Below are 133,066 nucleotides of genomic sequence, written 5' to 3'. Positions count from 1 at the left end.
CTCCACAGAGGAACTCTAGAGCTCTGTCAGAGTGACCGTCGGGTTCTTGGTCACCTCCCTGCTCTGACATGCACTGTTAACTGTGGGACCTTATATAGACAGGTGTGTGCCTTTCCAATCAATTTAATTTACCATAGGTGGACTCCAATCAAGTTGTAGAAACATCTCAAGGATGATCAATGGAAACAGGATGCGCCTGCAAATTTCAAGTCTCATAGCAAAGGGTCTGAATACTTATGTAAATAAGGTATTTCTGTTTTTTTAATACATTTGCAAACATTTCTAAAAACCTGTTTTTGCTTTGACATTATGGGGTATTGTATGTAGACTGCTGAGAGAAATGTTTTATTTAATACATTTTAGGCTGTAACATAACAAAATGTGGAAGAAGTCAAGGGGTCTGAATACTTTCTGAAGGCACTGTATTCTCCAGATGCTGACAGTTTGCACTTGGTGGCATATAGCAGCACCCTAAAATAAGATGCTTCAGATGAGACAGATGAACCTGCAACCACATCACTTCTACTTCATTTGTCATGAGATCCTCTCTGAGCTTTACAGGAATATGCCTCTGAATGTATACAGCAACACCTCCCCGTAGACATTCCTGTCTTTTCTATAGATGTTATATCCTTGTATTCCTACTGCTGTATCAAAAGGTGCTGTCTAAGTGAGTATCAGAAGTGACTAATACATTAATATTAATACTAAGATTAGCAAATTACTCATTTCATAAACTGTGTTTCTGAGGCTTCATATATTTATGTAAGCTAACTTGAACCGTTTCCTAGGTAGCTTACATAAAACTGGTCATAATTACAATAGGTTGTATTTCTGATAATAACAAAGAAAAAATTCATGGATTTATGAGCAGCTTATGTTCAGCAGATGCCTTATCTGGTTTAACTTGACTGCAGCAGGGTGCTCTATTCTTCGTTCCACTTCTGCATAGCTGTCTTGCTGGACTGTTGGGTCTCTTCTGAATGTGGTGTTGTCCTGTTAGTATGGGGGGTTGGGAGGGTGCTGCATCTCTGGAAGTGGCCCGGTGGTGTACAGTGGCTTGCGAAAGTATTCACCCCCTCGGCATTTTTCCTATTTTGTTGCCTTACAACTTGGAATTAAAATAGATTTTGGGGGGGTTGTATCATTTGATTTACACAACATGCCTACCGCTTTGTAGATGCAAAATATTTTTTATTGTGAAACAAGAAATAAGACAAAAAAACAGAAAACTTGAGCGTGCATAACTAATCACCCCCCAAAGTCAATACTTTGTAGAGCCACCTTTTGCAGCAATTACAGCTGCAAGTCTCTTGGGGTATGTCTCTATATGCTTGGCACATCTAGCCACTGGGATTTATGCCCATTCTTCAACGCAAATCTGCTCCAGCTCCGTCAAGTTGGATGGGTTCCGCTGGTGAACAGCAATCTTTAAGTCATACCACAGATTCTCTATTGGATTGAGGTCTGGGCTTTGACCAGGCCACTCCAAGACATTTCTATGTTTCCCCTTAAACCACTTGAGTGTTGCTTTAGCAGTATGCTTATGGTCATTGTCCTGCTGGAAGGTGAAGCTCCATCCCAGTATCAAATCTTTTGAAGACTGAAACAGGTTTCCCTCAAGAATGTCCCTGTATTTAGCGCCATCCATCATTCCTTCAATTAAGAAATATATAAATATTAAATATTGTCGGAATGGCATTGACTAGAATAGTAGAATACAGTATACACATATGAAGTGAGTAAAATAGTATGTAAACATTATTAAAGTGACCAGTGTTCCATAAATTTGTTCAAAACTGTTAAACTATTGTTCTTTTCTCGCTTTGAGTCATCTACTCAACACATTTTATGCACTGCAGTGCTAGCTAGCTGTAGCATAAAATCATTTATCTTTTGTCTCTCTGTGTTTCATAATATTCCTTCAATTTGCAAATTTTTTTGTTGTTTAATCACAGCATTTGTCAATTGACAGTATGATAACCAATCATCTGAGTAGCCTGACTTGTTTTCCACCTTTCTGCATAATTTCTTTGAACCATAAAATTTTTCAATTAATCATCGATCCAGGAGGCTCTAACAATTCTCACAGTTAGTTTCTTAGAGGCTGAATGTATCTACCGGAAAAAGCATCCGAGCGAGCAAAACAGCACCCCTCTGTCTCTGTAGCCAATCTATCTGATCTGATGCGGTCTGGGAAAAAAGAGTATGACATTCTTGCCACCCGTAGCATTGAATGCAAGGGAAGCCAGCAAACATTTGGCCTCCCTTGATAAAAGTATAAAATAATAGTTTAACTCAATGCTGATTGGCTGAGTGAGCTCAAGTTGGAATAGTCCTGGCGCACCAAAAGAAAGTGAAGCCAGTTTTGATTTGTCTTCACACCAATCACATCACATTGAGAGCAATACTTGAATTGTTGCATCTTGTTGTGTTGTTGTCCTCTGGTAGCTAGCTAGCAAGCTAAAATTGTCCCTTTCCTAAATTAGCCATGTATGGAGATAGGGATTTGAACTTGTGGTTTTACTTAATTCTCCATACTGGCCAATGATTATAAATGTTAAATGTTGTTTCACCATGTTTATTTTCATGAAAATTCAATGAGGATGGTCCTCCCCTTCCTTCTTTGATGAGCCTCCACTGGTGGCAAGGCATATGAACAGGTTATAGAGCAAACAAAGAAATTATCACAAAACATAGCCCCTGTCTTGGCTTCCCCAGTGATTTTACCCACACATCGCTACTGTACTCAGGCAAAAGCAAGTTCAGCTTCTTTCTAAAGATCAAATTTAAATGTATTGTATATAAGAATATGAATCTTTATTTTTAATGTTGCACTTGCCTATTAATGTTCTGTACTTTGTCATGTATTTGTACTTTTTATGTGGACCCTAGGAAGAGTAGTTGCTGCATGTGCAGTAGCTAATAGGGATCCTAATAAACTAAACTCTCTCTCTCTTCTCCCCCACCCTCTCTATTTGTCCACAGGCCTTCAGGCCTCTACTTGTACAGAGCAGGGGAAAACAGCAGGGTGACTTGACTATGATATACCCTCGAGACAACAACAACAACATGCCTAGTTGCCAACCCAACCGCAGGCGGAAAGAAAAACATGAAAACTTGGTCATGGCGCCTCAATCTGAGATACTTGTTGAGACAAGTTCTCATATAGTAATCTTTACTGTGCACTTAGAAATTGCTTTACACCTCATATACTATGTATTTCAGAGGTGCAAAACTCCTGTGTTATGCTGGTTTTCTTTTGTCCTTGGCAATTAATTAGATTTATGGCAGTTAACATAACTGGCTACCCCATCCAGCAATCTGATTATTAGGCGGTAACAAACAAAAAACATGCCTACACTCTGGCCCTAGAGAACCAAAGTTATGCACACTGTGCTATATCTAACAATTGTATCACAGACCATACAGACTTAAAATTCATGATGTACAAAGTGAAAGAGATTTTTAATGGAGGTTCAATTATGTAAGACTAGCTCCATCCGACCAATAGATCGTTAGTGGTGATTTTGAAAAGGTTCCTTCAGACACTTGGCACGACAAACAGGATGGCTTCAGGACAGCCCACCTAACCTACTACTCAGGTTTCCTCCAAACATATCCTGATAACCTTGTTTGGAAGCCAGACAGCGGAGTATTAAGCTTCAACCATGCTAAAAATGCATCCTGTGCTAATATAACGACCTATCAATGTTAAAATTGGAGTCTGTGTCACTGTTTAAATGATATCCCCCATTGCATGTAGAGGACATGTTTTAAAAGGCATCTTTGGAACTTGGCAGAGCCTTTGTCACTCTCATGCTGTGTAGCAGGACATGCTGTGGTGGGGTCAGGGAACCTCCTGGGGAAGCGGGGCCTCTGATTTACTGCCCTTGACCCGGACAGTGGTCCCAGTCATGGTGCTCATATTTACTAATGGGGCCCTTAGGACACAGAGGGAGGCCTTCAGACAACCGCCTCTGAGGTAACTAGCGGACATTCACTGGTTCTCTGAACTGCAGTGCAACCTTAAGCACAGAGAATCCATTTCCTGCCATTAATTGCAGCACAACAAGTTTAATTAAGCTCCAAGATGGAGGCCAAGTTCCCACAGCTTGGGGGCATGAAAGCAAAGCACATTAAATAAGTTAAAAAACAAGAGAAACACAAATTTAAAAAAAGGCAAATACTCTCATTTGCATTGACGCCACGTCATTCATTAAGATGTTCTGAACTTGTGCTAGACCAATAACCAGTAAACAACCTGCCTAAAGCTGCCGACTTCCATCCTGTGCAGTAGATGATCAAGTGTGTGTGACCATGAGAAGGACATGAAGAATGGGGAACTGAGTGTGTATGTCCTCAACATGTGTGTGACCATGAAAGACACAGTGGGAATGAGAAAGAGCGCTAGGGGACTTCAGCACTAGAAAAAACAATTTCAGACTTTTTGCATTTCACCAGCTCATACAAATAGCACTGGGGATTGGTCAATGAAATCTAGAACTATTTATTTTCAAAGGTGCAGTCCCCCACGTCGCATATCGGTTGTTGTATCAGTTTACCAATATTCCCACTACTCAGCAAAGTGACATTGCAAATAGCAGGTGCAAAGAGCGACTGCATGCTGGAGCCACGAGGCAGGGTCAGACATGTTGCTGCTGTTAGGCCCGTTTTTGAGTGATGGGGGGGTGTAAAAAAAGAGTTATGACCTCCCTTCTTTAGTAAACACTGCTGTGATGAAGCTGATTAACTGTGTACTCTGTGCTGCCGAAGCCAACGCCACTCAATCGCCATAACAGGGAGTTGGGAGCTGAACAACAAGGACTCACTTTGTTTGGCATTCCAGCAACTGGGCGCAGCGCTTTACCCCGTTATCAGCCACATTGCGGTCGTACTTGGTCTGAGAAGAAATTATCATGTTTATCAGAACTCCCAAAATGCTTGTTTTGCTTTTCAGTTGTTGTGTTGGCAGTCAAAATGGGTCACTGCAAAATAAAGCAAGAGAAAGTGGTTACTGGAAGGAAATGTAATTTTTAATGAAATATTAGGTGCATTAAGTTCATAATCAATGTTGGACTTAGGTATGAAATTATCGAATGATTGTATGTTTGGTCAAATAGCCAAGAGAGTTCATGTAGGGATTGACAAACGATGCTGCAATTTCATGACCGTAAAAAAAAATATATCAAAATACTACAATAAAACAGCCCACTGACACACCTACAAAGAGAATATGACATGTGCAACTCAATATTACAAAGATGTTCCTAATGTTTGGTATACTCAGGGTAGCTGTTTATTATATCATCGCGAAATCCTCAACTCCAAATTTGGTGATTTTCATTTTTGCTCATAAATCGATACTATTGGTTCCCCTTAACGTCAGTGTGAAAGTTTCACGACCCCTTGACCGATGAAATGTATTCAAAATAGCTTGTCATCAAAGTCCATTAGCGCTCCGTCAAACCCTGTATCTCCACCAAGGCTCTTGAAGTGAAGCATGTCTTCACTCCTGAGGATATTTTTGTTTGTGGGTTAGTAGCCAGATGTGATCAGAGGTAAATTGCCAGGGGTGGACTGGGACAAAAATTCAGCCTAGGCATTTCAAATTACAGACCTCTACATGCTTTGTAAGTAGGAAAACCTGCAAAATCGGCAGTGTATCAAATACTTGTTCTCCCCACTGTATGTGAATGAGCCGATCATTTGGCTCCCTGATTTGCATACTTTTAATATTGCTTTTTGGAGCTCCAGACATAGATTATCTGCAGATCAATTATAAAAAAACGCTCTCTGAAGATAGTAATTGCTCAGTGCAATTAGTGAGGAGAGAGCCTCATTCTGGTCTGCACACATTTTTTTCAGTGTTAAATTTTTTCTTAACTTTTTTTGCTTGCCCTCACATTTCATGATCTGACATTTCCTGCTTGCAACCAAAGACTTTTGAGATATATGTTTTTCCTCTGGTTGGTATTGTCATCGGAACATCTTAGTCCTTTTTTAATGGACTAAGGGTGATTTATCTATTTGACAAGCATTCCACACAATAGAAAGAGTATTTCCTTGTTTACCACGGCAAATCTACTGTGGCAATTTACCCGACACTGTATGAATAGAAACTAATGTTGGCCTAATGTTATCATTTTATTAATTTCCTATTTATGCTATCCAAAAGTGTCTGGTATGGTCATTTCTTATTAAGATTGGAGGTAAAATATCTTTGGAATGTCTATATTTGAAATGTGTAACTAAAATCAAGTCAAAACAGGGGAGGATTGAGTTATTTGTGCCAGAAGGGAGTGGGCCAGAATCTAACACACGGCAACACAGTAGGCCTTTATGTGCGCACTGAGGGTAGCAGCCATAAACGCTAGACCACCCCAGGCCACGATTGAACAACATTTTGACAGTTAATTTGTCATCTTAGGATACAATCCACACTGGTATGTAGTAGGATAGTGGAGAACAATATCTTGTATTATTAAACTATATAAAACGACGGTTGTTGATCTGTATAGCTGCATTCCAGATAGATTTTTGTACATTTGAATGTTGCAGTAATAGGAACTAGGCTTAGCGTTTGAGTGAGAGAGAGTATGATTTTGATAGCAAGTCCTGATCCCAGTGACTCGACTGCCCCTACATGGAGAGAAAGAGAACTGCTCATTTTCAAGTAATCACAAGGCTCATTTGAATTGCGTGATGCAACGGGAAGATGTTCTGCTACAAAAGAGTGATCATGTTAAGATCTGACATCTGTAGGCATAACGTTGCCGTTTTCCTGTTTGAGATGGTCATTTTCTTACCATTAGAGATTAAGGGTCATATCTGGCAGTGCAAAAGGTTGCACCTGTTATTTACACACACAAAAAGGTCATCTTTCTTTCACTTTACATTTCTGCTTGTTATGTTTTCTTCTGTCTGGCAAGTATTCCAGGTGCTGACTTTTAACTAGTGCAAACCCTTTGCAAATATGGTCACGGGTCTCACAGTAGAACTGAAGGCATCCAAATAGAGACCTCAGACGAGGGCTTTCATATCATCCTAAATAGGTCTTGAGCGGGACAACTCCTCAACGTTAACCACTCATGGGGAATTCTCAGTGCTTGAGGAGAGAGCACAGCTGCTGTGGTGGGGTCAGGTCTCCGGCAAATGAGGAGGAACACTGTGTAACCAATATTATTTTCCCAGTGTCTCACTGCTAGCACTTAACAGTTAGCCACTGACAGCTAGGCTGCCTGCTTAGAACTGTTGCGATTATGTTTCAAAGGGTAGACATTTGTCGCCATTATGAGATTGCATCTCCACACCGGCATACATTTATAAATATACTGTAGATGCTGGAAAATGGAGCTGCATGAACATATAATGGGAAAGAGTTTTCAATATACATAGCATTCCAGATGCTGTTTCCACAGGCTCGGCTTTGTAGTTTACGCCCAAGCTAGACAAAACAACCCTTCCATAACATGTTTCAGACCACAGAAATGTAAAAAAATATATATATATATATTGGGCCTGGACTTCTCAGTTAGGCCTAAGTGCTGTCCCAAACAAACTGAATTCCCAGACAATTAGAACACATGCTCTTTATTTACAGTTAGCTAATGGATTTAGTAGGAGACCAGTTGAACTCCATCCTTGACCCTGGATCTGAAGTAAACAAAAGACTTACTGTAGTTGTGGAGCTGTTCATAGAGTAGCCCGTACATAATGTTGATGATACTTGAGTCTTCAGTGCATTTATGTGGTGTATCATGTCCCCACCGATTTTACATATTTTGATATTATAGGGTATTATCTCTGGAATGTTTCATGAGATAAATTCACATCTAAACCCTATACTGTATGTTTACACATTTTGCTGACCACAGATATCTTTGTCTAGTACATGAGGTACAAACGTTTTTTTTTTGTTGTTGTTTTTTTTAAATCGGTAGTACACCGTGGTAAATTCTTTGCTTTATCTATTTGCTGAAAAGAGGGGCAGGCCAGTCAACACTAAATAGGACAAAAGGGATATGATGTTGTCAAAAGACGAATGAACCAAAACCTTGTTGGCTATTTACAATACACCGTGCCAATAAGAGTAACTACAAGCTATCAAATAAACAGCGTATCTACATTACAGTCGTCATTGTAGTGCATTCTCCATACTGATCATACACATGAATCCTAGAAGGATGAATGAATCACATCATTTAGTTAAAGGAATTTGTTTTTGTCAGCTTTGCAACGGTTAAATCGACGTATGGACTCCATTTGGATGTCTTGAAAAGAATGCAAAGTCCACAGCTTCTGAGGTCAAATTAACGTGGAAATATTTCCCAAATTGGGTTGTGTGTACATTCTGTACTTTTCCATTCTTTTAACATTTCCTGCAAGCTGGGACTCTCATTTGGAAAAGCTGTGAGAACTAACTGAACTCCAGAGGCAGCATCTGTGTAAGTTGAGATATCTATTGGTCTTCTCTGTAACCTTGCATGACAGAGGTTCGAACCCTACAGTATAGCACTTCTCAGCTGGCAAACAACTGATCCACCTTAGAAAACGCAAGAGCATACTCGTGTCTATGTATGTTTTACAGTATGTGTACATACATACATACATACATACATACATACATACATACATACATACATACATACATACATACATACATACATACATATAAAGAGAGAGCGAGAGAGACTAGTAGCAGAATATTTTGAATATCTTAATGGCAGGCCTGGCAGCCAGCAGTAGCCTGGCTGACGCGACTCAAGTGACTCACAGCGCAAGGAGAGCGGTGACCACACTGGTCTGGAAAGGAGGCTGTTTGTTAAAGCAATATTCGCTTAGAAATTGTGTGATGGGTTTGATTGGTTCGCTAAAGTTGTTTTTGTTGTTGTTTTCCCCCTCGAGGGTTGAGACCTCTCCTTGTTTGGATTTGAAAATTCAACCGTTGTAAATGGAAGGGGACGGCGCTTGTGGGCTGTGTGTGGCTGTACATGTGGGTGTTTGAATGAGAAAGACAGAGGAGAGCATACCAGTGAAAGCACAGCCCCCTTCATTATCCACGCTTTGTGCCAACCACATCAAAGGAGACATTCTGAAGTCAGGAGGACTGCGAGAGTTAGGTGTTAGCCAGACTACAGTATCAGGCCCTTTCCTCCTCTCCTCTTACCAAGAAGCTGACAAACATGAAAAGATGCCTACTGTATTTGCAGTACTTCTGTTAAAAACACACACACACACACGCTGTCTACCCTTACTTTATCCAGTGGGCATGTTTTCCAGTAAGCATGCCAGTAAACTCCGGCCATCCTGACACAACCGAGCTGAAGAACAGCTGTCGCCCATGCTTACTGGGGGTACCTCGGAGCATGCAGAGTGCATGATGCGTTGGCCCCTGTGCCAAGTTCAGGCATGCTCAAGCCGTGTCCTCCCTTCATGAATCAGCCAGTGACATTAGAGGTGATCCTGGGACAGTGTGCTACTGCTGTGCACACCACAATGCAAACCATTAGGCAGCTAAACATGACCTGAGCAAATAACACAGAGGGTCACAGGGCGGACATCCATCCTGGTGGGCACATTTGAGGTGAAGTGACGTGAGGTCGAAAAGGGGTGGCAGCTTATTTTCAGAAATTCTTTATTTTATAGACTGCTATTTAGCTGGTATATACACTTAGAAATTACGTGGTTAAAAACATTGTACATAATAATTACTTGATACCAGAAAATGCATTCCTTAAATTCTTTGACCTTTGAGAATCAAAAAGCTTAAGTTGGGGTTAGCGGTCTTTGGTGCTACTACTGTTGATAGTTTGTGAGTCAACATTCAGGAGTCAGAGGTGACTCATGCACTTTTTGGAAGGATTTCAACTTTTATACAAAAGAGTTGTAATCATTATTATGAATAATCATTATTCTCAGCTAAGGTGTGTGTGAGTGGAAGGTATGTGGACTAATGAGGGCAGGCTGACAGGAACCTTTTCTGATGAGGCACATGGCATAGTAAGCTGTGTGAATGTTGCACGGTTTCGGTATTTGCAATGTTATAAGAATCGTTGCGTTTCTTTTGACATACAGTGCCTTCAGAAAGTATTCACACTCCTTGACTTTTTCCACATGTTGTTGTGTTACAGTTTGAAATTAAATCAAATCAGTCACATACACATGGTTAGCAGATGTTACCGCGAGTGTAGCGAAATGCTTGTGCTTCTAGTTCCGACAATGCAGTAATAAACAACGAGTAATCTAACCTAACAATTTCATTTAGATTTGTTATCACTGGCCTACACAATACCATCATGTCAAAGTGGAATTATGTTTTTAGAATTCTTTTTAAAAAACGACAAAGAAATGAATGCTGTAATGTATTTTCAATCTATTCAACCCCTTTGTTATGGCAACCCTAAATAAGTTCAGGAGTAAAAGTCACATAATTCACATAAGTCACGCATGGATTTTGAATGACTACCTCACCTCTGTACCTCACACATACAATTATCTGTTAGGTCCCTCAGTTGAGCAGTGAATTTCAAACACAGATTCAACCACAAAGACCAGGGAGGTTTTCCAATGCCTCACAAAGAAAGGCACCTATTGGTAGATGGGTAAAGAAAATATATATTACATTTAAAAAGCAGACACTGAATATCCCTTTGAGCATGTAAAGTTAATAATTAAACTTTGGATGTGTATCAATACACCCAGTCACTACAAAGACTTAGGCATCCTTCCTCAGTCGCCGGAAAGAAAGGAAAACAATCGGGGATTTCACCATGAGGCCAATGGTGACTTTAAAACAGTTACAGAGTTCAATAATTGTGATATGAGAACTGAGGATGGATCCACAACATTGTAGTTACTCCACAATTCTAACCTAATTGACAGAGTGAAAAGAAGGAAGCCTGTACATAATAGAAATATTCCAAAACATGCATCCTGTTTGCAACAAGACACTAAAGTAATACTGCAAAAAATGTCCTGAATATTAAGTGTTATGTTTGGGACAAATCCAATAGAACACATTACTGAGAACCACTCTCCATATTTTCATGCATAGTGTGTGGCTGCATCATGTTATGGTTATGCTTGTAATCGTTAAGGACTGGGGAGTTTTTCAGGATAAAAAGGAAACGGAATGGAGCTAAGCACAGGCAAAATCCTAGAGGAAAACCTGGACCAGTCTGCTTTCCACCAGACACTGGGAGATGAATTCACCTTCCAGCAGGTCAATAACCTGAAAACACAAATCTACACTGCAGTTGCTTACCAAGAAGACAGTGAATGTTCCTGAGTCACCTAATTGCAGTGTTGACATAAATCTGCTTGAAAATATATGGCAAGACCTGAAAACGGTTGTCTAGCAATGATCAACAACCAATTTGACAGAGCTTGAAGAATTATGAAAAGAATAATGGTCAAATGTTGCACAATCCAGGTGTGGAAAGTTAGAGACCCAGAAAGACTCACGGCTGCAATTGCTCACAAAAGGTGATTATAACATGCATTGACTCAGGGGGTTGAATAGTTATCTAAACAAGATAGTGTTTTATTTTGTCTTTTTTTTTTTTTACAGACGTTAGAATTTTTCTTCCACTTTGACAGAGTATTTTGTGTAGATCGTTGACAAAAAAAATGAATGAAATCCATTATAATCCCACTTTGTAACACATCAAAATATGGAAAAAGTCAAGGGGTATGAATACTTTCTGAAGATTCTGTAATTCAATCATCCCTAGTTTTGTCAAGTATTGCAAGCATAAATTAACTATACTCCTCAAAAATCCGATATGGTCTGGATATTCTGTCCTATTCTATAATCTTATGTTAGAATTATTCTGTTACATCGCCTACTCCTAGGCTTTATCTTTAAAGAACGTTATATGCCTCACATATGAATTTTAAGAGTAGGAAGTGCACAAATGTATACAAAAACAAATACGAGAAGAAGTTTGGCACAATGGACTCAAAGAAGCAGCGGTCAAACATTGACGAGCGAGCATCTGAGGTGGGTTCCTACACACTGGGGAACGTTCCCCTCCAAGATAGACAGCATCTGCTAAGCCCTCACAGGAATCCTCTCTCTCACCACTTCTGCTTGGGAGGTGCTGAGTATGCAGCGGTGAAATGAAATAGTCTCGTCTCTTGGGATGAGAGGGGGAAAAGTCCTGGCTTTGATTTGCTTCGGTGTGGTGTGGTATTTAGACTGAGGACAGATAAGTAGGGCAATCGCTGATGGGGCTCCTCTGCCTTTTCCGAATTTGAGCATAAGTTGTCATGCAATTGCACCACAAGAGGGCAGGAGTGAGTTTTTCCATGTAGGACTCTCCAACTTGGCTTACACTAAGCATAACACAAATCGTCAAATTACCGGTAGTCGCATATCCACGTGAATCTCTGCACATTTTCATACACCTTCACATCTGCACGTTTGAGAGAGTGTGTGAGAGATTTTCTTTTATAACAGTGATGACTAAGTGGTGTTTTCTTGTGTTCCCCACACCACAAAGAGATGGAAGGTCGTCATGAAATCCAATTTTTGTGTCACGTGTTTTGTTAACAACAGGTGTAGACAAACAGTGAAAGGCTTACTTACAGGCCCTTATCCAACAACGCAGAGTTAGAGATAACTTGTTTAATACTATATAGAAATAGTGACAGGTGGAATAAATACACCGTGAATACCAAATAACAATAACATGGCTATATACAGGGAGTACCAGTACTGAGTCGCTGTGCAGGGTAGAGGTAATTGAGGTAGCTATGTAGGGGTAAAATGACTAGGCAACAAACAGGATAGATGAGAAGCATCAGCATATGTGGCGAGTGTCAAAGTATACGTGTGTGTGTGTGTGTGTGTGTGTGTGGCGGGTCAAATGAAATGTTATTTGTCACATGCGCCAAATACAACAGGTGTAGTAGACCTTACAGTGAAATGCTTAACAGCATTGTTGGTTAAGGGCTTGTAAGAAAAATACCTAAAGAAATAAATGTCACAAATAATTAAAGAGCAGCAGTAAAATAACAATAGCGAGGCTATATACAGGGGGTACCGGTACAGAGTCAAATGTGCGGGGGCACCGGTTAGTCAGGTAATTGAGGTAATATGTACACGTAGATTTATTAAAGTGAGTATGCATAGATAATAAACAAAGAGTAGCAGCAGCGTAAAATAGGGGCAGGGGGGGGGCAATGCAAATAGTCTGGGTAGCCATTTGATTAGATGTTCAGGAGTCTTATGGCTTGGGGGTAGAAGCTGTTTAGAAGCCTCTTGGACCTAGACTTGGCGCTCTGGTATCGCTTGCCATAAGGTAGCAGAGAGAACAGTCTATGTCTACGGTGGCTGGAATCTTTCACCATTTTTAGGTCCTTCCTCTGACACTGCCTGTTATAGAGGTCCTGGATGGCAGGAAGCTTGGCCCCAGTGATGTACCGGGCCGTACCCACTACCTTCTGTAGTGCCTTGCGGTCGGAGGCCGAGCAGTTGCCATACCAGGCAGTGATGCAACCAGTCAGGATGCTCTCGATGGTGCAGCTGTAGAACCCTTTGAGGACCTGAGGACCTATGCCAAATCTTTACAGTCTCCTGAGGGGGAATAGGCTTTGTCGTGCCCTCTTCACAACTGTCTTGGTGTGCTTGGACCATGTTAGTTTGTTGGTGATGTGGACACCAAGGAACTTGAAACTCTTAACCTGTTCCACTACAGCCCGTCAATGAGAATGGTGGCATGCTCAGTCCTCTCCCTTTCCTGTTGTCCACAATCATCTCCTTTGTCTTGATCACATTGAGGGAGAGGTTGTTGTCCTGGCACCACACGGCCAGGTTTCTGACCTCCTCCCTATAGGCTGTCTCGTTGTTGTCGGTGATCCGGCCTACCACTGTTGTGTCATCGGCAAACTTAATGATGGTGTTGGAGTCGTGCCTGGCCATGCAGTCATGAGTGAACAGGGAGTATAGGAGGGGGCTGAGTACGCACCCCTGAGGGGCCCCCGTGTTGAGGATCAGGGTGGCGGATGTGTTGTTACCTACCCTTACCACCTGGGGGCGGCCCGTCAGTTGGTAGTGAGTGGAAATGCCAACCGGATGCTTCAGATTTATACATCCAGTGAAACATCTGGCTCATTGTTCTATCTGTGGTAGTACTATCTGGCGCTGCTAGTTGCTCGCTAGCCGCTAAGCTACTAGCTAACTAGTCAGTTTAGCCAATTTATCAAGGTGACAGCTAAAGCACAACAGTGATTGCTTGGTTGTAGCGATTTTTGTTGTTACCATTGTGTCCAAACATTATCCAAACTAAATTCATCCTGAACACATAGCTAGATAGCTCTCCCACTTCATATATACAGTCATTGTTCTCCCAACTTGGACCACCACAATACTAAACGCACTAATATAACATCCTGTAGCAGAGCTAGTGCGCACAACTGGTACGTGCATAGCACACGGCCGCCCTGGAAGACGTTGCGAGTTCAGGTTGCGCACACACACACACACACCGAACATAGCAACTAACACAAGAGATCCACATGGCATAGCACGTTCAGGGCGATGATCATTTTCAATAAAGGAAGCAAAGTTGGCGGGCGACCGTTGGGCAAATGCAAGCATGAGTGAGGGACGTGAACAGGACGGGACCAAAGCTGGGGAAAGCTGAACTTCATGCAAATACTCTGCGACATTGTGTCGCTATTGACCAATCGAAGCTCACTGTAGTTTCCAGCCCCTACTGGGTTGGCTGTTGATACCAAGCACTATCTAGCCTGCTTGCTAACATGAAGGCAGTTGCAGACTTACCATTAGGCAGAAGAGGAAATTGCCTCATGCCTAAATTTCCCCGCTTGGTGCTGTTAATACTGCCATCGCTGTCAAGGCAGAGGACATGTATGTGTAGCCCATGTATCTGATGCTGTTTGGCCAGAAAGAGTATGACATGTCACTTTTTGGCCAGACAGCACCAGATACATGGGTTACATACAGTAAGACAGAGGGGCGCTGTTTCGCTCGCTAAGATGCTTTCTCCGGTGAAATAGTTTTTCAAACAGAAATTTGCATCCTGCAGCACTAATTCCAAAAGGTTTTGGGACACTAAAGTCCATGGAGAATGAGAGCACCTCCTCCCTGCTGCCCACTGCACTGAGGCTAGGAAACACTGTCACCACAATAATCGAGAATTTCAATAAGCATTTCTCTACGGCTGGCCATGCTTTCCACCTGGCTACCCCAACCCCGGGCCAACAGCTCTGCACTCCCCGCAACAACTGGCCCAAGCCACCCCCCCCCCCGCGGTCATCCCCCTCTTCAAAGGGGAGAAACTCTAGACCCAAAATGTTACAGACTTATATCCATCCTGCCCTACCTTTTTAAAGTCTTCGAAAGCCAAGTTAACAAACAGATCCCACTATACCTTCTCCGCTATGCAATCTGGTTTCCGAGCTGGTTACGGGTGCACCTCAACCACACTCAAGGTCCTAAACGATCTCATAACCACCATCGATAAAAGACAGTACTGTGCAGCCGTTTTTCATCGACCTGGCCAAGGCTTTCGACCTGTCAATCACCACATTCTTATCGGCAGACTCAACAGCCTTGGTTTCCATAGCACGCACTCCAGCAGGTATATTCCACTGGTCATCCCCAAAGCCAACACCTCCTTTGGCCACCTTTCCTTCCAATTCTCTGCAGCCAATGACTGGAACGAATTGCAAAACTCACTGAAGTTGGAGGCATATATCCCTCACTAACTTTAAGCATCAGCTGTCAGAGCAGCTTACCGATCGCTGCAGCTGTACCCAGCCCATCCAACCAACTACCTACCTCATCCCATATTTGTTTTTCTGCTCTTTTGCACACCAGTATTTCCACTTGCACATCTATCACTCCAGTGTTAACTGCTAAATTATAATTACTTCGCCACTATGGCCTATTTTATTGCCTTACCTCCTTTGTACACACTGTATACAGACTTTTCTATTGTGTTATTGACTGTACGTTTGTTTATCCCATGTGTAACTGTGTTGTTTTTGTCACGCTGCTTTGCTTTATCTTGGCCAGGTCGCAGTTGTAAATGAGAACTTGTTCTTAACTGGCCTACCTGGTTAAATAAAAGGTGAAATAAAAAAATAATAAAACATTTAAAAAAGTTTCAGACACTTGCAAATTGAAGGAACGTTGGCGGGTGCACAGTACACTGTTCAGATGCTGGAATCATTTTTGATGAAGGTGAGAAGATATCACTTGAAAAAGCAGGTTTCGTTTGACAAATCAGATGCAAATATCATGACTGGTTGTGTTCATGGCACATTAAAAAGGTAATATGTTTTTACAGTTTTACAATAATACCTTTTAACCCATTAAAAGCTGGCCTCTGCCTGGGGCCGCCAAACCACTAAGTCCTGAGGGGGAAGCAAGCATGGCTGAATTTACACTTTAAAAGGATCTCTGCTGTGAGATGCTAAAATAACATCTGAGAAGCACGCATAATCTGCAGCTGGATGCTTCTCCTTCAGTTGGCTGTGCAAATGTTCTGCATTTGGAATCTAGGTTAAAGGTTGTCATGCTGGGGGAACGTCCATTTTGAAATTGAATAAGCAGCTGTAGTTGTGGTTCCGGTGATCAGTCACAGACGGCTGGAATGCGTCATATTCCCGTAGCCTCCAGCATCCTTGACTTTGCTTAATTAAACTCCTGTTTAGTCTGTCCTAGGAATGTCCTGCTTATAACTATTGACGGAGACTATTGATTGCTTCCTTCACTGGTTTTGTATTTTGTATGCTGGTTCTCTTCCATAATGTAATTAAGACTCAAATCAAGAGAATCTTGTTTTGTTATGCAGGACCATGTTAAAGAGTATGGTGATTCTTCCTGGAAACAACTTAAGCATGATAGAGATAAGGCTTGAGGTATTAATCTACTGTACATGTTTATTTGTGGAATAGTAATTACATCCCCTGAGGTATCATTCCTCTCTCAATCACTGCCCAAAATATATTGGACCCATGGGGGATAAACATCCCCAAATAAGAAACCAACTAAATATCGACAATCACCAGCAATACGGGAAAACATCTATACAGTTGAAGTCGGAAGTTTACATACACCTTAGCCAAATACATTTCAGTTTCACAATTCCTGGCATTTAATCCTAGTAAAAATTCCATATTCGGTCAGTTAGGATCACCACTTTATTTTAAGAATGTGAAATGTCAGAATAATAGTAAAGAGAATGATTTATTTCAGCTTTTATTTCCTTCATCACATTCCCAGTGGGTCAGAAGATTACATGAACCAAATACTAATTGAGTGCATTGCCTTTAAATTGTTTAACTTGGGTCAAATGTTTTGGGTAGCCTTCCACAAGCTTCCCACAATAAGTTGGGTGAATTTTGGTCCATTCCTCCTGACAGAGCTGGTGTAACTTAGTCAGGTTTGTAGGCCTCCTTGCTCGCACACGCTTTTTCAGTTCTGCCCATAAAATTTCTATAGGATTGAGGTCGGGGCTTTGTGATGGCCACTCCAATACTTTGACTTTGTTGTCCTTAAGCCATTTTGCCACAACTTTGGAAGTATGCTTGGGGTCATTGTCCATTTGAAAGACCCATTTGCGACCAAGCTTTAACTTCCTGACTTATGTCTTGAGAAGTTGCTTCAATATATCCACATCATTTTCCTCCCTCATGATGCCATCTATTTTGTGAAGTGCACCAGTCCCTCCAGCAGCAAAGCACCCCCACAACATGATGCTGCCACCCCTGTGCTTCACGGTTGGGATGGTGTTCTTCGGCTTGCAAGCCTCCCCCTTTTTCCTCCAAACATAACGATGGTCACGATGGCCAAACAGTTCTGTTTTTGTTTCATCAGACCAGAGGACATTTCTCTAAAAAGTACGATCTTTGTCCCCATGTGGAGTTGCAAACCGTAGTCTGGCTTTTTGATGGCGGTTTTGGAGCAGTGGCTTCTTCCTTGCTGAGCGGCCTTTCAGGTTATGTCGATATAAGACTTGTTTTAGTGTGGATATAGATATATTTGTACCCGTTTCCTCCAGCATCTTCACAAGGTCCTTTGCTGTTGTTCTGGGATTGATTTGCACTTTGACAGAACGCATCTCCTTCCTGAGCGGTATTTATTTTACCTTTATTTAACTAGGCAAGTCAGTTTAGAACAAATTCTTATTTTCAATGACGGCATAGGAACAGTCTAGACCTAGGAACAGTTAACTGCCTTGTTCAGGGGCAGAACGACAGATTTTTACCTTTTCAGCTCTGGAATTTGATCTGGCAACCTTTCGGTTACTAGTCCAACGCTCTAACCACTAGGCTACATGCCGCCCCAATGACGGCTGGTTGGTCCCATGGTGTTTATACTTGCGTACTATTGTTTGTACAGATGAACGTGGTACCTTCAGGCGTTTGGAAATTGCTCCCAAGGATGACCCAGACCTGTGGAGGTCTACAATTTTTTCTCTGAGGTCTTGGCTGATTTCTTTTGATTTTTCCATTATATCAAGCAAAGAGACACTGACTTTGAAGGTAGGCCTTGAAATGCATCCACAGGTACACCTCCAATTGACTCAAATTATGTCAATTATCCTATCAGAAGCTTCTAAAGCCATGACATCATTTTCTGGAATTTTCCAAGCTGTGTAAAGGCACAGTTAACTTACTGCATGTAAACTTCTGACCCACTGGAATTGTGATACAGTGAATTGTAAGTGAAATAATCTGTCTGTAAACAATTGTTATTAAAATTACTTGTGTCATGCACAAAGTAGATGTCCTAACCGATTTGCCAAAACTATAGTTTGTTAACAAGAAATTTGTGGAGTGGTTGAAAAATTTGTTTTAATGACTCCAACCTAAGTGTATGTAAACTTACAACTTCAACTGTATAAACATATTTAAACGCCAACTTAACACTGACTGAATGACGCTTCTGTGGTTAGAACAGTCTGTGGTTCGTGACACAGTCCATCAGTCACATTACCGGTGAAACAACTACTTATGAAATAACCTGTTGACTTGCAGAACCACATTAGTACAGTATGCAGTGGGTCACTTCCTCTGGCTTCTAAAAAAAAAAACTGCTGTGTCTCAGACGTCAGCAGGCCCAGGCACGACGTGCGGTGCGTGCTCCAGCAAAAAGGCAGTAGAAGGCTACGGGAACCTTCCAGTCCCCAAATGCAGAACTCTGTTCTAGCCCCCCTAGCCCTTTGCGTCAATTCCCTTCCCTCCATCTGTAATGAAACACATGCATATTCTTTCCATATACAAATCAGTAACCAGTGAGTATTTTTGTTCAATTTGTGTTCGCAACATTATTTTGATATTTCTGGTCTTGAGATACGACCACACGTTTGTGGTTAGGCTACATTGTTATTGCATGTTCCTGCCAGAAACAAAACAGTTCTCAGCTTTCCCATTTTGGGGGGGGGGGGGGGGGGGGGGGGGGTTGTTTAGCTCTCAAAAGCTTTCAGCAACACATCTGTTTCCTTTCAAATAGTCTCTGTCAGTAACTCTGACCTTATAAATCATATTAGATAACTTTTAGCGCATGGGCGTAGGCACAACCCACTGGGGAACCAGGCCCACCCAATGAAATAGAGAAGTTATGTTCCAAATAGGACGTTATTTGTGTTTTTACTTAAACATGCAAACACCATCAGATAGAATTCATAGCAACCAGTGCACTGGGTTAGTCAGATTTGATTAAATATAACATGACACGTGAACTTGCCAGGAATTCAATAAGAAAAACTAGCTGAAAGCCACACCCCCAATAAGTCACGAATGTGACTGCATTTAGGCATATGTCACTGCGCTTCTAAAGCTATATGCACCAAAACGAGAGCTTGGGACTATAAGGTTCTATATGCATTATTTTGAACTTGAATAGGGATATATTTAGAGTACTATATATACACACACTAGAGGACATTGAACATAACAAGGCTGTCAAGAAATCTTTTTTTTATGCAGATAGAACCAAGCTCACTGCATGTCACTGCATACTTCATTTAGCAAACAAGACCGCTCATAATCCAGTGCCTTTATCACAGTCAACAACCCACCTATAATTGAAATATAAAACATGTTTCTCTTTGCCCAACAAATTGTGTGTGTGTGGGGGGTGCATCCACATTTCTGCAGGCCCACCCACCAACAAATTTCTGGCTACACCACTAATTTTCGTAAGCAAATGATACCAAAGCAAACGGTTTACATTCTTGTTCTTGTTTACAGTAAGTCTATATCCTTCCTAAAATTGGACAACAAAAGCCTGTTTGTTTTGCTGAAATAAAAAGTTATTTGACCGTCTTCATAAAGTCCCTGAGCCTTTATCAAACGAATGGATTTTTGGTCCAGGATGTACAGTTCCGTTGAAGCGAGTTTCACTGCCAAGCACTGTAGGAAGTCTCCCAGTTACCTTTCACCTACTTAGCCTCCACCACGGACATGAGAGGGTTAACTCCTTTTCTTTGTGGTCTGGCCCCAGCTCATGAATTGCCTACTTGCTCCCCAGCAGTTAATTCTGGGCCTTGGGAATTACCATATAATGTAGGCATTCTCTGTGGTGAACTTTCCCCTAATTCTCACACTGCTCCTGCCTCACAGCAGACCTAAAGAGGAGCACTCCAGGCAAAATTATACAGCACGTTCCCCCTGACGTCCAACATATTGCCAATGAATTCACACAACCGCAATCGGTATCATTCTATCCCAGCCACCTGATTAAGCTGACTCAGGTAACACTGGCGTAGAAAAAAAGCCCTCGCTCTACTTTGATGGATGCGTTTTTTAATAAGCGCTAATATCTACACAGAGTTTGTTAAGACGTGCTTCAGTAAATGAAGTACAATCAGTTATTTTTCTTTATGGAGGAAGCAAGACAATGTTTATTCCCAAACTGCATATATTCTGCCAAATTCTTAACTATGCAAATGAATATGCTATGTAACATTGAGTTGTTTAAAACCACTGATTTACCTAAAACCCTTTTCTTATCTTATGGGAAATAATGGTAACTTGTGTCATTGTTATATTACGGTCAAGTCACCCGATAACACATGATCAACAACAAAGAAATCGATGTCAGTATCAATCACAGGTGACAGGTTAAATACTCATCACTGCATCCTTTATTAGAAGGTCGCTAGACCTCTTAATTCCCTTGGCTCACGTCACTTCTCCCTTTTTGTTGACAAAGGTCTTGTGCACAAACTTGCAACATATCTCACTTCTCTGTTAAAGTAGAAAAATACTGGCCACCAAACCCGCTCACAGGGTTGGTTAACTCGAGGTCCCTCGTGTCTCTATCAACCTAGGTAGAGCAGGCTTCAGTTAAGGCGAACCATTCAATCTTGAATCCTTGGTGCCGATGCGGCAGTTTAGAACACTGATGAGGGATGAATTCCCTGAGGTTTTGCTTTGATTGTGGTGTTTTATTTGTGTTGTTGAGATGTGGTGTGTCTGTATCTGCTGTGTCCTGTAGTTCATTTTTTGCTGTTTTATTGATTTATATTGTAAAGTTGTTTGTCTCAATTGGTTCCTCTGAATATACACTGAACACATTTTTTAAAAACACAACATGTAAAGTGTTAGTCCCATGAGCTGAAATAAAAAAATCCCAGAAATGTTCCATTTGCACAAATAGCTTCTCTCTTAAATGTTGTGCACAAATTTGTTTACATCCCGGTTAGTGAGCATTTCTCCTTTGCCAAGATAATCCATCTACCTGACATGTGTGGCATATCAAGAAGCTGATTAAACAGCATGATCCTTACACAGGTGCACCTTGTGCTGGGGACAAGAAAAGACCAGGAGTATTTCTGTCTGTAATAATGCCCTTTTGTGGGGGACAAACTCATTGTGATTAGCTGGGCCTGGCTGCCAAGTGGGTGGGCCTATGCCCTCCAAGGCTCACCCATGGCTGCACCAGTGCCCAATCATGTGAAATCAATAGATCTGGGCCTAATCAATTTATTTAAATTCACTGATTTCCTTATATGAACTGTAACTCAGTAAAATCTGAAATTGTTGCATTTATATTTTTGTTCAGTACACATATATTTTTTAAATCAGCCTATATGGCTTTCCTAGCTTGTTTGATGTGAACCACTTTCTTTGTTACATCATTATGTTCATCATGATGTGTTGACACAAAGTGAGTCAATCTATCCTTTGTCATTCAGCTGTCTGATTGTCAATTTAAGTGCACTAACAAGTCTGAACCCCTTTCTGGTTACTGAATGATAGAAACATTATAGTGACAGTAGCTTTCTGTTTAACATCCTTATGATAATCAATACATCCTAATGTGTTTGCACAAAAAAAGCTGTCTTTATCATACAGCTGTGCATGGCAATGTGCAAGGGTTTGCCAGAAACCTCTCTTTACTGTATTCTAAGGGTACTGATGGAAACCAGCTTCATTGTTACATCATGTGCTCCCCTCCCAGTCCTCCTCTAGACATAAAGAGTGGGGGAGAAACCAGAGAGCAGATCTCCCCCCTCTGCTCGGCCAGCCAATCAGATCAGCCAGCTGGCTGGAGTTGAAGGGCTCTGAAAGTATAAAACCGAAGTGCTCTGCACAGTGAAGTAGGATCTTGAGATCTAGTAACCAACTGGAAAGGGAAGGGTGCACACTTTGCAAACCACCGGAGGATAAAACCAACCAAAGAAATTGAGTCAACAAAGGAAAGCAAGCGACAATGAAGACAACACTAATAACTGTGACTCTGTGCCTGGTCATTCTGATGGCCACCGGCAACCCCTTTGACAGGAGAGGAGGCTCGGCCACTGGCGGGAAGGAGAAGAGGGTGCAATATGCGGCGTGGGACGATGTGAACGTGATCGCCCACGGCCTGCTCCAGCTGGGTCAGGGGCTCAAGGAGCATGTGGACAAGACCAAGGGCCAGATGAGGGATATCACTGCCAAGCTGAAGGCCTTCAACGGTACCATGGCCGACCTGGGCAAGGAGGGTCAGAGGCTGCAGGCGGAGGGCGATGCACTGAATGCCCGGGCCCGGGGGCTGGAGGACAGGGAAGTCCAGGTGCTCAACGTGACGGCCGAGCTGAGGGAGAGGACAGAGGAGATGCAGCAGGAGAGGAAGAGGGTGGATGAGCGGATGAACAAGCTGGAGGAGAAGGTGGACGGCATGCTACAGGGAGAGGGGCTGCCCGACATGAATGCAGGCAACTACAGCGATGCCCGCATCATTCAGGTAAGGAGGGAATCCATGACTATTTGGTGATACTTTGTTTTTCTGTTTGAAAAAGCTATAATACAAATTGTGCATTTGATAGGAAAGAAACGCAAATGACCTGAGAGAAAGTTATTACTGACAAGACACAGACTAAGCTGATTTGCTGCACGTCTCCCCCTTTTGTAAGCTTACTTCTCTGCAGTTGCCATTGTATCCAATCACTTCTGATTGCTTCAATTGTATGAAGGCATTACCAATTTTTTTTTTTTTACAGTAAACAGCCTGGCCTATTCATTCACTGTGCTACCATGACAACACCACAGCAAATAGATGAATTGATTAACATCAAGTCATGCTTAATACAGTAGGTTACTAGTACTATACATCAGTCCTGCATAATAATTTGACAAATTGCCTATTCGCTACCACTACCCATCTTCAGAAAAACAAGTGGAGGGGCAGTGTGATGCACTTTGATGGACAAGAACAGTTGGTCTGGGGTTATTTCCATTGGCCCAAAGATATTCAGATTACAGTAAAGAAAAATTTGCAGCAAACCCTTGAGTCACTGGGACTGTATAGAAGGCACGCCAGCGGGTGTTACTATTGTGCTGAAGAGCTTGGACTACGTGCAGAGAACGCAAAATCTTGCCAGACAAAGGAGCTGCACGCCTAATTTTTAAACCGTGATATTTGGAACATGGTCCAATTTAGGAAAATGTCACGCTTGATTTTATAAATGGTTTACAGCTGCAATAGCACCTGAACTCGAAAGATAATTTCTTGTTCTGACCATTTTTGTGGGATGGAAAACCCCGCGTTATGTAACTAAATCACCCGGTTGGAAAATACAAATGCCAGCGTTGATTTTGGACATGTGCTCGGAAGGATATGAGTTCTGTTTTCTGGATATAGTCTAGTAGTTCAATGTAGGCTTTGTGGTGGGCTAGTCATGTTATAAGTAACCTAGGCTACTTAAAATTAAGTCACAGGATAAAGACTTACAGGGTACCTTTTCTTTTTTCTTTCAGTGGATGCTGGAAGCTCAGAATAAACGTATTGATGACCTGGTCAACAGAATCCGACTCCAGCAAGATAAACTTGACAAGCAGAACGTGCGCATCAGAACCCTGCAAAACCAGGTATGGAACAGTCAATTTTAACATTATCATGATATATGCTATTGTTTTGTATGAATTATTTAAAGCTTTGTTTTCTTGCTCACTCAGATTCAGCTGACAAAAGAGAGACCAGCATTCAGGCGTAAACCAGAGGAGGCCGTTCACAATGGTAGCATTGAGCAGCGCGACTCACCCATCGGTAAGTAAAACCAAGCTTCGTGTTGACTCAATTTCCTTTTAAGACACCCAGACAAAGACTGACCTCCCGTTCCATGCCATCTGCATAGGGACAGTAAGATGCTTAAACCGTCAACTTTAACTGGAGTTGTCCCTACATTACGTGAAGTATAGGCCTATTAACTTTAATCATCAGATTATTGTATGCGCGCATTTTACTGCCAAAAACTCACGATAAATTATGCACAGGTGATTGCGATTCCATCAGACAAGTAATCAATCTGATGAATCCCAGTCGGAGCGTGTTTTTTCACACGTTTCCAGTTGTCTTGAACGCACTGAAGACAGAATTCGGAGATGTCTGATTTCCCAGTTGTTTTGAACGCGACATTAGGGACTTTTTTTCCAGTAAATTCAACCAAATAATGTGATGTGATAACGTTGAAACAATGTGGGAAACTGATTGGATTTGCAAAAAGTCATAAACATAAGGACATTTTGTATTTTTGTCACCCAACTTTTAACCTAAATCCAATGACATTGTGACATTATTTGGTTGAATTCATGTTAGTTGACAACTCAAATTAACTGACATCTGTGCCTATTGGGTATTTTAATTGGGTTCACAGAAAATAGCATGTATTCACAGTATAAAGAAAAATATCACATCAGGAAGTGTACATTACATTAGGCTACACCCTGTCTTACTCAATACTGCAGTACAGTAATTGTGAAGGTGATCATGATCTCCTCTACCTACAGTACACCTACGTCAGGCATCTGTTCACATCTGAAATGTACTACAGTGGCCTACGCATCATGTGGGCTTTCAGCAGGGCGGTATAGAGTTGGATCATGGTTTCTGGCAATGGAACAAGGATTAGGGCTTAGAGGGGTGGTCGCACTAAAAATGCAGCATGAAGGGATATGAATGAATCAATATGACTATACAGGACATTAGATTAGTTATATATCCCTCTGAATGTGACCTACGTTATTTTATGGGTGTTGGTCAGATATGTGATTGACCGACTCAAGAGTTGATTGAAAAAGAAAGTACCAATGTTATACCATTTAAACATAATGCCTGTTAAAACAAGTAATGTATCGCTCTCTCAATCACAAGCAACATCATTCGTGGTTATATAAAAATATTTCCCACTGTCTGATAGCCATTAAAGGAAGTAGTTGAAAAGTGATCCTGGAGATGCGGTCGCTCAGCAGAACACAATGAGTCCACTCACAGCAAGTTCGGACAGAAGGATTTTAGGAATGTTATAAAAGAAACAAGTCCTCTGGCTGGACTTCAATTGCGGGAGAGTTCAGCAGTCTTGGACAGTGTTATCTCAGGGTCACAATAGACCCCGATCACCGAGGGATTACAAATCTGATGGAGCTCGGGGAGGGGAAGTGGGGAATTTCCAAATCTAGTATGCTATGTTCTTCAGATTAGGTTCTCTGAGCCAGAAAAAAAGTCATAAAATAAAATGGAGGTGGTCTAACTTCGTCTGGTGAACTTTGCACACACATCCTTTGTTGTTTTGATGACACTGACTGCCTTGCTCCACCCTTCCAGCTCTCCACTTTGTACTCCTTCCCATAAAACAAATAATCGCACATCCCTCAGGAATGTCCAACCGTTCCCCCAGATCTGTCAGAAGACGGCTGTCCACCTTCTCCCCTCCATCGCTCCTCCAGCTCCCCATCCTCGTAGACCCCCGCCTCTTCAGGCGTAGATGAATGGAAGTGTGCCAAAGTTGAGGAGAACCCCCTGACCGCAAGTCAAATCACAACTACCCATCGCTAATAAATAGAGCTCATGTCTCGCCTAGAAGGGTCATTCCAGAAGAGTGATGTGTTGCGGTCCCGTGGTCGGCACTCATGTTTGTACTTGAAAACAAATATCAACCAAGTCAAACCAATATTGATTGATTGGTCCCAATTAAATCTTTAATCATAGTTTAGGCGATTGGTGCAGACAAAGAGCATCATAGCTGATAAACATATGCAGTATCTCTCAAGTCAGCATCATATAAATGTGAACTATTTTCTGAGTTGTGCTGTGCACCAACTCATGCCTTATCAGGCACATTACATCCAATGGGCCCCCCAGGCCTTTTGGTGACTGTCTCTATCCCATATAGCGACATCATGCTCCTAGCACTCTCTGAGCATTCCCTTTGCATGCAGTGGCCATGCATTTCTATGTCACTGACTGGCTGCTGTGCATGTGAGGGAGGTGTGACAAACAGGAGCGGAGGGGGAGACTGAGGACAGAAGGGGGTAGAGGAATGCGAGTTGCCAGGCAGCTGAGGTGGAAGTTTGCTTGGGAACTGGGAGAAAGGTCATGTTTACTACTAAGCAAGGAGCCCCCCCCCCCAGGCAGTTCGGACTCGGGGGCACAACACATTAACGCTTTCTGTGTTAGGGTATCCAACTATTGATAAACCCACTTCACGATAAGGCCCCTTCTTATTCGCAAGCAATCATAGACCCAGAGAGCTACAATGAAGTCAATGATCGGGATCCCAGCAGTGGAGGCTGGTGGGAGAACCTATAGGAGGGGCTCATTGTAATGGTTGAAATGGAGTAAATGAAACAGTATGGAAACTACATGTTTGATTGTAAATAAAAATGTGTTCCTAACTGACTTGCCTAGTTGCCTACCAAAATAAAATAAAAATGATTCCATTCCTTTAACTCCATTTCAGCCAATAACAATGCGCCCGTCCTCTTTAAGCTCCTCCACTGGATCCCAGATAGGGAAACCAGATGGGTCCTGATTCCTGAACATCTGACCTAGTTATTAAGTGAAAGGTAGACATGTTCTCCAATAATGTCCCTACAAGTGTCAAGTCTCTCAGTAGAAAACAGTGCCCAGAGTTTTTATTTTCTAGTTGAATTAATCATAAAGAATGTATTTTTATGTTTATTTATATTTGTTCCAGTGTAGAGGAAAGGCCAAAGCACTGTTAGGACACAGACATTGACGACGTGCACTGATACTGACTATTTGAGATACGGTGTGGACAAACTGTTTGTGAACCATGTTGTATTTTTGTCTTTGTTCTTTCAGAGATGGCCTCCGATTGCCATGAGCTGTTCCTGAAAGGTGAGACGGCCAGCGGCGTGTACACCATTCAGCCATTAAACTACCAATCCTTTGAAGTCTGCTGCGAAATGACAGCCGGTAAGTGGAGTTAGCCAGGGTTATACCCTTGTGTTCTATTTACAGGGCTTAACTAGCAATTGTTAACTAGTCCAACAACCAATCTTTATCTTCAGGCAAAAGGATAGCTCAGAAGCCCCTATAGGGACAAGTCACCGTATAAGGTTTCCCTATAGCTTAGTTTTTAAACACATTGTATGACTACATGTATGACAATTGGCTGTAGTAAATTTCTCATGGTCAAGACTAATCCAACTACTCTTCCTCTTTCCTCTCTACAGAAGGTGGCTGGACTGTGATCCAGAGGCGCCAGAATGGCTCAGTTGACTTTGACCAGCTATGGCTGGCCTACCAGAGCGGCTTTGGCAGTCTGAGTGGTAAATAAATCCTCTTATCATCTCCCTCACTAAATTCCACTGGCGCTAGCTAGCGAGGTCACGCCGAGGTTCGGACAGTACCACCTGTAGCCACAGCATAGAACAGTACAGCGCAGCGCTCTTGACCCGAAAACCTCCCAGTTCAGTTTGATTAACAAGTATTGATACTAACACTTATACAGGATTGTAGATGTCAAGATCGAGGGATCAGGTGGATCTTGATATGGCAGGTTTGGCACAAACAACCATCTAATCTGCAGCTTTAATGACACTGGTGGCTTTAGGTGCCCGAAGTGACCAAATCACATGTTCTATTCCTTTTTAAATTCCATTAAGTGATTACCGGCCTCGTTACGATCAGATCTTTTAAATTAACAAAGACACTGCGATAGCTGGACACATGTATGCAAACTTTGCACACGCTGCCACAGCCACTGATTAGGTCTGAACCCTTTTTTTTAATCTCTCTCTCACTAGGTGAGTTCTGGCTTGGTCTTGAGAAGATGCACGCCGTGGCCAAAGACACGGACTACACCCTCAAGGTCAAGTTTTCCGACTGGATGGACGATTCTGAGACGGTCCAGTACCCCATCCGTCTGGGCGGGGAGGAGAGCCACTACGCCCTCCACATCCAGGAGACCTCCATCGGCAACCTAGAAAGCTCCCTGGCCACCGAAGCCTCCGGCCTGCCCTTCTCCACCCGCGACCAAGACAATGACCAGAAGAGCGACACCAACTGCGCCAAACACCTCTCTGGTACGCTCCTCTTTATCCAAGTTCAAAGTTCAAAAAACATTTTGTCCGAATTTGATCTTGAGGTCTTAAGATGTATCTCTCAATAACTCAAATTGGGAATGTAGCACCAATGCCAATCTAACCAGATGTTTGCTCTCTTTCTCCAGGTGGCTGGTGGTTCAGCAACTGCGGACGCTCCAACCTGAACGGGCGCTACTTCATGAGCCCTCCTCCCAAGCAGAGGCATCAGAGGAAGCAGGGGGTTTTCTGGAAGACCTGGCGTGGCCGATACTATCCCCTGAAGACCACCGTCATGATGATCGCACCCATCGCCATCGAGAACAAGTCGTAGAGGAGAGACGCAGCAGTCTTCCGACTTGTCTCTTCTTAAATTGAAACACCGTTAGAGGTGGTTGGCCGACGAGTTAGGTTAGCTACCTGCTCATCCCAGGCCTCACCCACTGAGACTTCCAACGGAGCCAAGACCATCATAAAAGCCAAACGAACTCATAGTTGAATGGGCTCCATGTTTCCAAAGCTTTGTTTTTCGAAAGTCTTCAACTCTCTCGGCCAGAGACACAACCGACCAATGCAGAAATGTCTGTTTAAGAAGTACATGTGCATCAGCCTTAGTAGAAATTAATGGAACAGGATGAGGCGAGTTCCAACATGTGTTCTCTGTTCCAAGAAACTGCATTTTCTACATGTGGAGACCCATCTGACAGATGTCTTTAAATGCAAGAGCTCTCCCAGATGTTGAGCAGTGACATCTAGATTGCATACAGTATTGTCAGCATGAACACTGCCCTCCACTACAGTTGTACAAGTGGGGCAACTGTGGAGTTAATTAATCCGATTGTATGGACCAAATGGTGACTGAAACAATTCGTTGTTTTCCACATGAACGTAATGGCATTAGCTATTCAAAGGCATTATGTAAATTAAATAATCAATGTAAACTAGAATTACAGTATGTAATGAGACAAAGTGTGTAAAGTATTTTTCAACAATGGTGGTTTCTTTGTCTACATTTCCCTGTTTCTCTATGGAGCAAACACAATTACAGCCTTTTGTACAAAGTAACTTTTTTTAATTTTATTTTTTCCTGCAGTTTTATTTTGAATCAAAGTAAGCTCCTGCTCCACTGTTGCGTTCTCGTGGAGAAGTTTTATTCCTCAGTCATATTGACTGCATTTAAAATGACCAGAGTCATTTCTTTCTGTATGATGAATGAATATTGACTGTCTTTTCAGAACCTTTACTGCAACCTGTTGTAACATTCTCTAGTGTTCTTGTCGATTACTTTTAGTTTTTTCCCTTTATTTAAAAGCTTTAAAGAATCTTTATATATTTCTGGTATTGTCTGTTTGTAATTTATATAGTCTATTTTATGTTTTTCAGTTGTAAAAAAAAAAAAAAAAATGTTTAAAGAGAAAAGAAACTGATTTTTGGCTTCAACCAGCCAATAAAAATGATTTAAAGAATAATACTTTGTCTGATCTTTGATCAAACACACTGATGCAGCTGTAAATACAAAACCAGAAGTGAGCCAATGGTCAGAATGAAGTAACATGTCAGAGAACTCAAAAACATTCAAATTAACATCTGTAGCCAACACAGAAACAGTCAAATGAGTATGGTAGACAACTAGTCAAATGAACATTGTAGCCCAGTTTTCAAACTTTTCTTGCCCAGGGACCTCAACATATGTTAGCAAAAAATAAAAAGTAACGTCTTGGCTTATCAGGTGAATGATAATGGCAAGTAGAAGTAAAACATTTTGAAATGAATAGACAGTTTTCATTTAAAAAAATTTAACTAGAAAAGTATCTTGGCATGGGAGATTTTACTGTTGTAAAGCACATTTTCTGCAATTCTACACATATTTCCACTGAGCTGAGAAAAAATGTTGCAGTTCTAAAGCCGATTTCCTGCAATTTATGCATTTTGCCATGGCTAACGCTGTGCGCCTGTGCTCAAACATATCAAAATCAATGGGCATATGCCCTAAATGCTCGATTCTCCCTTTTAATTTATTGTTCTCAAAGTATTATTTTTAAAATATGTATAGTTTAATATCTTTTCTGCATGCTTTCTATCTGGTTTTGGTCGTTTAAGTTGACACTGAAATTGTTTTTCCATCCTGAAAATTACCACAGACTGCCCACCTAAGACTTTTCTATAAATAAAAAACCCAGTAATCAGCTCCAATGATTGCAAGTTCCTCCATATTAAGGGATTTCGAGATGTTGGCAATGACGCCCTTTAAATGGGCTCCCGAGTGGTGCAGTGGTAGAGGTGTCACTACAGACCCTGGTTTGATCCCAGGGCTGTGTCACAACTGGCCGTGATCGGGAGTCCCATAGGGTGCCGCACAATTGGCCAATCGTCGTCCGGGTTAGGGGAGGGTTTGGCCGGGGTAGGCCGTCAATAGGAATGTGTTCTTATCTGACTTGCCTAGTTAAATAATCAATCAATCAAGTTTATTTTATCAAATCAAGTTTATTTTAATTTTATATAGCCCTTCGTACATCAGCTAATATCTCGAAGTGCTGTACAGAAACCCAGCCTAAAACCCCAAACAGCAAGCAATGCAGGTGTAGAAGCACGGTGGCTAGGAAAAACTCCCTAGAAAGGCCAAAACCTAGGAAGAAACCTAGAGAGGAACCAGGCTATGAGGGGTGGCCGGGTAGCGAGTCGGAGTCTGAGGCCGAGTCTTCTCTTGTCTCTACTCCTCCCGTTACGGGGTCTGAGACGCCGAAGGCTCCCACCATTAGCTCTGACAAATTGAAAACCCTAGTCATTGGCGACTCCATTACCTGCAGTATTAGACTTAAAACGAATCACCCAGCGATCATACACGGTTTACCAGGGGGCAGGGCTACCAACGTTAAGGCTAATCTGAAGATGGTGCTGGCTAAAGCTAAAACTGGCGAGTGTAGAGAGTATAGAGATATTGTTATCCACGTCGGCACCAACGATGTTAGGATGAAACAGTCAGAGGTCACCAAGCGCAACATAGCTTCAGCGTGTAAATCAGCTAGAAAGATGTGTCGGCATCGAGTAATTGTCTCTGGCCCCCTCCCAGTTAGGGGGAGTGACGAGCTCTACAGCAGAGTCTCACAACTCAATCGCTGGTTGAAAACTGTTTTCTGCCCCTCCCAAAAGATAGAATTTGTAGATAATTGGCCCTCTTTCTGGGACTCACCCACAAACAGGACCAAGCCTGACCTGCTGAGGAGTGACGGACTCCATCCTAGCTGGAGGGGTGCTCTCATCTTATCTACCAACATAGACAGGGCTCTAACTCCTCTAGCTCCACAATGAAATAGGGTGCAGGCCAGGCAGCAGGCTGTTAGCCAACCTGCCAGCTTAGTGGAGTCTGCCACTAGCATAGTCAGTGTAGTCAGCTCAGCCATCCCCATTGAGACTGTGTCTGTGCCTCGACCTAGGTTGGGCAAAACTAAACATGGCGGTGTTCGCCTTAGCAATCTCATTAGGATAAAGACCTCCTCCATTCCTGCCATTATTTAAAGAGATTGTGATACCTCACATCTCAAAATAGGGTTCCTTAATGTTAGATCCCTCACTTCAATGGCAGTTATAGTCAATGAACTAATCACTGATCATAATCTTGATGTGATTGGCCTGACTGAAACATGGCTTAAGCCTGATGAATTTACTGTGTTAAATGAGGCCTCACCTCCTGGTTACACTAGTGACCATATCCTCTGTGCATCCCGCAAAGGCGGAGGTGTAGCTAACATTTACGATAGCAAATTTCAATTTACAAAAAAAAAATATATGTTTTCGTCTTTTGAGCTTCTAGTCATGAAATCTATGCAGCCTACTCAATCACTTTTTATAGCTACTATTTACAGGCCTCCTGGGCCATATACAGCGTTCCTCTCTGAGTTCCCTGAATTCCTATCGGACCTTGTAGTCATAGCAGATCATATTCAAATTTTTGGTGATTTTAATATTCATATGGAGAAGTCCACAGACCCACTCCAAAAGGCTTTCGGAGCCATCATCGACTCAGTGGGTTTTGTCCAACATGTCTCTGGACCTACTCACTGCCACAGTCATACTCTGGACCTAGTTTTGTCCCATGGAATAAATGTTGTAGATCTTAATGTTTTTCCTCATAATCCTGGACTATCGGACCACCATTTTATTACGTTTGCAATCGCAACAAATAATCTGCTCAGACCCCAACCAAGAAGCATCAAAAGTCGTGCTATAAATTCTCAGACAACACAAAAATTCCTTGATGCCCTTCCAGACTCCTTCTGCCTACCCAAGGACGTCAGAGGACAAAAATCAGTTAACCACCTAACTGAGGAACTCATTTTAACCTTGCGCAATACCCTAGATGCAGTTGCACCCCTAAAAACGAAAAACGTTTGTCATAAGAAACTAGCTCCCTGGTATACAGAAAATACCCGAGCTCTGAAGCAAGCTTCCAGAAAATTGGAACGGCAATGGCGCCACACCAAACTGGAAGTCTTCCGACTAGCTTGGAAAGACAGTTCCGTGCAGTATCGAAGAGCCCTCACTGCTGATCATCCTACTTTTCCAACTTAATTGAGGAAAATAAGAACAATCCAACATTTATTTTTGATACTGTTGCAAAGCTAACTAAAAGCAGCATTCCCCAAGAGAGGATGGCTTTCACTTCAGCAGTAATAAATTCATGAACTTCTTTGAGGAAAAGATCATGATCATTAGAAAGCAAATTACGGACTCCTCTTTAAATCTGCGTATTCCTCCAGGGCTTAGCTGTCCTGGATCTGCACAGCTCTGCCAGGGTCTGGGATCGGGAGAGACACTTAAGTGTTTTAGTACTATATCTCTTGACACAATGATGAAAATAATCATGGCCTCTAAACCTTCAAGCTGCATACTGGATCCTATTCCAACTAAACTACTGAAAGAGCTGCTTCATGTGCTTGGCCCTCCTATGTTGAACATAATAAACGGCTCTCTATCCACCGGATGTGTACCAAATTCACTAAAAGTGGCAGTAATAAAGCCTCTCTTGAAAAAGCCAAACCTTGACCCGGAAAATATAAAAAACTATCGGCCTATATCGAATCTTCCATTCCTCTCAAAAATTGTAGAAAAAGCTGTTGCGCAGCAACTCACTGCCTTCCTGAAGACAAACAATGTATACGAAATGCTTCAGTCTGGTTTTAGACCCCATCATAGCACTGAGACTGCACTTGTAAAGGTGGTAAATGACCTTTTAATGGCGTCAGACCGAGGCTCTGCATCTGTCCTCGTGCTACTAGACCTTAGTGCTGCCTTTGACACCATCGATCACCACATTCTTTTGGAGAGACTGGAAACCCAAATTGGCCTACATGGACAAGTTCTGGCCTGGTTTAGATCTTATCTGTCGGAAAGATATCAGTTTGTCTCTGTGAATGGTTTGTCCTCTGACAAATCAACTGTACATTTCGGTGTTCCTCAAGGTTCCGTTTTAGGACCACTATTGTTTTCACTATATATTTTACCTCTTTGGGATGTTATTCGAAAACATAATGTTAACTTTCACTGCTATGCGGATTACACACAGCTGTACATTTCAATGAAACATGGTGAAGCCCCAAAATTGACCTCGCTAGAAGCCTGTGTTTCAGACATAAGGAAGTGGATGGCTGAAAACTTTCTACTTTTAAACTCGGACAAAACAGAGATGCTTGTTCTAGGTCCCAAGAAACAAAGAGATCTTCTGTTAAATCTGACAATTAATCTTGATGGTTGTAAAGTCGTCTCAAATAAAACTGTGAAGGACCTCGGCGTTACTCTTGACCCTGATCTCTCTTTTGACAAACATATCAAGACTGTTTCAAGGACAGCTTTTTTCCATCTACGTAACATTGCAAAAATCAGAAATTTTCTTTCAAAAAATTATGCAGAAAAATTAATCCATGCATTTGTTACTTCTAGGTTAGACTACTGCAATGCTCTACTTTCCGGCTACCCGGATAAAGCACTAAATAAACTTCAGTTAGTGCTAAATACGGCTGCTAGAATCCTGACTAGAACCAAGAAATTTGATCATATTACTCCAGTTCTAGCTTCCCTACACTGGCTTCCTGTTAAGGCAAGGGCTGATTTCAAGGTTTTACTGTTAACCTATAAAGCGTTACATGGGCTTGCTCCTACCTATCTTTCCGAGTTGGTCCTGCCGTACATACCTACACGTACGCTACGGTCACAAGACGCAGGCCTCCTAATTGTCCCTAGAATTTCTAAGCAAACAGCTGGAGGCAGGGCTTTCTCCTATAGATCTCCATTTTTATGGAACGGTCTGCCTACCCATGTGAGAGACGCAGACTCGGTCTCAACCTTTAAGTCTTTACTGACTTATCTCTTCAGTAGGTCATATGATTGAGTGTAGTCTGGCCCAGGAGTGTGAAGGTGAACGGAAAGGCTCTGGAGCAACGAACCGCCCTTGCTGTCTCTGCCTGGCCGGTTCCCCTCTCTCCACTGGGATTCTCTGCCTCTAACCCTATTACAGGGGCAGAGTCACTGGCTTACTGGTGCTCTTTCATGCCGTCCCTAGGAGGGGTGCGTCACTTCAGTGGGTTGAGTTACTGACGTGATCTTCCTGTCTGGGTTGGCGCCCCCCCTTGGTTTGTGCTGTGGTGGAGATCTTTGTGGGCTATACTCGGCCTTGTCTCAGGATTGTAAGTTGGTGGTTGAAGATATCCCTCTAGTGGTGCGGGGGCTGTGTATTTGGCAAAGTGGGTGGGGTTATATCCTTCCTGTTTGGACCTGTCCGGGGGTATCATCGGATGGGGCCACAGTGTCTCCTGACCCCTCCTGTCTCAGCCTCCAGTATTTATGCTGCAGTAGTTTATGTGTCGGGGGGCTAGGGTCAGTTGGTTATATCTGGAGTACTTCTCCTGTCTTATCCAGTGTCCTGTGTGATTTTAAGTATGCTCTCTCTAATTCTCTTCTTCTCTCTTTCTTTCTCTCTCTCGGAGAACCTGAGCCCTAGGACCATACGTCAGGACTACCGGGCATGATGACTCCTTGCAGTCCCCAGTCCACCTGGCATTGCTGCTGTTCCAGTTTCAACTGTTCTGCCTGCGGTTATGGAACCCCTACCTGTCCCAGACTTTCTGCTTTCAACTCTTAATGATCGGCTATGAAAAGCCAACTGACATTTATTCCTGATTATTATTTGACCATGCTTGTCATTTATGAACATTTTGAAAATCTTGGCTCTCTCTAATTCTCTGCTTCTCTCTTTCTTTCTCTCTCTCGGAGGACCTGAGCCCTAGGACCATACGTCAGGACTACCGGGCATGATGACTCCTTGCTGTCCCCAGTCCACCTGGCCTTGCTGCTATTCCAGTTTCAACTGTTCTGCCTGCGGTTATGGAACCCCTACCTGTCCCAGACCTGCTGTTTTCAACTCTTAATGATCGGCTATGAAAAGCCAACTGACATTTATTCCTGATTATTGCTTGACCATGCTTGTCACATATGAACATTTTGAACATCTTGGCCATGTTCTGTTATAATCTCTACCCGGCACAGCCAGAAGAGGACTGGCCACACCTCATAGCCTGGTTCCTCTCTAGGTTTCTTCCTAGGTTTTGGCCTTTCTAGGGAGTTTTTCCTAGCCACCGTGCTTCTACACCTGCATTGCTTGCTGTTTGGGGTTTTAGGCTGGGTTTCTGTACAGCACTTCGAGATATTAGCTGATGTACGAAGGGCTATATAAAATAAACTTGATTTGATTTTGATCATGCCCGGTAGTCCTGACGTAAATAAAGCTTAAATAAATAAAAAATCTCGTCAGATGAACAGGAACAGCTAGCGTGCTAAACTGTTCCTTTAGACTTCCAATTGTGCCAATGCTAGTTAAACAAACTCCAACTTCCGTCCTAAATGGCATCCACAATGGTATTCTGCTGTAGCTAGCGAAATTCATAAAAATGATCATTTTTTCACATAAATTACCCTAAATATTTCCCCCAAAGAAATAAGTAAGATCGCGGACCTGCTGCAGTACCTCCGAAGGGTAGCCAACTCGAAAACAGTCAAATGAACATAGTCTTAAACTTCCATCCAACACAGATGGTAGGTCAGCATGAGATAGTTGATTGGAAAATGGATAAGCAGACTAGCTAACTAATCTATCCCATTCACACACAGAGGGTTAATCAGATCTTGGCATACTGCCTGGCTAGCAGGTGATAGAGGAATGTCCTGGCTGTGCTTAAGCTTGCCTTGCACTGCGCCCCACAGCCAAGAGACAGGCCCTAACTCTACTCGCTGCGTCCCCCATCTCTACTAGCAATGGTTCCCAATGTGAAGATTCCCCACAAACAAACTACAGAGATAAACGTGTCATAGTGCTGAACAGGGACGGGCTGCTGTGTCAAGGTATGTTTGTTTTTACAAAGTAAGGCCGAGAAAGGGTTCTTCCAATTAGTGGTATTGATTGAAATTGAGCTGATACAGAGCTGAGTTCAAACGTGCTTATTATCAAATCAATGTGGTATTTTTTGCCTCAATTTCAATTATTTATTTGCATGTTACCGGGCTTGATAATATTGCATTTTATCAAGACTGCAGTCCTGAAGCCATTCCATCATCGTAAAAGTAGTGAGAGCACACGCCCTGGCTCTTGGCTTGCAATTCACATTTTTCCACCACAGTGAGGAAACATAATATTTCCCCAATTTGCCTTACATTGCAGCTACTCATAAAATCTGGATAGAATACCTGAGGGAAAGCAAACAACTTTCCCTAGGCAGGCTAGGGTTGAGACAGAGACACGTTTTAACAGTATCAGTGCAGTGTCTTAGGGACAAAGCGTGTAAAGTAGCACCATGCACGTGGACCTCTTGTATTCCCCAGAATTAACAGCTAAGTCATCTTAAAACAAGCTAGGTCCAGTGGCTTCCTTCCGTCAACTTCAATGTCTCACACCTCTGATAAATCTGGTCAGGTGTCAGGCTTACTGCTAATGTGCTTTCTAACACCTTCAGAGAGAGAGTGAGTGACACGAAGGGACATCCAATGCCCAATGTCCCGCTGTTCGTGATTGACCTCTATCAAATTCTAGCTCAGTGGAGTTTTCCTTACTCAATCTTGTTCTGAGGGCAGTTCTGCCTCGAGGGCAGAACAAATGGCATTCTGCCTGGGTGCCGATGTGATTCTAGCCAATTGGTCATTTTCTTGCTGTGACAATCAGACTATTATTCTGACTTTCAAGGGTCAAAATTCACTTTCCGGTAGGGATCATGCATACATGGAAAAGAAACTCTTGAGATGTATTTTTTCATAGAGGATGACAATCAAATATGTTGTCGTTTTCATCAATAATAGCCAACGGGTAAACCGTTACTTTGATTATCCATTTGCAATAAAAAAAAAAATAGAATTCAACTTCATTCAGAAAGGGTGAGGTCCTATTTCTAGCTGCAGTTGAACGTCTCACTCTCTGAAACAGGTGCTCAAAATGGCTACCAAAGCTTCATGCTGTGGTCCACATGGACAGCAGAGTCTACTCAGTAACATCAAGGCATCTGCAGCGTCAAACACAAGCGTAGATCCCTGGTGGCCATGGCAACTGTCCCCCTCCCAAAGGGAAGGTGGATGCATGAGTACTCAATGATTACAAAGGTGCTTACTGTTCCAAAGGGAGAAGAGATGTCTTTCCCACTCTGCAACAAACTAGGAGGGTCAGAGGAAAATACCTATTCACATGGAAAGATGAATAGCCCTGAGATGGAGTGTAGTTTCACTGTGTTTAAGATATCTATCACATTGTAGTTGACCATGACACTCAGCTTGTTATCAGGTACAATATGAGACATTGAAGCATGTCTATATATCTATCTATCCATCCATCCATCCATCTTTGTTCATGTTCTCCTGTGATAAATGAAATAACAACAAAGAGCGGAGATTTCATTATACATTTATTCATCGTCATGTATAAATTTTATTCAGGTGGTAAAAAGCTGTTTAAGACTCGGCTGCTCACACTTGCATCGTTATTGCAGTAAAAAAAGAAAATAACAGCATGATCAGAAGTCAGAAGTACTTTGGCAAATATTGTATCTTCAGAAGGCAAGCCGACACCTTGAGCAACGAGGCGAGATTAGAGAAAGGGCGCAAAAATGACTTTATATCAATGGGTGACTTCGTTTGACACTCATTATAAAATAAGAATCCATACAAATATTTTATTTGAACAATACACACTTAAAATAGTTAATGAATGCAAGTAGAGGCAGGGTTTCTTCCTCTAGCCATTACACACCACCTCCAAGGCTTAAACTCACAGTAAGTATTATAGCTATATTCTGTCTGTCTGTATAGATTCCATTTTATGTTTGAGGAACCCCACTCCTACTACGGACTTGAGTGAATAAAATGTAGGAAAAAGAAAAACATTTGGCAAAACAATCATGGTTCCAGAGAAGAGGGAAAACAAGGGAGAGCCTCCAGATAATGTTGTCCTCCTTTCATTCCACGGTGAAACTTGATAACACTGCCTTGGATCACCTTAGGTAACCTAACCATACCCCCCACCCTAGGGGCGAGAGAAAGGAAGAATGGGAGAGAGAGAGAGAGCAAGCAACAGAGAAATAGAGAGGGAGAGAGCAAGCAACAGAGAAAGAGAGAGGGAAAGAGGCGGAGGTATAATTGAGTGAGATCTCCAGTTCACGGTAAATGTGGGGTGGATGGGTGTGGCTGCAGAGTGCGAGGTCTCTATGCCAAGGTTGAGGGGTTATCGGGGGGGGGGGGGGGGGGGGGCGTTCACCCCGGTTTCAGAGGTATTGTTGTAGAAAGTGCAGCAGCATGATCTCATAGTGTTCTCCTGACTCTGGGCAGCGAATACTGTGTCGCTCGTTGGGGTAGACCTGCAAAACAACAGAGGAAAATCAACCACCAATTCCTGCTTCAGTACATACTGCTTCAGTACATACTGTACAGCACATGTGACTCCAGCTACATACAATCTGCAATGTTCTGAAAACGCAATATTCCCTGAAACCCATTCATACCAAGAAGCTGTATAGTAATAAAGAGGCCCAACTTTCTGGTCTGCTGGCTTTCATTTTTAAGTGACAGTTTAGTCATAAATTAAGACGTTGGCTTCATGCTATATAGGCGCATTCCAGTATATGCTTCTGGGCCCCACTTTGACAGCACATAGAAGAGACTGTAGCAGTATTTTCTCTAATTGTGCAACAATGTTAGGGAGGAAATAGTATGGGTAGCGTAGAGATAGTTGATGCAGAGTGTACAGTAGTTACCCAACTGTTGCATTCCAACATCGAGGCCCTACACTGTTTTAAGCAAAGCTGTCTAATTTGACAGCTGCACTGTGTTATTGCACTGTCATTACGTCAACCCAAGTGATTAAGATTATATCCAGCAGAAGCTGCTATGCCTATGGCCCACAGTGACTATACGTTATCCATAACCTGCCTTTTACACTGATTCTAGAAATGTGAAAAAACGCATCAATAAATTGTAGAAAAAGTTCAATACTAGCCTGTAGCTGATATGGCTTCCCAGCACGGATTATTTGTGACACCAGGAAGTTGGTGTGGAAAAAGTGCACATTCTCGTCGAGGAATCCGTGTAAAATCAGCAAGCGGTTTGGCCTGGGAGGACAAGGAGAAGGTTTCAAAGGGATGGAAACGGACATAAAAATAGGTTCAATTATCATGTTGCACCCTTTAAAAAAAATATTATACAATAGTAAGTATATCCTGGGTTTTAAAAATGTATACAGATGTATACAGGGTGTGCAACTTTCACTGGGGACGAGGAGGACATGTGGGGGGGCCACCACATTCTGAAATTGCATTTTTGTCCCCGGCAGTTTTATCATTGGAATGTGATTTAAAAAAAACAATGAGGCAATGGTGTGCTTTAGGACCATGGGACGCCTCCGAGCAGTCGGAGAGGCTGTTTGGAGTGTTTCTCCGACTGGATAAAAAAATAAATGAGTCCCCCACTTCTAAAACCAAAGTTGCGCCCCTGTAGAAATGTCTATGGTGAAACTCAATAACATCCCATTTGTCCTTGAAATTTGAGCCAAGACATTTTTTGCTCAAAACCCATGCCCGTTTTTAACCAACAATGATTAACAAAATGGAAAGTAAAACAGAATTGTGCGATAAATGTTACAATGCCGACATCTGACCGAGGGCCTACCATTATACCCAGACTACAAAAGTGTTATCTACAGTATATATATAGATAGATAAGTAGGCTATTCTTATTTCTTAGATTCGTTCAATTGTAGAGTGCAGTAAACCGGGACTGACTCGCTGGGCAGCTTGTCCACGTGCAGAGCCACGGAGCCTTCCTCGTAGCCCTGCGGATTGTTCTCAGGAGTATCCATGTAGCGCTCCGTGTAGCCCGTGTCGTACGCCATCCACACGGTCACCGGGGCACCCGCTATGGCCACCTGAAAGGAACAACAACATTGCCATTTTTTCCTAATTTATTTTACTTGTTTATTTATTTTCAGTAGGGTCATCACAAAAACTCCCCTAATACAGGTGCCAAGCTTGTAGTGTCATACCCAAGAAGACTTGAGGCTGTAATCGCTGCCAAAGGTGCTTCAACAAAGTACAGAGTAAAGGGTCTGAATACTTATGTAAATGTCATATTTCAGTTTCTTTTTTTTTTTATACATTTGCAAACAAATTTTAAAACCTGTTTTTTTATGTGTCATTATGGGGGTATTGTGTAGATTGATGAAGGGGAAAATATTATTTCATCCATTTTAGAATGGGGCTGTAACGTAACATGTGGAAAAAGTCAAGGGTTTTCTTTGTCATTAAAGGGTAGTGTGTAGATTGATGAAGGGGATTGTTTTTTTTATTTTTTAGAATAGCCTGTCCCGCTATTTCTCCCTCCACAGCCTTCATTGGGAAAGACACAATTAAGACATTGACACATTGAAACAACAAAATGTCACACTTCAGTTTGCGCTAATTTCCAGCATTAGCGGTTAACGCAACACGACAGGTCGAGCAGCGTTTGAGAAGATGGGATGCCTGTGGGAATTTGTTCAGGTGGCATGTAGTGAGTAGTCGCATGTCTAAACTTCTCTTCATTGCCGTTTCATGGTTCAATGAAGCCCGATTTCTGTCAAGCAGTAATGTACATATTGACAAGAGCTTGAATAGGCCCCCTTTTACCCCTGAAGTGGTGGTGAGAGAAATATACTCTTGTTGATCTTCGCCACCGTGATGTGTAGAGCAGTACCACTAAGGACAGGCACCGTGAGCTAAGACTACTGTGAGAACTGCAGTGTGGAATGACGTGTAACCCACAGCGACACCATGAGGACAAACGGGAAAACTACATCTATCCAGAATACCACACTTAAATCAAACCTATCCCATCTATGGTTCAATCTATCCATAATCAATCCAGCCCACTCTGATTTTAAGGAGAAGGAAATAGTCGAGGGAAGGTAATGCAACTCTGTGGAATGAACCTCGGCCCAGTCGAGATCTAGAGATTCTAGTGTTCTGTTGTGTCAGGAGTGGTGCCTTTTACTGTGGCGCGTCTCACCTTGAAGATGTTGGGCCTCTGGATGAGGCCCATGAGGGAGAGGAAGCCGCCGTAGGACCAGCCGTGGATGGCCACGCGACTCAGGTCCACAAAGTTGAACCTCTCCGACACGTACTGCAGCCCCTCCACCTGGTCCTCGATCTCCACCTGGCCCTGGTAACACACACAGAGAGACAGAGAAAGAGAGAGACAGAGAGAGAAGGGCGTTAGTCACACCGATAAATCCACATGCCCAGATGACTTGGGTAGAATGAACATGGTTCTAAAATTCCCCCAAAACGATTCATAGTCTGGATAAAAGATGTGTGAGAGATATGAAGTGCACATCCCAAATAGTCACACCGGCGCTGCCCAATGAATAAATAGTATGAAGTATTATTAATAAATAAAGTAAGCCAGCACAAGGTACACGCTGCACACATGTGCTTTAATGAACATGCACAGCCGGAACAGCCTTGGTTGGCAAGGTGCAAATTTGCCATTGCTGTGTCTAAAGTTGAACACGGGCACCTTCACGCTTAACTACAAAAAGACGGAACCATTTGTATTAAAACCATTTATAAACAAAAAGCAAGATATGGGTTGGAAGGGAAATAGTTGCTTTCGAAAACCAATCCTACCATTTTGTTTTTCAGAGCCCCTTCAAAGTCCAGGCCCCTCTGACAGGAGCCCCTCCCGTCGATGACCACCACAGCGTATCCCAGGGAGGCCAGGGTGTTGAGACGCAGGTATTTCATCCCCTTGAAGGAGTTATTCACCAATTGGACCTGTGGATACAAACAGATACCATTTTCACGCCACTGAGACAAACCTAGCAGAGCCGAGCCGCACTAAGGCCGACCTGATTCCGCATCCATCGTAGATGCTGGAACCATGCTGGAAAAGATCACTCGAAAATAAAATATATCTTAGCAAGCGCAGTGAGGTTTGGATCAGCCCTATCGAGAACACAGGACTTCAGCCCTGTACACGTCTTGCTACTGTATGTGAAAAGCAAGGTGACAGAGCTTGGAATGGCTATTTCCTGGGTTAAACAGGAAAGCATTCACTATTATTGCTAGTTACAAGCAGGTCATAAAGGACCCGTTCCATTTTAGTCCCTGGCTCCTTCCCTAGTTCCTACCTCGTCGGTGCTCACACATATCTGACTGTATTTCTATAAGGAATCAGACATACAAGAAAAATGGTATGTCTGAGAGAAGCCACAAACCTGCGGGCCGCCATAGACAAAGAGGACTGTGGGATGCTTCTTGCCAGGCTGGAGGTTGTGAGGCTTGTACACCATTCCATAGAGCTGGAAGCCCGACTTTCCTGGGAAGTCAAAGATCTCCGGAGATTTGTAGTCTCCTGGGCAACCTGAAATACAGACAGCGAAATAAGTACTGATGACATCAATAATCGACTGACATAAAATTGCCCACCTAGCTTAAAAACTACAATCTGGGATTAGTTTTGCCGCAAAACGACAGCCCTGCTACTTGTTTTAGTATATAGCTGAGAGATGGGGAAATGGATCCACTCTTAAATTCATTAATATATATAAATAACTGAATTGAACATCAAACAGATCTCAGATTGTAGCTTTAATAAATCTGTGGACTTATGGCATCACCACTCCCCTGACACAACGACCAAGCTACTACCCCTTAGCTACCCTAGTGAAAGATTCCGGGTGATGCCACTGCCTTGAAATAATCAACGCTCGGCCTCAACTCTACTCTAAATATTTATATATTGATTGTTTTGTTCCTAAAATACAAAGATAGCTGACCTTCACATTTCCTCTTAATTATGCAACATGTACTACGCACAAAGTATTACTCCAAAATAGACCAATGGGATTATTTAATAAGATCTGGATTTAGCTTGGTTTACCTATGGTGCAAAGGTCACTATGAAACACCCATGACCTCATTGTAATGACGGAGTAAGATATGTTGCTTTAAAGCAATGAAATAGTGGACTATTAGTGAGTCATACAGATTGGGCCACTCAGAAGTGACTAAGTAAAAGGGCAGTCTAAATTCAAAGCATACTAAAAAAAAAATTGCACCATCCCTCCGCACTTCATTGAAGTAATCACAGATCTAACACAACTGGATAGGAGCAACTCAGAACCCCTTGGTGGAGTTTACCCCTGTCCAGTAAGATCAGTGATTGCCTCATGGAACGAAGGAACGATAAGTCTTTAAAAGGGGTAGTCTGCGATTCCTTTAAAAGTCCAAAAATGTATGTAGCAATGACATATACCCATTGATTCTTAAAGAATATACAGTGCATTCTGATTCAGACCCCTTGACTTTTTCCACATTTTGTTACATTACAGCCACATTTGTTCCTCATCAATCTACACAATACCTCATAATGACAAGGTGAAAACAGGTTCAGACATTTTTGCAAATGTATTGAAAATAAAAACGGAAATACTTTATTGACATAAGTATTCAGACCCTTTGCTATGAGACATCAAAATTGAGCTCAGGTACATCCTGTTTCCATTGATCATCTTTGAGATGTTTCTACAACTTGATTGAAGTCCACCTGTGGTAAATTCAATTGAATGGACATGATTTGGAATGGCACACACCTGTCTACATAAGGTCCCACAGTTGACAGTGCATGTCAGAGCAAAAACCAAGCCATGAGGTCAAAGGAATTGTCCGTAGAGCTCCGAGACAGGATTGTGTCAAGGCACAGATCTGGGGAAGGGTACCAAAAATATTCTGCAGCATTGAAGGTCCACCAAAACACAGTGGTCTCCATCATTCTTAAATGGAAGAAGTTAGGAACCACCAAGATTCTTCCTAGAGCTGGCCGCCTGTCTAAACTGAGCAATCTGACAGAGCTCCTCTGTGGAGATTGGATAACCTTCCAGAAGGGCAACCATCTCTCTAGCACTCCTCCAATCAGGCCTTTATGGTAGAGTGGCTAGACGGAAGCCACTCCTCAGTAAAAGGCACATGACAGCCCGCTTGGAGTTTGCCAAAAGGCACTTAAAGGACTCTGACCATGAGAAACAAGATTCTCTGGTCTGATGAAACCAAGATTGAACTCTTTGGCCTGAATGCCAAGCGTCACGTCTGGAAGAAACCTGGCACCATCCCTATGGTGAAGCATGGTGGTGGTAGCATCATGCTGTGGGGATGTTTGTCAGTGGCAGGGACTGGGAGACCAGTCAGGATCGAGGGAAAGATGAACGGAGCAAAGTACAGAGAGATCCTTGCTGAAAACCTACCCCAGAGCGCTCAGGACCTCAGACTGGGGCGAAGGTTCACCAACAGAACAACGACCCTAAGCACACAGCCAAGACAACGCAGGAGCGGCTTTGGGACAAGTCTCAAAGTCCTTGAGTGGCCCAGCCAGAGCCCAGACTTGAACCCGATCGAACATCTCTGGAGAGACCTGAAAATAGCTGTGCAGCAATGCTCCCCATTCAACCTGACAGAGCTTGAGAAGATCTGCAGAGGAGAATGAGATCAACTCCCTAAATACAGGTGTGCCAAGCTTGTAGCGTCATACACAAGAAGACTCGAGGCTGTAATCGCTGCAAAAGGTGCTTCAACAAAGTACTGAGTAGTGGATCTGAATACTTATGTAAATGTGATATTTCCGGGGTTTTTTTTATACATTTGCAAACAAATTTTAAAACCTGTTTTTTCTTTGTCATTATGGGGTAGTGTGTAGATTGATGAAGGGGGGAAAATGATTTAATCCATTTTAGAATAGGGCTGTAACATAACGTGGAAAAAGTCAAGAGGTCTGAATACTTTCCGAATGCACTGTAACATAAATGCATGAGGTATTGGAATGGGGTCTAACCCCTCTCTTCCTAACCTGGTGCTTCCATCATGCTGGCCCAGAACTCAGGATGTTCATTTAAACGTATTGGAATGGGGCCTAACCCCTCTCTTCCTAACCTGGTGCTTCCATCATGCTGGCCCAGAACTCAGGATGTTCATTAAAAAGTATTGGAATGGGGCCTAACCCCTTGTTCCTAACCTGGGGCTTCCATTATGCTGGCCCAGAACTCAGGAAGGAATGATGTTGATTAAAAAGTATTGGAACGAGGCCTAAACCCCTCTCATCCGGTCACCCATACCTGGGGCTTCCATCATGCTGGCCCAGAACTCAGGCACCATGTGGAGAGGGTCTCCCTCTGAGGCGGTCAGCTTGTAGACGTGGACGCAGGGGGGAGTGCTTACGTTACTGTAGTGGCTGACAAACATGTCAAAGTTCTGCCGAGAGAAGAGAGAAAGCGGGATGGGAGAGAGAGAGAGAGTAAAGAATAGCGACAGAGCACGCGGAGAGGGGGGATACAGTGAAAGACAGAAGGAGTGAGAGAAGGAGACAAAAGAGATGAGTAGCAGTGAATGAATCTTCACATTGGAGACAGAACGTCACTGGGCCCTGATTTCAAGCCAGCTTTGCTGCTCATCTTATAAAGTTAGATGCACACCTGAAACAAATCACACAACTGATCTGAGACCAGCAGCTTCAGAACCAACTCCCTGTGTATTTCAACATGGGTCCAGATGCCCACACGACAGGCCACAACCCCACTACACAGCATTGTCTACTCGGCCCAATCTGTTCACGGCCAGGGCAAATCCCTTACATTGTAGCAACATCCATCAATATCCTCTCTATGACACACACAGACACACACATAGAAAGACCAGATGGTTACGCCGTATGACATGGGCAGTTCCACAACGCTCCCTGATGTAACCAGGCTTCTCACAGGGAAGGGATCAGCTGTCCCTCCCTAAGGTTCCTGTGTGGCATGATCTGATGAAGCGTGGGTAGAGGTTGATTAAGTGCAGTGTGCCAGAGGTCAGGGTTGGTACAGTGTTTGTCGGTACTACCTACTGCAGCGATGTTGTTTGGCAAGGTGGCTAGTGAATGCAATGCCAGGCGACAGAGGGCTCTTTTCCACCAAAACCTGTAGCCCGGTTTCAAGAATGCATTTGGCGGTAAGAGTTGTAATTACAGGGGTGCCAGAGGGGGGCTTGGCACACAAACGTTTCCGAATAGCACTGCATGCCAGGCAGCCCATAAGCGCTACAAAATCAAATGCTGAGCTAGCCTACTACTGTTAGGTCACTCCCAAAGAGTAAACGTATACTCCCTACCCTGTATTATAAGGGATAGGGCTAAGGGTAATGCTAACGTTAGCTAAATCATATTTGTCGCGTCCGTACCTTACTTATGGAGCAGCTGTGGGAGAAGCCAGGCTTGGTGAGTCTGACCACGTCGCCCGGGGACTGATAGCTGACCACATAGAGGTGGTGCTCCAGGGGAGTGTCTCTAGTGCCCTGGAAGTACACCAGCTTAGAGGCTTCATTCACCCAGATCTAGAGGGACAGAGGGAGACAGAGAGAAACAGAGTGAAAGAGAGAGAGAGAGAGAGAGAGAGAGAGAGAGAGAGAGAGAGAGAAAGAGATAGCGCGCGATGAGAGAGAGAAAGAGAGAGATAGCACGCGATGAGAGAGAGAGAAAGAGAGAGAATAGAGATAGAGATAGAAAATATAAGAGAGGAGAGAGACAGGAGAGAGAGAGAGAGAGAGAGAGAGAGAGAGAGAGAGAGAGAGAGAGAGAGAGAGAGAGAGAGAGAGAACGGGGTCCAGAGATTTATTTTGACGGCAGAAAGTGCATTATAACCGTACAATAGCGTGGGCACACACACACAAATCCATTATAAACATATCAGATTACAAAAACACAGCGACAGGAAGGGCTTTAATCTGATGAACTGAAGTTACTACCTTGGAGCCATGCCTGGCCAACACCTCCCACTCTCCACTGGTCAGAGTCACCTCCTCCTTGATTGCACATTTAAAGTCTCCTGCAGAGGAGGAAGAGACCATCGAGATTTGAGATCTTTCACTAGCATTACTTGACTGACAGTGCGGCAATCTGACGCCCGGGTGGCGACCGCAGATATTTCGAGGTTACATCCTATTGCCTTCAAGATCTCGCCATTCACTTAAACCACGACACATACAGATCAGGGATTAGCCCGAGGAAGGAAGGACAAAGCCCGAGTCCTGGATCTGTTTGTGCTGTGACATGACGATGACAGCAATGACATTGGCAAGACGGCACAAACGGATCTGAGACTCAAGGCAATTTGACGTTGTTAAAGGTTCTTCATTCTAATGACTCACCCTCTGTATGTGTGTAGTTTCCTGACCATTGGAAGCACCCTGGTCGCAAAGTTGATGTGATTTTGTACAGATGGCTGAAGCCCGTTTTGGATTCATTCACCCATATGAAAGAGAAGTCGTCCTCTGACGTTTGAACGAACGGATAGAAAATATCATGAACCTGGAGGCAACAGAAAATCATAGTTGTTATTCGTTTGTCGTGGCCCAATTCTTCTATGCAAATATACACTGAGTGGACAAAACATTAAGAACACCCGCTCATTCCATGACACAGACTGACCAGGTGAATCCAGGTGAAAGCTATGATCCCTTATTGATGTCACTTGTTAAATCCACTTCAATCAGTGTAGATGAAGGGGAGAAGGTTAAAGGTTAAAGAAGGATTTTTAAGCCTCGAGACAATTGAGAAATGGATTGTGTTTGTGTGACATTCAGAGGGTGAATGGGCAAGACAAAAGATTTAAGTGCTTTTGAACGTGGTATGGTAGTAGCTACCAGGTGTACCGGTTTGAGTGTGTCGAGAACTGCAACGCTGCTGGGTTTTTCACGCTCAACAGTTTCCTGTGTTTATGAAAAATGGTCCACCACCTGAAGGACATCCAGCCAACTTGACACAATTGTGGGAAGCATTGGAGTCAACATGGGCCAGCATCCCTGTGGACCGCTTTCGACACCTTGTAGAGTCCATGCCATGACGAATTGAGACTGTTCTGAGGGCAAAAGGGGGTGTTCCTAATGATTTGTACACTCAGTGTATATGTCAATAGTGAAAGCTATGATAACTCTATCTAACTCTATGTCAATATACACTCTCAATATATAGTGACTGTTTTACATGTAATGTTTAAGTCATTTTAACAGACACTCTTATCCAGAGCGACTTACAGGAGCAATTAGAGTTAAGTGCTTTGCTCAAGGGCACACTGGCAGATTTTTCACCAAGTCTGCTCGGGATTCGAACCATCGACCTTTCGGTTACTGGCCCAAGGCTTTTAACCACTAGGCTACCTGCCAACTGTCAATTCAATAATCAAACTCAATAGGCAAATGTTCCAAGACTAGTTCCCAACAAGCATCAAACCTTTATTTTTGAAAGAGCACGGATAACCAAATCTAGAGTCTTATGATTCATTGTACACATAATACTAACCTCATAATCTGGTAGCTACAATTCTCTCATATAGTACAAACGGGTTAAATTGAGGGGCCCCTCCATTACCAAACCTTATTCATGTTCCATCTTAACAAAATGTTTATTTTCCCTGTTCATGCTCAAAACAATGACTGAGATGTGCCCAGCCTCTTAAGAAGTGCCATCCCCAGAAACTCTATCTCACATTGATCCAGATGTCGGTGGTCTCCTCGTAGACAATGTAAGGGTGGACATCCTCGGGCACGGCCTCCAGGCTCTCTTGTCTCTGGGCCGGGTCGTCTGTGATGGGGATGAAGAGGGCCGGGGGAAGCAGGACCAGCTGGAGCCTCTTCTGACTGCGGTCCAGCAGCACGGCCCAACCACTGAAGAGGGAGACAGAGAGACACTTTACCTCACTGACTGGATCCTATACAGTACACCAGGCAAATATAAATTTGAGCCATGCGTCCTCCGGGATCGAACCCGGGTCTGTAGTGACGCCTCTAGCACTTAGACCACTGCGCCATTCGGGAGCCCCCCCCCCAAAAAAGGTTTCTGAGCAAAAAATAAATATGGAACTGGGAACTAAGGGGCCTAGTCCAAACCATGAAAATCAGTCCCAGATCATTATTCCTCCTCCACCAAACTTTACACTATTGGGGAAGCTAGAGTTCTCGTCCGTCCGTCGGACTGACAGATGGTGAAGCATCAGTCATCACTCCAGAGAACGCGTTTCCACTGCTCCAGAGTCCAATGGTGGCAAGCTTTACACCACTCCAGCCAACGCTTGGCATTGTGCATGGTGATCTTAGGCTTACGTGCGGCTGCTTGGCCATGGAAACCCATTTCATGAAGCTCCAGACGAACAGTTCTTGTGCTGACGTTGCTTCCAGAAGCAGTTTGAAACTCGGTAGTGAGTGTTGTAACCGAGGACTGATGATTTTTATGCTCTACGCGCTTCAGCACTTGGCGGTCTCATTCTGTGAGCTTGTGTGGCCTACCACTTACGGCTGAGCCGTTGTTGCTCCTAGACGTTGACCGGGGCAGCTCTAGCAGGGCAGAAATTTGACGAACTGTCTTGTTGGAAAGGTGGCACCCTATGACGGTGCCACGTTGAAAGCCACTGAGCTCTTCATTAAGGCCATTCTACTCCCAGTGTTTGTCTATGGAGATTGCATGGCTGTGTGCTCAATTATATACACCTGCCAGCAACAGGTGTGGCTGAACTAGCCAAATCCACTAATTTGAAGGGGTGTCCACATACTTTAGCTTATATAGTGTATATGTCTACTGGAACAATGCGGTCATATCCTGCACAATAGTAACGGTAGTAGACACCTCCATTAGCACAGCTGATTGATGGAGAGAAAAATAATGACATATTCACATGAAATGTCTTTCAATCGCCAAATTTCTTTCATGATACATCATGTACAAATATAGTGTATATTTATTTATTTTTATTAAATGTTTTATTGTTGGACATAAAAGACTTTAAAAACACCAGCAAATAAGATCAAAGTTATTTCAATTTTGGAAATCTGTTCCAAAGTATTCCCATGCATAATAGAGGGGAAAAAAACATTAGGAACACCTTCCTAATATTGAGTTGCACCCCCTTTTGCCCTCAGAACAACCTCAGTTCGTCAGGGCATGGACAAGGTGTTGAAAGTGCGCCACAAGTATGCTGGCTCCAATGCTTCCCACAGTTTTGTCAAGTTGACTGGATGTCCTTTGGGTGGTGGACCATTCTTGATACACCCCAGGAAACTGTTGAGCGTGAAAAACCCAGCAGTGTTGCATTTCTTGACGCACTCAAACATTATATCTGTTTGGGCTTCTTGCGGTCAAATTTGCAGTCTACAAATTATTTGTAATTATGTTCCGGCCCCCTGACCATCCGCTCAAGAAGATATCGTCCCGCGGCTGGATCTGGTTGATGATCCCTGGTGTACAGGCATGTGTTTGAGCTCAACACTAACACAACTGATTAAACTAATCAACTAACACATACACAACCATAGCAGCTTTCTTCCCGTTGGGAATCAGTTGTACATCCCCCATCTCTAACCAATATAAGCCAACAAAGAAACAGAGAGAGGTCAAGACTAATGCGTTCCCTGGGGAAACATTTTGCCGTAACACTCACTATTTGCCGTCACTCGTCCATCCTGCCCGGGCGATGTACTCCGCCCCGGGGAATAGAGTGGTGAAGGGGAGAACCAGCTCCTTGTCTTGGATGCTCATGATCTGGAGACAGACAGGGACAGACGGACGGAGAGACATACGGAGAGACGGACGGAGAGACGTAATTAGTCTGCTCATGAAAACAATGCAGGGAGCAGAGAGAGAAATAAGAGAATGAAAGAGAGAGAAGTTGAAAGTAGGCAACTTACTTTGCCTTGGTTGTTAGTCTTTATCTCTGACAGTTTGAGGGTGGTTTGTGGATTTTTACTGCCTAGAAAAATAGAAACATTCAGATTATAGATCGAGAGAAAAGAAAACTCAGGAGCTCTACTCTTGAAATGATTTGATTAGGTCATTACTAACGTGTGTTACTACATACACATAATGTACAATCCTACATCAGTAGGCCTCAACCTGCGCCGGGGGGGCTCACCTGTGCGGGGGTATCTGTAGGCATCGGCCTTCCGCTCCTCCAGGGCTGGAGAGGGAACATGAATGATCTCTACCTCCGTCTCATCCACCTCTTCATACAGCAGATGCAGGGTTTTCCCCCCATCTGAGTCTAACAGAAGGGAAAAGCAGGCTGGAAATGCATACAGATACAGCTGGTGTTTATATGACAGACATCTTCATGATGACAGTGTCTGGGGAAGGTTGAAGCCTGTACAATGTTCATCAAAGCATCACTGATTGACTGAATGACAAGACTACTTGATTACAGAAGAGCCCAATTTCTCTCGCATGAAAGTGAGTAGTGCTCTACTCGTATGGAAAGAGTGATAGATGGTGACCCTACTCACCCTCTACGGCAGATGGACTCCACCAGTAGCCAGTGAAGCGATCAAACTCCTCCTGGATCACAAACGTGGCCACGCCCGCAGACTTGGGGTCCTCCTTCACATTATCCAGACCTGACCCAGGGAGAGGGGATTCATTCATTTGATTAAATCTATTCAGTGTCAGCAGCATGGCATAGAAAACGTTTACAATTCCATACGACTACAGTACAACAAACATCCAAAAGTTGCTGACCCCCCCCTGACCTTTGTGACAGAAGGTGAGTCTCCTCTCCTCCCCAGACTTGATGTTAGCCAGCCACAGGTCGTTGTTGTTGATGAATGCAATGAAGTTGGGCTCTCCTGGGGAGATCTTGGGGTCCATGCGGGTCCCTGAGCACTGTGTCTTAATCTCCACCGGCTTCATGGGGGCAGACTGCTTTTTAACCAGGAAACACACTGTCAGTGTACAGGGTCGTATTCATTAGGCACCAAACGGCACAAAACAGACTGAAACAGGAAGACCTAGACTTGTCCAACACAACGGCTTGTTTTCGTTTTCCATTGAAAACCTTTTTTCCGTTGTTCTACAATGTGCACTAATGAATACAACCCTGAAGACAACCATATATACAGCGACAGTCATTCATTGCAGTGGCGTTGGGTGCTGTGCAGTTCGTAACACTAATGATTATCTCAACTACAGGATTTTTTCATTCCACTTAATGACGCAGATATCAAATCCCAGGATGGTCATAATTGAACCACAACAGGGAATAATCAAAGACTGCTTGCAATGATAGGTTCGGTCTTCGACAGATATTTTGACAAGTGTGAACACCGAGGCAGGCCATGTATAGAAAACAACATAACGGTAGGCATGGTGTCAAATCGAGCCCATTTAGCCAACCTATTCTCTAGAATGTATAACCTAACCACAACCTGAGAGAACTAAGGGAAGAAGTGAGTGTAAAGCTCTAGAAAACACTATTAAAACAGTTATACTGGCGCACTTACAGTGCCTGGTAAAAGTAATCAGACCCCTTGGATTTCTACACATTACATTGTGTTACAAAGTGGGGTGAAAATGTAATTGTCTTTTTTTTTTGCCGACAATCTACACAAAACACTCTAATGTCAAAGTGGAAGATTTCTTTTGAAAGATATATTTAATAAAGGAATAACTAAAATATAGTTGTTGCTTAACCTTTGCTTAGGCAAGCCTAAATTAGTTCAGGGATAACATTTGGCATAATAAATCACATAATAATATTAGGGGTTGACTACACCTTCCTCTGTCCCCCATACATAGAACTATCTATCTGTAAGGTCCCACAGTCAAGTACTCAATATCAAGCAAAGAACTACAAAAAACAACAAAGACCAGGGAGCTTTCCTTCATAAAGAAGGACAGTGGTTGGTAGATGGGTAACAATAACAAATCAGATATTGAATATCTCCTTAAGCATGGTCAAGATAATAATTATGCTGTGGATTATGTATTAAACCACCCAGAAACATCAAAGATACAGTCATCCTTCTGGACTGAGCTGCAGGACCAGAATGAAACTACTCAGGGATGTTACCATGAAGCCACAGGTGACTTTAAAATAGCTACCAAGTTCAATAGCTGTGATGGGAGAAAACTGAGGATGGATCAACACCATTGTAGTGACTCCAAAATAATTACCTAAATGAGAGAGTGAAAAGATGAATACAATTATGCAGAATAAAAATATTTCAAAAACATGCATCAACCCACTAAAGTAATACTGCAACAAAAACACAGCAAAGGAATACACTTTTTGGCCTAAATGCAAAGCCTTATGTTTGGGGAAAATCCAACACAACACATCACTGAGTAACTGTCTCCTTAATTTCAAGCATGGTGGTGGCTGCATCATGGTATGGGTATGCTTGATATTGGCAAATACTGGGGAGTTTTTCAGGATAAAATAAACGAGATGGAGCTAAGCGCAGGCAAAATCCTAGAGGAAAACCTGTTTTAGTCTGCTTTACACCATATACTGGAAGAGGAATTCACCTTTCAGCAGGACAATAACTTACAACACAAGGCCAAATCTACACTGGAGTTGCATACCAAGAAAGACAGTGAATGTTCCTGCCGTTTTGACTTAAATCTGCTTGAAAATCTATGGCAAGACTTGAAAATGGATGTCGAGCCATGATCCCCAACATCTTGACAGAGCTTGAAGAAGTTTTTAAATAATAGAAAAATGGGCAAATATTGCACAATCCAGGTGTAATCAATCCCAAATGTGTTTTCTTAAAGTTTGAATTTTACTTCCACTTTGACAGAGTATTTTGTGATAGATTGTTTACAAAGAAATGACAAATCAATTCAATCAATTTGAATCCTCGAGGGGGTTTGAATACTTATGCAAAGACCTTCCATACCAAGACGTTTTTCTGCCAACTTTACCAAGCCGGCAACTTTTTGCCACCTTTTCTTTATATCTGAAAGGTATTGCCGGCAACAAAGCCTGTACTTTTATTTCCAACAACCGACCTAATCAGGATTGCTGTAATGTATTTAAAAGTCCCCCCAACTTACCATCTTTCGCACGCATTAAATCATTAACATTATATTGTTGTCCAACATTAAACTTGTCCTTGTCAAGTTTGGGGCGACAGGTAGTCCAACGCTCTAATGGTTAGAGCGTTGGACTAGTAACTGAAAGGTCGCAGGTTCGAATCCCCGAACTGACAAGGTACACAAAAAAAAAAACTGTCATTCTGCCCCTGAACAAGGTAGTTAACCCAATAGGCCGTCATTGAAAATAAGAATTTGTTCTTAACCTAGCCTAGTTAAATAAAAATTATAATTTAAATAAAATTTAAAATCACAGCTTCACAGAAATCATTTTAATGCATTCTTCATTCGTTCTGTCCTTGTGCGGTAATGCTTTGGCATTTAGCACGGGGGAATGCACACTGCCATTTCATAATTTTTATTGACTTTGACAGGTAAATATTTAAAGGCCCTTATAATTAGTTAATAAATGATAGAAATGTGTGCATATTAACCTAACTTAAACAACAAATCGCTATCTTTGTCTACAGACAAAATAAACATTGGGGCGTTTGAAATAAGAGAAAGCGCACAATGATATGATCACATGCAAAGTGGATCAAAAAAGCAACTTTCTGAAATCACCTTACAGAAGTCAGAATGTTTTAAACATTTGTTATATGACAGCGGTTCCACACGTTAGTGACACTCAAGTTGTGTGGGAAAATATGATTTATTCTGTTATATTCCATTATATTAATTCTTACAATAAAATATGTGTGTTGATTGATCAGGGCATGGGAATGTAAGCTAAGTATGTCTCTTGAATGAACAAAATTAAATAATACATTTGCACAGACCAGTAATATAATTAAACTCAAAATATACTATTCTATTTTTTGAAAATAAATTGTATTAGTTGTATGTTTCTTAGTACCTACATAACCAAATTAATAATGGATTTCTTTGTCTAGCCAGCTCATATATAGTTGAAGTCAGCAGTTTACATACACTTAGGTTGGAGTCATTAAAACAAATTTTTCAACCACTCCACAAATTTCTTGTTAACAAACTATAGTTGACAAGTCGGTTAGGACATCTACTTTCCAACAATTGTTTACAGACAGATTATTTCACTGAATCACAATTCCAGTAGGTCAGAAGTTTACATACACTAAGTTGACTGTGGCTTTAAACAGCTTGGAAAATTCCAGAAAATGATGTCTTGTCTTTAAAAGCTTCTGATAGGCTAATTGACTTAATTTGAGTCAATTGGAGGTGTATCTGTGGATGCATTTCAAGGCCTTCGTGGGAAAATCAAAAGAAATCAGCCAAGACCTCAGAGAAAAAATTGTAGACCTCCACAAGTCTGGTTCATCCTTGGGAGCAATTTCCAAATGCCTGAAGGTACCACGTTCATCTGTACAAACAATAGCACGCAAGTATAAACACCATGGGACCACACAGCCATCATACCGCTCAGGAAGGAGAAGCGTTCTGTCTCCTAGAGATGAACGTACTTTGATGCGAAAAGTGAAAATCAATCACAGAACAACAGCAAAGGACCTTGTGAAGATGCTGGAGGAAACAGGTACAAAAATATCTATATCCACAGTAAAACGAGTCCTATATCGACAAAACCAGAAAGGCTGCTCAGCAAGGAAGAAGCCACTGCTCTAAAACCGCCATAAAAAAGCCAGACTACGGTTTGCAACTGCACATGGGGACAAAGATCGTACTTTTTGGAGAAATGTCCTCTGGTCTGATGAAATACAAATTGGAACCGTTTGGCCATAATGACCATTGTTAGGTTTGGAGGAAAAAGAGGGAGGCTTGCAAGCCGAAGAACACCATCCCAACCGTGAAGCACGGGGGTGGCAGCATCATGTTGTGGGGGTGATTTGCTGCAGGAGGGACTGGTGTACTTCACAAAATAGATGGCATCATGAGGCAGGAAAAGTATGTGGATATATTGAAGCAACATCTCAAGACATCAGTCAGGAAGTTAAAGCTTGGTCGCAAATGGGTCTTCCAAATGGGCAATGACCCCAAGCATACTTCCAAAGTTGTGGCAAAATGGCTTAAGGACAACAAAGTCAAGGTATTGGAATGGCCATCCCAAAGCCCTGGCCTCAATCCTATTGAAAATTTGTGGGCAGAACTGAAAAAGCGTGTGCGAGCAAGGAGGCCTACAAACCTGACTCAGTTACACAAGCTCTGTCAGTAGGAATGGGCCAAAATTCACCCAACTTATTGTGGGAAGCATGTGGAAGGCTACCCAAAACTTTTGACCCAAGTTAAACAATTTAAAGGCAATGCTACCAATTACCAATACTAATTGAGTGTTTGTAAACTTCTGACACACTGGAAATGTGATGAAAGAAACAAAAGCTGAAATAATTCTCTCTACTATTATTCTGACATTTAACATTCTTAAAATGAAGTGGTGATCCTAACTGACCTAAGACAGGGAATGTTTACTCAGATTAAATGTCAGGAATTGTGAAAAACTGAGTTTAAATGTATTTGGCTAAGGTGTATGTACATTTCTGACTTCAACTGTAAGTACCAGAACATATCTGACAACCTTTTGAGTTGCCAACTTTTTATTCACCATACAATGGCTATGATGGCTATGGCAAGCTGCTAACTTACTGTTGTGACTGTGAAGAAATGAAAGCAGTGGATGGTCTAAATTTAAACAGAGGAATTTAGAACCGCTGATGTAGAAAGGGCTTTATAAATACACTTGATTGATGATGAAGGGGGGGGGGGTAAAACTCACAATGAAGCCGTTGTTGCCACCGTCCTGACAATAGAAGAGGCTGTTGCTGGCCTGGAAGAGGAACAGGCCGGTCTGGGCGTGGTAGTCGTAGGAGGTAATCCCAAACGCTCCCAGACGCTTTCGCTCCCTAAGCAGCTCCTCCTCTCGGGAATAGGCCCCCTGGTGCGGGGTGGCCTGGAAGTGTTGGAAAGAGGGAAAAGTCATTTGTATGCGTGTTTGTGTTTGTGTATGTATGTATCCCACAACTGTTGCTTGTGAGTAAAGATGTTAGGGACAATATAGGATGGATCACAATAATTGTTTGCTAAAATAATAATTGCTTGCCAAAAATGTCATGTTCGTAATGGCAATCCTGGTTAGAGGAAACAATCATGAACTGCCTACATTATTACAAATATTATTTGTTAATTATGGAAACTAAGATAAGCAGGATGTTTTATATATACACACACATACACACAGTGCATTCAGAAAGTATTCAGACCCCTTGACTTTTTCCACATTTTGTTACGTTCCGGCTTTATTCTAAAATGTATTAAATATGTTTCTCATCAATCTACACACAATACCAGATAATGACGAAGTGAAAACAGGTTTTAAGACATTTTTGCGAATGTATAAAAAACAAATATTTAAAAAATACCTTATTTATATAAGTATTCAGAAACCTTTGCTATGAGAATCAAAATTGAGCTGAGGTGCATCCTGTTTCCATTCCATTGATCATCCTTGAGATGTGTCTACAACTTGATTGGAGTCCACCTGTGGTAAATTCAATTGATTGGTCATGATTTGGAAAGGCACACACCTGTCTGTCGATATAAGGTTCCACAGTTGACAGTGCATGTCAGAGCATACACCAAGACATGAGGTCGAAGGAATTGTCCCTAGAGCTCCGAGACAGGATTGTGTCGAGGCACAGTGGGGAAGGGTACCAAAACATTTCTGATGAAATCAAGATTGAACACTTTAGCCTGAATGCAAAGTGTCATGTCTGGAGGAAACCTGGCACCATCCCTACGGTGAAGCACGGTGTTGGCAGCATGTTCCCCCACCTGTGGACGTTGGGCCCTCATACCACCCTCATGGAGTCTGTTTCTGACCGTTTGAGCAGACACATGCACATTTGTTGCCTGCTGGAGGTCATTTTGCAGGGCTAGGGCAGTGCTACTCCTTGCACAAAGGCGGAGGTAGCGGTCCTGCTGCTGGGTTGTTGCCCTCCCAAGGCCTCCTCCACGTCTCCTGATGTACTGGCCTGTCTCCTGGTAGCGCATCCATGCTCTGGACACTACGCTGACAGACACAGCAAACCTTCTTGCCACAGCTCGCATTGATGTGCCATCCTGGATGAGCTGCACTACCTGAGCCACTTGTGTGGGTTGTAGACCCCGTCTCATGCTACCACTAGAGTGAAAGCACCGCCAGCATTCAAAAGTGACCAAAACATCAGCCAGGAAGCATAGGAACTGAGAAGTGGTCTGTGGTCACCACCTGCAGAACCACTCCTTTATTGGGGGTATCTTGCTAATTGCCTATAATTTCCACCTTTTGTCTATTCCATTTGCACAACAGCATGTGAAATTTATTGTCAATCAGTGTTGCTTCCTAAGTGGACAGTTTGATTTCACAGAAGTGTGATTGACTTGGAGTTACATTGTGTTGTTTAAGTGTTCCCTTTATTTTTTTGAGCAGTGTATATACACACATACTTCAGTCACCAGCTGGAGGAAGACGACACAACAGCACACTTCTCAGGGGATAGGTACTCAGTGTAAAGCCAATTATTACACAGCTGGGCCCCCTAATTGCTTTGTGTCTTCCTCTATATAGGTGTGCCAGGGTAGGAGTTGGAGAGGATTGGGAATAGAGACGGGGACCTGGGAGGACGTCGGTTTTTCCTACCTCAGAGAAAGCTTATGTGACTGGGCACCTTGTCTCTCTGTTATCCAAGGCAGGCTTTAGGTAGAGAGAAGTGTTCCTCCTGTAACTGTTATGTGTAGACGATAGTCTAAGACAGGTAGAGAGAAGTGTTCCTCCTGTAACTGTTACGTGTAGACGATAGTCTAAGACAGGTAGAGAGAAGTGTTCCTCCTGTAACTTATGTGTAGACGATAGTCTAAGACAGGTAGAGAGAAGTGTTCCTCCAGTAACTGTTATGTGTAGACGATAGTCTAAGACAGGTAGAGAGAAGTGTTCCTCCTGTAACTGTTACGTGTAGACGATAGTCTAAGACAGATAGAGAGAAGTGTTCCTCCTGTAACTGTTATGTGTAGACAATATCTAAGACAGGTAGAGAGAAGTGTTCCTCCTGTAACTGTTATGTGTAGACGATAGTCTAAGACAGGTAGAGAGAAGTGTTCCTCCTGTAACTGTTACGTGTAGACGATAGTCTAAGACAGGTAGAGAGAAGTGTTCCTCCTATCTAAGACAGGAGTAGCCGATTGGTGTTTTTCTTTCTATTTTTGGCCACAGCCTTTTGGTCAACGGCTTCGTTTATGTGTTTTGTTACCCTGGTGTTTCAGCATTAGAAGTTCCCTGTACTGGAGTTATCTTGTCGGGCGAAAGACCCGTTTAGTAAACGATACAAAAAAAAAGTAACCAAAATCACTGCCTCTCGTCTGTTCATTTTATGCCTCCCTCCTGTGTTAGGGTGCTTCGTACAAGCTGATCCATTCAAAACTGTTGGAGAATACAGGCACTTTGAGGCAAGACCACAACCGTTCCCCTTTCCGGTGGCTGTGACCACATAATAGATGTACCCTAAAACCAATATTAAATTGACAATAGTCTGATAGGTGACAATATGAAATGTCAAATTGTGAATGACAAGTCTAACGAACAGTGCAGCGTTTGTAGGCTCATTGACGCAGAAGCAGGGAATGGAGCAAATGCTTATTCTTACCAACAAGTGACTTTTTGAAATCCTCCTAATGAGACGCATGCAAGAGAGCACGGGCCACAGACTATACGGCACGGGATTGACTAGTTAGATTTGCGGATTTAATTGATCAACCGCGGCGCTATCCATGGTGCTGAATCTCCGCTTTTTGCTGCTATTGCGTATCTGTTTATTTAGCGCAGAATCGGATATGCCACAATAAGTAGGTAGGCTAAAACAAACGTCATTTTCAGTAGGCTGTAATAACCTCATCATTACCAGTTGGCAAACAGTGCTTCATAGGCCCACATTAAAACTAGGCTACATCAACGAAATAGCCTAGTGTGGTGACAGAGAACTTTGAGTTGATTCAATTGCAGCAAATACCACAAGAAACCGGTGTTCCTCTGTATATTTACCAATTTACAGTGGTATAATCATGTCAGATTTTCTGGGTGGTGGTATTATACGCTTTAGACATTTCCGATTTGAACGGAAATACCAGGATGCACAGGAGGGCTTTACATTTTCTCTGGAAGGAAAAAGTGTTGATTTTGGGATAATATTCAGCCCTAGTTTGGATGTCATTAGGTTTCAGTGGAACAAATTAGATAAGTGATATTCACCTGGAAGTGATCCAGCATCTGTTTCCACGACAACACCAAGAGGGCCTCTTTCCGGATCTTCTTGGGGATTTCTGAGTAGAGCAGTGAGTTCTCTCTACTTCCGTAAGACATCCCTGGTAGAGAGATGCATTGGAATTGAAAACGAGTTAGGTGACCAAGGTACAACTTGCAACACGGTGCAGTTAATTGTAAAAACATAAGCGTAACATAAGCGTAACTCAATGAACCACTGATTGAGCAATAGCGTGACGATCTTCAGTGGCGGGTGGTTTAAGCCTCACCGAGGTAGTACAGTCGATGGGAGTGGGGGCCTGACTCATCGTTTTTCTGCACAAACTGGAAGTCATGGGGCGCTTTGTTGGCGATCATTCCCGAGTACTTCCTGCTGCTGTGGATGATGTCACGCAGGCCATCCCACGAGTGCTTCTCCACGTAGAACTGAGACGGGATGTCCTCCATCTCCACCACCTCTGTGCTGTCTGTTAGCCCGTCCACCGCCGTCATATTCACTTCTAAAGAACTGAGAGGGGGGGGGAGAAACAACCCAGAGACAACCCACTGGTTATTTACATGCTCACAAACAAATGGCACTTGCATCTGGTATGGAAACGCACACAGACAGAGACTCACAAATGTATCGGCCTACACAATGGGTTACCTAGCACAGCGTTTCTCAACCCTGGTCCTCCAGTACCCCCAACAGTTTCGTTGTAGCCCTTGACAAACACCTCATTCAACTCATTGAGGGCTTGATGATTAGTTGACAAGATGAATCTGGTGTGCTTGTCCAGGGTAACAATAGAATGTGTACGGTTGGGGGGGGGGGTACTGGAGGACCAGGGTTTGGAAAAAATACTGATCTAGCACTGCTATTCGCACAGGTCATTTGAACACACAAGGACACCATACCTTTTCCAGTAACCTTCTGTTTTGTTCCCACGTTTCACTTTCTTCACTCTGTGCATTCACCGGCCAACCAGCCTCAACCAGACTCTGCAACCTAAAGATAAACATTCAAATTAAAAGGGGGAAATCAGTCTTATAGACATTGAGCAACACCTACCTATAGAATAGCTCTCCCTCATTCTAAATCCATGTGTCATAATCAATGTGACAATCCGGCATGCAGTAAAGGTTTGGTATATCGGGAGTGGTAGAAGGTAGCAGCGGCATAAGGAATGTCCCACATTCCATTGCTCGTATAGTTGGTTGTTACAGGAATACATCACACTTTAGCTAACATACTGTATAGTGAAAGTAAAAACAAAGTCAATCAGAAAGTTAACAAAAATAGCTTTACTTGGCTCATCGCCAAAAGCGGGTAAAATTATATATATATTTTTTTTAAGTATGAATTTCAGCACCCCGCGGAAGGACTGCATTTCTACAGGAACAAGCACACAGGTATGTTTTCCAGAATTTCTATTTTTTACAAGTATCGACTGATTGTGACTCAATGTTGTGCCAGAAACCAGTTATCAATACTCAACTCCTCCTCGATATAAGAGAACAAAGATGAGCGCTCCTCGGCTATACTGCCGTGAGAATGATAAGCGCAACATCGTTCACGAATTGCAGCACTCCAGCGATTCGTTCTCGAGTAAAGTTTGTTGAGCAGACGCTGTGTCCATCATAGTATTCGATAATCAATTAATTGCATTCATTCTTGCACCATACGATCATTTATCACTTGTTAACTTTTATTTTTCTACTCTATGATGCCTGCGGCATGATCTATTTTGCCTATGTGCATAGGCCTACATATGAAAATTGTTGGTCGGAGCACGTATCTTGGGTCACCGGAGGAGCGCTTATTAATCCTGATATAGAATTCATTGCGTCCAGCAGCTCAAACGAACCGCTAAAATGAACGAGTCACTCAGGAAAAACTCACCATGACTCTTGAGTCAGTAAAAAGAGTGGTTCAAAAAGAACGAATTGTTCGCAAACTGCACATGACCCATTTTGAGACAAATGGTAGCAAGTGTGGCCCCAATGTGTGCATAGGGGCTATCAGAATTGACATGGGCCTTGACATTTGACTCCATTTCCCACTGGGTACAAACTGATTGAATCAACGTTGTTTCCACGTCATTTTAATGAAATTACGTTGAACCAACGTGGAATAGATGTTGAATTGAAGGCTTTTCCTAGTGGGTTGTATTGATGGGATTTCAGAGTACTTGCTATTCATCTATCATTCCCTTTCAGATGATGTAAAAGAGAAAACATTCAGGTACTGGATGTGAAGGGAATCTGAACACCAATCGCTATAGAATGCTCGGTGTCAATTACTCAAACGAGGTCCAGAAGGAGCTGATGGGTGTGTAAACAATATGACAATTGCTCAAAATAGCCATCGGGTAAATTAGGGTATAGATGCAAATTGGTCCTAGATCCGCAAGGGAAAATCAAGGGGAAAGGAAAATATGGGCAGGCTCGTGGAGTTGGATTAGGAATGGGTAGACCTAAACTGCACCTTACAGAAGAGGTACAAAGAAGTATCACTTTTGCATTTGGAAAGCAGGAAGTGATAGCTGACAAGCTGTTGTCATCCACACATCGCCTGTCTTGGAGCCTCATATTTGGAGCATAGACCATGTACACGGAGTATGCTAAACATTAGGAACACCTGCAGGGCCTAGACTCTACAAGGTGTTGAAAGCATTCCACAGGGATGCTGGCCCATATTGACTCCAATGCTTCCCACAGTTGTGTCAAGTTGTCTTTAAGTCCTTTGGGCAGTGGACCATTCTTGATACACAGGAAACTGTTGAGTGAAAAACCCAGCAGCGTTGCAGAACTTGACACAAACTGGTGCACCCGGCAACTACTACCATACCATGTCCAAAGGCACTTATATATTTTCTTGCCCATTCACCCTCTGAATGGCACACATACAAAATCTATGTCTCAAGACTTAAAAATCCTTCATGAACCTGTCTCTTCCCCTTCATCTACACTGTCTGTGATGGAAAGAGCAGGTGTTCTTTTGTATACTCATTTGTATATAAATGGAGTGATGACTACAAAAATCTGAGTCACTGTAATTTCCTCTCCCGTTCATAACCCTTTGTTAAAGGAGATTCAAGATTTGAACTCAAATGTCTACCATTCTAAATATCAGATAGGTTTGGTAGCTAAAATGGGGAGAGGAAAACAGGGAGGGGGAAATAATTGAATGACCAGCACGACATAGCCTAGTTAGAAGCTATCTTTGTTCTCATCAAGGGCCGAGGTCACACAAAAACTAACTGTTTACTGTTGCTAGCTATAGTACAAGTTGGCAACAATCTCGTGATTAGTTACATTGTATATCTAATAGGACGTACGTGTTACAGCAAAACCGCAAGCTAGCTAGCTACATAATACCGCAACGTTTCCTAGCTAGGCAGGAAACATTGTAACATGACAGCTCTCTCATGACAGTTCTCGGGTTTACCAGCTATGAGTTAGCTGGTTCCATAGCAAGCCTGTCACTCTACATCCTCCTGTCGGAAACGAGTTTAGAAGCGAATACTTACCAATCCGGCTACTACTTATTTCCCCAACTATCCTTGGCTTTATTAGCTAGCTATTAAAAAACAAATATTACTAGTGCTAAAGGTTGCGTCCATGGCCCAGAATGTGTAATAAAGTGAATAGCGTCTCGTCAGCAACACTAAAGAAGTACTTCCGGGTTACGGAAATTCGAAAATGTTAAAAATAAAAGTCCCCATGTAAAAGTAGAATAACCTGAATAAGTGTCAATAAATTGTATTTTTTCATGATATATGAAAAAGAATTGTCTCAACATTAACAATGATTCAGATTTGTTCATATGTAAGACATTTGCATTAAATGTGGGTTTTAAATGCCCCCAATGAGAATCACTGTATACATATTGGCTTATAGAGCAAACACTATTCTGGGGCAGCAGTAAAATTATTGTAAGGAATACTCAGTAGGGTCTGTGGAATGTATATATGGTGTCATTTCATAGGGCTCTGAATAATACGGAGTGTTGCTGGCCTTTTACTGTGGTCAAACAGATTAAAATGGGTGTCTGGACACCATACGGTACAAATATAACACTGTACAGGAAAATAATTATTTGTGCAGATGTAAAAGTGGGGTGGGGAGTACTTAGTAGCGTCTGTAGAATCTGTATGTGGTGTTATTTCATGGGGGACTGAGGTCTTTATGCCCAGCAACACCTTCTACTCCACCCATTATATTGGTCCCAATGCAATACACTATAAGCCTATAAATTACATATTGGCTTATAGAGAAATAAACTATTCTATGTGCAGAGGTAAAAGTGTGGTTGGGAGTACTCAGTACGGTCTGCAGAAAAGCACCTTCCAATGACCTGGTGGTATTCATGTTCCTGAAGTAATTGCCTATATACATACTAAACTATCAACACTCAAAAAACAAGCACAATAAGATAACGTTTTCAGTCAAAACAAAAAAATAATTTATTAACAATTTTAACATAATGAATATCAATCAGGCTATAGGTACACAGTCACTTCAGTCACCAATTTATTAAAATGTGTCCATTTAAAAGTATCTAGGATACATTAATTTGTTTCAGTGGCGTCCAGACAACTGCTTGTGGATTGCCAGTTGGGCCAGCTGTGTTCTGGTGGTATAAACCTACTTAACCAGTTTAATAGAATGGGAATCCCCATCCACAATTGATGGCCCATCAGCAGACACTTAAGTACATTAGGCAGCCTGTTTTTTTGTTTTGATGTTTGTTTTTTAAAACTATGCTAAGCAGCCTGTTAGAGGGTCTGTGAGAGGGATTTGCGCATGCAGGAACAGTTGTGTATGCTTTTTTACAGAATAGTGTAGGTTAACAGGAAGAATAAACCAATATCACGACATGCCTTGCTCATATTGATATCAAACAGTATCGATATCATATCAAATTATCGATATTGGTGCCAACCACTATATAAAATAAATAACATATTTATATTTAAATATAGTTAAATTATTAAGCATATACAGTGCCTTCAGAAAATATTCATACTCCTTGACTTATTCCACATTTTGTAGTGTTACAGCCTGAATTGAAAATGGAAATGCTGTCTTCACACCCATCTAAACACAATAATCCATAATCACAAAGTGAAAACATGTTTTTAAGACATTTTTGCAGAATTTATTGGAAATGAAATACAGAAATGTCTCATTAACATAAGTATTCACACCCCTGAGTCAATACATGTTAGAATCACCATTGGCATCGATTACAGCTGTGAGTCTGTCTGGGAAAGTCTCTAAGAGCTTTGCACACCTGTATTGAACAATATTTGCACATTATTCTTTTTAAAATTATTCAAGCTCTGTCAAGTCGGTTGTTGATAATTGCTAGACAGCCATTTTCAAGTCTTGCCATAGATTTTTAAGCCAATTTAAGTCAAAACTGTAACTAGGTCACTCAGGAACATTCAATGTCATCTTGGTAAGCAACTCCAGTGTATATTTGGCATTGTGTTTTAGGTTATTGTCATGCTGAAAGGTAAATTTGTCAACCAGTGTCTGTTGTAAAGCAGACAACCATGTTTTCCTCTCTGATTTTTCCTGTGCTTAGCTCTATTCCGTTTCTGTCACGTTCCTGACCTGTTTTCCTTTGTTTTGTATTCATTTTAGTTGGTCAGGGCGTGAGTTGGGTGGGTTTGTCTATGTTTGTATTTCTATGTGGGGTTTTGTGTTCGGCCTGGTATGATTCTCAATTGGAGACAGGTGTGTATTGTTTGTCTCTAATTGAGAGTCATACAAAGGCAGCCAGGGTTTCACTGGTGTTTTGTGGGTGTTTGTTCCTGTGTCCTCACAGGACAGTTGAAGGTTAGTCACGTTTGTTGTTTTGTAGTTTGTAGTGTCTTGTTTGCTGTTTTTCATTAAAAGATGGCTTATTTCCCTCAATCCGCATCTTGGTCCTATCCATGCTCCTCCTCGTTTGAGGAGGAGAACAACATTGACTGCCTTTACAGAAACACCCACCACAACAGGACCAAGCGGATTGAGGAGAGAGAAAAAGAACTAAGGCACTGGACACAGGAGGAATGGTCTTGGGAGATCATGGACGGAAAAGGACCCTGGGGAAGGGTTGGAGAGAATCGCCGCTCTCGGGAGGTGAAGAAGGCAGCCACAGCCCAGGAGCGGTGGATTGAGGAGGCAGCACGTATGAGAGGCTGGAAGCCCGAGAGGCTCACCCAAGAATTTCTTGGGGGGGGGCTAAAGGGGAGTGTGGCGAAGCCGGGTAGGATACCTGAGCCAACTCCCCGGGCTTGCCGTGGAGTGAGAGGGCGTCGTACTGGTCAGACACCGTGTTATGCGGTGAAGCGCACGGTGTCCCCAGTACGCGTGCTTAGCCCAGTGCGGGCTATTCCACCTTGCCGCACTGGGAGGGCTAGGTTGGGCATCGAGCCGGATGCCATGAAGCCGGCCCAACGTATCTGGCCTCCAGTACGTCTCCTCGGGCCGGCGTACATGGCACCAGCCTTACAGGTGGTGTCCCCGGTTCGCCTGCATAGCCCAGTGCGGGCTATTCCACCTCGCCGCACTGGCAGGGCTACGGGGATCATTCAACCTGGTAGGGTTGGGGAGGCTCGGTGCTCAAGAGCACGTGTCCTCCTTCACGGTCCGGTATATCCGGCGCCACCTTCCCACCCCAGCTCAGTACCACCAGTGCCTACACCACGCACCAGGCTTCCAGTGCATCTCCAGAGCCCTGTTCCTCCTCCACGTACTCTCCCTATGGTGCGTGTCTCCAGCCCAGTGCCTCCAGTTCCGGCACCACGCACCAAGCCTCCTGTGCGTCTCCAGAGCCCTGGACGCACTGTTCCTTCTCCCCGCACTCGCCCTGAGGTGCGTGCCCTCAGCCCGGTACCTCCAGTTCCGGTACCACGCACCAGGCCTAGAGTGCGCCACGAGAGTCCAGTGTGCCCTGTTCCTTCTCCCCGCACTCGCCCTGAGGTGCGTGCCCTCAGCCCGGTACCTCCAGTTCCGGTACCACGCACCAGGCCTATAGTGCGTCTCAGCCGGCCAGAGTCTGCCGTCTGCCCAGCGGTGCCTGAACGGCCCGTCTGCCCAGCTCCGTCTGAGCCATCTGTCTGCCCAGCGCCGTCTGAGCCATCTGTCTGCCCAGCGCCGTCTGAGCCATCTGTCTGCCCAGCGCCGTCTGAGCCATCTGTCTGCCCAGCGCCGTCTGAGCCATCTGTCTGCCCAGCGCCGTCTGAGCCATCTGTCTGCCCAGCGCCGTCTGAGCCATCTGTCTGCCCAGCGCCGTCTGAGCCATCTGTCTGCCCAGCGCCGTCTGAGCCATCTGTCTGCCCAGCGCCGTCTGAGCCATCTGTCTGCCCAGCGCCGTCTGAGCCATCTGTCTGCCCAGCGCCGTCTGAGCCATCTGTCTGCCCAGCGCCGTCTGAGCCATCTGTCTGCCCAGCGCCGTCTGAGCCATCTGTCTGCCCAGCGCCGTCTGAGCCATCCGTCTGCCACGAGCCAGTAGAGCCGTCCGTCAGTCAGGAGCCGCTAGAGCCGTCCGTCAGTCAGGAGCCGCCAGAGACGCCCGCCAGTCAGGAGCCGCCAGAGACGCCCGCCAGTCAGGAGCCGCCAGAGACGCCCGCCAGTCAGGAGCCGCCAGAGACGCCCGCCAGTCAGGAGCCGCCAGAGACGCCCGCCAGTCAGGAGCCGCCAGAGACGCCCGCCAGTCAGGAGCCGCCAGAGACGCCCGCCAGTCAGGAGCCGCCAGAGACGCCCGCCAGTCAGGAGCCGCCAGAGACGCCCGCCAGTCAGGAGCCGCCAGAGACGCCCGCCAGTCAGGAGCCGCCAGAGACGCCCGCCAGTCAGGAGCCGCCAGAGACGCCCGCCAGTCAGGAGCTGCCAGAGACGCCCGCCAGTCAGGAGCTGCCAGAGACGCCCGCCAGTCAGGAGCTGCCAGAGACGTCCGACAGTCCGGAGCTGCCCTACAGTCCGGAGCTGCCCTACAGTCCGGAGCTGCCCTACAGTCCGGAGCTGCCCTACAGTCCGGAGCTGCCCTACAGTCCGGAGCTGCCACTCAGCCCGGACCTGCCGGAGTCCCTCAGCCCGGACCTGCCGGAGTCCCTCAGCCCGGACCTGCCGGAGTCCCTCAGCCCGGACCTGCCGGAGTCCCTCAGCCCGGACCTGCCGGAGTCCCTCAGCCAGGACCTGCCGGAGTCACTCAGCCAGGACCTGCCGGAGTCCCTCAGCCAGGACCTGCCGCCCCTTATCCCGGTGCTGGTCCTTATCCCGGTGCTGCCCCTTATCCCGGTGCTGCCCCTTGTCCCGGTGCTGCCCCTTGTCCCGGTGCTGCCCCTTGTCCCGGTGCTGCCCCTTGTCCCGGTGCTGCCCCTTGTCCCGGTGCTGCCCCTTGTCCCGGTGCTGCCCCTTGTCCCGGTGCTGCCCCTTGTCCCGGTGCTGCCCCTTGTCCCGGTGCTGCCCCTTCATTTAGGTGGGGTTAGTGGGAGGGTGGTCATTGGGAGGGGGATAAAGAAGCGGGGATTGATTATGGTGGGGTGGGGACCTCGTCCACCGCCAGAGCCGCCACCGTGGACAGACGCCCACCCAGACCCTCCCCTAGACTTTGTGCTGGTGCGCCCGGAGTTCGCACCTTAAGGGGGGGGTTCTGTCACGTTCCTGACCTGTTTTCCTTTGTTTTGTATTCATTTTAGTTGGTCAGGGCGTGAGTTGGGTGGGTTTGTCTATGTTTGTATTTCTATGTGGGGTTTTGTGTTCGGCCTGGTATGATTCTCAATTGGAGACAGGTGTGTATTGTTTGTCTCTAATTGAGAGTCATACAAAGGCAGCCAGGGTTTCACTGGTGTTTTGTGGGTGTTTGTTCCTGTGTCCTCACAGGACAGTTGAAGGTTAGTCACGTTTGTTGTTTTGTAGTTTGTAGTGTCTTGTTTGCTGTTTTTCATTAAAAGATGGCTTATTTCCCTCAATCCGCATCTTGGTCCTATCCATGCTCCTCCTCGTTTGAGGAGGAGAACAACATTGACTGCCTTTACAGTTTCTTTTTATCCTAAAAATTTCCCTAGTGCTTGCCGATGACAAGCATACCCAAAACATGATGCAGCCACCACCATACTTGAAAATATGAAGAGTGGTACTCAGTGATGTGTTGTGTTTGATTTGCCCCAAACATAACGCTTTGTATTCAGGACATAAAGTTAATTTCTTGCCAAATGTTTTGCAGTATTAACTTTAGTGCCTTTTGCAAACAGGATGCATGTTTTTGAATATTTGTATTCTCTACAGGCTCTCTGTCATTTAAGGTTAGTATTGTGGAGTAACTACAATGTTGTTGATCCATCCTCAGTTTTTACCTATCACAGCCATTAAACTCTGTAACTGATTTAAAGTCACCATTGGCCTCATGGTGAAATCCGCAAGCAGTTTCCTTCCTCTCTGGCCACTGAGTTAGGAAGGACACCTGTATATTTGTAGTGACTGGGTGTATACACCATCCAAAAGTGTAATTAATAACTTCACCATGCTCAAAGGGATTTTCAATGTCTGCTTTTTTTACCCATCTACCAGTAGGTGCCCTTCAATGAAGCTACAAGCTTGGCACACTTGTATTTGTGGAGTTTCTCCCATTCTTCTCTGCAGATCCTCTCAAGCTCTGTCAGGTTGGATGGGGAGCATTGCTACACAGCTATTTTCAGGTCTCTCCAGAAATGTTCGATCTGGTTCAAGTCCAGGCTCTGGCTGGGCTACTCAAGGACATTCAGAGACTTGTCCCGAAGCCACTCCTGCGTTATCTTTGCTGTGTGCTTAGGGTCGTTGTCCTGTTAGAAGGTGAACCTTCACCCCAGTCTGAGGTCATCCCAAAACATCCACACAGCATGATGCTGCCACCACCATGCTTCATAGTAGGGATGGTGCCAGGTTTCCTCCAGATGTGACGCTTGGCATTCAGGCCAAAGAGTTCAATCTTGGTTTCATCAGACCAGAGAATATTGTTTCTCATGGTCTGAGAGTCTTTAGGTGACTTTTAGCAAAATCCAAGCAGGATGTCATGTGCCATTTACTGAGGAGTGGCTTCCGTCTGGCCACTCTACCATAAAGGCCTGATTGGTGGAATGCTGCAGAGATGGTTGTCCTTCTGGAAGGCTCTCCCAACTCCACAGAAGAACTCTAGAGCCCTGTCAGAGTGACCATCAGGTTCTTGGTCACCTCCCTAACCAAGACCCTTCTCCCCCAATTGCTCGGTTTGGCTGGGCGACCAGCTCTAGGTGGAGTCTTGGTGGTTCCAAACATTCTCCATTTAAGAATGATAACAATGGGTTTTCCAATTGGCCATTGCAAAGTTTTGGCAAATCCCTACCAAAATTGGAAATAAAATGTTTCATTATGTTGCATAATTGAAAGTATTGCCAATAAAATAGAATGGTAATCCAAACATTTATTTTATTTTAAAAAAGGTGATTCTTAACTTTCTGATCCTCCACAACATCCCTGCAACCCCATACAATTTATGTTTCAGATTTGGTTGTTCAACAGCATTATTTTAATTTAACATATGTTTTGTCAAATCATTCTGATCTATGCATTTACAGTTAACTATCCCCACAGACAACAGAGTCACTATCAGTTCAAGAGTAGGGCAGGCCAGGGCTCATGATTGGGATATCCATTGCAGTGTAATGCAGTGTAGCCACACCATCCCAGCAGCGCAAAAACTCAGAAAGGAAGTTAGAAATATAACTTTGCCCTGTGCTTCTCCAAGCATGCACTTCGTATTGCCTCGGGCCCTGGGCCTATAGAGTACCACAGTATGAGTCATAATAACCATACAACCTAGCAGTCAAACAGGGAAATGGTGTCAATCATTTCCCCACCATTTTTATCAAAGAGGATTTTTAGAAACACTTAACCTGGTTTGACGTTTTGATAACAGTGCAAATCTCTCTAGGACACGGTGACTTTTATCAATACATTCGCACGCAATTACCCTTAAAAAAATGAACCGCTAATTAGCTGCTAATGTGGTTATCATAAAGAACTACAAATACCACAGAGATCTGGACAGCCTGCCGAATTGAAGAAAAGGTAAGAATCTCTGGATTAACTATATAATGTTATATATATAACTATATACATTACGGGATTAATAAATTGGCTACATTTCTTTCAATTGACAATTCTGTGAACTGTCTTGTGCAACTTTTAAATGGACACAATACCTGTTAGCATAGGTGTCAGCTGGAGATGATGTGCAGAGATTTGTAGTCTGCTTTGACGCTAATTAGCATTTTAGAATCTGAGAGTAGGTAGAGCCAAATATATTGTACGAGAGAGAGATTTACATGGCTATCAAAACCGTCACGCCAGTGTAAACCTGCACGAAACACAGACCTTATTTTTTGTGTGTCGAAAATTCACTATGGGAATTCCCTATTATGACACCTCCACTGTGGGGCTCTATAGTCTAGTATAATCAATTGATTGAGAGAGACCACACTAAATATAGGTACACTAAAATAGCTCCCAAGTGGCGCAGTGGTCAAAGGCACTGCATCTCAGAGCAAGAGGTGTCACTACAGTCCCTGGTTCGAATCCAGGTTGAATCCCATAGGGCGGTGCACAATTGGCCCAGCGTCGTCTGGGTTTGGCCGGAGTAGGCCGTCATTGTAAATAAGAATTTGTTCTTAACTGACTTGCCGAGTTCAATTTTTTATATACATATTGCGCGCCCAGCACATACATCGGCATACATACTTTTTAATTCGGCATCTAGAATAGTTTTCTCTCTATAAGCCAATATGTAATTTATAGGCTTATAGTGTATTGCATTGGGAGCAACAGAATGGTTGGAGAGAAAGTGCGGCAGGGCACAAAGACCTCAGTCCCCCATGAAATAACACCATATGCAGATTCTACAGATGCTACTAAGTACCCCCCACCCCCCTTTACATCTGCACACATAATAGTTTTTCCTGTACAGTGAAATATTTGTACCGTATATAGATTCTACAGCAGTGGAGGCTGCTGAGGGTAGAACGGCTCATGATAATTGATGGAACGGCGCAAATGGAATGGCATCCATGCACACTCTAAAATGTGCAGTTTTGCCACAGATATCTCAAGTTTTGAGGGAGCGTGCAATTGGCATGCTGACTGCAGGAATGTCCACCAGAGCTGTTGCCACAGAATTGAACGTTAAATTCTCTGACATAAACTTCTTCACCTGCAGGACCGTCTGAGACTAGCAACCCGGACAGCTGATGAAACTTTGGGTTTGCACAACTGAAGAATTTCTGCACAAACTGTCCGAAGCCTTCTCAGGGAAGCTCATCTGCGTGCTCATCATCCTCACCAGGGTCTTGTCCTGCCTGCAGTTCGGCATCGTAACCGACCTCAATGGGCAAATGCTCACCTTCAATGGCCACTGGCATGCTAGAGAAGGGTGCTCTTCATGAATGAATGCCAGTTTCAACTGTACCGGGCAGATGGCAGACATGTGGGTAAGCTGTTTGCTGATGTCAACGTTGTGAACAGAGTGCCTCATGATGGTGGTAGGGTTATGGTATGGGCAGGTATAAGCTACAGACAACAAACACAATTGCATTTTATCTACGTCAATTTGAATGCACAGAGATACAGTGAGGAGATTCTGAGGCCCATTGTCTTGCTTTTCCTTTGCCGCCATCACCTCATGTTTTAGCATGATAATACACAGCCTCATGTTGCAACGATCTGTACACAGTTCTAGAAGCTGAAAATGTCCCAGTTCTTCCATGGCCTGCATACTTAGCAGACATGTCACCCATTGAACATGTTTGGGATGCTCTGGATTGACGTGTACGTCAGCATGTTCCAGTACCTGCCAATATCCAGCAACTTCGCATAGTCATTGAATAAGAGTGGGACAACATTCCACAGGCCAGAATCAACAGCCTGATCAACTCTACGTGAAGGAGATGTGTCGTGCAGCATTAGGTAAATGGTGTTCACACGAGATACTGAATGGTTTTCTGATCCACACCCCTACCTTTTTTTTAAGGTATCTGTGACTCCCAGTCATGTGAAATCCATAGATGTCCATAGTTATTTAGGGCCTAATGAATTTATTTCAATTGAATGATTTCCTTATATGAACTGTAACTCAGCAAAATTTTTGAAATTGTTGCATGTTGCGTTTCTACTTGTGTTCAGTGTAGAACTCTAAATATAATACCCAATGCTAGTACTATATGTATTCATCCAACAGTACATTTTATGTACTAAAAAAACTTTGCAGTTGTAGGCAACTACCCATGAGACCTACAGGCTTATGCCCTCGAAATGGCTTGTGTGCATTTCGCTGAGGTGCAGCTCCACATCTGAAAGCCCTATCAAATATCTTGGTTGTAAAATAGTTGCATCTTAAATTAAAGATTATAAGATTATAAATTATACCTACAGAAAGCTGAGACCCTCCTCTCTTTGACAAGGACGAGTGGATGAAGCTTCCAAAGCTGTGTTTCTCCTGCAATTGCATTTTGTTATACGATCAGAACACCTTTTTCTCTCGAGTGCTTGGGGGAGAGAGGAGAGTGGCTCGCTCATCACAGCAGAATACCCCAGCGATGCCACAAGGGCTGGGCAGAAACTTTCATTACACAAATCATGAGGATAGGCCTGCATCGCAGTGCTTGAGGTGTCACTGTAGGACCGGGTTCGATCCCAGGCTGTGTCACAACTGGCCTTGACCGGGAGTCCCATAGGGCGGTGTACAATTGGCCCAGCGTCGTCCGGGTTAGGGGAGGGTTTGGCCAGGAGGACTTTACTTGGCTCATTGCGCTCTAGTGACTCCTTGTGGCGGGCCGGGCGCCTGTAGGTAGACTTCGGTCATCAGTTGAACGGTGTTTCCTCTGACATGACACATTGGTGCAACTGGCTTCCGGGTTAAGCGGGCGGGAGTTAAGAAGCGCAGTTTGGCGTGTCATTTTTCGGAGGTTTTTGACCTTCTCCCGAGCCCGTTGGGAAGTTGCAGAGATGAGACAAGATCACAATTGGGAAGAAAAAGGGGTCAAAAAAAATCATGAGGATAATAATGCACTTATTTGCACTTATACTGTTTGACCAAATCATGATTTTAGCCGGCTCGCTCTTCTAAAGGGTTTAAACACTGTTTCCCATGCTTGTTCAATGAACCATAAACAATTAATGAACATGCACCCGTGGAACGGTCGTTAAGACACTAACAGCTTACAGACGATAGGCAATTAAGGTCACAGTCATGAAAACTTAGGACACTAAAGAGGCCTTTCTACTGACTCTGAAAAACACCAAAAGAAAGATGCCATCTGCGTGAACGTGCCTTAGGCATGCTGCAAGGAGGCATGAGGACTGCAGATGTGGACAGGGAAATAAATTGCAATGTCCGTACTGTGAGATGCCTAAGACAGCGCTAGAGGGAGACAGGACAGACAGCTGATCGTCCTCGCAGTGGCAGACCACGTGTAACAACACCTGCACAGGATCGGTACATCCGAACATCACAACTACGGGACAGGTACAGGATGGCAAGAACAACTGCCCGAGTTACACCAGGAACGCACAATCCCTCCATCAGTGCTCAGACTGTCTGCAATAGGCTGAGAGAGGCTGGACTGAGGTCTTGTAGGCCTGTTGTAAGGCAGGTCCTCACCAGACATCACTGGCAACAACGTCGCATATGGAAATAAACACACCGTCGCTGGACCAGACACGACTGGCAAAAAGTGCTCTTCACTGACGAGTCACGGTTTTGTCTCACCATGGGTGATGGTCGGATTCGCGTTTATCGTTGAAGGAATGAGCGTTACACCGAGGCCTGTACTCTGGAGCGGGATCGATTTGGAGGTGGGGGGTCCGTCATGGTCTGGGGCGGTGTGTCATAGCATCATCGGACTGAGCTTGTTGTCATTGCAGGCAATCTCCACGCTGTGCGTTACAGGAAAGACATCCTCCTCCCTCGTGGTACCCTTCCTGCAGGCTCATCATGACATGAACCTCCAGCATGACAATGCTACCAGCCATACTGCTCGTTATGTGCGTGATTTCCTGCATGTCAGTGTTCTGCCATGGCCAGCAAAGAGCCCGGATCTCAATCCCATTGAGCACGTCTGGGACCTGTTGGATCGGAGGGTGAGGGCAAGGGCCATTTCCCCCAGAAATGTCCGGGAACTTGCAGGTGCCTTGGTGGAAGAGTGGGTAACATCTCACAGCAAGAACGGGCAAATCTGGTGCAGTCCATAAGGAGGAGATGCACTGCAATACTTAATGCAGCTGGTGGCCACACCAGATACTGACTGTTACTTTTGATTTTGACCCCCCTTTGTTCAGGGACACATTATTCCATTTCTGTTAGTCACATGTCTGTGGAACGTATTCCGTTTATGTCTCAGTTGTTGAATCTTATGTTCATACAAATATTTACATATGTTAAGTTTGCTGAAAATAACACAGTTGACAGTGAAAGGACGTTTCTTTTTTTGCTGCGTTTCTAACAGAAAAATTGCACAAAATCTTTACAAAAAAATCTTAACAGGTCCATGGAATGCCGGCCATGGCACCTTTGTTATTTACTTACATATTTTTTCTTTTAGTGTGAATTTCGACCAGCCCACCCATCTAAAACATGGTCCAGCCCATCTGTCATTGCCAGATGGCCAATCCGCCCCTATTATACACTATGAAAGCTGCAAACATTATTTCATATCATACACATTGCGGTAAAACGCTGACATTTATTTTGAATGGCAAAATTAGGAAAAACGGAAGTCTTAATGCTGCTGCCATGACGCTAATCACAATGCGGCTAGACGTAAACGTTGATCACTAAGAACACCCAGCAAACTTTAACCTGGGCTCCTCTTCGGCAGTGATCATGCTGCGTGAGCGAAGCCTAACCAGAAATCTTGATTTGGTTGGATATGAGACAAGAATTATTCCTTGTTATAAATATAACAAATGGTATGCACTCAAATGTAACCAGTAGGTATTGGCATGAGTTTCCCAAGTAGTAAATTACTCAAGATTATTGCATTGGAAACAGCAGATAGATATTCAAAAAAATAAACTGTGTGAAGGCCCATATCGCCTTTATGCAATTCAGTTTACTAGACATGCACCAGCCAGTGCAAGCTAGGGGTTTGTTGACTACACATGTGAATGTTTGGCAGTCATGTTCTTTGAGCAAAATAACCTCACAAACCACCGAATTTTACCCGTTTACAGTGGTAATAATTTTTATGCAAATTCAGCAGTTCAACTCTGCCCATTAAACAAAAACTGGACCCAATTAATTTGACACATTGGCAGAAGCACCAAGGGTAATATTTAAAAAAAAATCTTTGTGCAGTTAAGCAAATGCATGAAATATGTGGACTTAACTCAAATAAGGCAATTTACAACCAAATTCCTTTAGGGTAATTCAAACCATGTCCAATGGGGTAAAAAAATATCATGTCACAATTCAAGCAAACATTTTTTAATTGAAAGCCAACAGACAAGTGTGTGGGGACTCAAATTTTATTTATACAAAGACCACAGCCATTCTACTTCAGTGGGATGAAACGGGAAGAATGTGTCGCTCCGATACCGGGACGACCGTGCTTGACTGGCTTGTAGGTGATGGAGAACTCCCCCAGGTAGTGGCCACACATCTCAGGCTGGAGAGAGAAATGTACAACGTTAGTGCTGAGCAGGACAATCCTATTACTTGACATTTCAGCTAGAATACAACCTTGACTAAAAAGTAACTACATTCTCTAGTGTGTTGACACTATACAACACCTGAAGAATAAGTGTTCCCGGACAAAAATCAGGGGTTGTTGCAAAAGGTGAGACAAATTTAGATTCATTGCGTGCACTTGAGGGGCAAGAGTATGAGGAAACCAGCAAAAAGCAAAACATTTTTTACAATTACAATCTCAGGGGAGGCCCAGCCATGCTAGGTGTATTTAAAAAATAAAATAAAATGTTAAACCTTTATTTAAACTAGTCAAGTCAGTTAAGAACAAATTCTTATTTACAATGTCAGCCTACCAAAAAGCCTCCTGCGGGGATGGGATTAAAAATATAGGACAAAACACACATCACGACAAGAGACAACACAACATAAAGAGAGACCAAAGACAACATGGCAGCAGGACAAAACATTGGGCACAGTCAACAGCACAAAGGGCAAGAAGGTAGAGACAAGATATCACACAAAGCAGCCACAACTGTCAGTAAGAGTGTCCATGATTGAGTATGCGAGTCCAGCGATCTCCCCCAAACCTCACCTTGATTTCAACCTGGTTGAAGGTCTTGCCGTTGTACACTCCGACCATGGAGCCGACCATCTCAGGCAGGATGACCATGTCCCTGAGGTGAGTCTTCACCACCTCAGGTTTCTCCATGGGGGGAGCCTCCTTCTTGGCCTTACGCAGGCGCTTCAGGAGGGACTGCTGCTTGCGGCGAAGGCCACGGTTGAGCCTCCTCCTCTGGCGGGCGCAGTACAACTGCATCAGCTGTTCACTGGAAATGGGGGGGGGGGGGATCGTAAATCCATCCGGGACATTTTCAGATGCACAGTAAAACATCAGCTCCAAACAGCAGACTGAAGACTTACAGGGGAGTTAAATTACAATGAATCCTGACTGCCAGAGTCAGTGTTTCTTCACTAATTGTACTACATGGTATACCCAAACTGGTTGGCCTTAAGTGAACATATTTAGTTAAAGCCCAATTCATCACATAACGATTTGTATGAAATGCAAAATTTAGAAAACAAATGGAACACAGCCCATTCATAAATGTACCCAACTTTCGAAAGAGCGAGTGCCACTGCCACAGACTTTCACCCTTCTGCAAGATGGGGTTCATTTAGCATTGGTATGATGGATACACTCACGGTAAAAGCTGAGCTTTCACCGACATACCACAATGCAACCACCAATATGGACAAATATAGTGGTGGAGTACTGAAATAATTGGTTTACTCACTAGGACATGTCCAGAAGCTGGTCCAGGTCCACACCTCTGTAGGTGAACTTCCTGAAGGTACGCTTCTTCTTGATCTCAACTTCCGCCTAGGAAAGCAACGCAAATTACTTCAACGCAGTGGATATCGTGGGCCAACTACAACAGCTGTATGTTGAACAAGGCATTTGCTGTGAAATACTTAAAAACATTACTAGCGACTGTTTTTAGTCGGGATTTCGTGCCGAACTCATGTCTCTAAAAGAGAAAACGTGACTTGGTGAAAAGCATTGGCACTGCAGGCTACTGTGTCATTAGCATACATCCCAAGCTTTATGGTAGCGCCAATCTTGTTCCATCCTAACATTTAGCAATGTACCGATTGATAAATGGTGATGAACCGAAATATATGATTTATTAAACAGAATGCTTTATAATTTTGCTGAGATGGACATAGATTGTCATATTCGGGTACTTGTAAATTTGGTCACCTACCATCTTGCCTGATGTTCCGGGGAAAAGAACATTCAGAATTCTCGTTGGTCCCAATATCGCGCGACTCACAGAGACATCCGGTTATCTATTTCCGGCCATAAAAATAGTTGTATTTTTCACTGGACCGGTAGGTGGTGGTACTGCACTCAATACTGTAACTCGCTCTGGATTTGAGCGTCTGCTAAATGACAAATGTAAAATGCCATCCATTTTCATGAAAGTCCTCACAGAAAAATACATTGACATGCAATAGCACATAGGCAGGTATTAAAATAAATGTGCATTTTATTATTTACCAACAAACGCAGGTAGCCTAGCGGTTAGAGTGTTGGGATAGTATCTGAAAGGTCACTGGTTCAAATACCCGAGCCGACAAGGTGAAACATTTGTTGGCGTGCCCTTGAGCAAGGCACGTAACCCTAATTTGCTCCAGCATATTTCACTGCACCATATAATGTCAATCACCAGCTGTAAATACACCAAACAGGTCCTCATTTGCGGTACCAGATCTGCTTGATCTTCTTCCGTTACTGCAATGTGCCTTACATCAGAGCTTCTGCTGTGGCAGGATAGCCTATAAACAAGAACAAGACAGTAAATACCTCTATCAAATCTCCGTACCTGATACATACAATAGATGAGAAAAAGTATGTGGACACCTGCTCGTTGAACTTCTCATTCCAAATCATGGGCATCAATATGGAGTTGGTCCCCCCTTTGCTGATATAACAGCCTCCACTCTTCTGGGAAGGCTAGATCTTCGAACATTGCTGTGGGGACTTGCTTCCATTCAGCCACAAGAGCATTAGTGAGGTCGGGCACTGACGTTTGGCGATTAGGCCTGGCTCGCAGTCGGCGTTCCAATTCATCCCAAAGATGTTCGATTGTGTTGAGGTCAGGGCTCTGTGCAGGCCAGTCAAGTTCTTCCACACCGATCTCGACAAACCATTTCTGTATGGACCTAGCTTTGTTACCAGATTTGTCCGTCAGACTGCCAGATGGTGAATCGTTATTCATCACTCCAGAGAACGTGTTTCCACTGCTCCAGAGTCCAATGGCGGCAAGCTTTACACCACACCAGCCGACACTTGGAATTGCACATGGTGATCTTAGGCTTGTGTTCGGCTGCTCGGCCATGAAAACCCATTTCATGAAGCTCCCGACGAACAATTATTGTGCAGATGTTGCTTCCAGAGGCAATTTGGAACTCGGTAGTGAGTGTTGCAACCGAGGACAGACGATTTTCACTCGCTGCGATTTTCAATTTGGTGGTCTCGTTCTGTGAGCTTGTGTGGCTTACCACTTTGGGGTTGAGTCGCTGTTGCTCTGAGACATTTCCACTTCACTATAACAGCACTTATAGTTGACCGGGGCAGCTCTAGCAGGGCAGAAATGTTTCGAACTGACTAGTTAGACGGTGCCACGTTGAAAGTCACAGAGCTCTTCAGTAAGACCATTCTACTGCCAATGTTTCTCTATGGAGATTGTATGGCTGTGTGCTCGATATTATACACCTGTCATTAACGGGTGTGGCTGAAATAGCCAAATCCACTAATTTGAAGCGGTGTCCACATACTTTTGTATATATAGTGTATGTGTCTACTGGAATAATGCGGTCATATCCTGCATAAGAGTAACGGTAGTAGACACCTCCATTAGCACAGCTGATTGATGGAGAGAAAATAATGACATATTCACATGAAATTACTTTACATACCCAACTCGTCAATCGGCAAATTTCTTTCATGATACCTCATGTACAAATACACAACTCATCATCAATCAAAGTGCTGATTTGAACAACAGTATAGCTTTCCCCTTCTTGGTTTTGTACTGGGTCAGCACCGAAGTTGTGGTAACTTTCACAGGATCGAATGTTACAGAAAATCTCAACCATGACAACTGAGCAACACATGACCTTCTGCATTGGTGCAGCATCATGTTTAAAGAGAACGTCACAACTCAAACCAAGAGAGGAACACTTATAGCTCTATGTGGTCAGAACATACTGAACTATGGGTTATATTTAGTGGAATGCAAGGACAAGGTTAGTGCTAACAAACCACAAGCTTCTGTGAGATACTAAACGTAATGTTTAACACGGAAGTGTGACCGTCAGACATGATGCATGTGAGAAGGAAAAAAAACATATGAAGATGGGTTTAATCAAACATTGAAATCACATATCTAGGTTCTAGCATTTAGTAAATACCTGTTCGAAAAGGAAAGAGAGAGAACACAGGCCACTCAGAACAAGGACAACACAAGGAACTGATATTGTAGTCAAGACATCCACAAGGAATGAATTCAAATATGCTCACCGTTTCCTTTCAACCCTTTGGAGGAGGAAATCTTTTGTTACATAGAATTGTTAGGGTGATACATTCGGGAGCACAGGTGCCATTTTGTTAGTGAGGGTCCCAGCTACTATAATGACGTCAGCTTGTCTTGGGCTGGCTCTGAACAACACCCTGAACCTGTCCATGTCGTAACGAAGTGCTGTGTGCATCATCTCCACCACACATCACGTCAGCCCAAAGGTCATAGGCCACAGCGAGCTCTGTGGGACAAACAGGCACACACTCAAAGCTCATGCATAATAACAGTAAATATTCCCGACTGTGCTTGTATCAGGTTTCCAATCAAGTTTAATACGATTTTGGGTGATTATCCTAGTGAGATGTAGAAGAGAGGGAAGTGACAAGATGTGGCCAGGTGCCATTCAAGTCAAATGTTTAAAAAGTTGATCAGCTATTTTAGAAAATTAAACATCCACAAGGGGGCACTCTCTCAATATGGTACTATATTACACAGTTATAACACTACCACAGTGACACAACGACTACTCTTGTGGGGTAAGTTTCAGTAGAGGAGTCCTTACCCTGCTGCTTGGCACTGCCGACACCAAGGCCTTGGGTGCCAATGCAGTGCTCTTCTCCCTGACCAGAACTAAGGGGCCTTACAATAGGCAGTGAGTGTGTTTACCGAAAACGTACTTCACTTGAAACCGGTTTAGTTAATCCTACCTGCTTTGTTGTTGTTAAACCTACAGGTGACCACTGCATGATGAACTGCGTCTGAGGAAATATACACGCTAACCGTCTCTGCTCATCCTAACAACCTATTAACAAGAATATGGACTATGTTTAGTTGTGTTTAAAAAAAAGTTTTATTAAGGGGTGGATTAGCTTAATATTGCAGAAAGAATGTTGCTTCCAATAGTTGTGTTTTTACAAATCTATTTACATATGTTTTATTGTATGACATTAATTATAATCAGTGCATTATCTTACCTTATGATAAAAGACCCAAACCTGGATAGACAAGGAACTACAGACATGTAAAAGACAAGTGATTGTCAGTTTTCTTATATTCAATAAGACAGGTACCATGGCTAGATATTCATATTATGCGTAAGTCCAAAAGGACTGTACAGCTGGCAACAAGTTCACATGCACTGAACAAGCCAATGTCATTTAAAGTTGAGAATAACTTCAGTCATATATCTTGATATTTTCATTGGCCCACCACCTGGAAAGTATTCTAAAGAATATTTCAACAGCCCTTTGTTTTCTGCCTACTTACCAAAGTTACATAAGAGTTGGCTTAGATATTTTGATAGTGCTCCCAGTCCCTGCGGTGTCAACGCGTGTGTAGCTTCAACTGATTTGTAAATCATCTGCACCAACTGCTAGTCAAGCAGAGCAAGGGCTACCAGTGCAACGCCTTTGTAAATCAGATATCTAGCAGCACTGGGTTTGTTCGAGGGTGCTATGTTTAAGCTCACACACTTCTCTATTCCCTTAGGAGACCCAAATGACTCAAAACCCCACGCCTACAGCACTGAATTTTTCACATACCATGAAATTAGTATGTCCGGCTATGGTACGCAGACATTGTTTAGACAATATTGCTTATGCTAGATAATCCCCGAACTAAAGCCACATGAACTAATGATCCTAGCACAAGTTATGCTAAACATGGAACTAATGAGACACTCTTTAATTGTAACATCAGTCTGGTTGGTATTCAATGTCCATCTTTATTTCACTTGTCATGCACACTTCCAAACATTAACAGATGTTTCCATTTATATTGAAAAGGACCCGAAGCAGAGCACAAGGAATGTATATAATACCAAAGATAGTAAAAGCACATTTTCCTTCAGTCTAGGTAAAAAAAAAAACATTTTTAAATCAGAAATATAAAAATAATCCCTTTGAATGGCAGAGTTCAAAATCTAAAATAAGTCTGGTCCTCTTTTCAGACATCAGTGAATCCAGTAAAACATTAAACAATGAAGATAACTGACAAAATTAATCCAGTACCCAGCTTGGAATGTTGAAAGCCTGAATGTTTTTCCCCCCAAGATACTCTAACCCAAAGAAAACAAACCTTGGCTCCAGTTCTGATTTTGCAAACAAAATAAATATTTCCTCCTAAAAAAAAAAAAAGATATGATCAGTACTCTGCATACATAAAAAGAATGGGAGATAAATGAGACAGTGGTTTGTTCACAAAACATTATTTTCTCGTTCTCAACAGATACTACAAAACACCTTGTCTTTTATATTACCAAGTAAGAGTACTGAATGGATACAAACAGATATAACAAATTCACATTATTATTCACATCAGTTAAGAAAACAGAAATAGTTTACATTAACAATATGACTTTTAGGCATATAAATATAAGGATGGGTAAATTCCAACTATGGAACAATCCATTTTTTTAACTGATAACTATTTTTTAAATCTACATTCCAATGAAAGTTTAAGAGCTTTCTTTTCCCTCTCAACACAGATGATTTTTAATCTTTGAATCCTATTTTAGATGGATTCTAGGCAATATTTGTATATGAAAATCCTTGGCATATATGCCACCCCTTTAAAATCTACCTACTTACATTAGTATAGGGGGGAAACTGGCAAGGGGGCTTTAGCACTTTACACAATTCCCTGTGAGAAAAAAAGCTCAGACACAAGCACTGGCTTTAGCAGTTACACTTTAAAAACACATACGTATAGCCATTTCAACAAGTATATAAAAACCTCATAATATATAGTACATGTGAGATATGTGTATATTGGTCCTAACCAGTAATTAATGAGGGTAAGAGGGAACTATTGTCCAATACCAAAAGGAGATCACCCAAAAGGTGAAAAATTCTATGTAACTAATAACACCTTCATTGAGGTTTCTACTATCTTCAACAAGCACAACCCACTTTTAATAATCCGTCCCCTCTTCTTGGTACACCGGCACCGTGTCATCTTTGTATTCTTGGTAACCCTCGTCTTGGTAGTTGGCAACATAGTCGGCCCCGGCCCCGTTCACCTCCTCCTCATTCTTGGGGCAGTACTTGGCGTCGTAGATCTGACGACCCAGGCCAAAGTTCTGCCCACTCTGGTTGGCGCCTGCGTTGGAGCCCATCTGCAGCGACATGGTGCTGTTGTCACACTTGTCTGTGCCCAGCTTCTGGTCGTAGATGGCACGGCGGGTTCCTGGAGCTGTCATGCCAGCCTGAAGAGTAGAGGAAGGGAACGATGAATTAGTTAGCAGTGAATTAAAATATTTGTACTCATCTGAATAAACAAGAATCCATTAGAAATAGCCAAAGTCCACTGAAGCAGTTAGTTCCCCCATTGACAATATTGATACCTTGATTCAGTTTTAAGACATGGTGAGATGATTGAGTGAGAACTTGTATTTCCTTTTACCTGGCTGGCCCCCTTGTTGGTGCCCATTTGCAGACTGATGGTAGAGTTGTCCATGGGGGGCAGGATGTGAGCCTTGGGGTCGTAAAGGTGCCTCCTGGTGCCGTATGCATTCATGCCCGCCTGGCTGGCACACTTATTCGTCCCCATCTGCGGAAAGAGACATATCGTTTATTAAAGGGAAAACGGCAAAGAATGAGTAAAGTACTACAACCCTCCCCCAGATGGAGACTTTCAGACAGACAGCTAATCCCTATGAGTAGATAGCATTAAAATCAACAATATTATTCTTGGCTCAAATATAAGTTAAACCAAAGGGCTTATAAATGTTAGGAACCATTGATGTAATCCGACATGCAACCCTTCTATAGGAAATATCCAAACTAAATAGAAGTTAGGCCGAGATGCAATTCAATTCTGAGTTTTATAAGAACAATAACATGGACTTGTCCGTCTATGGGTTAGCCGGTTATATTGCTGACTTGCAACATCTTACTACTGACATTTTGTTCGGCAAGATGGAAACGACAGAGCTGGCAACTGCAAAAAGAACAACATGCTCCTCAGTGGTATCACGGTCAACGCATTCCCTTATACATAGCCGAAGGAATGTATAAAATCAGAATAGATACAAATACAAATTTGAATAATGTTGAAAAATCCACTGGGTGCACCAGGCCTTTATTACTCCTGTAGGAGTGGACCAAAACACCAGCACGGGGAGAAAAAATAAAACTCAGCACCCCCTCCCCGTTGACAAAAAAAATAATCTAATTATCAGCAGCCCCCCCCCCCCCCCCCCCCCCCCAAAAAAAATAAGTTCTGTACACCCAGCCCTAAATCTCCCAGACCTGCAGTCCGATGACACAATGTCCGGCCTTCATCTTCTCCTCGTCGAATAGCCTCTCCTGTTTGTCTGCGTACTTCACCCCAATGTCCACTCGGGACTGGCAGCCCTTGGTCTTGGCCTGCAGGGGAAAGTGTACAGAAATCACAACACGGTTGGATGTGTCAAGATACTACATTAGGGGCTTGTTATATTAGGGGCTTGCTGTATTCGGATCCCACTTCCTACACCATATGTTGATAAAGACGGGACACCATTATGTTAGCTTCAGGAACATCTTTATGAAGATAAAACCATGTTGTACAGAGCATTACTGCAAGGTCAGCCATTTAATCTGTACAATACTAAACGATTCATGCAAGTGGAAATCACAGAAGCACGGCTAAAATAAAATACAGACGTTGCTATTCTCATGAGGGGTGCAAGCTAAAACATATATAAAATAAAAGTTTCATAAGTCTTTAATACTGAAGGTTTTACCGTGCCAGCAAGAGACAACAGGGTGCTCTGGACCTGGGTCATGTTCCCACTGTCAAAGAGGTCGTTGGCCTCAAAGATGTCGTGGGGCTTCAGGCCGTACGTTTGGATGGATTTGATGAAGTTGGTGATGTTCTCCAGCTAGAAACAGAAAAGTGCATAAGAGGACAAGATGAGTAAAGAGCTTCTCAATCATTTTTGGGATGTCATAGCCATAGTGGTTAACATAGCAAAGAATTAAGAAATGTAGTTAAACGGATAACTCTTGCACACCAAGTCCTCACTATAAACTGGGTGGTTCGAACACTGAATGCTGTTTGGCTGACAGGCGAGGTATATCAGACCGTATTCCACGGGTATGAGAAAATGTTTATTTTTACTGCTCTAATTACATTGGTAACCAGTTTATAATAGCAATAAAGCACCTCGGGGGTTTGTGGTATATGGCCAATATACCACGGCTAAGGGCTGTATCCAGGCACTCCGCGTTGGGTCCTGCGTAAGAACAGCCCTTAGCCGTGGTATATTGGCCATATACCACACCCCCTCGGACCTTATTCTAACCCATGTTCTACTTCAGTACAGTCTCTGGTCCAGAGAAAGTTGCACCTCTAGTAAAAATCTACCTCTGCTTTTATGTTAGTAAAAAAAAAACAGGCTTGGTCAGCACAACAGCTCAGATGTATTCTCCAACTGTAAAACCACATGGCAAAGTACAGTACAAGTCTATTGATGTACTGGCAAGTCTTATGTAGAGAGAACAATCCAAGCTGCTCACCTGATGCCAATTCATAGTGGACGAGTTGATCTTTTTCACAGAGCCAGGTTGAAGTTTGTTGATCAGTCTAGAGGAGAAAGAGAGAGCTTGCTGACTGAGACTTCAGTACCTCATAGGCAACCGAAGGAATCCGAGGAGAAAATTGTCTGTGGAGCATAATCATTACTGTGTACAGCGGACAACTATGAGGACAGTCAGGACATTCATGGATTGTATCATTTGGTTCATTATGCTGTAGCTAGCTGAATGTTTATGATGTGTTGCCTTTGGTTAAATGCACTGGCTGAACAATACAACGTGGCTCAATAAAGCCTTATCTTACATATGATTAGGGTGACATTACAAATAGGATGATGATGGATGCTGGTCCCATTTATAAGCTTACTCGCACAGGATGACACCATTTTTCAGGCCTTTCTGGAAGTCCTCCCCAATAACACATCCTGTCACATCCTCGATCCAGACCCTTAGCTCCTCCTCTCTCTGAGGGTCATACTTTCCGGCAATCTGGGGGGGGGGGGGGGGGGTAAAAAGTTAATTATAGGAAGCCTTTAAGTTTCACCTGAAGTCTGGGAAAAGGATGGCACAACCAAAACATATGTAGGTAACATGTTGGTTACACTTTATTTTACATGACAGTTCTCATAAATACCTGTGGAAACAATGTGCAATTCATACTTCAAATAATTATACACAATTGGTGGCCAGCGGTGCTTGTTTGGTCTGGGTTAACCAAAACTAATTGAATAACACATTGAATCAATGGCGGGAAAGACCAGAGCTCGTGGACATCATTCTTTAGTATGAGAAGAAACCAAAAGCTTGACATCCACTTGGCTACCAGTACAGTGTGTTTTGAGGGCCAATGGTAAACTGGAGGAATGGGACCCCTCACCCAGCACAGAGACTAACCCATGTACAGTTGACAAAATTATTAAGAACAACTGCTCTTTCCATGACAGATTGACTGGGTGAAAGCTATGATCTCTTATTGATGTCACTTGTTAAATTCAGTTCAAATCAGTGTAGATGAAGGGGAGGAGACAGGTTAGAGAGGGATTTTTAAGCCTCAAGACATGAATTGTGTATGTGTGCCATTTAGACGGTGACTGGGCAAGACAAAAGATTTAAAGTGCCTTTGAACGGGGTATGGTAGTAGGTGCAACAAATTGTGTCAAGAACTGCAACACTGCTGGGTTTTTCACGCTCAACAGTCTCCCGTGTGTATGAAGAATGGTCCACATCAAACAACTTGACACAAATGTGGGAAGCATTGGAGTCAACATGGGCCATCATCCCTGTGGAATGCTTTCAACACCTTGTAGAGTCCAAGGTGGATTACAGTAGCAGAGTGGAGACCTGAGTATTCTTTTGTACAACATAACTTGGAACATGATGGGTGAAGTTAATTGTTTATGAAAGAAAAAGGAAAACATTTTTATTATATTAGTCTTCTGCATTGACAATTAAAGAGCCAGGTTGGGGGCTTTTGCAGAGAGTTTAAATTCCATTTATCCTATTACACTGAAAAAGTGTAAGACAATAAAACAAATTAAGGACAAGAACACAAAGGTTGCTCCACTAGTTTTTTTTAACAGTACATGTGGGATAGAAGTTATATTTGGCTTGAGGGGGAGAAGGTTACCTCCTGGTTGTGATATTGATGTTCTGGATGGAGGACACAGGCACGGTCTCCTGTTAAGGTTAACTTTTGAATATGCATTTGTTATGAATGAGAACATATTTCTATTTGGACTGTTTTGTGGAGTCATGTCTAAGCACGCATCACGTCGGCGCACTGCAATTGACGTTCACCAAGGCCCCAACCTACAGCAGGATGCAGGAGTTGCTATCACGATAGGATGTGTGACCTCTGGGTGGTTGATATCAAACTCAGATGAATGAAAGAGTTACAACTCTATAGAGTACTGACCAGTTTCACTATGTAAGCTAATGGGATCGCATATTTCAACTTGCCACATTGCCAATATCAAGGGCAACGCCCATGCTTTTTTAAGCGCTTCCCAAAATTAAACCAACTTAAAAGATGTGTATTATCATGCTGTCATATTAATGAACAATATTTTCAGAAGTATATTCATAGCGCGGAGCTGGTAAAACTTGTGTAATTGTTAATAAAAGACATGCGCTTTATTTAGGCAATTCCAAAAAGTCATTGCCCGTTCCATGTTAATAGCGTTTCACATCATAGCCTAAAATACCTAGGCATACACATTTTTCTATAAATAATACACTTCACTATATCAGTATAATAGTATAAGGCAAGTGATTCATTCGCACTTCGACTCCGTGAACACTTACCTTGCTTTTGACTTCTGCAGAAAACCCATAGGCGGGACCTCTGTTAAATGATGAGCCAGACATGATTATAAAGGAGTACTTTGTTTTTTCGTATGGATACTTTTGTATCAGTTTCCTTTCTTTTCTCTTCCAGTTAACTCCAGCGTGAACGAAACACTTCCTTTATTTTCTTTCCTGCAACCAATGAAAAACGTTTACACGAATTTGTACCCTTCCTTCATCGATTTTAGGCTCCACCTTTTCCTTTCTCTGGATTGTGATTGACATCAAAAAGTCCTTATATGGAAGGAAAGTCCCAAATTCCTAGATGGTGGGAGTATCCTATGGTCCCAGCATGCCAGACGCGCATTTTCTCCGTCGGGAAAAGTTTGAGGAACTACCAAAGTACAACGAGCTACTGAATGACGTAATGCCACTATTCTTGAGCCAAATTTCAGAGTGCAAAGGACCCCCTTTGCTCATTCAAGGCTTTTTACCCTTTTTGGAATACTGAGAATGTTAATAGCACTGAGAACATGGTTAAAAATATCCACTCGAGCATCAAACAATTAACATAATATTTTAGTTCAGCCTACATAAGACAAATAATCATGACTTGAGTTAATACTTTGTTATAAACCACAGTCTACAATAACATCAAATACAGATGGAAAAAATAGTAACATCAATTCATTATCAAGTGTCCATTTGTATCACTTCAGTGACTGTTTGTGTGGTTGTCAATTCAATTAGGTTCAATAGTCTGTGTAATATTGTCTTGATGTTCCATGACATTACACTTAGTCTCAAATGAAAATGGCATACTGAACACATTTTGCAACTTACCAAAAACTTTTCCGTACATGTACATACTGGGTAGCGTTTTGTTTGCCATCTGAGAGTACTTGGCACCTCTGGTGGCAACACAATCTCACACTCAATTCATGCAAATATGTACAAAAAGTATTTCAGTAGAGCCTCCCAAGATGCACAGTCATACCCTGGATCTAGTTTTGTCCTGTGGAATAAATATTGTGGATCTAAATGTTTTTCCTCATAATCCTGGACTATCGGACCTGTCACACCCTGATCTGTTTCACCTGTCCTTGTTATTTTCTCCACCCCCTCCAGGTGTCGCTTGTTTTCCCCAGTGTATTTATCCCTGTGCTTCCTGTCTCTCTGTGCCAGTTTGTCTTGTAGGTTCCAAGTCAACAAGTGTTTTTTCACCTGTACGCTCTCCTTTTTCTAGTCCTCCTGGTTTTGACCCTTGCCTGTTCTGGACTCTGTACCCGCCTGCCTGACCATTCTGCCTGCCTTGACCTCGAGCCTGTCTGCCACTCTGTACCTCCTGGACTCTGAACTGGTTTTGACATTTTGCCTGTCCACGACCATTCTTTTGCCTACTCCTTTTTGGATTACTAAACATCTTAAACTCCAACCATCTGCCTCCTGTGTCTGCATCTGGGTCTCGCCTTGTGTCATGATAGAACCACCATCTTATTATGTTTGCAATCGCAACAAAAACTGGTCATACCCCAACCAAGGATCATCAAAAGCAGTGCTATAAATTCTAGGACAACCAGAGACTCCGAGATGCCCTTCCAGACTCCCTCCACCTACCTAAGGAGATCAGAGTACAAAAATCAGTTAACGACCTAACTGAGGATCTAAATTTAACCTTGAGTAATGCCCTAGATGCAGTCGCACCCATAAAAACAAAACACATTTGTCACAAAAAAATTGCTCCCTGTTATATAGAAAATACCCGATCCCTGAAGCAAGCTTCCAGAAAATTGGAACGGAAATGGCGCTGCACCAAACTGGAAGTCTTCTGACTTGCTTGGAAAGACTATACCGTGCAATATCGAAGAGTCCTCACTGCTGCTCGATAATCCTATTTTCCAACTTAATTGAGGAGAATAAGAACAACCCTAAATTTATTTTGGATAACTAAAAAGCAGCATTTAACAAGAGGATAGCTTTCATAACAGCAGATAAATTCATGAACTTCATGGTCATTAGAAAACAAATTACGGACTCCTCTTTGAATCTGCGTATTTCTCCAAAGCTGTTGTCCTGAGTCTGCACAGAACTGCCAGGACATAGGATCAATGAAGATACTCAAGGTTTTTAATCCAGTATCTCTTGACACATTCATGAAAATAGTCATGGCCTCTAAACCGTTAAGCTGCATACTGGACCCTATTCCAACTAAACTACTGAAAGAGCAACTTCCTGTGCTTGGGCCTCCTACGTTGAACATAATAAATCGATCCCCATCCACTGGATGTGTACCAAACTCACTAAAAGTGGCAGAAATAAAGCCTATCTTGAAAAAGCCAAACTTTCACCCGGGATTTAAAAAAAAAATGAATCGGCCTATATCCAATCTCCCATTCCTCAAAAAGAAAAATGTAAAAAGCTGTTGTATACGAAATGTTTGTCTGGTTTTAGACCCCATCATAGCACTGAGACCGCCATTGTGACGGTGGTAAATTACCTTTTAATGGCGTCAGACCAAGGCTCTGCATCTGTGCTCGTAGACCATAGTGCTGCTTTTGACACCATCGATCACCATTCTTTTGGAGAGATTAGAAACCCTAATTGGTCTACACGGACAAGTTCTTGCCTGGTTTAGATCTTACCTGTTGGAATGATATCAGTTCGTCTCTGTGGATGGTATGTTCTCTGACAGATCAATTGTACGTTTAGGCGTTCCTCAAGGTTCCGTTTTAGGACCACTATTGTTTTCATTATATATTGTACCTCTTGGTGATGTCATTCAGAAACACAACGTTAACTTTCACTGCTATGCAGAATATTTGAAGGACAGCTTTTTCCCATCTTCGTAACATTGCAAAAATCTGAAACTTTTCATCAAAAAATTATGCAGAAAAGCTAATCCATGCTTTTGTCACTTCTAGATTAGACTACTGCAATGCTCTACTCTCTGGCTACCCGGATAAAGCATTAAATAAACTTCAGTTAGTGATAGACACGGCTGCTAGAATCCTGACTAAAACCCCAAAATGTAATCATATTACTCCAGTGCTAGCCTCTCTACATTGGCTTCAAGGCTGAATTCCAAGATGGCGTAGCAGTCAGGCGTCTTTGTCTTCGTCGTGTCTTGTGTGTATATATATTTTTTTTTTCTTTGCATCTATTTCGTATATATTTTTTAACCTCAAATCCAACATACTCAACTGCAACCCGCCTCACCCAATGTGGAATGGATCTGCTATTTTCTTTACTTTAGAACCGGAACCCCCAACAGAAGCTAGCCAGCTAACTAGCTAGTAGTCAGTTAGCCCGCACAACTCCTGCCTTTCTGCACAGCGCGATTCAACCCAGAGCTTACCGGACTAATTTTCCCCACATCTCCGGATTCCTACTGCAAGCTCTGAACCTTTTCACCTAGATCATCGCAGCTAGCTAGCTGCTATCTGAGTGGCTACTCCTGGCTAACGTCTCTGTCCCGAAGCAAGCGCCAATTAGCCTGGAGCTAGCCTATGCTAGGCCCATCTCCCGGCTAGCTGAAGAGGTCCATCAGCCACTCATTGGGCTACAATACCTATTTTGCCAATTGGCCTGGACCCCTTTTACTGCTGATACGGAGCCCCGCCGATCCTTCACGACTGGTCTACCGACGTAATCCGCCCGATGGGGTTCTCAACAGGCTCCTCCGTCACGACATCCCTTGAATGCCCATCTGCTAGCCGCGGCCCGCTAGCTGTCTAGAGCATATCGGAATGTTGGCTGAAGAGGTCCATCAGCCAATCTTCTTTGGCTACAATACCTATTTTTCCAATTGGCCTGGACCCTTTTACTAAATGGAGCCCTGCCGATCCCTGCCGATCCATCTGCCAATATAACTGACCGAGGGGGCTACAACTGACTCTTCCGTCGCAACGTCCCCCTACGGCCCTTCTGCTAGCCTGCTAGCCCCGGGGCTAGCTGTCTGAATCGCCGTGTCTCCAACACGCCTAGCTACTCACTAGACCCAATGATCACTCAGCTACGCATGCCTCTCCCTAATGTCAATATGCCTTGTCCATTGCTGTTTTGGTTAGTGATTGTCTTATTTGACTGTAGAGCCTCCAGCCCTGCTCAATATGCCTTAGCTAACCCCTTTGTTCCATCTCCCACACATGCGGTGACCTCACCTGGTTTAAATGGTGTCTCTAGAGACAATACCTCTGTCACCATCACTCAATGCCTAGGTTTACCTCCACTGTATTCACATCCTACCATACCCTTATCTGTACATTATGCCTTGAATCTATTTTTCTGTGCCCAGAAACCTGCTCCTTTTACTCTGTTCCGAACGCACTAGACGACAAGTTCTTATAGCCTTTAGTCGTACCCTTATCCTACTCCTCTTCTGTTCCTCTGGTGATGTAGAGGTTAATCCAGGCCCTGCAGTGCCTAGCTCCACTCCCATTCCCCAGGCGCTCTCATTTGTTGACTTCTGTAACAGGTAAAGCCTTGGTTTCATGCATGTTAACATTAGAAGCCTCCTCCCTAAGTTTGTTTTATTCACTGCTTTAGCATACTCTGCCAACACAGATGTCTTAGCCGTGTCTGAATCCTTGCTTAGGAAGGCCACCAAAACCCCTGAAATTTCCATCCCTAACTATAACATTTTCCGACAAGATAGAACTGCCAAAAGTGGCGGAGTTAGCCTGCAGAGTTCTGTCATACTATCCAGGTCTGTGCCCAAACAATTTTAGCTTCTACTTTTAAAAATCATGTCTCTCACCATTGCCGCTTGCTATAGACCACCTTCTGCCCCCAGCTGTGCCCTGGACACCATATGTGAATTGATTGCCCCCCATCTATCGTCAGAGCTCGTACTGTTAGGTGACCTAAACTGGGACATGCTTAACACCTCGGCCGTCCTACAATCTAAGCTAGATGCACTCAATCTCACACAAATTATCAATGAACCTACCAGTACAACCCCAAATCCGTAAACACGGGCACCCTCATAGATATCATCCTAACCAACCTGCCCTCCAAATACACCTCTGCTGTCTTCAACCAGGATCTCAGCGATCACTGCCTCATTTCCTGTGTCCGTCATGGGTTTGCGGTCAAACGACCACCCCTCATCACTGTCAAATGCTCCCTAAAACACTTCAGCGAGCAGGCCTTTCTAATCGACCTGGCCCGGGTATCCTGGAAGGATATTGACCTCATCCCACCAGTAGAGGATGCCTGGTTATTCTTTAAAAGTGCTTTCCTCATCTTAAATAAGCATGCCCCATTCAAAAAAATGTAGAACCAGGAACAGATATAGCCCTTGGTTCACTCCAGACCTGACTGCCCTTGACCAGCACAAAAACATCCTGTGGCATACTGCATTAGCACTGAATAGCCCCCGCGATATGTAACTTTTCAGGGAAGCTAGGAACCAATATACACAGGCAGTTAGGAAAGCAAAGGCTAGCTTTTTCAAACAGAAATTTGCATCCTGTAGCACAAACTCCAAAAAGTTCTGGGACAGTGTAAAGTCCATGGAGAATAAGAGCACCTCCTCCCAGCTGCCCATTGCACTGAGGCTAGGAAACACTGTCACCACCGATAAATCCACGATAATCGAGAATTTCAATAAGCATTTTTCTACGGCTGGCCACCTGGCTACCCCTACCCCGGTCAACACCCCTGCACCACCCACAGCAACTTGCCCAAGCCTCCCCCATTTCTCCTTCACCCAAATCCAGATAGCCAATGTTCTGAAAAAGCGGCAAAATCTGGACCCCGACAAATCAGCCGGGCTAGACAATCTGGACCCTCTCTTTCTAAAATTAACCGCCGCAATTGTTGCAACCCCTATTACTAGTCTGTTCACCCTCTCTTTCGTATCGTCTGAGATCCACAAAGATTGGAAAGCTGCCGCGGTCATCCCCCTATTCAAAGGGGGAGAGACTAGACCCAAACTGTTACAGACCTATATCTATCCTACCCTGCCTTTCTAAGGTCTTCGAAAGCCAAGTTAACAAACAGATCACTGACTATTTTGAATCCCACCGTACCTTCTCCGCTATGCAATCTGGTTTCCGAGCTGGTCACGGGTGCACCTCAGCCACGCTCAAGGTCCGAAACGATATCATCGACCTGGCCAAGGCTTTCGACTGAAACACCACATCGACTGTCAAACACCACATTCTTATCGGCAGACTCAACAGCCTTGGTTTCTCAAATGACTGTCTCACCTGGTTCACCAACTACTTCTCAGACAGAGTTCCAAGTGTGTCAAAACGGAGGACCTGTTGTCTGGACCTCTGCTAGTCTCTATGGGGTGTCACAGGGTTCAATTCTCAGGATGGCTTTTTTCTCTGTATACATCAATGATGTCGCTCTTGCTGTTGGTGATTTTCTGATCCACCTCTACGCAGACAACACCATTCTGTATACTTCTGGCCCTTCTTTGGACACTGTGTTAACTAACCTCCAGACGAGCTTCAATGCCATACAACTCTCCTTCTGTGGCCTCCAACTGCTCTTAAATGCAAGTAAAACTAAATGCATGCTTTTCAAACGATCGCTGCCCGCACCTGACCTCCCGTCCAGCATCACTACTCTGGACGGTTCTGACCTAGAATATGTGAACAACTACAAATACCTAGGTGTCTGGTTAGATTGTAAACTCTCCTTCCAGACTCACATTAAGCATCTCCAATCCAAAATTAAATCTAGAATCAGCTTCCTATTTCGCAACAAAGCATCCTTCACTCATGCTGCCAAACACACCGTCGTAAAACTGACTATCCTACCCACTGATCCTAGACTTCGGCGATGTCATTTGCAAAATAGCCTCCAACACTCTACTCAGCAAATTGGATGCAGTCTGCCACAGTGCCATCCGTTTAGCATGCGCTCCAGCAGGTATATCTCTCGGGTCACCCCCAAAGCCAATTCCTACTTTGGCCTCCTTTCCTTCCAGTTTTCTGCTGCTAATGACTGGAACGAATTGCAAAAATCGTTGGAGACTCATATCTCCCTCACTAGCTTTAAGCACCAGCACTCAGAGCAGCTCACAGATCACTGCACCTGTACATAGCCCGTCTGTATATCGGCCATCCAACTACCTCATCCCCATACTGTTGTTTTTTTCCCTCCTTTGCACCCCAGTATCTCTACTTACACATTCATCGTCTGCACATCTTTCACTCCAGTGTTTAATTGCTAAATTGTAATTATTTCACCACTATGGCCTATTTATTGCCTTACCTCCCTTATCTTACCTCATTTGCACACACTGTATATAGACTTTTCTATTATTTGACCCTGCTGGTCATCTATGAACATTTACATATCTTGAACAATCTGGCCTTAAATGGCCATGTACTCTTATAATCTCCACCCGGCACAGCCAGAAGAGGACTGGCAACCCAGTTTCTTCCTGGGTTCCTGCCTTTCTAGGGAGTTTTTCCTAGACACCGTGATTCTACATCTGCATTGCTTGCTATTTGGGTTGCTATTTGGGTTGTAGGCTGAGTTTCTGTATAGCACTTTGTGACATCTGCTGATGTAAAAAGGGCTTTATAAATATATTTGATTGACTAAAGATCCGGGTTCGATCCTGGGCTGTGTCACAGCCGGCTGTGACCGGGAGACCCATGAGCCGGCGCACAACTGGCCCAGCGTCATCCAGGTTAGGGGAGGTTTTGGCCGGCCGAGATGTCCTTGTCCCATCGCGCTGTAGCGATTCCCGTGCAGGCCGGGTGCATGCACGCTGACACGTTGCCAGTTGGACAGTGTTTCCTCCATCACATTGGTGCTGCTGACTTTGGGGTTAAGAGAGCAGTTTGTCAAGAAGCAGTGCGGCTTGGCAGGGTCATGCTTCTGAGGACGCATGGCTCTCAACCGTCACCTCTCCATACAGGAGTTGCAGCGATGGGACAAGACCGTAACTACCAATTGGATATCGTGAAACTGGGGGGTAATTTTTAAAAATAATTTACAAAAAAGTATTTCAGTAGATTTCATTCATTTTTGTGTGGCTTAATTTGTGTGGAAAGTCACACATTTTTGCAACAGTAGGCCTACACAATTTTCTTCATAACGCATTTCATATTTTGTTGAGCCTACATTACGCAATTTTATTTATAATACATTTAATACAAGGCTTCACTTCACATTACCGGTTATAAAACGGAAATTGCTCTCCATAAATAAATGGTGAGAAATGCTCAGTCTGAAGTCGTTCGGCTATGAGTTTCACAGCCCTATAATAATTAAACAAGTTATATCACCTTTAAAATTGTTTATTTATAAGCGGTTAGGAATAGTGACATAGGAAAGTCTGACAATAATTAAATACCCTAACCCTAAGCTATGTTCAAAGTCAGCAGCAATTTCCAGTTAGAAATGCTCAGTCTGAAGCCATTCAGCTATGGGTTTTAAATCAAATCAAACCAAATCAAACTGTATTGGTCACATACACATGTTTAGCAGATGTTAGTGAAATTATTGTGTTGCTAGCTCCAACAGTGCAGTAATGTCTAACAACTAATATCTTACAATTTCACGCCCAATCCTTCAAATGTGCACACACATGGTCCAAAGTTTGCATTGAGTTAAGGCAGAACTTTCCAAACTCGGTACCCCAAGGGGTGCACGTGATCATCAAGCTGAGTAGTGCTAGGGCAAAACCCAAAATGTGCACCCCTTGGGGTCCTGACGACCAAGTTTTGGAAACACTGAGTTAAGGAGGAATCTCAATTGCATACTCCTCACATCCTATCCTTGCCTCAACAAAACTCTTTGGATGAGAAAGCCTGAGGTTCCGCCCCTCTGACATTCTCCACCAATGGGTCTTGAGGAGAGGATTAAAGGAGTATGCAATTGAGATTCTCCCACCAAGTTGTTTTTATAAATGCCAACTTTCGTAGGAAAACTGGCGCACGTTTTTGGGTATATTTTGTACATACGCAACATTCATAAATGATGCCCCAGGTGAGGTAAAAGTGCACTGAGCAGCTTAGTCATGTGTTGATGGGAAGGGTTCCGCACTGAGATGATCTGAAATGCATGTAGACTTGGTTATCTTATCAGGAGGGAAAAAGTGTGTTCATAGTTGTTGCGGTTTGTCATAACAATGAAGAGAGAACCACTCAAGGAAGTGAAAGACACCCCTTTGCAATTCAAAGATACAAAGCAATTCTTACAAAAAAAGATTGCCATTTTGAAACTGCAGTTGACTGAGGTATTTTGGACACAGTAATTGCAGAATAATTAGTGTACTGCATTTGAACTGCAGATATACTGCATTTTGGACCAAGTGCTCCCCCATGAGGATTCACTGAGAACACACAATGGAAACCAAAGGAGTAATGCACCTATATACTGTAGACATACATCATTGTATGTACAATATTAAAGCCAACATTGACCTGTTAATAACCCCATCATGAATACAATACAAAAAACATCTGGGTTTATATTGCGTAAGAATGAAGTCTTATCGCAAATGAGAAAACTGTGCGTAGGGTTTAGATCACTTTATTTTTCAAACAAATGAGATGTTAAACACTGAACAAATAAAGATGTCCCAGTCAAACTGACCAGATCCACAATCAATCTTTAGCATTTCTTTATTGCGAGCTGTGTTTGAGTGATGCCTCTGCAATTTACCCATTCTGGATCAGTGTTCACTAAGGACCATTGCTTAGAAAAAAAAGATGGTGCATAATCCAGCATCATCGGACATGGAATTGCCACACACAAACCTAGTTCCAAGGACAGGAGTGTTATGCGAAAGCAAATCCAGATTTGACATCAAAAAGGCACATTGGTAGGGATGAATGTAGCGGCGCACAGTCTGACCTTACCCCATCTGAAGTCATGTCATATGTGGAGAACCGTGGCAATGCAAGATGAGAATAACAAAAATAAAAAATAAACTACTTCTCTGAATTGTCACATGGAAAACGTTAAGGCGCTCTCTCCAAGTTTGTAGTTTTCAACAAAATAGCAAAAGAAACGACACTTGTTCATTAACCATCACGCACGCTTCTCAATGAGTAGAACATTCCTGCAATACAAACCCTTGAAAGATTGGAGGGAAATTGAGACTGTCAAAAATGTGGACCTTGCAGGTGTTTTGTTTGTATCTACATATACCTTAATGTAAATGATGAAATTACAGAAGATGCCTGCCTCTGTAAACTAAATAGAAAGGTCTCATTTCTGTATATTCATTAAGGCTGTTCAACTTTGAAAGTCTGATTAAATTTCATAAGCCAAAACGATAGCTAAAGGAATGTTAACAAGTATAGTTCCAGCATACAAACAATTACTTATTTTCTTGTCCTCACAGTTGTATTAGTACCCTCTGTTTCAACATTTTCTGCCTGGGTGAGGATTGTTGGGGGATAAGTAAATGGAAAAACAAAGAACTCTTAAAATACTTTGTTGATTGAACAAAAGGAGGCACATTTTTGTTGAACTTCCTCCGGGAAGAAACACATGATGGCATGTGTACATCAGAGTGTTGAGGAGAGAAGATGATGGGTGGAGTATGGAATGTTGGATCGCTAACATGTATCGGCCAACCAAAAACAAAAGAATGTGTAAAACAATGTTATGCCTCTTTTGCATTGCAGAACAGGTCAACAGTATGTGATGCAAACAGAAAAGCTCTACAGGTTTTGTACATCGTTTCCATAAAACTCCCAAAAAAACTGAAAAGGTCAAATAAATAGATGCATACATGATAAGAAATTGTATAATTTATTTTTGTATATGTCACATAAAGCTTCTTGTAACTCCCAAATAGGTGTCAGTATTCCACTCGCTGGACACGTTCGGCTTGAACTGTGCTAGATGAACGCTTTCAACACCCTCTGAGCACGTAACTGGAAAGCTACACTCCAGCAAACCCTACACTAGAACCCTAGTTTGCAATTAATTGTTAGTAGCAGCACTCTGCAAACGGGCACATCTTTCCTGCAACTTTTTATTTTTGAAAAACAGAACTGAAACAGCCCTTTGACAAACACCCCCATCTCAGTCTAGGCAAATATATGGCAGGATGTTCAGTTTGCTCTCGTCCCCATGTGGGTCCAACGATATACACTCCGTCCAGTCGTACCAAGTGCCCTTGGTGTCATAACAACCATTTACCCCTTGCCAGTGCTCCGTATGTACTCTGTGGAGGTCCTTGTCGGTCACCTCCCGGCTCACTCCAGGTGTGTCCGTTACCGAGCTGTCCAGCTGCAAGACGTGGACTCCTCGCCTCGCCTCCCTGAGATCGCTTTCCTCCCGTTTCAGGTATTCTGACATGAAAAAGTGCGCGCCGGGGGCCTGGACCCTCGAGGATGTGAGCACATTGCTCTGAAGGTTTAGGTAGGACTGGATGATCTCGTTTCGGGACAGCTCTTTCCAGTTAGTCTGTTGGAAGGGGCTGGGGGTGGGAGCGGGAGGCTGCTGCGGATGGAGATCAGTTCTCTGCTGGGGCTCAGGGGGAGGTGGCATTGGGGGTTCCTCCATCTGACAGGGTTCTTTATGTACCATGGACTTGATCTGTCCAGTCACAGGGTCAAATGTTAGCCTGCGTTCTTTTAACCGCACAGGCTTTGTTTTGTCCTCCGTGTCCTGCCCCTGCAGGTTGACAGAGTAGTCCCTGGACCTGTACTTCTTCCTCTTTTTGCAGTCCGAGCTGAAGGCAGAGACTTCTGCCTCAGCCTTGACCACCACTACAGAGGAGGAGGGGGTGGGTCTGTGGAGTTCTGCGCTCTCAGAGTTTTGTGGGGAGGGATGGGTGGTGGGAAGGAAGACAGGCAGAGGTTCCAGTGTTGCAGTGCTTTGTGGGGGATTGGTGGTGGCCTCTGAGGAGCCAGGCCAGTGCAGTGAGGCCCTATGTGCAGGGGGTGGCGGCCCATTCACATGAGACACTTGGGCTGGGGACATTAAAGGCTGGGACGAAGGCAAGCGAGGACTCCGAGCTGGGCTTGGGATAGTCCCTTTTGGGGAATATGTTGAAGAGTGCTTGGACATAGTCTCTTGCTTCATAGTCCGTGGACTTGAGAGGCAGCGGAGGCTTTTGGTCAGATATTGCCCCCCTCCTCCTTCGTCCAGCCTTGCTTGCTGCTGCAACACAGCAGTCTTGAGTAAAGAGGAAGTGCTAGGTAGTTTGGCGAGGCCTGGGGAGCTGGGGTGAGGTTTGACAGCATTGACAGGGATTCTACTGTGTTTTTCATTCTCAATGTGCTCTGCCCGGACCCTGTCCGGCGAAGGGGTAGCCTCTAGGTCTTGGGGAGCCTCAGGGTTACCTGCAATCCCATTTGTGGGAGGTGGCGGCAGAGTGGAGTTGTGCATCTGCTCGTTGGGGGACATCTTGGAGGTTTTGGCCGGTAAGTGCACACTGTCCTTTTGCTCCCCTCTACGCTTCCTGCTGCTTGACTTCTCCGCTTTGGGCGAGTAGGTATTGTGGACGTCATTTCTGGTTTTGACCTCTTGGCCACCTTTAACTGCCAGGGTTACGTCAGTGGGTGGAACGTCAGTCCGACAGGGGTGGGCACTGCCATTGGCAGAGCCCGAGACACTTACTGCCCCCCGCGATGGAGTCTCATTTTGCCCTGGGTCGATCAATTTCTGCCAGCCCCGCAAAAGCTTCTTGGCACGCTTGGCAAGGTCTTTATCCTTGGTCTTCTTCCTCACGTCATTGATCAGTTTCCCCAATCGGGTTTCCTAAATTGGCAATTCAAATAAAAACTTGTTAAAGGGATACTTTTGGATTTTGGCAATGAGGCCCAGAGTCAGATGAACTTGTGGATCCCATTTATATGTCTATGTGTCCAGTATGAAGGAAGTTGGAGCTAGTTCACAAGCCAATACTAGCAAAATAGATAAAAAGGGCTAAGTTGCCAAAATCCCAAATGATCCTTTTAAGAATACCAAAATCGTTGTCACAACAATTGTGACAACAATTAAAGCACTTAAAAAGCTTTGGGTCTTACCTCAAGTGCTTCTTTGGTGATAGGGAATTTCTCCAAGTATGTGATAACTTCTAATACTGCCACCATATTGTGAATCTGCTGGAAGGAGCAAAAGAGATGATCAGAACACAGATTTTCAACACTGAGTTACTAAGCTAGTTAGAAGTAACAGCTAAGTTCGCAACGGTTGGCTTGCTGGCTGGCCTACTACCTTGCTAGAGCTAAACGCTATGCTGGCTATTAACTGTCTAACAAGCAGTCTAGCAATTATTTAAAAACAGTGCTCACCAAACTTTTGAGTCAAGATCAGAGTCAAATCGCAAGCTGAGATGTATTTTTCAAACATGACTTAAACATAAGCCTGTGCAACATGAACCTATTAAAAAAAAAAAACAGGTTTGGGCAGTAGGGTACAGGCCCAATACATTATCAGTGTATATTGGCTATGCTTGAATTGACCTTCCAATGTTGTTTTTAGACCATTTTTAAATTATATTAACGAATTTGAGGTACATAATCAAACTGGTAACAGATCATTTGCACAGCTGAGCATAATAATTAGTATTTAAAAATTGTACTGGACTGATGGCCTTCATCTGATGGTCAGAGGGGGGAGAGAGCACAGCAGCAAGGCTGCCTCACCATCCTGCCGCGCTCCCTCCCGCTGAGGAAAGGGGGCATCGTCTTCCAGCTAACGGCGAACCTCATATCTGCATCATACACCAATTCATGTTGTTACTCCTATGACCAGAGAAAGTGAAATATCCCTCGATATTAAATGACACAAGCCGTTAATAATAACGCAAGCTTACCGAAACACTTTGCTACTCAATCATTACAGCTGCAGTGCTGGTTGTAGAGTGAGTGGAAGTAGAGTGAATGTTCAATACTTTTATAAGTCCTAAAAATGCACAGTGTTGACAGTGCTGAATAACAATTTAAACATGAGCTCACTCAAAACCATACTGTATTTGTTGCTTCGCTCTAGTCATGGTTTTAAAAGTTTTGAAATCTCACTTTCAACTTTGCTGTATGCTCTAGTCTTCTTTCTAGAGTCTATGGCTCAAACAAACTGCAGACATGGTGATCTGAGCTGATTGGCCAGCGATAGGCCTAAAGGTGCACTTGATTTTACATGAAATGGTTCAAAATGGGAAGACTTTGCCTTCATGGCACTGGGGCTTCTGAATCAAGTGCAAATACCACCCACAGCGTGAAACAAATGACAAAAATAGAAACGTAAGGCTTTATCGTTGGGTTTTTTACAGAAATGTTTGGTGCTCGACAAGAAATGACTTGGAGATCGACCAGTCGATCACCCAGTTGGTGACCACTGGTTTAAAACGTGTTAGCTAGCTAGCCAGCCATGGACAGTAGCTTGTTGCATATATAAAACTTAGGTATCGGTATCCATACGAAAAAGTGAATAGGACACCCTGTGACAGTACAATAATAACTACGCTCATAAGCAATAGAATGGTCAAAGTATTAGACTTGATACATACAGGGTTTACTAAAAATAGACACTCAAACAAATACATGTTTCAGTTTAATACCATACACAAAAAAACAAGACATATCAATAACGGCTGTTGATGCAGAAAAGGCTTTAGACAGTCTTGAATGGCCTTTTCTATTCAAAACTTTGAAAGCTTACAACTTTCCAGCTGAACTAAATGTATTTATAAATGTTTATATAAATGTCCTAAAGCAAAAATATACAGAAATACATTATTGGATAAAATTGCTTCATAAAATGGGCACAAGAAATTTGCTGGCTTAACTGTTCTGGAGAACTACGGTACGCTTCATAATGTTAAATAATGTGGCCGGTGAAAGAGCGCAAACTGCTTTATCTCCTAATGTATTGCACAAGTTGGCTGCAGGTATTTACTTAAGTAGCTACAAATATTAACATTTATTGAAAAACATCAAATAAATAGGTTTGAGCGGTACAGAAATACCATACTGTGGGCATTCCCAAAAACCACGGTATACGATCGATCTCATATATATGTCTTTCTGTGACATTGGGATCAAAATGGTTTGATTTGTTCATTTACATTTTTTTATGCAGTTCCACATGTGTACTTAAAGGAATATATTCAAATTGGCCCATAACCCCACTTACAACATAGGCCTAGGGCTATACATCCTTTAAGCAGCGTTCATCAAGGCAATGCTCTTAGCCTAGCGGTTAAGCCTAGCGGTTAAGAGCATTGGGCCAGTAAACAAAAGGTTCCTGGTTCGAATTCCCAGAGCCGACTAGGTGAAAAATCTGTCAATGTGCCCCCCCCCCATTGATTTTCTCATTATTACGTTCTAAAACGTAAGAACCTAATACAGACGATAATAAGCGCAGAGCTGTTGACAGAGGTTCAGGTTTCTTCTTGTGGTGGTCGTCGTCAAAGTGGTTTCCACGGGTCGCAAAAAGAAACAATTGCATGTAAAAGTCTTGGAAAATAAAGCTTGGCATATTCTCAGCGCTTCATTGACATTTCAGAGATGTTCTTGTACTTGTGAGAAATCTTTGAAAAATGTATGATTTTGAATAACATGAAAAGCATATACTAAAATACTACATGTCATGCATCAAATCGATATCCATCTTACCTCTGTTGCTTTATGTCAAACCTCCAGACGAGCTTCAATACCATACAACACTCCTTCCGTAGCCTCTAACTGCTCTAAAATGCTTGTAAAACTAAATGCATGCTCTTCAACCGATGCTGCCCGCACCCACCCGCTCGACCAGCATCACTACTCTGGACGGTTCTGAGTTAGAATATGTGGACAACTACAAATACCTAGGTGTCTGGTTAGACTGTAAACTCTCCTTCCAGACTCACATTAAGCATCTCCAATCCAAAATTAAATCTAGAATCGGCTTCCTATTTTGCAACAAAGCCTCCTTCACTCATGTTGCTAAACATAACGTCATAAAACTGACTATCCTACCGATCCTCAACTTCGGCGATGTAATTTACAAAATAGCCTCCTACACTCAGAAAATTTGATGTAGTCTATCACAGTGCCATCCGTTTTGTCACCAAAGCCTCATATACTACCCACCACTGCGACCTGTATGCTCTCGTTGGCTGTCCCTCACTTCATATTCGTCGCCAAACCCACTGGCTCCAGGTCACCTATAAGTCTTTGCTAGGTAAAGCCCAATCTTATCTCAGCTCACTGGTTACCATAGCAACACCCACCCGTTGCACTCACTCCAGCAGGTGTATTTCACCTGTCACCCCCAAAGCCTACTCCTCATTTGGTCACCTTTCCTTCCAGCTCTCTGCTGCCAATGACTGAATTGCAAAAATCACTAAAGCTGGAGACATATCACCCTCACTAACTTTAAGCATCAGCTGTCAGAGCAGCTTACCGATCACTGCACCTGTACACTTCCCACCCAACTACCTCACCCCCATATTGTTATTTATTTTTGCTCTTTGCACATCTATCACTCTAGTGTTAATGCTAAATTGTAATTATTTCGCCACTATGGCCTATTTATTGCCTTACCTCCCTAATCTTACAACATTTGCACACACTGTATATAGATGTTTCTATTGTGTTATTGACTGTACGTTTGTTTATCCCATGTGTAACTGTGTTGTTTGTGTCGCACTGCTTGGCTTTATCTTGGCCAGGTCGCAGTTGTAAATGAGAACTTGTTCTCAACCGGCCTACCTGGTTAAAAAAATAAAAATAAAAATGTCCTACGGATTCGAGAAGAAAGATGACAAGTTCAACAGGCAAAGGAGCCTGTCAGGTAGCCAGTAGCCTTATTTATTGCACAGAATCTAGCCTAGCTGCCACGATGCAATTTTCCTGATTTTTTACCACTTTTCTCTGGCCTCCATTGATTTAGTCACCCTAATTTTGGCCAGCCTATGGAGGTGTAAAATTCCAAAACATAGATTTCTAGCACTAGTCAAAAAAGTTGACACCTACTCATTCCAGGGTTTCTATATTTTTACTATTTTCTACATTGTAAAATAATAGTGAAAACATGAACTATAAATTAACATATGGAATCATGTAGTAACCAAAAGTAGCCACCCTTTGCTGGTACACACTACCATTCAAAAGTTGGGGTCACTTAGAAATGTCCTTGTTTAAAAATATAATAATAATAATAATAATATTAAAACAACAAAATTGATCAGAAATACAGTGTAGACATTGTTAATGTTGTAAATGACTATTGTAGCTGAAAACAGCTGATTTTTTATGGAATATCTACATAGGTGTACAGAGGCCCAATATCAGCAACCATCACTCTTGTGTTCCAATGGCACGTTGTGTTAACTAATCCAAGTCTATAATTTTAAAAGGATAATTGATAATTAGAAAACCCCTTTGCAGTTCCTCTGTCCAGTGTCTGTGTTCTTTTTATTGGCCAGTTTGAGATATGGCTTTTTCTTTGCAACTCTGCCTCGAAGGCCAGCACCACGGAGTCACCTCTTCACTGTTGACATTGAGACTGGTGTTTTAGCGGGTACTATTTAATGAAGCTGCCAGTTGAGGACTTGTGAGGCGTATGTTTCTCAAACTAGACACTAATGTACTTGTCCTCTTGCTCAGAGGACAAAGTGAAAATGTTTTTTGAAATTGTTGCTAAAAAATATATATATATTTTTTAAAAGGCAGAAATACCTTATTTACATAAGTAGTCAGACCCTTTGCTATGATAATTGAAATTGAGCTCAGGTGGATCCTGGTCCATTGATCATCCTTGAGATGTTTCTACAACTTGATTGGAGTCCACCTGTGGTAAATTCAATTGATTGGACATGATTTGGAAAGGCACACACCTGTCTATACAAGGTCCCACAGTTGACAGTGCATGTCAGAGCAAAAAACAAGCCATGAAGTCAAAGGAATTGTCAGTAGAGCTCCGAGACAGGATTGTGTCACAGATCTGGGGAAGGGTACCAAAACAATTCTGCAGCATTGAAGGTCCCCAAGAACACAGTGGCCTCCATCATTCTTAAATGGTAGAAGTTTGGAACCACCAACACTCTTCCTAGAACTGGCCACCCGACCAAACTGAGCAATCGGGGGAGAAGAGCCTTGATCAGGGAGGTGACCAAGAACCCGATCGTCAATCTGACAGAGCTGCTCTGGAGATGGGAGAACCTTCCAAAAGAACAACCTTCAGGCTTTTATGGTACAGTGGCCAGATGGAAGTCACTCCTCAGTAAAAGGCACAAGACAGCCCGCTTGCAGTTTTCCAAAAGGCACCTAAAGGACTGACCATGAGAAACAAGATTCTCTGGTCTGATGAAACCAAGATTTTACTCTTTGGCCTGAATGCCAAGCGATATGTCTGGAGGAAACCTGGCACGACCGATGGCAATTTCAATACACAGTGACAAGATTCTGAGGCCCATTGTCGTGCCATTCATCCGACGCCATCACCTCACGTTCGAGCATGATAATGCACAGCCCTGTGTCGCAAGGAAAGGTGCATAATTCCTGGAAGCTTTAAAGTCCCAGGTCTCCCACACATGCTCAATGGGTGACATGTCTGGTGAGTATTGCCTGCATACTCACCAGACACGTCACCCATTGAGCATGTTTGGGAGGCGCTGGATCTACGTGTACGACAGCGTGTTCCAGCTCCCGCCAATATCCAGCAATTTTGCACAGCCATTGAAAATGAGCGGGACAACATTCCACAATCAACAGTCCGATCAACTCTATGCAAAGGAGGTGTGTTGCGCTGCATGAGGCAAACGGTGGTGACTGGATTTCTGATCCACTCCCCATCTTTATTCCAAGTAATGTGAAATACATAGATTAGGGGCTAATGAATTTATTTTAATTAACTGATTTCCTTATATGAACTCAGTAAAATTAAATTGCTGCATTTATATTATTGTTCAGTGTTGTGTGTATTGTCACACTATGATAGGAGACAAGTTTAATCTACACTTAACATTTTACCCATTGGTCAAAATGTTTTTTTTTTTATCGGACACCCTAAAAAGTCTTCAATACTAACCTTTTAGATTTTGTCTCAAATTCCCCAAAATATATTGATCCTCCTGCCCCCAGCGCACAGTAAGTTGAAATGGAATTGTATTTATCTTCTGGCTTCCCACTGACTGTTTTTGTGTAACCCAATACTAGAATTGAAAGCAACGGGTAGTGTATGTAACTAAATACACCCGCGTTGCTTAAAAAGCACATAGTAAGCTAGTAGTTACCAACTATCTAACGTTAGTTAAGTTATGCAACAACGTATGACGGGCGAGGAATGGGAGAAAAGTTACGTTTCAACTTGAAGTAAACTAGCTAGGCTAACGCTACTTCGTCGGACATTCTTTACTTCAGCGTATCAAAAGTGAACTTGTTTTTAAGTTTGCAGCTAGTTCGCCATCTGCCCAGTTAACGTTAACATGTGGTATTAGTGAACGTGAAAACAACCGCAGTTTGACCTGCGAGAGTTGTGACTGGCTAGCTTAAGAGGCTGGCCAATGCTAAAACTAGCTGGCTAAACATTAACGTTACCCTGTTGGGCAAGCTAGCAACTTAGCTAACTTACTAGCTGACGCCCGGTAACGTTAGCGTAGTAAGCTTGCTAGCTAGTAAGCAAGGTGTCAACTCACAAGCGTGTATGATTAGCTATCGTTTAACAGTGGATAATTGGCATATCGTTTTTTTAAATGAGATAGCAAATATTCGTCCAGAAAGCTAGCTACTCACATTGCTATGACTATCGATGGCCTGCAGCAGCCGGTCTCTCATCTGCTGCGGAGTTGCTGAGGCCGTTGTCATTGCCTGTTCGGTGCGATCCGGCAGACGGGGGAGGAATCCTCCAACAACGAATAATGTGGTACTTGTAGACACTCACAGGCCTTTAGAGAGATATGCAAGACACTTGAGCAGCATATTTATCTGATGCATTTACGCTTAAAGGTTCGTAAAATGTCACATGGATTCAGAGATGTGTCAGCCGCCTGCTACTGACTCTTGGGCGCTTTGGAAACTCACCACCAGCTGCTGGATCTCAACGGCCTCCTATTGCATTATGGGATGCAAAACTTGGCCGTGTCAGAGAGGAAGAGGCGATGCGAGAGGTTTCACCACAGAACAATATTTGGTTTCACTCTGTCCAAAATAAGCCCAATGCGTTTCTAAGGGCGTATTTTGGACCTAAACTTGTCGCTTGCCTGCCTTCCCGCTTTTGAGGCAACGACTCCCATTGTTAGGGAGGAGACATGGGATCAATACCAAATGGACTCCTCAGTCCTACACCCTATGCGCTTGTGGAGATCCGAGAGGATTTGACAGTGTAAGCAATATGGTAATTGGGCCCCACAGTGGACGCATCATAATACCCATAAAACCTGTCGGTCAAACACGGAAATGGTTCCAATCGTTTTTCCACCATTCATTTGACCCATTGTGGATTTTAGAAACGCTTCAAATAAGGGCTGTGTTTCATGTAGGCTTACCCTGGCGTGACGTTTTTGATAACTGTAAATCTCGCTCGGACAGGGTGACTTTTATCAATATATTCGGCTCTATTTAGTCTCCGATTCGAAAATGCTAATTAGCATCAAGTAGGCATCATGGAAGACTACAAACCACTGCAAACTCTTCGTGCACCTCATCTCTAGCTGACACCTTAGCCCACGGACAGCTCACTCATTCGGCGGGATTAGGCGGTCACCTAGGACGGCAGATTAACGAGGGTGGCATTTTCTGATGCAATAACACATAAACCCCAATTTTTTTCCCCCCTAAAATGTTTTTTTTCTCAACCAGTGGCATATGGGTGTTTTAAGTAAGCACTGATGCCACCCAGCGGTAAACAGTAGCCACTTTGTCAAAGACAGGGGAACAAAATAGCGCCTCTCCAGGGTGCTGTTGGAGACATCCGTAAAAAAAAATATTGATCATAAATCATGCAGCAGATCATGTAGTATATGGCCCTTTTCTGTAGCCTACAGGCTAGAAATAAAATGTTTGATCAAATAGCCTAACCTAAATTGCGCCGAATCAAATAAGAAATACACTCATGTTAAACAACATATCCTAAAACAGGACATTTACATTACATTTAAGTCATTTAGCAGACACTCTTATCCAGAGCGACTTACAAATTGGTGCATTCACCTTATAACATCCAGTGGAACAGCCACTTTACAACAGTGCATCTAAATCTTTTATGGGGGGGGGGTCAGAAGGATTACTTTATCCTATCCTAGGTATTCCTTAAAGAGGTGGGGTTTCAGGTGTCTCCGGAAGGTGGTGATTGACTCCGCTGTCCTGGCGTCGTGAGGGAGTTTGTTCCACCATTGGGGGGCCAGAGCAGCGAACAGTTTTGACTGGGCTGAGCGGGAACTGTACTTCCTCAGTGGTAGGGAGGCGAGCAGGCCAGAGGTGGATGAACGCAGTGCCCTTGTTTGGGTGTAGGGACAAGTCAAAGTAAAATTGACAGTATGGAATGGACAATCACAAGTTGTCCAGGAGTTTCACCTCAATGTCATGACCAGTGGTACAAGTTTGTATCCGTACATTTTTTTGATCCATAATCATGAATGAATAAGCATATTTATTTGACAATGCACATAGTCACCCAACAATCACGTCAAACACCTGAGCTCCAACAATGACACAGTTTTATAAGAAATCCAAATACACTGAACAAAAATATAAAATGCAACACTTTGAAAGATTTTACTGAGTTAAAGTTCATATAAGGAAATCAGTCAATGTAAATAAATTCATTAGGCCCTAATCAATGGATTTCACGACTGGGAATACAGATATGCATCTGTTGGTCACATACCTAAAAAAAAAAAGGTAGGGGTATGGATCAGAAAACCAGTCAGTATCTGGTGTGACCACCATTAGCCTCATGCAGCATGACACATCTCCTTTGCATAGAGTTGATCAGGCTGTTGATTGTGACCTATGGAATGTTGTACCACTCCTCTTCAGTGCAAAGTTGCTGGATATTGGAACACGCTGTCATACATGTCAATCCAGAGCATCCCAAACATGCTCAATGGGTGACATGTCTGGTGATTATGCAGGCCATGGAAGAACAGGGACATTTTCAGCTTCTAGGAATTGTGTGCAGATCCTTGCTACATAGGGCGGTGCATTATCATGCTGAAACATGAGGTGATGGAAGCAGATGAATGGCACAACAATGGGCCTCAGGATCTCATCACGGTATGTCTGTGCATTGAAATTGCCATTAATAAAATGCAATTGTGTTTGTTGTCCGTAGCTTATGCCTGTCCATACTATAACCCCACCGTCACCATGGGCGATCTGTTTACAACGTTGACATCAGGAAACCACTCGCCCACACGACACCATACACGCTGTCTGCCATCTGCCCGGTACAGTTGAAACCCTGTGATTCATTCATGAAGAACACACTTCCCCAGTGTGCCAGTGGCCAGCGAAGGTGAGGATTTGCCCACTGACGTCTGTTATGACGCCAAACTGCAGTCAGGTCAACACCCTGGTGAGGACAACGAGCATGCAGATGAGCTTCCCTGAGACTGTTTCTTAGAGTTTGTGCAGAAATTATTCCATTGTGCAAACTCACAGTTTCATCAGCTGTCTGGCTGGCTGGTCTCAGACAATCTCGCTGGTGAAAAAGTCAGATGTGGAGGTCCTGGGCTGGCGTGGTTACACGTGGTCTGCAGTTGTGAGGCAGGTTGGACGTACTGGGCTCCCGAGTGTCGCAGTGGTCTAAGGCACTGCAACTCAGTGCAAGAGGCATCACTACAGTCCCTGGTTCAAATCCTGGCTGTATTACATCCGGCCGTGATTGGGAGTCCCATAGGGCAGCGCACAATTGGCCCAGCGTCCCCGGGTTTGGCCATCATTGTAAATAAGAATTTGTTCTTATCTGACCTGCCTAGTTAAACATTTTTAATAAATGATGCTAAATTCTCTAGAATGACGTTGGATGCAGCTTATGGTAGAGAAATGAATTATCTGGCAACCGTTCTGGTGGACATTGTGTTGTGTGACAAAACTGCACATTTTATTGTCCCCAGCACAAACCACACCTGTGTAATGATTACACTGTTTAATCATCTTCTTGATATGCCGCCCTTTTCAGATGGATGGATTATCTTGGCAAAGGAGAAAGATGAGGAGGACATTAAATAACTATCCGAGAGTGCAAAGGTTCTTCTTCTTTTCCATTTGAGTAGTTAGACCAGCACAAATAACACAACGTAAAACAGCACATTGTGATTTTGGTAGGTGAGTTACAAATGGAAAAACTGGATGCGTAAGGTCGGTTTTATATAAATTACTAGGTCAACTCCAGCAGGATGAGAAACCCACTTACCAGACTCAAAACAGGAAACCATGCCCAAATGCAGCTACTGTATATCAACACCAATCAAGTCAATGTAAAAGGTCCATGTTGCTGCTGTCAATTGTGAGCAGCACATTTACCACTGCATTCGGTCTGAACCCCTACAATAAGCAGGAGGACAGCATTACACAGGTGAAAAAAGGTAGCAAAAACAGTACACTTTTAAACATGTTACTGAGTTTAGACGTTATCAAATCAGGAGAAGAACCAGTGTAGGAAGCAGCATAGAAAAAATGGGTGAAGGTAGGGTGGGTTTATAGAGATACGATGGAGAGATCCAAAGTGTCTGAAGTTGAGGCAGAAAAGGCATAGATGTGGAATAAGGGGTAGCTGGAGGGATGGTTGGCCATGGAATAAACATAAAATGGGGTGCTGGTGTGCTTCTGCACCCCTTTTAGGTCGTTGTCACAAATCTGTCCAGTCATACTCGGGGTCTCAGCGTGTGTCCCTCAACGTCATTTCTTAGTGATCACAGCATTTCCAATTTTTTTTGCCATAGACAATACAATTTAAGCGTTGAGGACAGCATTTTGTTGACCACGTTTACACCAGGTCTACTGTGTGTGAATGATGGGATAATCTCACCCCAGCTGTGGGTCCATTGTGTATGGTCACTTAGGCCTGTACATCAACTATTACTGGGACAATTGGAGACTTGAGTGTCTTTGGGTCTGCATCTATACAAAGGTAAAATACAAAATGGAGGAAGTTAATCTGTGGTTTAGATTGAATTCAAAGTTGAAACAAATGAAAACTAAGCAATATGATGCAACAAACTACTACACATATGAAAGACTGTACCACACGGGCCAGTACATTAGTCTACACATGGGTGGACTGCTCCAGATCTGATTGCCTGGACTGTGTATAAGCTTTTGTTCCAGCCCAGCCCATACCTGATTACAAACCATAGCCTGAAAAAAAAACTGTTGGTCGCTAAATCCTGCGAAATGAAATACCGTGTAAAAACAGCTAGCTGGAGCCGTCTGAGCGGTTGGCTGTAGATGCCCTCACCCACTAGTGCCTTAATGCTGACTCCACATTGGTCTGGCGGTCCGACAAGAACCAGGCAGACGTGTCCATTTCCAGAGTTTCATTCTCTAGTTCGCCACCCCACATTAACACACACAGAAGTGAACATTGTGGTTTCTAAAGGAAAGGAACATGTACAAACATGTCAACAGTGGTAATGGAGCTATAAAATTGGATCTGTACATAGCATAGCATTACATGTACTTATATTCACACATAACTACTACAAATAAAATGTCAGCATCTTAACAGAGAGAGAGAGGCTAATTAGAGCTGCCAGTCCCGATTATCTTATCTAATCGGCCATAAATCAAATGCACATGTGGGGGTGCGCCAGGCCTGAGGGGTGGGGGTGCGCCAGGCCTTTTTTTTTTACATAGTCTATCTCCGTGATTCGGTATGTTGATTATTTAACATGAGTCAGGTGTTAGAGCTGGGCTGGGATAAAAACCCTTCACACAGTCCTGCTCTTCAGGACTTCCTGCAATGACTGAAACAGACCAAAGCAGGAGAATAGTGTTCCAGGTTGAAATTGCTTACCTAATTGAGAGGTGGTAAGCCTCAGGGACACCCACTGGTTCTGGAATAGGGAAAGTGCAAAACGTTTTTTTTTGCATCAATAACATGACAATAATTTCCCTAAAAAACAAATGTGTGAATACCAATTAATTTAAAACCCACCATAACAGGTAGGACTAAATAAGGTTACATAATCTTGTCTACTAGGCTAGCAATACTAATGATCAGCTGTCCAGAGGGTAACAGCAAACATATCAATGGATTCCAGCAGCAAAGTAACCACACTGTTGACTAAAGAGATGATGCAAATCAGTCCATCTCTGAAACCTCTCAAAAAGCCAGACTAAAATAATACAACTAGTTGGGGTAGCTACAAGTCATGTAGTACTTGAAGTAGGCTACCCACCACTCACCCAGACACAAACATTATCAAGAATGCCTAGCCCTAGCTTCACCACCTAAGTTAGCTAGCAAGCTAGATTGTTGGTTTATAAAAGCCAAAGAAAGTTAAACTTGTTTTTATGAATTTCTCATCTATTTAAATGGGTAGTGAAATAGATGGCTAATGTAGCCATCTAGCCAGGATAATGTTGCTAACTATGAGCTAGCTAGATAGCAGGCATTTTTCAATATAAAACTTGACCAAGAAAGTTAAAAGATTGTCCATTGAAAACAACTTTAGCCAATTTATGAATGACAATGTTTATTAAAAGCCCGGGAGATTCTTACCTTAGCCTCGATTTGGCAGTCTCATCCAGATGACCATGGGCCTTGGTGAGTGATGTGAAGTTTGAGACAGGCATTTGTAGTTCTCTATGATAGCAGCTAAATATCATATTTCATTTTTGGGGGGTAAATACAGGCAAATAGATTAATAAAAGTCACATTGTCTGGGAGAGATTAACACGGTTATCAAAATGCCAGGCCAGGGTAAGCTTACACAAAACACAGCCTTTATTTGAATATTTTCTAAAATCCACAATGGCCATGCAAATATCCTCTTTGAATAATCTTAGGAACTCATGGCAGGGTGAATCATGTTATACAGGACATCACAGGCATTATTCAACCAGATCCATGTAAGTTTGTTCCCCAACTTGGGACTCTGACTCTCTATTGGTTACACTAACTTTTGGCCCCCCATCCAATTCTAACCACCTCTCGTCGGCTTTGTATTCATGTTACCTGACAAAATTGCTGTACAATATGATCCTGTTGCCATCTAATGCACATTCAAATGTCATAAATCAACACTGCGGAGCTCTCCCTGTCCTCGATTGTATTACTGTTGATGATATATGGAAATGTGCATGTATACTCTGGCCTATCTACGGTCGCTAGCCCCAATTGACTTGTGCTCTGATATGTTTCACTGATTTCTGCTCTTGTAAAAGCCTGGATTTTCTGCACATTAACACTAGAATCTTATTACCTAAAATTGATGAATTGAAAGTGTGGGTTCCCAGCTCCAATCCAGATGTTAGTCATTACTGAGATGTGGTTCAGAAAGAGTATTTTGAATACTGTCACGTTCCTGACCTATTTCTGTTAGTTTGTTGTATGTGTTAGTTGGTCAGGACGTGAGTTTGGGTGGGCATTCTATGTTGTCTGTTTCTATGTTGGTTTAGGGTTGCCTGGTATGGCTCTCAATTAGAGGCAGGTGTTTGGCGTTCCTCTAATTGAGAGTCATATTTAGGTAGGTTGTTTCACAGTGTTCTTTGTGGGTGGTTGTCTCCTGTGTCAGTGTTTGTCGCACCATACGGGACTGTTCGGTTCGGTTTGTTTTGTATATCTTCTTTTGTGTAGTCTATTTTCCTGTTCGTGAGTTCTGCGTTGTATGTGAGTTCGCATGTCCAGGTTTGTCTACTCCGTTTTGTTGCTTTGTTAGGTTAAAGTGAAGTTCGTGTTTTTTCGTCTTTTCTGTAAATAAATATGTCAACTTCAGAAGCTGCGTTTTGGTTCAATCCATGCTCCTCCTCTTCGGATGAAGAGGAGGAGGACTACCGTTACAGAACCACCCACCAAACATCCAGAACCAAGCAGCGGAAGTTCGAGCAGGATAATACACAGGACTACTGGACTTGGGAGGAAGAGCTGGATGGAAAAGGTCCTTGGGCGCACATTGGGGAATATAGCCGCGCTCGTGAGGAGATGGAGGCAGCGAGAGCCCAACAGCGGTGGTATGAGGAGGCAGCTAGGAGACGTGGTTGGAAACCGGAGAATGAAGCTCGAGACCGGATTTACGAAGGTACGCAGCTAGCGAGGAAGCCCGATAAGAGCCCACTTCCCAGGCTAACCGTGGAGAGCGGGAGTACGGGCAGACACGTGTTACGCAGTAGAGCGCACTGTGTCTCCTGTATGTGTGCATAGCCCAGTGCGGGTTATTCCACCTCCCCGCACTGGTAGGGCTAGATTGAGCATTGAGCCAAGTGCCATGAAGCCGGCTCTACATATCTGGCCACCAGTACGTCTCCTTGGGCCGGCTTACATGGCACCAGCTTTACGCATGGTGTCCCCGGTTCGCCTACATAGCCCGGTGCGGGTTATTCCACCTCTCCGCATGGGCGGGCGACGGGGGGCATTCAACCAGGTAAGGTTGGGCAGGCTCGGTGCTCAAGGGAGCCAGTACGCTTGCACAGTCCGGTATTTCCAGCACTACCTCCCCGCCCCAGCCCAGTACCACCAGTGCCTACACCACGCACCAGGCTTCCTGTGCGTTTCTAGAGCCCTGTTCCTCCTCCACGCACTCTCTCTATGGTGCGTGTCTCCAGTCCAGTGCCTCCAGTTCCGGCACCACGCACTGAGCTACCTGTGCGTCTCCAGAGCCCTGTACACACTGTTCCTTCTCCCCGTACTCGTCCTGATGTGCGTGCACTCAGCCCGGTGCCACCAGTGCCGGTACCACGCACCAGACAAATAGTACGTTTTGAGAGTCCAGTGTGCCCTGTCCCTGCTCCCCGCACTAGGCTTGAAGTGCGTGTATCCAGTCCGGTGCCTCCAGTTCCGGCACCACGCACCAGGCCTACAGTGCGTCTCAGCCGGCCAGAGTCTGCCGTCTGTCCAACGGCGCCTGAACTGTCCGTCTGCCAAGCGCCGCATGAACTGCTCGTCTGTATTGAGCCTTCAAAGCCGCCCGTCTGCCATGAGCCTGCAAAGCCGCCCGTCTGCCATGAGCCTACAGAGCCTTCCGCTAGACTGGAGCCGCTAGAGCCTTCCGCCAGACAGGAGCCGCTAGAGCCTTCCGCCAGACAGGAGCAGCCAAAGCCTTCCGCTAGACAGGATCAGTCTGAGCCATCCGTCTCCCCAGCGCCGTCTGAGCCATCCGTCTCCCCAGCGCCGTCTGAGCCATCCGTCTCCCCAGCGCCGTCTGAGCCATCCGTCTCCCCAGCGCCGTCTGAGCCATCCGTCTCCCCAGCGCCGTCTGAGCCATCCGTCTCCCCAGCGCCGTCTGAGCCATCCGTCTCCCCAGCGCCGTCTGAGCCATCCGTCTGTCCCGAGCCATTAGAGCCGCCCGTCTGTCCCGAGCCGTCAGAGCCGTTAGTCAGTCAGGAGCCGCTAGAGCCATTCGTCAGTCAGGATCTGCCAGAGCCGCCAACCAGACAGGATCTGCCAGAGCCGCCAGCCAGCCATGAGCGTCCAGAGTCGCCAGCCAGCCATGAGCGTCCAGAGCCGTCAGCCAGCCATGAGCGTCCAGAGCCGTCAGCCAGCCATGAGCGTCCAGAGCCGTCAGCCAGCCATGAACGTCCAGAGCCGTCAGCCAGCCATGAGCGTCCAGAGCCGTCAGCCAGCCATGAGCTGCTTTTCAGCCCAGAGCGGCCATTAATCCTGAACTGCCCCTCAGTCCAGAGCTGTCTGTCCGGAGCTGCCCTTCAGTCCGGAGTTGCCCCTCTATCCTGAGCTACATCTCTATTTTGACCTACCTCTCTGTCTTGAGCTATCTCTTTGTCCCGCGCTACCTTATCCTGGTGCTGCCCCTTATCTTGATGGTACAATATATATTAAGTGGGTGTAATAGGAGGGTGGTCATTATAAGGGGAAGATGTAAGCTGGAATTGACTATGGTGGGGTGGGGAACTCGCCCAGAGCCTGAGCCACCACCGTGGTCAGATGCCCACCCAGACCCTCCCCTATATTTTGTGCTGGTGCGCCCGGAGTTCGCACCTCCGGGCGATTTGTCATAGATGCTTGCTAAAAAACTTTAATGAGCAAGCCTTCCTTCATGACCTGGCCTCTGTAAATTGGTATAGAATCAGCTTGATCCCTTCTGTCGAAGCTTGGACCTTCTTTTTTGATATCTTCAGTGATATTGTTAACAAACACGCCCCCATAAAGAAAATTTAAATTTAAAACAGGTTCAGCCCCTGGTTCGACCATGATTTGCAGAGTTACTTCATCTCAATAATCCCTGCCCTGCTACAAAGTTTCTCCCTGCAGGTGGTCACTGAGTCCCAGGTGATAAAGGAGCTCCTTAAACTTGACCCCAAGAAACCACCAACCAGTTTGAGGTACTCCCCTCCTACAAGTACTTGGGAGTATGGCTAGATGGTACACTGTCCTTCTCTCAGCACATATCAAAGCTGCAGGCTAAAGTTAAATCTAGACTTGTTTTCCTCTATCGTAATCGCTCCTCTTTCACTCCAGCTGCCAAACTAACACAGATTCAGATGACCATCCTACCCATGCTAGATTATGTAGACGTAATTTATAGATCAGCAGGTAAGGGTCCTCTCGAGTGGCTAGATGTTCTTTACCATTCGGCCATCAGATTTGCCATCAATGCTCCTTATAGGACACATCACTGCACTCTATACTCCTCTGTAAACTGGTCATCTCTGTATACTTGTCACAAAACCCACTGGTTGTTGCTTATTTATAAAACCCTCTTAGGCCTCACTCCCCCCTGAGATATCTACTGCAGTCCTCATCCTCCACATACAACACCCGTTCTACCAGTCACATTCTGTTAAAGGTCCCCAAAGCACACACATCCCTGTGTCTCTCGTCTTTTCAGTTCAAATTGGACAGTTATATCTCAATCTCTTCATTCAAAGACTCAATCACGGACACTCTTACTGACAGTTGTGGCTGCTTTGTGTGATGTATTGTTGTCTCTAGCTTCTTGCCCTTTGTGCTGTTGTCTGTGCCCAACAATGTTTGTACCCTGTTTTGTGCTGCTACCATGTTGTGTTGCTACTATGCTGTGTTGTCATGTGCTGCCGACATAATATATTGTCGTCTTAGGTCTCTTTATGTAGTGTCTCTTGTCGTGATGTGTGTTTTGTCCTATATATATTTTTTTTTACATGTATTTTTAATCCCAGCTACCATCCCACGCAGGAGGCCTTTTGGTAGGCCGTCATTGTAAATAAGAATTTGTTCTTAACTGACTTGCCTAGTTAAATAAATATAAATAATAATAATAAGTAACAAAATACTGTAAAAATGAACATGCACTCTCAAAAGATATGTGGTTAGGTCTATGCATGGAACTTGCTGACATGGAGAGAATTACATCAATCTTACAACATTGACAGCATAGGTACTTATGTTTGTTATTTTTCTTTGGCTTTATTCAATTTTATTCTTATTCAGACTCTTTAAATATTTTCTCTATACAGGCAAAATGTACCCTTGACAAAAAACGAGCTCCGATTGGGAAAATTTGATTTCAACGATCTTCCAACTCTTTCTCGAGCTCCGACGTTCTGACCTGAAAATCACTGACCGAATGATTCAACCTCGTTTTCCCCCCCGAGTTTCCAGTTGCCTTCATGGTGCGTTCAAGACAACTGGCATTTCGAGAAAATACGAGGTAAAATATTGACGTCAGTGATCTTCAGGTTGGAGCTCTAGAAAGGAGGCCGGAGTTGGATGATAGTTCAAAAAAGTATAATTCTGGTCGGAGCTCGTTTTTTCCCCCGAGTTCCCAGTTGTCTTGAAAACACTTAAGCCGTAAATCTTAGTTTTGAAGCGCCATATAACCCCAACACAAATAGAAAAATTGGTTGGCGTTTCCAGTCACCACCAAATATGGCGATGAGGAAGCCCAGTGTCCGGCAGTGGGAGAAGCTGGAGAAAGAGGGATTTTGGTAGACATTGCAAATTTTCTCATCAATTAAACATTTGATCTCAATACAGTTATGTTTTTAAAAAAAACTAGAATGTTACAGAGTGGACTAATGTGTAGACTTTACAAGTTTAAAAAAAATTACGTTGTTTAGGAGTGCATAGCCACAGGAAGTAGGGGTGCAGAACCTTGTATCATAAATAACTATTAATTATTGTTTGTAGATCAATCAGTGAAAATTTACCCATGATGCATTGCGGTTTTGACACGGCCAGTACCTTAGTTAGCTACACCAAAAATGATTATTATATTGAAAAGATAGTCGAGTGACCGCTCTAACAATGGAAATACATGTCCTCTCCGCAGGCTGGCGGAGGCGAGATCAGGCGGGACCATTATAGCCAATGAGAGGGCAGGTACGTGCATGAGCAGGCACAACAAAGTAGTTCTTCTCAATGTCGCCGTAACATTTGTGACGAAACGTATATTCTATCAAATATCTTCATGTAATTCGACTCTCTCTCATAGACCTCCATACAAAGAGGGCTTATCTCACACGGACAGATTTTGGGCGGAGTAAATCCTCTCGCTTTGCCTCTTCCTCTCTGGCTACACACACCTGGGTGGAACGCACCAACAATGTTTATAATCAAATTTGCTTACAATAACCTACAGACCCTGGTTCGATTCCAGGCTGTATCACAACAGATTGGGAGTCCAATATGGTGGCGCACAATTGTCCCAGCGTCGTTAGGGTTTGGCCGGGGTAGGCCGTCATAGTAAATAATGACCGACTTGCCTAATTAAACAAAAATACCAGGAGAATAAGGTTATTTCCAGTGACACCTGGGAAACTCCCAACACTGCAGATAAGAGACAAATGACTAAATGCAGTCTTTCCACAAAAAGTTGATGTGGTTATCATATATGAGCTGATATAAGACCTGAAGACTGAATGTGACATGTTCCACAGCTTCTATACCTCTTATGCCCAGCAGATGGAGACATTGTACAACAATGAAACAACGAGCCAACAACATTCAATGGGTCAGTCACATTGATATGCTCCGATATTTATTTAATGTCATTTCATTTACAAATAGTAATGCAAAGATACTAAGACAGAAGCCTTCACACAAGAAAAATACATTAGGTACGATTTGAGTAGAAGCTTAACATCCGTTATCAGTTATTTAGCACATAATATAGCCAACTTGGATTTTTTGGTCTGCTTTCTCCCTTTTATATAAAAGCACAATTTAGAGAACAAGAGTTGATCCATTCATTTTAAAGGGCCAGCTCAACAAAAGTACAGGATTGCCAAACTGCTGCTGAATGCTAGGATTTGCATATTTGATGAGCATAACTGTGTCCTGTTGCTGTGAGTACAGAAGGTGTAGAATCCAGACATTGCAGTCAAATGCATGTGCAACGTTCAAGTAATCGTACTCCAAAGGAAAATACATTATATTACAATTTAGCTGCCGTTGTATGAAGAAAGGACCACTAGAGTGGGTCATCCCCCATTAAATGCACATAGAGGATTTGTAGTTGTCTTTTTGTGGGAACTATTGAATGATCAAACAATTACGGTCTGTCTGATTCATTTACCCTTTTAACATGTAGTGCCTATAACCAATTAAACATTTATATTCTGATATTGAGATCTGCATTTTATCCTACTGGAGAGGAAGGAAAAAGGAAACCGCACACTCGTCTTGATAGCATCACTGATCTTTAATAAGCTTACTTATCGGCCTTCGTCAGAGCTTACTGGAGATGTGAGCAGGTTTTAGTCACATGGTTAAATTATATATATAAATAGATTTCTAACCTTTATTTAACTAGGCAAGTCAGTTAAGAACAAATTCTTATTTACAATGAAGGCCTACCCCGGCCAAACCCGTACGACACTGGGCCAATTGTGCACCGCCCTATGGGACTCACGGCTGGATGTGATACAGCTTGGATTCGAACCAGGGACTGTAGTGACGCCTCTTGCACTGAGATGCAGTGCCTTAGACTGCTGCGCCACTCGAGAGCCTAAGGTAACCTAGTCAGAGTGAAATACTTGCTTAAAGCAAAACAGATCACATCAAGCCTTTTTGAGCCATTAGGGGTTATTTTGTCATTCATTGCCATAGTAACTCTTTCTCCAAGTGCTTCCGCTAGGATTATTTTCAGCAGCGGTGGCAACATTATCGGGGGAGGTGGGCGGGTATGTTTAAGGCCCTCTACTTGGCCGCAGAGATAAAATTGCCGCTTTAAAGCTAATTTCCTGCAATTCTACACATTTTGTCATGACTTACACCATGTTCTTATGTTTGAGTCACTCAGATAGTATACCAAAATGAATGGGGGCCCCATGCCATGCCATTTTTGGAATTTTAGATTCTCCCTGACTGTTTAGTTTTTATTTTGGTGTTCTCAAACATGATCTCATTTTAAAATATATAGCTTCAGGACCTTTTCTATATACTTTATCTGGTTTTGGTCATTTAAGTTTACACTGAAAACATTTTACCATCCCGAAAAGTAAAAAATGTTGGCGTGGCGGCAACGATTTAGCAGCAGCGGCCCGCCACTGTTAAATGAATGTAGGATAAACACCGAGTTACCTCAAGGTATCAAGCAGGAAATGTCAGTCACATGTCAATCTTTATGCGGTAGGTTATGCAAGAAACAAACTTAAGATAAAGCAGATTGTGGTTTCCTCATAAATATTCTCATTTTCTAAATGTAAACAATTCATAGACAAGTGCACTGTTTTAAGTTGATGTAATTCTCAATCTAACAAAAATAAAATTTGGAGATACAGTGGGAAACTGAAGTATTTAACTCTAAACCTTTGACAAACACATTTTAGTAAATGACAGATAAACAAAGTGCTCTAAATAAGTGCATTACTTAAACATTAAACAAGAGTTAAAGGGAGGATTTATGAACTTCGGTTTCCTTAATGGTTCACCCGTTGCTATAACTTTGCATGTAAAAAAACAACAATAGTATGATAACCAATCTGACAACACAAGGAATGAAGATAAAATAGCAACTCACACATCTAATGGCTTATAGCATCGTTTCCCAAGTTTTTTTTTGCGTAGCACTACACAGCTGATTCAAATAATTGATGATTAGTTGATTTGAATCACCTGTGTAGTGCCAGAGCAAAAAACAAAACGTGCTCCCTTTGGGGTCCCGAGGACCGAGTTTGGGAAACGCTGGTTCATAGCCTGTGAGAGAAAGCAACGGCTGACTTTTCCATTCCCTCAAAACAACTTAGCACATAGCCATCACTTACACACTCACTCTCTGTAAAAGGGAACATACAAATCACATTTCTAAATATTTATATTATTGGAAGTATATACAACTTTATATATCTGGTAAATACAGTTGTTATTTGCCCTATATTTTGCAACTATTTAGCCTGGATCTCTGTCGGTTTTAGAATTGGACAGCTCCATTGTCACAGTCATGACGTAAGGGATGCTGTCAATCACTGGGCAGTTAAAAAAACTTTGAGATGGCCATGTAATACCTGTCTGGTGTCAAAAGGGAAGCTAATGGGTTTACAGTATCTTGTGTGGGTGGCAAGAGTCCAGTTTATATTCCCCAAAATTCCTCCTTATATCAATTACATGAACCTACATACAAAAAAAACATTGAAACTTGCTCCATTCTTTGTAAACGTTCGAGTGTAAACCATTAGAATAGCTGAATATTAGTGCAAAAATGGTGGCAGTAATAATAGACGTATCAAATCAGTCAGATTTACTACATAATCACAGAAAACATTGTTTTAAAGAAAAGACAACACCTGATTGTAAAAACACAGGGAGCAATTTGGAGTTTGGATCAGTCTGAAAAACTTTAGATTAACCGATACTTCTAAGTCAGAAACAGAACAGAGCCACAATGACATAGTGCAGCACATTACTCTCAGTGCATATAACAACAATTTTCACATCATATCACAAAAACATTTATATCCCGAAAAGCAATATAAACAGCCAGTCTACACACTCTGCAAAAATAATCAACTTCAGTGGGCATCATTTCTAGCTCATAAGCACATATAAGATCAAATGTATAAATACGTACCAACAAATTGCATCTACATGTGCATAAAAGGCTGATAACAAAAAATCTGTTGCTTTTGGATTGACAATCCAGTTTGTGTGTGAGGCCTTGCCACTGTTCGAATCAAAAACAAAGACCAAACAGGGAAAACATAACATTAAACCACATTTAAACAAAGGTCTATTCCACTTTTCTTCCTTAGTCTACAATTAATATTTTGCATAAAGAAAGAACAAAAAATAAAACCAAGCTAAACTAGAAAAGTACATTTCCTGAAGAAAATGTGGTGTGCATGCTATTTTATTTGATGCAGTTGTATATAGTTATAATTGATCTAAGTTCTAAAGAATTGGAATTTATATACATTTGCATAAAATAAATCACCAACAGTAACTCTTAAACCATAAACCACGTGAACATGTGAAAGTTGATTTAGTTCCTCTTGCTTTAATGGTTTAAGAGTTACTGTTGGCAATTTATTTTATACAAATGTGTGCAAATGTATATAATTCAGGTATAAATAGTATCACAAATATTTTCAAAAGCAATATAAGTTGGGGCAGTCTTCACATTTGGAAATTGGTTTCGTCTTAATAGCTTAAGTTGTTTAAGTACTAGAGCGAGCAGAAGAATTCAAATGATGAGTATGTAAAAGAAAAGTGTCACAAAAAGGAACAAAACAAAAGTAAAAACCAAGTGCTAAACACCAGAAGACTACACTGAATTCAGAACCCCTCCGGCAGTCAAAACAGTTCTCATTTTCAGACCTATAACCGATAATGTTTTGCATGCTTGACACTGAACCAACAGATCATTTAAGGAACTCCCTTGTATCTATGGTAAATGGTGATGCTGCATGTATTAACTGTGAACATAGCGAAATATGATGGAACAAGAGGATTCACTAACATATGAGACAAGCATTTAGTTAAACCTTTCAAATAACACAAACTCCAACATAGCACAAAGGCACCATCATCTGTGTACACTCACAATACATTATGCTTTCTGCTACTGTATGAGCTGCACATTAAAGATGCGTTATAAAAGTTTAGTATAATTTCAGCCAGTAGTTTAGAAAGTAGTGCTCACAAGCCAATACGGGTTACCGAAAAAATTGTGCACAATGATATGTTACGTCCTGCAAAAAGAAAAGAAAACCAAAACCAGGCTTTGAAAGGATTCCCTCATTTCTCCACAGGTGACCCCATTTTGACATAATCACACCACTAGTGGTATTTATTTCAGGTGAATTTACACACCTGGTTCTGTAGCTAGCAAATTACACAGTTAAATAGTGTAATGTTCTATGATAATAATGGGGGTTGTTTATATACTCTTTGCACAACAAGGTGACTGTTCTTACTCCTGTCCATGACAAATTGTAATATTAAAGTGTGATTTACCACAGCACTACTTGATGCATCAATGGTGGTACATCCAATGGCTTCCCTATTTAATGCTTACTTCTCCCTGCATGAATTATACTCGTAGCTATGTAGCTTGAAACATGTCCAGCTGTTTCTGTTGTGCAGTGAGAAATCTAACTTCTATCCAAAAATACAAAGTTTATAAAAATCACCTCTTATATATAGACAATACACATATGCTTTTAAAAAATACTTTTTTTTTTAACAAGGCAAGTTTGACCGAATACAGGGGGAAACAAGTCCAGCGCACATAACAGTCACTCAGAGGGGGGTGAAACAAATACCAGGGTTCAATGCTCTAAAGTTGTAAGTAAAGTGCAAAAAAACTAAAAACAATTCTGGATAATGTCATGGCTACATCAAAGGGAATTACTCACTTGATATTGACTACTAACAGGTACACTGTATAGCCGACATCTACAACATCACTGAAATTCTGACACTATACATCCAGAAAAGCTGGTGAGCAAACTCATGGACTTTTCCAATGACAATGAGTGGAAAATGATTGACACGTACACACACACGTACACACACACAAATATGCAATATGAGCAACATTAACAGCACTGAACCAAACTCCAAATCGCATGCCACGTCCCTTGGATTTTGAAGTGAAACACCTAGAGTGTGATGTAAGGGTGTCATCAAAAACAATGTGGTCGATGCTGAGGTTCATATGAAGATGTTGCGATTATGATAGTACTCCATGGCGATGTGATGAAATACATTCTGGTTGCAGAAATGCTGTTCTAATAGAGGCAGTTGAATCATAAAATCATCACATTTCAGCAGTAAACATAGTCAACCTCAGACACATCCATGGGAGTCACATATAGGGGTCAATGTTCTCATATATGCAGCGTAATCCTCAAGTTTCTCTTTTGTCATGCTTTTTTACAGTTTCTGCCAAAGCCAACGTGCAGAATATATAATTTGCATTCTCATCGGTGAAGTGTAAGAACCAAACTAAAATGTTCAACAAAATATAGCGAATGAAACACGTCAAAATGCTTATTTTCTTTGCTGAAAAAGCTATCAAAATGGTACCGTACAATTCAGCATGGTAGGTACTTAGTTTAGGTTCTAACTTAAATCAATTAATTTGTTCTGCATAGATACCATAAGCAAAATCCAATTTAAAAAAGACAACTAATTGAAACAAAACGTCAATTACCAGGGAGTGAAATGTAAGGTTAATTAGCATAACCACGGTTCTATGATAAGATGAGTGAGGTCACTCCGTATGTATGGGTACGTCTCCGTTGGTCGTAGTCAATAAGGAACTCCTATCACACAACATCTGTCGTAGACAGACAGGAGCGACAGCCATTAGACCCCGCTCCTTTATAAGGCGCTGTCGCTACCTCCTGCCTCACTTGTACAAGTATAGGTTCTTCCGTACGCAGATTGTGTGAAGGGCAACGAGCTAAGTGACCTCAGTCATTATCATAGAACCAGGGTTAAGTAACTTCACATTCTATTTCAAATAATCGTTCGATCACTCAGTATGGGATTTAGCCAACTCCCGTAGGGCTCGTACACTCCCCAGGTAGTCTAGACAGAATCAACTCTCAGATGTGCTGACTCGAAGCACACGTGCCGGTGAGATCGGTCAAATTTACTGAGGAATAAAATCCCATAAATATCTCTGAACAGAGATACTTTCTTAAACCAGGCCTGTGACGCAGCCACACCTCTGGTGGAATGAGCTCTGAAGCCCTCCAGAGGTAGTCAACCCTTGCTATTATATGCCTTACAATAACCTCCACTTATCCAAAGGATAAATGCCGGGTCGAGAAATGGGTCTCCCTACATTATGGAAGTCCTTTCAGGGCTCTCATCCTTTCCATGTAGAAGCACAAAATATGTGGAGCGCATGCAGTGGAAACAATGTTCCTCCACGGAGGAATAAGTGCTGAGTGAAAAGCCAACGGCTCTAAAGAGCGGTGATAAAGATTAGTAGGGCTTCTAAGCACAAAAAAGGGTTTATGTTGAAATAACTGTGGATAACCCCAGGGCAAGGAACAAGCACTAGTGGTGAAACTGACAGTGCATGCAGCTCACTCACCTGCTTTTGTGGATATAATTGCTAAGTAAAGCGGTATTAAAATGAGAGAAACTCATTTCCACGCTTTCCAGCGGCTTTGAAAATGACTCTCAAGCACCCTAGATGTTCCAGGGTGGGACTATCTGCTTGGTCACTGGGCGTAGGCGAAGTCCACCTGCCTGCGGCTGCCGTACCGGCAGGGCCCAAAACAGGCCCATAGGGCTGGAGATGTTGGGGTGTGTATCACAATCCCTCCTTAGCGCACACTGCTAGAGGGAGGCTTCCCTCGTCATATTGCTCCAGCACCCATGTATACCATCTGGTGACAGCCAGGCCTGCCAACAGTGAGGAGGCTAGACGTCAATCAGTCTCGGTTTTAAGAGGGTAATACAGAGGAACAGAGCAGGGCGATCTGCCACCGAGGCATAACCTTAGGAAACACACGCATGTTGTGTTCCAATGGTGCCTTGGTCACCATCCCATATCTAGCACCAATGTAACGAACAGCAGGACATGGAGGCCAGCCCGGGTCAGGTGTGGGATGTGCATGATGCCCAATGGTGCTATGGCTTTAGCTAGCAGCAATGGTGAAGAGTGCCTGCTGTCTAACAGTCTGGGAACCAGTCTGCTAGACGAAGATGGCGAACGTGCCCTAGCGGTTGCGAGTCGTCAATGCAGTCAAATCCCTCTAGAGTAGGATAGGATAGAAATGACGTTGAAGGACAGTTAACTAAGTGGATGGAGAACTTTAGTGACCAGCCCAAGGGGTTTGTACCTGCCTACTATAACCCGTCCCCTCTCTCTCTCCATTGCTCGCTAGCTCTCTATGAAAGATGCAAGTGTTTGTGTTCTCGGAAGTAAGACTAATCAGTGTCCTCCGTTCCAAAAATACTGAATCGAATCTCGACACTCAGAAATGAGAGTCGACACTGAAGGAGTCATGGAATCAATTATTCTAGAGTCGACTCTCCAGCATTACGTCATCAACATTTGGAAAAATGTCAGAAAGACAAGCGACAGCAACCAAATCCTGTATGGCAATACCTTGAGAAGATAAATTAGAAGAAAATGCAAACTTTGGGAGGCGGAATTGAGGTACAGCAATGTTAGTAGAGGTACAATGCTTTACCATCTGAAAGGGACGCACCTTGAGACCCAAACCATTGCTGGCAGCAGCATTGTGAATACACATGGAATGTATGCATTTTTCTTATCATTTTAACGGACAATCGCAAAAATCATAAATGGGCATTTAAACTGTACGATTTTCCCCCTCCAATTTGTCACATCCCTAGCAGAGCAGCCCCTCTGCTGTGCCCTCCTTATTGCTTGTTTTCCTATGAAGGAGAACAGAGCAGGTAGTAGCCCTACATGCCTGAACCAAATGCAGGGTACAAGGATGAGGCGGAGTAGCACTGCAGGCTTAAAGGATAGCTTTCTGGGGCCTAGTCCGACAGCACCTGCCCCCCTCCTTTTTCAAGAACCAAGAAGTAAATACACTACGTTCCCTGGCTCTAATAAAGGATGTAGCAATAGAGACGAATTCCCGAAAGCCAACGGAAACATTGGGGCTGATGCCTGCCGTTCCTAAGCAACCCTGTACATCACCCGAGGGAGACTGCATGTGCAACAATCTTTCCCAGCCAGTAAGGGTGCATGCTATAGGTGCCGAGACCCTCGTTCGCCTGAGGCAAGGATGCCCTCTAGCAGCGCAAACGAGGTGTCACCTCTTTCATTATAATAAATTAGCTCTGTGCTGTCGGTGAGGTGTCTGGATGTAACAGAAAAAAGGTTATAAAAGAGGTATAGTGCACAGGGATGGCGCTTGATGGCAACTGGTGTACTGCCGTCCTGCTCCTGTCTGACCTAAGCAGTACGGAGGGAGAGCGAACACATCGTCTCCTGGCCCTGGCTGGAACAACATAGCCGGGGGGGAGAGCCATGAATGGGGGCGGCACTCGGGGGGCGAGGTGCGGATCCCAAGCTTATCACTGTTAACGAGGCCAAAGATAAGACCCTGTGTAGTAGATGGGTAGAACAAACGTAGAAGCATTTCTCTCATACTATAGGGTGGGGAGAGCAGTATATACTGAACTGCAGTGAGGATAGGGCAGGCAGCACCTAGTGTGTCTACACGGGTGCAAACAAAATAGAGTCACTGGCCATCCTGGCCACTAGGGGGCTTTAGGATGGCAGAATTTTGCTGTGATTGCATCGAAGGACTGTTAACCTCCAGGTTTTCTCTGGTTCTGGGGCTTTGCCTGTGTATGGACAGTCGGCTACGTAGCCAGGGACCGGAGTTCCTTATGCCTTATCCGTTGTCCCCTTCTAAACATCCCCACGTGGCTTTTTGATGCAGGACCTAGCGGACTGCCACGTGGGCCAAGTTGGCGGGGGTTACAGGAGTTCGGGGGCCTTCTTTCCTACGGGTACAGCATGTTGCGTAATGAGTGGGCCCCCTCCCTCCTCGTGGGTACGAAACTATGGGTTGCTGCATAGAAGATAGGGCTCTAGAAAAGCAGGAGCACCCCCTCCTTTGTTATGCAGGAATTAATCTTCTGCCTAAGAGGGGGCAGGGCAGGGCCGGACATATGAACTGTGCCCTGTTTTTCTATGGTGCTGGCCTCTATGCTGTCCCCACTGGCAGCGTTAAAGAGCGCCACTCTTTAAGGATCATAATCACCTTAGACCCACTACAATTTGCATACCACCCCAACAGATCCACGAACGACACAATTGCCATTGCACACCGCCCTATCCCACCTCAACAAGAGGAATACGCAGGTAAGAATGCTGGTCATTGACTACAGCTCAGCCTTCCACAGCATAGTGCCCTCCATGCTCATCACTAAGCTCAAAGTCCTGGGTCTGAAACCCTCCCTGTGCAACTGGGTCCTAGTCTTCCCGACGGGCCGACCCCAGGTGGTGAAGGTAGGCAACAACCCCTCCGCTACACGGGGGCCCCACAGGGGTACGTGCTCACCCATTACTGCGTGGCCACGCACGTCTCCAACTCAATCATTAAGTTTGCTGACAACAAAACAGTGGTAGGCCTGATTACCAACAATAACGAGCCTACAGGGAGGAGGTGACAACCCTGGCAGAGTGGTGCCAGGAAAATAACCTATCCTTCACTCAACAAAACAAAAAGGAGCTGATCATGGACTAAAGGAGACAGCACGTCCCCATCCACATCAACGGGGCCGCAGTGGAGAGGGTCAAAAGCTTCAAGTTCCTCTGTGTGCACAACACTTAGGCCCTAAAATGGTCCCTTAACACCGACAGCGTGATGAAGAAGACGCAACAGAGCCTCTCCAACCTCAGGAAGTGGAATAAATTTGGCTTGTCCCATGATACCCTCACAAACTTCTACAGATGCACCATCGAGAGCATTCTGTCGGGCTGTATCACCCCATGGTACAACTACACCACCCGCAGTCGAAGGAATCTCCAGAGGGTGGTACGGACATTCCAGCGCATCATCAGGGGCACACTGCCTGCTAGGCTTTAGCTAGCTAGCGTTCGACTGGAAAACCCTGGGCTGTGTGTGTGCTACTGATGCTTAGCTGTGCAGCTAGAAGTCCTGTCAGTAGCTAGCTAGAGTTCACCTTGTGGGTTAGTAGTCTAGCTATTGCAAGCACACTGGAAAGAGAGCCACAACTCTGTTGGAGTGAGCTTACAAGCCTCTATAGGCTAGAGAATCTCACAAGACCGCAGTACCTATAGGCAAGACCGGTCAACCTGGTCAGCGAGGCCGCTGGGAAGTTAGGCAGGAGGAAGGGATGCTACCTACGCCAGGAGATAGCTCTAGTCGTGTGCTCGACGACGCTTAGCTGTGTAGCTAGCTAGTCCTGGCATAGGAAGCTGGTTTTCACCCCAAGGGTTAGTAACCTAGCTGGTGCTAGCACACTGCTAGCACACTGCTAGCTGAAGAGAAGGTGCATTCTTTGTGAGCTAGCTGGGTTAAATTCACCTGAAGCAGGACCAAGCCAAGTTTCTTCCCTCCTCCACCTCATTGGGAATAAGCAGCAGGAAGGGGTAGCTAGGTGCGCTGGTAGGGTAGAACTAGCTGTGTGACGCTAGCTAGCCAGAGAAAAATTTACTTTCGGGTAAAAAGCTCAACACTCTCGACAAGAAGCTGGATTCCTACAATCAACAGCGAACCATACTGGTTAACCTATCAACAGTTCAGCAGGAAACAGTAGTCCAAGTCAATGCTGAGGAGAGTATATTAGCAGTATTACAACATCGTAAGGAAGAATGAAAAGTGAGGCAGGAGGGAGCGACAGCGCCTTATAAAGGAGAGGGGTTCCCCCTTATTGGCTGTCGCTTTGTGTGATAGGAGTTCCTTGTTGACTACACCCAACGGAGATGTACCCATACTGAGTGATCAAGCAATTATTTGAAATAAAACATCTAATTCACAAGTATCAACTACAAGGGCATCAGAAATGTGATACCTCAGTTCTTTGTCCATTTCTATTTGGCTGACAAGTGAAATACAGTACCACCTCAAATATGAAAAGCAAAATGGTAACAAGTGAAAAGCAGTGGATAACAACG

The 133,066-nt window shown here is 43.4% G+C and overlaps 5 protein-coding genes and 1 non-coding gene across 9 annotated transcripts; 1 reads left to right on the top strand and 5 right to left on the bottom strand.

Moving 5' to 3' along the window:
* Positions 1-22,583: 22,583 nt before the first annotated feature.
* On the top strand, positions 22,584-30,565 carry LOC129814322 (angiopoietin-related protein 4-like). Its single transcript, XM_055867391.1, has 7 exons — positions 22,584-23,212; positions 24,226-24,336; positions 24,424-24,514; positions 27,569-27,682; positions 27,943-28,038; positions 28,516-28,794; positions 28,941-30,565. The coding sequence occupies exons 1-7, from the start codon at positions 22,700-22,702 to the stop codon at positions 29,123-29,125; spliced, it is 1,389 nt and encodes a 462-aa protein (XP_055723366.1). The 5' UTR covers positions 22,584-22,699; the 3' UTR covers positions 29,126-30,565.
* An 8,144-nt stretch (positions 30,566-38,709) lies between these two features.
* Positions 38,710-65,111, bottom strand: LOC129814321 (dipeptidyl peptidase 9-like). Of its 3 annotated transcripts, none has more exons than XM_055867388.1 (21): positions 64,963-65,111; positions 62,348-62,438; positions 61,720-61,958; positions 61,439-61,551; positions 57,935-58,108; positions 52,884-53,055; positions 52,641-52,751; positions 52,274-52,402; positions 52,050-52,111; positions 51,803-51,903; positions 49,859-50,036; positions 48,522-48,681; positions 48,120-48,199; positions 47,556-47,708; positions 46,454-46,589; positions 43,565-43,710; positions 42,975-43,121; positions 42,355-42,507; positions 41,094-41,236; positions 40,313-40,424; positions 38,710-39,674 (listed from the first exon to the last, which is right to left on the bottom strand). In XM_055867388.1, exons 2-21 carry the CDS (start codon positions 62,401-62,403, stop codon positions 39,582-39,584), a joined length of 2,658 nt encoding a protein of 885 aa, XP_055723363.1. In that variant the 5' UTR covers positions 62,404-62,438; positions 64,963-65,111; the 3' UTR covers positions 38,710-39,581. The 3 variants fall into 3 exon arrangements, with proteins under 3 accessions (XP_055723363.1, XP_055723364.1, XP_055723365.1); XM_055867389.1 differs by having other exon boundaries at positions 52,884-53,052; XM_055867390.1 differs by lacking the exons at positions 38,710-39,674; positions 40,313-40,424; positions 41,094-41,236; ... (6 more) ...; positions 48,522-48,681; positions 49,859-50,036 and having other exon boundaries at positions 51,802-51,903; positions 52,884-53,052.
* Positions 65,112-77,943: 12,832 nt separating this feature from the next.
* On the bottom strand, positions 77,944-79,995 carry LOC129814320 (40S ribosomal protein S15-like). Its single transcript, XM_055867386.1, has 4 exons — positions 79,889-79,995; positions 79,418-79,503; positions 78,715-78,949; positions 77,944-78,099 (listed from the first exon to the last, which is right to left on the bottom strand). Exons 1-4 carry the CDS (start codon positions 79,889-79,891, stop codon positions 77,986-77,988), a joined length of 438 nt encoding a protein of 145 aa, XP_055723361.1. The 5' UTR covers positions 79,892-79,995; the 3' UTR covers positions 77,944-77,985.
* LOC129814626 (small nucleolar RNA SNORA35) lies at positions 79,226-79,363 on the bottom strand. Its single transcript, XR_008753337.1, has one exon. It is a non-coding gene; the product is annotated as a small nucleolar RNA SNORA35 (small nucleolar RNA).
* Positions 79,996-83,910: 3,915 nt separating the features above from the next.
* On the bottom strand, positions 83,911-90,255 carry LOC129814319 (calponin-2-like). Its single transcript, XM_055867385.1, has 8 exons — positions 90,031-90,255; positions 88,094-88,215; positions 87,709-87,775; positions 86,934-87,071; positions 86,458-86,574; positions 85,610-85,756; positions 85,117-85,412; positions 83,911-84,327 (listed from the first exon to the last, which is right to left on the bottom strand). The coding sequence occupies exons 1-7, from the start codon at positions 90,091-90,093 to the stop codon at positions 85,119-85,121; spliced, it is 948 nt and encodes a 315-aa protein (XP_055723360.1). The 5' UTR covers positions 90,094-90,255; the 3' UTR covers positions 83,911-84,327; positions 85,117-85,118.
* Positions 90,256-99,500: 9,245 nt separating this feature from the next.
* Positions 99,501-110,582, bottom strand: LOC129814318 (mediator of RNA polymerase II transcription subunit 26-like). Of its 2 annotated transcripts, none has more exons than XM_055867384.1 (4): positions 109,959-110,582; positions 109,671-109,822; positions 102,975-103,049; positions 99,501-102,705 (listed from the first exon to the last, which is right to left on the bottom strand). In XM_055867384.1, exons 2-4 carry the CDS (start codon positions 109,740-109,742, stop codon positions 101,023-101,025), a joined length of 1,830 nt encoding a protein of 609 aa, XP_055723359.1. In that variant the 5' UTR covers positions 109,743-109,822; positions 109,959-110,582; the 3' UTR covers positions 99,501-101,022. The 2 variants fall into 2 exon arrangements, with proteins under 2 accessions (XP_055723359.1, XP_055723358.1); XM_055867383.1 differs by having other exon boundaries at positions 102,975-103,052; positions 109,959-110,581.
* Positions 110,583-133,066: the final 22,484 nt, after the last annotated feature.

This window comes from Salvelinus fontinalis, chromosome 17 (genome assembly GCF_029448725.1).
Source record: "Salvelinus fontinalis isolate EN_2023a chromosome 17, ASM2944872v1, whole genome shotgun sequence".
Classification (NCBI taxonomy): domain Eukaryota; kingdom Metazoa; phylum Chordata; class Actinopteri; order Salmoniformes; family Salmonidae; genus Salvelinus; species Salvelinus fontinalis.
The sequence above is the reverse complement of the archived record's forward strand: the minus strand, read 5'-3'. Positions and strand labels throughout refer to the sequence as shown.

Coding starts and splice junctions, on each gene's coding strand:
- LOC129814321 (XM_055867388.1), bottom strand. CDS start 62,403: ATGCACAGAGTGAAGAAAGTGAAACGTGGGAACAAAACAGAAGGTTAC. Junction 58,109..61,438: donor AGATGCTGGATCACTTCCAG/GTGAATATCACT, acceptor CAACACTTCCAG/GCCACCCCGCACCAGGGGGC. Junction 52,112..52,273: donor CTACAGATACCCCCGCACAG/GTGAGCCCCCCC, acceptor CTATTTTTCTAG/GCAGTAAAAATCCACAAACC.
- LOC129814320 (XM_055867386.1), bottom strand. Junction 78,950..79,417: donor CAGCTTCTGGACATGTCCTA/GTGAGTAAACCA, acceptor CCCCATTTCCAG/TGAACAGCTGATGCAGTTGT. Junction 78,100..78,714: donor TCAACCAGGTTGAAATCAAG/GTGAGGTTTGGG, acceptor TTCTCTCTCCAG/CCTGAGATGTGTGGCCACTA.
- LOC129814319 (XM_055867385.1), bottom strand. CDS start 90,093: ATGTCTGGCTCATCATTTAACAGAGGTCCCGCCTATGGGTTTTCTGCA. Junction 88,216..90,030: donor CTGCAGAAGTCAAAAGCAAG/GTAAGTGTTCAC, acceptor CCCCCCCCCCAG/ATTGCCGGAAAGTATGACCC. Junction 87,776..88,093: donor AATGGTGTCATCCTGTGCGA/GTAAGCTTATAA, acceptor TTTCTCCTCTAG/ACTGATCAACAAACTTCAAC.
- LOC129814322 (XM_055867391.1), top strand. CDS start 22,700: ATGAAGACAACACTAATAACTGTGACTCTGTGCCTGGTCATTCTGATG. Junction 23,213..24,225: donor GCGATGCCCGCATCATTCAG/GTAAGGAGGGAA, acceptor TTTTTCTTTCAG/TGGATGCTGGAAGCTCAGAA. Junction 28,039..28,515: donor CGGCTTTGGCAGTCTGAGTG/GTAAATAAATCC, acceptor CTCTCTCACTAG/GTGAGTTCTGGCTTGGTCTT.
- LOC129814318 (XM_055867383.1), bottom strand. CDS start 109,742: ATGACAACGGCCTCAGCAACTCCGCAGCAGATGAGAGACCGGCTGCTG. Junction 103,053..109,670: donor CCATCGATAGTCATAGCAAT/GTGAGTAGCTAG, acceptor TGCTCCTTCCAG/CAGATTCACAATATGGTGGC. Junction 102,706..102,974: donor TCACCAAAGAAGCACTTGAG/GTAAGACCCAAA, acceptor TTGCCAATTTAG/GAAACCCGATTGGGGAAACT.